The sequence below is a fragment of the Grampus griseus genome (assembly GCF_964374135.1).
Source record: "Grampus griseus genome assembly, chromosome: 18".
Lineage (NCBI taxonomy): Eukaryota > Metazoa > Chordata > Mammalia > Artiodactyla > Delphinidae > Grampus > Grampus griseus.
Genome location: NC_139012.1, coordinates 966,952 through 1,072,601, shown reverse-complemented (window position 1 = coordinate 1,072,601; position 105,650 = coordinate 966,952). Strand labels below are relative to the sequence as shown.

Here is a 105,650-nt window from a genome sequence, read left to right as displayed (position 1 = left end):
CTTCTCACTGCGGTGGCTTCTCTTGTTGCAGAGCATGGGCTCTAGGCGCACGAGCTTCAGTAGTTGCGGCACGTGGGCTGTTGTTGTGGTTCACGGGCTCCAGAGTGCAGGCTCAGTAGTTGTGGCTCGCGGCTCAGTAGTTGTGGCTCACGGGCTCTAGAGCGCAGGCTCAGTAGTTGTGGCACACCGGCTCAGTAGTTGTGGCTCACAGGCTCTAGAGCGCAGGCTCAGTAGTTGTGGCGCACGGGCTTAGTTGCTCCGTGGCCTGTGGGATCTTCCCGGACCAGGGCTCGAACCCATGTCCCCTGCATTGGCAGGCGGATTCTTAACCATTGCGCCACCAGGGAAGTCCCCAGATCTTTTCTAAGTGTGTGAACTTTACGGTAACACGCGGCCTCATGCTCTGCACACCTGCTCCCCCACGGACAGCAAGCAGCTGAGCCTCCTCCAAGCCCCCGGTGGCTGCCTGCCCTCCCCGAATTGTCCAGAGGCATTTCACGGAGACCCTCGTGTTTATCTCTGAGCAGGTCTCCTTCACAATCGCCAACTTCACTAAAGTGAACCTTGCACGAGGCTGTTTCCAAACACAACAGCTCTCATGGATTTGGAGGCTATAGTCCCCAACCCTGAGGACTGGGTGTCTCTTCCAGCTGAGGCCCCAGCAGATGACCCCTGCCTGGGCACCAGCAGGGATGTTCCAAAAATGCAGGTTCCCAGGTCCTGCCCAGCTCAGTGGGATAGGGGTGAGGCCCCTTGACCTACCCTCTAATCGAGTCCCTCAGGTGATGGGCACACAGGCCTCATGTTGGGAAGAATGAGGAACCAGGGACCAGGGAGGGGAGCGCCTGACCCCACCTGAACCCAGCCAGGCGGGCAAGGCCACCGCGGCGGGCGCCCACCTCCTCAGGACTCGCCCGTCCTGGCCTGGGACGCCATGCTTAAAGTGCCAGACGTGCTCTGGCGGACAGTCCGGCCTGTTGAGTAACCAGGGCTCCACAAGCCTGGCCACGTGCTCACCATCTGAGCCTTTACAGAAGCACTTTGCTGCCCCATCAGGTGGTGGTTTCTGGGGTTCTCGCCGGGCACACGTCGAGAGCTCCAACCTTGGGCCAGACCTCCTGGGGTGGCTCTGGCCCCCTCAGAGGCACCACCAACCCTCTCCGCCCCTCGTTTCATCTACAAGATGAGGCCCGCTGCCATGCTTGTCATGAGGATGAAACTGGTGCAGGTAAAATGAGGCACTGGGAGGACAGGCCACCTGGCCAAGGCCAGGAAAGCCGATATGCAAATGTCCAGGTGCCCCCAGCTCACAGCTCAGGCTGCAGACACTCGAGGAATTCTGCAACCAAAATGCCCGAGGTCTCCGGAGGCCCTGAGCCCAGTGGGCCTCTTGTTTCTTCCTGGAAATGAAAACTGGCTGGACTCCTCTTCCTGGGAAGAAAAGGGGATGTGGGGTTCAAGGGGCCAAGCCAGGAGCCCACTCAGACCCACAGGGGTTCAGCAGGTCGTGGGTGGGCTGCTGGCTCTGCCCTGCTTTCCCCGGCCTCTCTGCTGTGGTGGGCGCAGTGCCAGGCCACGCCGCAGTGCATCACCCGCATGGACCATCTCCCCTCGCCAGGCGCGGGGAATCCAGTCTCGCCCCACACGCCCAGCAGTGCAGAGACAGGCAGCACAGAGATCAGGCGAGCCAGGCCCAGGGACCAGGCTCTGCACATCACACTGACGACCCTGCGAAAGACCAGCCTGGCCTGGGCGCCCAGCAGGAGCGTTCTGGGACATCATCGATTCGTTCAGTCCACTGGTGTTTACTGACCACCTACTGTGTGCCAGACACGCCTCTCCGTGCTGGACAGAGCAGCGAACAAGCCAAGCGACCAGGGTGTCATATGTGGGAAGCATCAAGTGTGCTCGGCGCGTGGAACACAGCACAACCCCCTCATCTCCCAGCACAAGCACTCACCCCACCAGCAGTTCCCAGGCCTCTTCCTCCAGAGCCTGGACTCTGCTGCGGAGCCCCGGTCAGCTGAGAAGCTCGGGCCATGTCCCACACCTGCCACTCCAGGGAGGGGAGGTTCCTGGCTGGCAGATCGGCCCAGGGGCCCGTGTGGTACGCACACCCCCCACCCAGCGTGGGCAGAACGCCCCGGGTCCTAACCGCGCGTCCACCACACACGGCCACGGACTAACGCTCCACCTCTCTCTAAACCTGTCCTAGAGAAAAGATGGGCAAATGATAACTTGGCTTTTATCGTGGTTGTGAGAACAAAAACAGAGCTAACATAAACGTCTGAAACTATACAATGACGTTTTTTCTCTCTCAGAACAAAGAGCTCCTGTGCCCACAGCAGGCCCCCCGGACACGGTTCCTGACAAGGACCGTTGGGCCAGGACCTCCCCACGCTACACAGGCCAGGGGGACCATGCCCTCAGTGCGGTCGCCTGCCCCTACCCTCCCCCCGCCTCCCCTGCCACCGGGCAGGCCCAGGCTCCAATCAGGAGGCTGAGATAAACAGCAGGACACCCAGCCACCCTCCGGCCAGGGGGAGTGAACCTTGCTCCAGAGGCCTGTCACGGCGGGGACGAGCGCTGTCCTCGGCCGCACCATGGCGGGCGGGCTGTGCCTCTTCCTTCTCGGCGCCTCCCTGGCTGGCCTCCTGCTGCCGGGGGCAAGTGGTAAGTGCCCCTCACCCTGCAGACTGCAGGGGTGGCCCTGGGGAGGAAGAGGGTGAGGAGTCAGGGCGATGCCCCTGAACTTCCACAGTGTGGAGAGTGGGTGCCCATCCCCTGTGGGAGGCTGGCACGAGAGCCTGGCAGGGTAGTTCCAGCCAGGCGTATCTTAGGGCCAGGTGTGCCTCCCTGTGGGTGGAGAGTCAGACAGCAGACCACAGATCACAAAGACAGAAACATGGGCAGAGAAGGAGGGAGAGAGACAGAGACAGAGACGGAGGGAGATGGAGGGAGGGGGAGGGGGGCAGTGGCAGAGACAGAGAGAAGCCCCCTTCCTCTGCCAGAGCAAACTGCGAGCACAGAGGCTAGGGGGTCACAGGCAGAGAGGAGCTTCCATGGCACGGAAGAGGATGACAGCCAGTGCCACCACCCACAGGCTGGTTCCGCCAGGGGGCTCTAGGCTTTCTGGGACTCCAGACCTGTCCAAGAGAGGAAGCCAGAAAGGACAGAGCAGAGTGGAGGCAGCCCCGGGGGCCTGTCTGCATGTTTGCACTCTGGGTGACGTGGAAGTTCAGGGGCCCAGGCGCGTGGGAGGAGGAAAGGGTGAAAAGTGAGAAAGAGAAACAAACCAAACAGGAGGGGGGGGGGGACCAGGTAGGGGAAGGAGGGAGGGGAGGAATGGGTGTGTGGCTTGTATTTCAAAGCAAGCGGTCCCTGGAGGAGCAGATGTTTGGAGTAATGGAGGATGGGCCCACACAGAACAAACGTGGGCCTGGCCTTGCCAGGAAAACACAGGTGTCACTAAAAGAAATGGGGAATTTGGAAGGGAAGGTAATTTGAGGTAGGATCGAGTGCACACTCGGAGCTCTAGACACCCTTTAAAACAACCCTAAGAAGGAGGTATCTAGTTCCCACTTGCCAGTATTCAGCAGTAGGTGACCAAGATGCATTTGCCACTCAAGACAGTTCGATTCCGCAGCCCTGTTTTTTAGTTTCGGACATGGGGAGTCTGGAGCTCTGATGTGAGGGCAGACATCCATCGCTGTGAGAGAGCTGAAAACACAGAGCTCACGATGGAAGTTGGGACTAGAAATACCAACTTGGAGAGTCATCTTCCTTATGGTGAGACTCTCAATTCCCCAGCAGAAAAGAGGCAGAGAGCAGGGCAGAGCGCCAAGAAAAGGACCTGAGGGCCTCCCACAGCACAGTGAAAAGGGGAAGAGGAGTGGGTGAGACCGGGGAGACCCAGGCAGCTCGGAAGGGACTACTGAGGGGAGAGGGGAGAGATCCCTGATGGGGGAGATCTCTGAGCCAGCACACTTGAACTGGCAGGTCAATTTAGTGGGCTTTTTTTTTTAATGGAACAGGACAGAAGTAGAAAATTTTGTCACAAGTACTATTTTGTACAAAATAATAGTAAGCACTATTTCTTGAAACTTTTGTTTTACTCTTGTGTACGTGTGTCCTGGGACTTGAAACAAATCATACTTCTAATTGTAGATCGTGCAAAACCGTGTCACCTCCCCACCTAACGCAGAGCTGAGACCTTGAAGGGTGGGGAGGGGGCGCGGAGGGGAACAGCTGAGCCACAGAACGGAGTGGAGGGCCGGGGGAGGCAAGAGGGACCGAAGGGCGAGTTCCAGAAGGAGGGCTCGGGTCTCAGCGCGGGGCCGGGTGTGCGCGTGCAGGACAGGGCAGGTCAGTGGTGGGCGCGCAGGCCCAGGGCAGGCGTCTGACCCGTCACTCGCGGGGGCGGGGGTGGCCCGGGGACGGGACCGCATGTGGGCGAGCACGTGACAGCCGCGTTCCCCACCACAGTGTTCCTGCCCCGGGACCAGGCCCACAGCGTCCTGCAGAGAGTCCGCAGGGCCAACTCGTTTTGGGAGGAGGTGAAGAAGGGAAACCTGGAAAGGGAGTGCCTAGAGGAGGCCTGCTCGTATGAGGAGGCCCGCGAGGTCTTCGAAGACACGGAGAAGACGGTAAGGGGCGGCGCGGCCAGGACGCACTTACAGGGCTGTGGGGGCTTCTGAAGCGCTGTCAGGTCCACCTTAAAACTCAAAATGTTTATCTAAGAACGCGCTGTCGGCCTCGGCAGTGCACAAGGACCCCAGGCCCCGGCTTTTCGCCCAGACACTCAGCCGCCGCCATACTCCCCAACGGGTTCTGGTCCTGAGACCGCAGGGTGGGTCGGTGCGCAGGCGCAGGACGAACGCGGCGTCGAGGCCCCGTTCCGTGCCTGCGCGGCGGCGGCGGCGGCGGCGGCGGCGGCGGCGGCGGCGGCGGCGCGAAAGCACCCGCCCCTCCCCCGGAAGAGGTGGGGCCTCCGATGCTGCCCCGGAAGTCTCTGAGGTCCGTTAGCCACCTCGCGTCGTGCTGTCGTGTGGCGTTTTGCGTCAGGCCGTGGGGCGGCTTGGCTGCGGTGCAGGGCCGAGGTGGAGGTGGACGGCCGCGAGCCAAAACTGAGCAACCGAGAGCTGAAGACGCCTGAAGGCTGAGGAGAAAGTGGCGGAGAAGGAGGCCAAGCAGGAGCCCACGAGAGACAGCCTGGCCGCAGATGGCGGACCTGTCCACACCTCGGACAGCGGGCCCATCCACACCACAGGCCCGCAGTGGAGCGTCCAGCGGAGTCTGGGCCCTGGGGGACCCGTGCCACACAGGCTCGTGTAGACGCCCGCCTGCTCGCGGTAGCCTGGACGCCACCGGCCTGGCTCACCTTAAAGGTGGCAGAAGAGCTGTGCCCTTGGAGGACAGGTCCAGTTGCAAGTCATGGCTGAGTGGCGAAGTGTTAAGTCGGAAGAAGAATTTACTCAAGTCTATAGCAGACTGCCTTGTGGAGTCCAGAGAAGCCTGGGAAAACCGAGGAGCAGAGCCCAGGGTCCCTCAGCTCCACAGACTCGCATTACTGTCTTCTTGCTTCCATGGGCACCTCATCCCCCTTTGGCCGAAAGGTGAGGAAAGGCGGTATCATCGGAGATTCTGACTCCAGCCAGAGTGACTTTGTGAGGAAGAAGTGTATCCCACACGCCAAGATGATCACGTGTAGAATAAGTTTCTTGGAAGAGTCGGGGTTCCTAGATGAACTTCCCATGCTGAATGCCGCTTCACGGGGAGCTGTGACCAAGCTTTCCATCACCTAGCACGGCAACTTGGACATGAACCACGTGTAAGAACTGCTGCAGAACTCCAACTGTAAGATGCTGGTAGTTGGTGGCATTGACTGCATTTGTGATGTTGGATGCCAGTTCCAGACGGTTTGACTCGAACTCACCACTCGTGAGTTTTACCTGGCCGATTATGATCTCGTGAAATCATGGATATCATATCAGGGATGCTGAACATGTTATGGGCAGTTACAAGACCACCCACCATCCAGTCAGCCCAGCAGGCCAAACCCATGAGATGGACTCCACCCCACCCTTCTGGAGAATGAGCACAATAGAAGGGCTCAAGAAAAACCTGGGAGTGAAGCTGCCGGAAACTAACCTCTTCAGAACAGAAGAGACCGAAAAAATTATTGATCACATCTGTGTCGCAAAAACTGCTGAATGTCCTCCGCCTCAGACCACAGGCAGACTCCTTGCTGAGCTTGTCAGAGTCTCTGAAAGTGGCTTGCAGCAGCGACCCACTCATCGGTGATCGCCCACAGATAACGGCCAGACAGACTGCTCTGGGTCTCACTGAGCAGGTTGAGTTACTTGTCATGAGGAGGGAAGTGTGCAGTGCTTACACTGGGTTAAATAGTCCCATACAGCAGCCAGAGGCTTTTAAGCAACAGGCCAGAGCCACCAACGAGGATGATGTTCATAGATGAAAACTTCTGTACCGCCTGGAATCCAGGCTGCCCCCACCTGGCTGTGGCATGGACATTGGCTGCATCACCGTGTTTCTCACAGCCTACGGTAACATCAAGGAGGTACTTCTGTTTCCTGCCATGAAACCTGAAGGTAAGGAGAATGTGGCAACCACTGATACATTGAAAAGCACAATAGTTGGCACTTCTGTCTAGAAAATAATAATTGGTAAGTTGTATGACTCAGACATCTCTGCATTCCTGCAAAAGGTCAAGGTCTGCAAGGGAATTCTTGTGTTGCTATCCATTTGACTACCATGGTTCATTTCAACCACCAGAAGAGAGAAGAGGAATTAAGAATTCATTTTTACTCCTTGTTACCAAGTGAACGATTTCTCTTTTTTAAAAAGTTATTCATAATTTCAGGAACTGTTTTTATTTTTAGCTGTTCCTTTAATTCACATACACTTAACAGTTTTTTAGATTATAAAAATAATTGTAGTGCCAAGTTCATGTTCTGCCTTTTTCCTCAGCATCATTTCCCAAACACTCTGCCTTACTTCCTTAGAACTACCATACTTATAATTTTAAAGAGCTAAGTTGTTTGTTTGTTTTGGCCATGCTGCACAGCTTGTGGGATCTTAGTTCCCCAAACAGGGCTTGAACCCACGCACTCAGCAGTGAAAGTTCAGAGTCCTAACCACCAGACTGCCAGGGAATTCTCTAAATAATTCACGTGTCAAAGAAGAAGTCTCAAGGGAAGCTAGAAAATACTTTCAGGACTTCCCTGGTGGTGCAGTGGTAAAGAATCCACCTTCCAGTGCAGGGGACGTGGGTTCGATCCCTGGTTGGGGAACTAAGGTCCCCATGCTCTGGGCCAGCTAAGCCCATGCGCCTCAACTACTGAGCCCATGCGCCTCAACTAGAGAGCCCACGTGCTATAAACTACAGAGCCCACATGCTCTGGAGCCCGTGCGCCACAACTAGAGAGAGAAAACCCACATGACACAACTAGAGAGAAGCCCGTGCACCACAACAAAAGATCCCGCGTGCTGTGACAAGGATCCCGCACGCCGCAAGTAAGACCCGACACAGCCAAAAATAAAAATATATATAAATAAATTTTTTGAAAAAAGAAAAGAAAATACTCTCAGCTGAACAAAAATGAATACATAACATACAAAATCTGTGGGATGCAGCTAAACAGTGCTTATCGGGAAATTTATAGCATGAAATGTTTTTATAGGAAAAGAAGTTTTCAAATTGATAATCTAAGCTTCCACCTTAAGACACACACACACAAAAAGGCAAAATAAACCCAAAAGAGGAGAAATCAATAAAAGTGAAGAAATAATTTGAAATAATAGAGAAAATCAGTAAAACTGATAAGATTTAACAAGATTGACAAAAAAGAGCACATGAATTGTATCAGGAATGAAAGAAGAGATATTACTACAGACTCTGCATATGTTAAAAGGATAATAAGAGAATACTATGAACAACTCCATGCACAAATTTGGATGGAATTTTACAATTTGGATGAAATGGACCAATTCCTCAAAACCATGAACTATCAAAACACGTAGTACGACAGAGATATCTGCAAATTCAACTTCTTAGTTAAAAACCTTCTGTAAAGGAAATGTCCAGGTCCAGACTGTGTCACTGGTGAGGTTTATCAAACATTTATAGAAGAAATAACACCAATTCTGTGTAATCTCTTCTAGAAACGAAAAGGGAACACTTGTAAGTTTGTTTTCTATCGGCATTACCCTGATGCCAAAACCCACAAAAACAGAAGAAAGAGAAAAAGAGCAAAGGAGGGAGGGAGGAAGGTAGAAAGAAAGAAAGCTATATAACAACATTTCTCATGAACCTCTTATAAATATTCTCAACAAATTATTAGCAAATTGAATAAAGCAATATATGTTAAAAAAAAAAAAAAAAGAAGAATACACAGTGACCAAGTGGGTTTATCTGGGGTACACAAGGCTGGCTCAGTATTTGAAAATCAATAGTGTAATCCACCAGTTTAAAGAAGAAAAATCCACATAATCATATCAACTGATAGAGAAAAAGCACCTGAAAAGATTCAACATCCATTCATGATAAAAAAAACCTTTCAGTGATTTCCCTGGTGGTCCAGTGAGTAAGACTGTGCTCCCAATGCAGGGGGCAGGGGTTTGATCCCTGGTAGGGTTATGAGATCCTGCACGCATGCTGCAACTAAAAGCTCCCGCATGCCGCAACGAAGACCCAGAGCAGCCAAAAATAAATATTTTTAAATAAGTAAATAAAACAATTATTTAAAAAAAACCTTTCAGCAAACTACAATTTAAAGGGAACTTCTTCAACATGATAAAGATTATTAACAAGGAACCTACAGCTGATATCATGGTGAAAACTGAATGCTTGCCCTCTAATACTGGGAAAAAGGCAAGGATGTCCATTTCTAATACACCCAATTCAGCATTGTACTGGAAACCCTAGCCATGAGGAAGGTTTAACAATAAGCCAAGATAAAGAAATAAAACTCCCTATTTGCAAGTAACATGATTATCTACATAGAAAATCCCATGGAATCTGGAAAAAATACTCCTAAAATGTATGTGTCTAGCAAGGTCACAGAATACAAGGTCAGCACACAAATATTAATTGTATTTCTGTGTAGTAGTAATGTGCAGTTAGAAACAAACAAAAAAATTAATGCCACTTACTGTTGCTCCAAAGAAAAATATCTATGTGTAAATCTAATAGAACATGTGCACGACCTGTATGCTGAAATCTGCAAAATGCTAACGAAAGGAAGAGGACCTACATAAATAGACATAGAACGTTCATTGTTTGGAAGACTTAACATATTAAAATATTGACTCTTCCCTATTTGATATATAGATTTAATGCAGTGCCAAACTTCCATCAGATAAAGACAAGTTGATTCAATATTTGTAATATGGAAAAACAAAGGAATTAGAATAGCTAAAACAATTTTGAGAAAGAAGATAAAATTGGAGGAATCACACTGCCTGATTTAAAGACTTACTGTAAATCTACATTAATCACAGAGATAAGGGACTTGCTTGGTGGCGCAGTGGTTAAGAGTCCGCCTGCCAGTGCAGGGGACACAGGTTCAATCCCTGGTCCCAGATGATCCCACATGCCGTGGAGCAACTAAGCCCGTGCACCACAACTACTGAGCCCAAGTGCTGCAACTAGCCTGCGTGCCTAGAGTCCATGCTCCGCAACAAGAGAAGCCACTGCAGTGAGAAGCCCATGCACCTCAACGAAGAGTAGCCCCTGCTCGCCACAACTAGAGAAAGCCCACGCACAGCAATGAAGACCCAACGCAGCCATAAATAAATAAATAAATAAAATCGTAGCGATACTGATGTGTGCTGTTGGTAAAGGGAGAAACACATAGATCAAAAGAACAGAATAGAAAGTCCATAAATAGACCCATGCAAATATGGCCAGTTGATTTTTTTTAAATATTTATTTATTTAGGCTGTGCCGGGTCTTATTGCAGCACGCGGGATCTTCATTGCCACATGCGGGATCTTTAGTTGCGGTATGCATGCGGGATCTTTAGTTGTGGCATGCATGCGGGATGTAGTTCCCCTACCAGGGATCAAACCTGAGCCCCCTGCATTGGGAGCACAGAGTCTTACCCACTGGACCACTGGGGAAGTCCTTGGCCAATTGATTTTGACAAAGGTGCATAAGCATTTCAATAGAAAAAGAATTCTCTTTTTCAATAAATGGTATTGGAATAATTCTACATCTATATGCAGAAAAAGGTCAGCTTTGACCTAAACTTCACAACTATACAAATATCTCAAAATGGACCATATAGCTCTAAAGATAAAACAGGAAACTTTTAGGAGAAAATTTTCATGACACAAAGTTAAGTTAGGCAAAAATTCTTAGACATGACACCAAAAGCATAATCCATAAAAAGTATATAGATAAATTAGACTTATTCTAAATTTAAAACTTTTGCTCTGTGAAAAACATTAAGAGAATGAAAATACAAGCTATTGACTCAGAAAATATTTGCAAATCACATATCTGCCAAAAGTTTTGTGGTCAGAATATAAAGAACTCTCACAAGTCAACAGAAGAAAATAAACAACCCAATTAAATACAGTGAGCAAAAGATTTGAACAGACACTTCACCAAAGAGGATACATGAATGGCAAATAAGCATGCGAGAAGATATTCAACATTATTAGCCATTACAGAAATGCAGATTAAAACCACGATGAGGGACTTCCCTGGTGGTCCAGTGGTTAAGACTCCATGCTTCCACTGCAGGGGGCATGAGTTCGATCCCTGGCCAGGGAACTGAGGTCCCACGTGCAGCAAGGTGCGCCCCCCCCCCCAAAAAAGAACAAAACAAAACACAATGAGATGCCACTACACACCTAGAATAAAAACCAAGTGCTGGTGAAGATGTGGAGCGACCACAGCTCATACACTGCTGTGGGCACGCAAAACGGTACAGCCAGTCTGAAAACCAGTTTGACAGTTTCTTATAAAGTTACCATGTGACTCAGCAATCCCATTCTTGGGTATTTACTGTAGAGAATTGAAGACTTTTTCAACAAAACCTGTACATAAATGTTTATAGCAACTCTATTCATAATTGCCGAAAACTAGAAATAGTACAGATGTCCTTTGTTGGGTGAATGGATAAACAGCGTGGTACGCCACACAGTGGAACACTGCTCATCAGTAAAAGAGCACAAACATCGACATGCACAGTAACTCGAATGAATTTCAGTTTCAGAGGCACTATGCTGAGTGAAGGAAGCTAGTTTCACAAGGTTATATCACGTATGAGTCCATTTACAGGACATTCTCAAGAAGTCATGACTGTAGTGATGCAGAGCAGACTCGTGCTGGGCATTCGGAGCGGGGGTGGCCAGTGGCTGGCAAGGTTGGGGGAGATGGAGCTGTTCTGCGTCTCGGTTGTGGCGGTGATTATACAAATCTATACATGTGTTGGCTTTTATAGAATTGTACACCAAAAAAAGTTTTACTGTGCGATAAATTTTTAAATAAAAAATTTAAAAGTGTAGTCATTTCTTAGGCCTTCTGTAACAAAGCACCCCAAATTGGGTGTCTTAAAACAACAGAAATTTACTCTCTCACAGTTCTGGAGACCACAAGTCGAAACCAAAGTGTCACCAGGCTTGGTTCCTTCTGGAAGGTCTGAGGGAGGATCTGTTCCATCCTCTCGCCCAGCTTCTGGGGGCGACCAGCAGCCCTTGCTGTTCCTTGGCCGGTAGATACATCACTCCACTCTCTGCCTGCACCTTCACACAGCCTTCTCTCTGTGTGGCCTGTGTGATATTTTATGTCTCTTATAAGGACACTCTCATTGATTGGGGGTCCACTCTAATCCAGTACGAGCTGTTCTCGATCCATAACTTAATTACATCTGCAAAGACCCTCTTTCCATTAAGGTCAGATTCTGAGGTTGCACCTAAGTTGGGGCCGGGGAGTAGGGGAGACACTAATTAACCTACTATAGATAGAAAAAAATTGTTTTAAGACTACGAACATTTCTTTTCAGTGTTACATAGGCTCTTGATGCCCTATTTTAAGCTAATTACCAATTATCTTTTTTTTCAAGTATCATAATGATTATTCTCCAAGCATCTGATCGTGTTTTGAATCTTGACCCAGGTATCTTAATGTAAAACCACTTATTGATTGGCTTGGGGGTAGCAAATAGAGCAAACCATTTTTGGTACAATCCGTTTCTTGGTAATTAATTTGAAAATAAATTTTCAGTATTTAACAAAGTTGTGCAATTAAGATGATCGAGCATGGCATCTGGGAAACATTTTGTAATATTAAATGATTCATGTTAATCTTAAATTGATATACATGTAGGTCTAGATGTAACATGTGTGAAGTATAACACTGATTCTTCATATAAAAGCTTGGATATAGGTATTGATTTAAGAGATAGTAAAAAATTATATGATAATGTTGTATATGATGAAATTTAAACATTCTGTCTTAGAATTACAAGTATTTGTCATTATGAATTTGTTACAGTGTTTGCATGTGATGCATAAAGGGTACAGTTTGCTTCTGAATCTAAGCAATCACTTTAGAGATTTTACTTCAGTTGCTGTTGTCTCAGCACAGTTTCTCCAAACTGAGATTAGTGAAAAACAAACAAATAAAACCTATATAGAAACTTCTGTGGTTCAAGAAAAGTACCAATTTCGAATTACTTAACAGTTGAAGCAAATAATGTGAAAATCTTGATTGTGATCATATCGTTAGTGATTTTGCTAGGATGAAAGTTAGAAAAGTACATTTAATATTACAAAATGTTTCCCAGATGCCATGTTCAACTGTGTTGGCAGGCAAGAAAATGGACGCTAGGCCGTATTGCGGTATGATCATTTATTACACAAACATGTATTGTATTAAAAAAAAAGATGAATGAAGCCACAGCTTTACAAATGCAGGGGATCTGAAAACATTTCCCCTTCAGGTTGAATAGTTCTAGGGCATTTTGTTCCAGAAAATGACCTCTGTCTGGGAAATAGCCTATTCGCTTGAGTTACTAGATTGTCGCTGTTATTGGTGTAAAATGTCTCTTTTCCATAATGCATTTAAAATTTTTTTTCCCTTTTAGAATGAATTCTGGAATATATACAAAGGTGAGATGTTTTCTGTTTCAGTCTTGAGTGAGAGGGGTTCATCAGGGTATTTAAATCGGGAGAGATTGTATTCAAACTTTGAAGATTTTCCTGAATTTCCTTTCTGCTCCTGTTTAAGTTTTACTTATCTAAGACTTTTCCCCTCTGAGTGTTTCCATAATAGTGATCGTAAAATAGTTTTTTATAGTAGCTTTATACTAATTCTAGTTTTGTTACTTATATACATTTAAATCGGTTCATTCCCATTTGAGGATACCAAATTCCATGATAATTTTTTTAAACCCAAGTATACTAGGTAGAAACAGAACGTAAGAGTCTGAAACACTGGGTCCTCTCATAAGGTAACCACGTTGATTTAATGCTTATAGCGTCTAAAATGGTATTTATCATAACTAATGTTTTCATTCTGGTAATAGTATTCAGGTTTCTCAAAGTGACAACTGGACCTGTCTCTAAATCGTATTGTACAAATGCCCAAGCAATGTGGAGCCCCGTGCTGCACAGGAACTTTTCCTTCTCCTTTCACACCCAGACCATTGGAAATAGGAGCCGCCTTGTCGATGCCCAGCCCAGAAACAAGTGTCCAGCAATCACTTATCCTCCCTCCTTCCAGCTGACCCCATGTGGTCACCAGCACAGGGCTCCGCTCCGTGATGGAAAAAAGTTGTCAGTGATTGTAAAAACACGGTCAGAGGTCTCAGCAAAAATTGGAAAACTCAGTCAGCAATCCAGCTAGATAGAGGCATCACGTGCACGTAGCCACAAAGCTGGGGCGGGGGGTGGCGGGGGGGGGGCAGTGGTAACGAAGTCCAGACAGGACAGCTTGTTTACAGGAAAACAGGAAGAATCCCAGGTTCATTCAAGTTAGCTGAGAACTGGGCGCCAGAATCAACCAGCAAAATCGTTTCCACGATGAGGGGAATTGCCTGCAAGCTGTGGTTTCCAAACGTTCTCTGCGCAGATGGTGACCAGTGTGAAAGCCGTCCTTGCCTGAATCAGGGCATATGTAAAGATGGCCTCGGGGAATACACGTGCACCTGTTTGGAAGGATTTGAAGGCCAAAACTGTGAATTACGTGAGTTCCTCTTCTTGGTGGACCTTCAGGTCAGAGCCCCCTGCCGAGGCCAGGTGGGAATGCGGGAAGAAGCTAGAGGCCCAGGGAAACCGTCTCCGGTCACGTGGGCTTCAGCCTGTGCTCCGTGAGGCTGTGCCGCTGCAGGCAGTGGAACACGAGTCAGAGTCCCCAGTGTGGAGGACGGGATACTGGGCACTCCTCTGCCCCTCTGAGGAGCGGCTGTGGAACGAACGTTCCCGAAGGGTGGGGCCCCTTCACCTGGAAACGAGAACCGACGTTTCTTTCCTCGGAGGAGGATGTTTCTCCTGCTTGTCAGGATCCTGGAAATTCGTGCAAATGTCAGTGCTGAATGATCGGGATTGTCCAAATATAAAACATTATTATATAAACATTTGGTACAATTAATTCTGCATGGAAAAATCACTGAGTTTTCCTAATACAGTGATTAACTTTTAATAAAAATTAGGTTAGAATTAGGCCAGTTTCTCCCTGAGGAGAAAAATTCAAGCTTTTTAAATTTCTTAATCTTTAATCTTCAGAGCATGCTTTTCGATTGGATACTTCTGAGTTTTCCCCAGTGGGAGTATCAGTCGTGCACCCTTCCATCCACCGTCCAGAGCAGCTTCCCCAAATACCGTTCTGCTGACGCTGGGGCTGTCAGGAATGTTTTCTAAAATTTCTTCAATGTTTGCCCCGTAACTAGTCTTTCATCAAAACCCAGTGGCGAAATGTAGAGTCAGCTGCCAGGCGGCATGACTGATGAGTCTGGGGTCTGATGTCCGGTGCACGTTGGCACGGTCCGGCGGTGAGGGCCCCTGTGCCCGGCGCCTCGCGGGACCTGGACAGCTCTCCTGGGGGCTGGGTGGTCTCCACCCCTTTACAAGGGACGCGACAGGCCGTGGGGTTTAAATAACGTGCCCAAATCACACAGCTGGAGACCGACGGCCAACTGGGAGCCGGCCTGTGTCCGGGACGTGGCTACCACCCCTCCTTCCCGCCGCACGGGAGCCAGACCCCCGTCTGGGGATGGACCCCAGGTGCTTTATGCCACGGGGGACTGAGGCCTCAGAGTGGACGCCGTGGTCTACTCTCGGCTCGGCCTGAGCTCCCACCTCGCTGGCCAGCGCCGCCACGCCCTTCTTAGGGCTGAACTTGAGACCCTCCAGCCTCCAGGCCTTCCCTGGGCTTGTGTGGGCTCCCTGGCCCCCGGGGCCCCACGTGGGCGGGGGAGGGGCCTGCCCGGGGCGCCGGCTGGTGGGCACCGTGGCACCGGCGAGTGACGGCACGTCCCTGGCGGGCCGCACCCTCAGCTTCCCGGCTCTTCCGCAGCCACGCGTGAGCTCTGCAGCCTGGACAACGGGGGCTGCGACCAGTTCTGCAGGGAGGAGCGGAGCGCGGTGCTGTGCTCGTGCGCCAGCGGGTACGACCTGGGCGACGACGGCAAGTCCTGCGTCTCCACAGGTAGGAGGGGCGCAGGCTGGGCTCCCGGTGGGGCTCGTGGTTTGGAGACAGACCCACTGTTTCTGTGAACCGCCTGAGAAACGGGCCAGTGCTGTCAGCTCTCTTGGGGGCACGTGGAGCGTGAGGGTAACGCGTGGAGGTCTCTTTGCCCAGTGCCCGGCTTGCAGCGAATCCCAAGTGGCCACTTTGCAGCTGCCACGATGGCGTCCCCGTCCCTCTCGGAAGGGCGGGGGCTTGGGAGGCTGGAGTTTCAAGGGCCGGAGCCGTGGGCCGGCCGAGGAGCCGGGGAGGGGGGGCAGGGGCCAGAAGGGGAACCCAGGGCCCTCCAGCACCGTTTTGGGTTGTGTGGGTCCCGATGTTAACAGAAGATTTTTTCCGTGATAAAAGCCAGATGCCATGCATCTGGCCCAGCAGCTCACGGAGGGCTGAGTGAGGGCCTGGGTTCTGGGGGTCCTGGTGGTGGGAGAGGCCCCGTCTCACACCCCATGGGGAGTCCTGCCTGACCGGGACTCCTCTGCTGTGGGGCGGGGGCCGGCCGTGCCCCTCTCAACTCAGGCTCCTTCTTGGGGTGACCCCAGCTCCTCCTCCAGCAGGCCCCAGCTGGCCCGCAGCCTTGGCATTACCTGGGGTGGTGAGGAATGCAGAGTCCCGGGCCCACTGTAGAGGTGGGCATATTCCAGGGCAGTGGCAATTGTGTAAAATTAAATCTCTCAACAGGTAGAGGACAGTGAGATTTACATTTCTATTGGTAATGAGTTTTTTTTTTTTTTTTTTTTTGCGGTACGCGGGCCTCTCACTGCTGTGGCCTCTCCCGTTGCGGAGCACAGGCTCCGGACGCGCAGGCTCAGCGGCCATGGCTCACGGGCCCAGCTGCTCCGTGGCATGTGGGATCTTCCCGGACCGGGGTACAAACCCGTGTCCCCTGCATTGGCAGGCGGACTCTCAACCACTGTGCCACCAGGGAAGCCCCCCCAAAAATATTTTAATTGAAGTTGTTGCTTGTCATGCTTGCAAAATTTTTTTAATTCCAGGAATAATTACAGATCAATTTAAAATAAAGTTTGATGTTTGAAAATAAAATCAGGTAAACTACTTCCTGGTGCAGAAAGTTCTGTTCTAAGTCATGGACGAGCTGATGCAGAACTTCAAGGGGGCAGTGATCACAAATGTTAAGGCAGAGGCGGCTGGCGTGGGAAGAGCTCTCCTCCGCGAGCGAGCGAGCACACTCCCAGTGCACCCGCGGGCCCTGCGGGGCAAGTTCCACCAGGAACACACACGGCGGACGGCCTCAGATGTGCGGGCCCCAGCTCCCCTGCCTCTGTTCTGCTTCGCCCCCGCTCTGCCTCGGTTGCCTAGTTGGTAAGGATACGAAAGGGCGCTTTTCGGTCTTTCCTGGCCCCTCCCTTGCTTGGCGCTTGTAAGGGTCGCTGTCATCCTTCAGCTGTCCCTGACAAAGCTCCGCCTGCCACTCGTCCTGCCCAGAACACTTCTTTCTCTTCAGCGTTTCATTAGGAAATGTTTCCAACACACAGCGGGGCTAAGAGAACTTTGGGGCTTGAGCGCCCCAGCCCCCCGTCTGCCATCCTGGTCTCCATGTACCAGTCGTGTCCCCCGCAGCCCCACGGTCCTCCGTCCAGCCACAGCCACCCGACTTCCACAGGCGTCCCAGTAGACACAGAGCCCCTTACACGCGTCTGCACGCTGGCCGGCCAGAGGTCAGGGCTCCCACCCGCAGCCCAGCCCTAGCAGGACACAGGGCGCCCCACTCCCCCAGGGCCTGCTTCTCGGGCTCCTCCTCGGAGTGGCCTGCGTGGGCCCTGCAGGGAGGCCTCCGCGAGGCTGAGGCCCGACTGCTCTTCTTCCAGAGCCCTTCCCCTGCGGGAAGCTCACCCCGGGACGCGGCAGGCGGTCGGCCACCCACGGCAGCGGGGAGGCCCCCGAAGCAGGCGTGCCGGAGCAGTACGACCGCGGAGACCTGGGCCCCACCGAGAGCTCCCTCCACCTGCTGGGCCTCAACGGGACAGAGCCCAGCCCCAAGGAGGACGAGAGCCACCTGGTCCGGATAGTGGGCGGGAGGGACTGCGAAGACGGGGAGTGCCCCTGGCAGGTAACCGCGCGCAGCTCAGCGGCCGGTGAGCTGGGTGGGGGCTGCCCCGCCGGGCGCCCGGCCCACGCGGGCCCGCAGCAGACTTGAGTGGGCGGCGGCGGAAGGAGCCGAGGTCGAAGAGGCCGGGCCTCTGCCCTCTCTGCCCGGCCCCCCCCTCCCGCCCAGGCAGAGAAGGGGCTCCAGCTCGGGCGGCAGCGGGGGGGTGGGGGGCACAGGCGGAGGACGGCTCCCCTGAGGCCTCTGCTTGCTCTTTGGTTCGACGGGAGGCGGAAAGAGTTGCTCTCCCTGTTTCATTTCTAATTTGGTAGATTTTTTTTACCCAAACACCCAAGTCCTAATGAGGCAGACGGTACCTTAGCAAAAAGTATATCCATCTGTTTTCAAAGGTAAAAACTCACTGTTTGGTTGTTGATTTGGACTAAAGTTGCCAGACTTAGCAAATAAAAACACAGGTTTCCACTTAAATTTGAATTTCAGATAAACAATAAATAAGTTTTAATGTGAGCATGTCCCAAATATCACACGGGACACACACTGAAAACTATTTGCTATTTACTTGAGTCAGATTTAACTGGGGGCCTACCCAGAACCCTCACTTGGCCTTTAAGCGTCCAAAGCCAAAATGCCTTCTCCTGCAAGTAATATTCCCAGAGCTGCCGACAACCCTTAGGAATGACGTCAGCTGGCCCCCACCGGCTACAAGGCAGGTGTGCGTTTATCTGAATTATCACGAGCCTGAGCAAGGACACGCCAAAACCTAGTCACCATCCACGGAGAGTGTGTCGCGGGTCAGGGCTGCCTGGGTGTTGTGCGTGTGGGTCTGAAAGCGCCAGGGCCTCTTCTCTCACGTGTGGCATCACGACCTAGGAAGGGAGGTGAGCCCCTCCCAAATCCCCACAATTCCAGTTGCTGCGTGAGAGGGCCAGGAACGTGGTACCCGTGGAGCGTGTGAACTCCCACTGGGAAAGGAGGGCGGCTCCCCACAGGGCGGGGGCGGACACGGGGCTCTGAGAGGGGCTCGCACGGGGCTCTCCGGGGAGCGGACAGGAAGAGCCTCACGGGAGGGTCCCCAGACTTGGCCAGTTGCCTCATGTCCGTCTCCAGGAAGGACGGTCAGTGTCCCAAGTCTTAGGAAGACTGATCCTCCTCACTTGTCCCACAAGTGGGGTTATGAGTTGATAGATTATGCAAAAACAAAAACAAAACATCACGACTTCATGCCAGCCATGAACGTCCTCCAAAGTTCTTTTAGAACTTGACATTGTTGAGAGTTTCATTAACCTGCCCCCTCTCAACCCATGGCTGTTGCTTAGCGAGTCCCCAGAGAAGGGAAAGCAGAAAACGCTCTCTCGGCATCTGCCGGCCCAGCCCTTTGGGGAGAAGGAAAATAGGGGAAGGGTCTGTGCTCTCACTCGCCCAGTCAGCACCCCATCCCGGTGGAGTGTTCCCCGCCCCATGTCCTGTCAGGAGCAGCCATGTGGATCCCAGGAACCGGCCTTGAATGGTAGCACCCGCAGCCGCGGGAGGGGGTCCGGACGGTGGAAGCGTCCCCAGGCCCAGCGTAGCAAGTGTCTCGTCCAGAGCCTGGTGTCTGCCTGGTCTGGGGCCTAATTCACACCAGAGACAACAGACAGCAGTTCTTCTGCACATAGAGCTGCTGAGGGGCCTTCCGGAGCCGGGAAATACAGACGGGTAGGGGCTGGATCTGGGTGGGGAGAAGCCCCTCAGCCGTAGCGCTGGGCCCTCGGCAGGGCCGTGGGGTCCACGGTGGGCCCGCTCCAAGAACGGGCGGCGCTGGGCAGCACGGCCCCTGGGGGTGGGCGTGGGGCTGCGCTGGCCTGGTCCTCGTTCCAGCTCGAAGACCCCACGAGTCCTCCCGGGGGGCAGGCCCACTGTGGTGGGGAGTTGGGGAGGAGGCTTGGGCTAACGGTCTCAAAGTCAGGCTCCACCTGGCACCTCTGGCCCTCCCGTCGCAGGCTCTGCTCGTCAATGAGGAGAACGAGGGCTTCTGCGGGGGCACCATCCTGAGCGAGTTCTGCGTCCTCACCGCGGCCCACTGTCTTCTGCAGGCCAAGCGGTTCACAGTGAGGGTAGGTGAGTGCCGCTCACACCGTGCGGGGCCCCCGGGTTTCAGAGGCACTAGGACTGACAGGCTGGCCGGAAAAGCTAGTTCAAATACTGAGGTCCTGAGGGGGAGAGGGAGGCCGGGGGACGAGGGGCGCCCCTGCCCCCTGCACACAGGGTCCGCCGTGCCCTCTCCTCTGGGAAGTCCCCCAGAGCCCCCAGCCGTCTGAGCAGCCGCCACCACTGCCCCACATTTGCATCTGGGGGACTATTTCCTAACGTCCCCCTTCTCACCACACCCTAGAGCTGCTCCACGACAGTCCAGGGCGAGCCACGTGCCCGAGCCACGGCTGTAATGTCTAGCTTCCTAGTTACCTTATGTCGTCTAGTTTTAAAGTCCACAGGTGATACTCATTTCGGTAACACCCCCTCATTACCCAGTATAGCCAAAGTAGTGTCAGTTTGACCTGTAATTGGCTTGTAAAGTCCTCTTGAGGTATTTTGAGTTAGTTTTTCATTCTGAGATTTGGCACTCATGGCACATGTGGGTTCTGCTCAGTGCCCACTTGGCCCCGTGGCTGGGGTCAGGTCCAGCAGGCCGGACCCGGTGCCCAGCCCCACCCGCGGGCAGACCAGGGGAGGGTGGCCGCTGCCCCCAGTGGGGAAGCCGTAGGCTATCACACTGGCCTCGCTCTAGTCGCCTGTATTTCACATTTCCTAGTGACCACGTGCCAATCTCTAAGCAGAAAAAAAGCGGGACTGCTTTAAAGCGTCAGTGACGTGCAGGGCCTGGCGGCCCCCAGCTGACGGCCACGTCCCCGTCCGCAGGCGACCGGGACACGGAGAAGGAGGAGGGCAACGAGATGGCACACGAGGTGGAGGTGACCGTGAAGCACAGCCGGTTCGTCAAGGAGACTTACGACTTCGACATCGCGGTGCTGCGGCTCAAGACGCCCATCAAGTTCCGCAAGAACGTGGCGCCCGCCTGCCTGCCGGAGAAGGACTGGGCCGAGGCCACGCTGCTGACCCAGAAGACGGGCGTCGTCAGCGGCTTCGGGCGCACGCACGAGCGGGGCCGCCTGTCGTCCACGCTCAAGATGCTGGAGGTGCCCTACGTGGACAGGACCACCTGCAAGCTGTCCAGCAGCTTCACCATCACCTCCAACATGTTCTGCGCCGGCTACGATGCGCAGCCCGAGGACGCCTGCCAGGGCGACAGCGGCGGCCCCCACGTCACCCGCTTCAGGGACACCTACTTCATCACTGGCATCGTCAGCTGGGGCGAAGGGTGCGCGCGGAAGGGGAAGTACGGCGTCTACACCAAGGTCACCAACTTCCTCAAGTGGATTGACAAGTCCATGAAAGCCGGGCTGGGGACAGGGGACAGGGGGGAGCCGCGCCCCCAGTGAAGCCCCCCACTGCTCCTCGCAGCCCCTGCCTCTCCCTCCTCTCAGCACCGGGGCTCTGAGCCGGCCTCCCTCCCTGCCGTGATTAGAGCTGGGTTGATTCCTTATCCTGCTTCTGTTTTTGCTCCACCGAAGTGGGAAATGAAGGTCCATTTGGAACCTGGGACCCTGCCTTCCCGTCACCAGCTGGGAGGTTTCAGGATTCGGGAAGTGCTACCCACATAGGATGGGCCAGGGCTCCCAGACCAAGTCTTAAAACTGAGGGGCCTTTTCTGTTCACAGCGCGTTTCTCTGTCCTGGAGGCCGCCAGCTGCCCCCCTGGCTGCTCACAACAGTGCTGAGTAAACCAGCAGGGTTCTGGGAGCACAGGGGCGCCAGGGCCAGCCCCCCTCCCCAGGGTCGGGTGGGGCTTCCCCACGCGTGCCCTCCTGGCCCCCAGTCACCTCCCAGGAGAGGCAGGCTCCCTGGGAAGGAAGGGCCCAGCAGGTCTCGTCAGCAGGGACATTTTAATGTTGACCTAAAGACCGACTATCTACGTGGCTTCACGGCTGCGTCCCTGGGGGCCCAGCCACATGGGCTCCAGAGCCACGGGCACGCCCCTGGGTGTGACTGTCGCCAGGCCGGGGCTCTGGAGTCTGCCTCTAGGCCACAGCCCAGAGCACGAACCCAGCTCTGGCTAGCCCCTGCCGCCCCCCTGCTACCCTGCTAGCGAGGTGTGTGCTGGGGGGCTGCAGGAGGGCCGCCCCTCCTCCAGTGGTCACAGCCCAGGTCGAGCCCTCCCGGCCGCACCAGCTCCAGGCCCTCAAGCCAAACAGCCAGGAAAAGCAGACATGCTTCTAGAAAAAGCAGTCACCTCAGACGGGACGTGCTGTGTTTCCCGGTACCGTTTGCATTTTGCGTAACTTGGCTAAGCAAACTTTCAAAGTTCCAGTACGAGAGCTCCCAAGGTCACTGGCTGGGCAGTTGCGTAAACAGGAGATCTGCACGTTTGCAAAAATCAACACGAACGGGCTTCCCAGAAACGGTCAAGCCAGAGGGTCCGTTTCTGCGCGTCCTGCCTTGACCTCCTCAAAGGGAACCGTCCCGCAGAGAAGGCCTCGGACGGCCAGGCCCTGCGTGCTGGGGACGGGGGTCTCTGTCCAGAGCAAACCTGGATGGGCTGTCAGCCCACAGGTTGCCTGGGGTCCGGAGAGAGCTCTGGGGGAGCCCTCCTTCCCACCAGGCTGGCAACTCTCACCAGCGGGGCCGAGCCCACAGGTCAGAGAGCAAGGGCAGCTGGGCACCTGGGAGTGGAGGGCAGAGGGGTCCCCACCGCCCAAGGCGCTGAACCTTCCCCGTTGGGAAACAGAGCTGGACTCAGTGAGGTTCCAGAGGGAATTCGGGCAGCGTGGTAGGGAGGCCTCTTGTCTGGTTCGCACAATGCTGGTTCCGTGGGCCCTGGGACCATGGGCCTCAAAGCTCGTCTCCAGGTGGACCTGAACCAGGCCTGTGCCCTGTGGGCACAGTCGGTCCCGCTCCACTGCATGTCCCCTAGAAAGTCTCCTCCGGGGACAGACGTGAGCAGGAAGCCGACCGTGAGGAACCACGGGGGGCGGTGGCGGTCAGGGTCTGACTGTCCCTCCCGAGAGTGAGGGACCGCTCATCGGCACCCGCGGTCCCTGAGGGGCAGGGTGAAGACATGCCTGGGACAGAGCCGCGTTTGGAGCGGGGAGGGCAGAGCGGCTGTATGGCAGCCGGGTGGCAGGGGGAGGGGGCAGGCTTAGAGAGCCGGAGACCTGCAGACACAGGGTCCCTGGAGGCCTCCACCCGCTGCAGGTGCAGCCCCCGGCCCTTGGGGCTGGAGGGTGATGTTTCCGTTCTAGAATGATCCTCACAGCCACCATGAGACCCTGATGGAGGTACCAGAGCCCTGGGCAAAGTCATCCCGAGCATCGGACTTGAATTACAAACAGGACGGGGTAGCTCTGCATCAGGAGAGCCCGGGGCGCATCACCGAGTGGGGGTGTGTCCTCACCGACGATGCGGACGGGAAGCAGGGCTCCTGACAAGAACGGGGTTCAGCCCTGGTCGCCGAGGTGCCCACGTCAGAAAGAACAAAACAGCTGGGAAAAACACACTACACGAGCCTTCGAAGGAAACCAAGAGGATGCGGGGAGAGAGGGCACCGTGCGGGTGCTCGTCAGGGGCCCCTTAACAGGAGGGAAGCCCGGTGTGCGGGCTGCCGGCGGAGGGAGGGAGAGAGACAGAGACAGAGACACAGAGCCAGAGCCAGAGTCAGAGACCGAGAGGGACAGAGGCAGAGCGCCCCCGGGGGGCCTCGTGCTGACCCGCTCGGTGAGGGGGGATGAGTTTGCTGTCCCCTCAGACGGAGGTCAGAGTATCTACCCCCTCGTGGCGCTGCGCGAGGCTCTTCCCGAGCGGCCCCCAGGCCCGCTTCCCCTGGCACTTGGTGCCCCAGGAGAGCTGGTCTCACCGGGAGGTGCTGGGCTCCCCAGCCCCTCACAGGAGCCCCGCTGGACCGGCCTGGAGGGCGCCCGCCCTCGAGGGTCTGCCTTAACCCCCAGCCCCACCCCGGGCAGGGGGTCGCTGCCCCGCTCTGTTCGGGTTACCCCCCACCGCGCTGTGCCGCCTTATCTGTCGGCGAAATGTGCCACTGTGTCTCCCCGCCCCCGCGGCGCAGGCCCGGTTCCCGTGGGACGCCTCGGCGCCTGACCCCCGACCCCCGACCCCCGACCGCCGACCTCCGACCTCCTCCCGAGGAGCCGCCCCAGCTCCGTCCCTGTCGGCCTCGGCCTTTCATTTCTCCGTCTTGCCCTCTCTTCGCCTTAAACGGAAAAAGGCAGGACTGAAGCCTCTAGGACACTGCATTGCCCGCTGGCCTCCGCGGGCGGCCTTCCTCTGCGGGGCTGCTTTCCCGTCCGCACCCGCTCCGAGCCGAGCCGGGCGGCGCTCTGGCCGCGGGCTGAGCATGGCCGGCCGCGGGCCGCCGCTCGCCCTCCTCGCCCTCCTCGCCCTCCTCGCGCCGCGCGGCGCCCAGCCCGCAGGTAGGCGCCACCTTGGGCATCCTTCCTGACTCAGGCTTGCGGGTGGGTGGGTCGGGGGCTTTTTCTGGGAGCCGAGGGCCCCCGGCGGGACCAGCATGATCTGAGCCCAGCTCCCGTCTCTTCGCCGCTCGTGACGAGTATGTTGGAAGCGACCGTGTCCCTCGGGGGCCCCGGGGGCCCCGGGGGCCCCGGTGGAGCCGGCCGCCGGGTCCGGGGCTCAGGACTGGGTAGGGCACGGCTTCTGGGGGCGCCGGGAGGGCACCCCAGCCCCTCATGCCCCCCCGCGGGCCTCTCCCCGTCCTCAACCTTCCTTCACATTCAGACCCAAACCAGCGACCGCAGATGGGGGGCCCTGGAGCCCTGCCGCCCACGCGGCCAACGCGCCCCCGCACCCAACCGGCGGCCAAGGTCAGGTCGCCAGGAGCTCAAAACACACCAGACTGCAGAGGTTTAGCACAGAAATCAGAATGCAAACTCAAATTAATAGTTTTTTAGCAATTGTTGTGTGTTGAAACAGAAGTATTTTGGATCTATTGGGTTAAATAAGTATATTATTAAAATGATCATAACCTCTTTCCTTCGATGTCCTAAATGTCCGGGGACACTCGTGACCACAGGGCCTGCAACCGCTTCTCTCGGCTGCGCTGCCCACCTCGGCCAAGGCTCCTCTTACAGTCAGTGGAACCTTTAGAATAAAACCCAAAGCTCGGAATGAGATCTCAGTAAGAGACACCCCCACCCCCGCCGCCCCCGGCAGCACACAGCTCACAGCCGCGTACAACTGTGCACGATCGTGTACGAGGTAAACGGCTGAAGCAGCCTAAATAAACGAGGACTCGTGAAACGCTGTCCTGGAGGGGCCACAGATGAGATACCCAGAAAAACCCTCCCGGTAACGCTGAAAGCAGAGTAAGTATTTTATCCCATGTTTGCTACATGCCCCTGCCTGGCACGAGGGGAAAGACCGACGGGAGCAAAAGAATGAACGAGGCAGTGGAGCGCCCACCACCCTCGGCTCCCCGCAGCCCCAGGCGCAGAGCCTACACGGCGCGAGGGGACCCAGGAGGAGGCCCCACCCCAGCTCAGACCACGCTTGGCACCACGTGGGGGAAAGAGACAAGCTCCGCGGCGGGATGCTGGTGCTGGGTGGAGAAAGAGAAACCTCTCCGGAGAAGCAGTCACTGCAGTCGGCCCAGGGGTCTGCGGCGACTGCTTGTGACTGCAGTGACACCCCAACGATCCAGGGTCACGTCAGGGGGAGACATGGGTCCTCATTGCCTCGGGCTCCCTTCTCAACCTGGGGCCTCTCATGGTAAAAGAAAAACCCAAACACACAAGGAAAGAAGACAACCAGAAACTTGCAGGAAAAAGAGTAGAATCAGACTCACAAAAACCTTGATACCCAGACACAGAACACAGGACATGTGATAGAGGTACGGCAAGAAAACAGGAGACATTAAGATGTGAAAAAGAATCGAACAGAACTTCTGAAATGGAAAAAATATTCATTGGAATTTTAAAATCCATTCAATAAATGAATCAACACAAAGCATTCAGGGAAAAGATTCTCCTTTACAGCAGAATGCCGATTAGTAAGTGCAGAAGGAAAGAGGGGTGTAAAGTCACTCTTCTGCAATTAAAATGGTAATAACTGATTCAGGAAAAACTACTTCATTGACGCTGAAAACACTCGGCTAAAGACTGTTGGGGGACAGGACATTCCTATCCCAAAACATCTTCCTCACAGTGGAGAAATCTGTGGACACCATCTATGCAGTGTCCCCCAAACTTCATGTTTACCCAGAACCTCAGAATGTGACCTTAGTTGCAAATAGGGTCTTTGCAGGTGTATTAATTAAGAGGAGATCATCCTCAGTTAGGGTGGGCCCTAAATCCAATGACTGGTGTCCTTATGAGGTGGCTCTACTCAGTCCTCCCCGCTGTGATCCTCATCCTCATATTCCAGAATGACGCTTAGAGCTCCAGCCATCACATCTGTGTCCCAGGTAGCAGGATGGAGAGAGGGACAAAGAAACGGCCAGGGGCCACGCCAGTTGTCTTTTTCAAGAAGGTTCCCAGGAACCTGCTGCCTAGCCCTTCTGTTTGCATCTTGGTGGCCAGCGCTCAGCCATGCGGCCACCCTTAGCACCAGGGGAGTCTGTCCGCGCAGCCGTGTGCCCAGCTAGAAATCGGGGGCTCTTGTCCTGGCAGAGGACTGCCCAGGGGGCAGCCTCTCAAACCCGGTCTCCACCCCTTCCTCGCGGGCTCCCACCTTCCTGTTCTAAGCTCACTCTTACTCACCTGGCTGCACGTAAGGGGCCCGGGGCCCAACGTCGTGGTGAGCAGGAGGTAAACTTCTTCCCGGGTCTGAGGGTCAACCGTTGGGTCTGCTCCTCCCAGCACCGCAGAGCCTGGCCCTCAGGATGCGGGTGGGAGTTCTTGGGTTGCCCGCCCACGCTGAGGTGCCTACACGCCTGTCTTGTTCTGCAGTGTTTCTTCCCACCTCAAAAGCAAATGAAATTCTGGTGAGACGGAAACGAGCCAGCTCCTACCTTTTGGAAGAGCTCTTTGAGGGAAATTTAGAAAAGGAATGTTACGAAGAAATCTGTGTCTACGAGGAAGCACGAGAAGTATTTGAAAATGACGCATCCACTGTATGTATCCCCCCTGCCACAGACTCACACGCTTTCTGATTATTCCGCTGCCTTAGAGGACATATTTTCTCAAAGAGGCTGAACTAAATTAATTAACCTATTTACTTACCTGGGAAGTTGATCTAATCCTAATTGTACAGATGAGGAAACAGAGACACAGAAGTGAAATCACTTTCCCCAGCCAGTTAGTGGGGCACCCGGGATGGCAGCTCAGTCCCACCACCTAAGCTCTTCAGATTAAGCAAATTAGCACATTGAGTAGCCGGACTCCTCACAGAGGTCACTCAGCTTGACAGGACTCTGACGGAATTTAGTATTTTTAATAAAGATGTAATTGTTTCAATGTGTCAGCAACGCAAAGATCCTCCCTAGGATGCCTACGTGGTAAGAACATCTCTCATAATCTATAACTTGGATTACAAGTGACAACACATACACTCTGAATAATACAACTGAGAACTTGCCGTTCTCAGTTACTCATAAGCTTATCAATCAGTAAACAGAGGGCCTGAATATTTGTGTGTAAATATTTCAGAATAGTAAAATACGTAATAAAGACTTCCCAGTTCTACATATTAAAGCAGCAATATTTAAAGGTGATTCTGAACAAAATGTTGACCCGTTTCTCTAATATATTTTTAAAGTATTTTAAAATAATAATTTCTTAAATGCCCATGTATAAGAAAATGATCTTTAATCAAACTAAGAGAAATTAAAACTTCCTGGTAAAGTTGTGCTTGAGTTGTTAGAAGTCCGAGTATGATTTGGGGAGATGCAATTACTTATATGTTTACCCTCCAGGCCTTAAGTCTGAGTAATTCTCCTAATTTTAGATACCGCCACCCCAAGTTAACATTCCCCCCACATTTTTAATCCTTGTTGAATTGGCTTATAAAAACAGAAAAAGTGATGTGAATTTTCTACATCTGCCTCAGGCATTCTGCGGAGTGGGGCCATGGAGACAGGCCCCGGAGGGGAAAGGGCCTCGCGAGGCCGTGGTGGTTGTGCCACGTCTTAGACTGTTTTCCCTTCCTCAAATGGGTCACCGTAAATAAATACTGAATGGGACATGGGACATGGGTGTATTAAAGATGATATTAAGTAGATGTAAAGAATTTTACATTCTTTGTTTCAACCAGTATTTTCCTATGAAGTGAATAAAATCAACATTTTCTTATTTTCAAGCCCGGCCACAGGAGAAAACACGGAACACAGATGTCCCATTTGTAACACTTTTATGTTTCTCTTGTACAGGATGAATTTTGGAAGACGTATCTGGGTAAGTGTCTCCTCCACCTACTCCAGGATTCTTTCCTCTTCTCCTCCCTTTAAGGTCAGGGGAGGCAGTTGGCTCACGAGGGCTGCTAATTTGAGGCCAGTGGATTCCAGATTTCGAGCCTTGGGCTCCTGGAACCCCTGACCCAAAGGAAGGGCCTGGCACTGCCCGAGGACGAGGGTGGGAAAGGCCCCGAGGTCCCGCCGGGATCAGGGGGAAGCTGGAGCGGCCTCCCGGGCTCCCTTGGGCCTCGTGCTGAAGGGTCAGACCCGGTTGAGGAAGGCGAGGCTTGGGGGATGCTGGGCGTCCCTGCGGGGACCACAGTGACAGGAGAGCTCGAGGAGGCGCCGGCGCTGGTCACGTGGCCGCCCAGCAAGGAAAGGGGGTCCTGGAGGGACGTCGGAGGGTGTTACCCGCAGGCTGTCCTCACGTCCCTATCGGCAGGCGGCTCCCCGTGCGTCTCCCGGCCCTGCCTCAACAACGGGTCCTGCCAGGACACCATCCGCGGCTACACCTGTACCTGCGCCCCGGGCTACGACGGCCGGGACTGCGCCTTCGGTGAGCACCGCCCCCCCCCACGCCCGGCCTCCGCCCCGCCCCCGGCCTCCTGCCCCGCCCCCGGCCTCCGCCACACCGAGCCCCCCCCCCCGGGGATGAGCAGGAGGAGGCCCGTGGTAACCCGGCTTTCCGCTGGGAATCACACCTTGTGAACGGCCCCTGTTTCCCCCGTGGGGTCCCCTCCTCTTCCTCCCAGCCCCCCGCCCCGTCCAGACCATTCGCGATCTACTCTCCTTTCTCCCGGGGCCCGGCTGACCCCGCTGGGGGTGATGGGTCTGGGGTGGTCAGCCTATGAGGGGACCGCACCCGGCTCTCTGGGTCGTGGGTGCGTGACCCGGCCTGCAGCCTCATCAGCTGATGTCCCTTCAATATCGTGAGACTATCCGTGGGGGGTGGGCGGCGCCAATTCCTGTCAGTGGTCGTTCGTGCGGCAGTAAACTCGCGTAATGCTCCCGAGGGCCAACGCGGAGCCCGTTTCCGGGACGAACGTTACGTCCAGCCTGGATCCCCGGACTCCAGCTGCCTCCTGAGCGCCCCGCCCAGTGCTGTGTGGACGCCCCAAGTGCAACTCGCGCCAAAGCAGGGCTTCCAGCTTCATCCCAATGCCCACCTGGAAGAAGCCCCTTAAAGGGAGCGGCTGCTGCGGCGGGAAGTGAGCCCACGGCCCGGAAACGAGGATCCTTGCGAGGGACTTGCAGACCTGCCCCCCCGCAACCGAGCTGCTGCTCTGAGGACGGAGCCCTGACTGCTCCTCGCCCCTTCCTGACGCGGGAGTCGAAACGCTCGCCTGGCGACGTTTGGAAGGAAAAGCCAGAGTCCCAGTGCTCAAGGAGATTTCAGAGTGGCTATGTCCAGGGTAACATGTCTGGTTTTCCCTTCTTCCCTTTTCAGCTAAAAATGAATGTCACCCTTTGAGGACGGATGGGTGTCAGCACTTCTGCCACCCGGGGCCGGGGTCTTACACGTGCAGCTGTGCGAAGGGGCATAAGCTGGGCCAGGACCACAAATCCTGCATCCCCCACGGTGAGTCCCCTCCGCTGGGCCTCCTCCTGCAGGGACCTCTGACAGGCCACCTCCTCCCCCGTGGCTGGGCGGGGGGTCCTCCTCCTCCGTGGCTGGGCGGGGGGTCCTCCTCCTCCGTGGCTGGGCACGGGGGTCCTCCTCCTCCATGGCTGGGCGTGGGGTCCGCCTCCTCCGTGGCTGGGTGGGGGGTTCTCCTCCCCCGTGGCTGGGCGGGGGGGTCCTCCTCCTCCGTGGCTGGGCGGGGGGTCCTCCTCCTCCGTGGCTGGGCACGGGGGTCCTCCTCCTCCATGGCTGGGCGTGGGGTCCGCCTCCTCCGTGGCTGGGTGGGGGGTTCTCCTCCCCCGTGGCTGGGTGGGGGGGTTCTCCTCCCCCGTGGCTGGGCGCGGGGTCCTCCTCCTCTGTGGCTGGGCATGGGGTTCTCCTCCTCCGTGGCTGGGCGGGGTGGTCCTCCTCCTCCGTGGCTGGGCGCGGGGTTCTCCTCCACTGTGGCTGGGCCGGGGGTTCCCAGTCCCCTGCTGGGCTTGCCCGGGGCCTTCTCAGTCCCTGAGAGCAGGTCGTTTAATCTCACCTGCTCTGTGAATTATCTCAACCTAGCGGGCATCCAGGAATAGGCTGAAGGGTCAGCGCCACAGATAAACCCGACGTCTGCCCTGGGAGGCACTGACTTTTCTTCTCATGTGGCCACAATGAAGACAGGTGTGCGTGCGGAGCCCTCATCTCTGACGGCCTCCTGGCGTCACAGGGATGCGAGCAGGACCCTCCGACTTTCCCGTGGCAGGTAACAGAAACATTTTATAAATGTGTTTTAATCTTGTGTTACAGATTTCATCCTATTTGTCATCTCCACCTTCTTTGATTTAGGTGAACTACTTACAATCTCAACATCAACCTTCAAAGCACTTTCTCATTCTGAACTCACAGCTTCAGTGTCTTCATTATTTGCACCAGATAAAAACATAGTTTTATTTACAGCCATCCAAGGCCTTTCTTAGAGTCCAAAAACCGTTTCCAATGTCGCTGCTCTCGGAAGATAGGCATCCTGATGGCGCTCGGGTGGACACGGTGGGTCCAGAGCCAGAGCAAGGCCTGGGCCCTGCTCACAACCAGCTGGCGGAGTCCAGCTCCGCTGCCATGTTCAGGAAACGTCTCTTCTTCGGCACCATTTCTGTTATTTTCCTGTTTCTCCCTTGCCTGGTTTGGAAGCTAAATATTCTATTTCTCTTCATCCAGTGACCACCCTTGACACTGAAACTTTCATATCTAACTTAGCAATACCTGAAGTTATAATGTTTACCCTTCTCCCAAATTATTTCAAGCACCTCCCACTAGGCTCATCTGCTATTTTGACCAATATTTTATCCTTTTCTTGCTTTTTTAGTAACTCCACAAAATAAGTATTATTTTTAATCATACCGCCAACATGGGTTTGGATTTACCTACATTTTGCATTTTCCTTGCAACCCAGGCCCTTAATGCAGATCATCCCCTTCTGTCTCGTCTGTCCTTTAGAACAGCCCTGTCGATAGAAACACAATATCGGCCACAGACGTAACTTAAATTTTCTAGTAGCCACGTGCATAAAAGTAAAAGCAGGTGCAATTAATTTTGATAGTGTGTTTTACTTACCTCAATACATCTAAATATTATCTCAACATGTAATGAATAGTAAACAATGAGAGACACTCACATTTTCTCTTTCAACTAAGCCTTTGCCCTCTGGGGTGTACAGCCTTTTACTCTTGGAGCACATCCTGGCTTGGACCAGTCAATCTCAAGTGCCCAGTAACCACAGCGACCACCATGGTTGACAGAGAGCTGTACAGGGCCCTTTGGTGAAGGGGCTGCCTCAGCCCCACGTGCGTGCGCACGTGTGCCCATGTGCGGAACGCGTCTACTTCGCCCTGCTGCTCGCAAGCAGGTGGAGCGGGGCAGAAGCGTTCGGCTGCTGGGTGGAGGCCTGGCCAGACAACGGACAGAGCTCAGTGACCACCGGACCTGAAAGGACCGAGGGAGGGGACATCAAGTGAGAGGCGGGGTGGAGGTGGGGATCTGTCCCCAGCGGGACCGTACCTTTGCTGCCTGTCCTCCTGAGCGTCCATCTTCCAAGTGTCCATCACTCACCCCTTCTCGCCCCTCCACTCCGTGCGCTGAGGCGGCCTCAGCAGTGGGTGGGCTGGGCTGGGCTCGCTGGAGGGGTGTGCGCCCATCTTCCTAACCACGACACTATACTGACCCGAATCCTGAAAACTGGCACCAACTCTTTATTGTCTGTTTGGTTTTTAAAGGTAAAACTAACAAATTCTGAAGGAGAAGACTTCTGTGGAGGTGTTCTAATACAGGACAATTTTGTACTGACAACAGCAAAATGTTCACTCTTGTACAGAAACATTAGTGTGAAAACAAGTAAGTATTTTATCATTCTTTTTAAAATAGATTTATTTATTTATTTATCTTTTAAGTTTTGGCTGCATTGGTTCTTCGTTGCTGCACGCAGGCTTTCTCGAGTTGCGGTGAGCCAGGGCTACTCTTCATTGTGGTGCGCGGGCTTCTCATTGCGGCGGCCTCTCTTGTTGCAGAGCACGGGCTCTAGGTGCGCAGGCTTCAGTAGTTGTGGCACGTGGGCTCAGTAGTTGTGGCTCACGGGCTCTAGAGCGCAGGCTCTGTAGTTGTGGCGCACAGGCTTAGTTGCTCCACGGCATGTGGGATCTTCCCGGGCCAGGGCTCGAACCCGTGTCCCTTTGCATTGGCAGGCAGATTCTTAACCACTGCGCCACCAGGGAAGCCCTGTCATTCATTTTTATAAGATCACATTGGAAGTAAAAACTATCCTATGTAGAAACAAAAATTTTAATCTAGAATTTTTGTTTCTAATGCAATACAGACTGAGCTTATCTTCCTCACAAAGTCATAAAGCAACGGGGACACCTAGTGGAACTCTGGGCACAGCAGGCAGACAAATGCGGAATGTTTAGTCTAAGGAGGAAATCACAGCTGGTGAAACTGTCACTGCGAGGCACTGATACTGACGTGGGGCAGCTCGGATCCCTGTCCACCCCGGGGCCTGGGCTGTGCTGTGAGCTGCTCCACAGCGATTCCCAGGACCCGCAAATATACGCTCCAGCCCCAGGCACTTTTCAGTCACCAGAACGTCGGCCTAGAAAATGACATCCGAAAAGCCAAGCTCTGATTGGCTTGGAGAGGTTCCTCCTAATTTCTTCCTAGTCTTTTGACCGGTTCAGCAACCCGCACTGCGCTCTGCGCCCGCGCCCCCGCCCCCCCCCCGAACACCTCACTGGGTTTCCTAGAGGAGAGTGTGGGAGAGGCCCCTCTGTGGGGTAGCCCCTGTCCCCTGCGCGCAGGAGCCGGGCGGCGGGGCGCACGTTGTCACCTTGACCCCCCGCCTCCTTCTAGGTTCCCGCTGCCGGGCGCGCGAGGCCCCGCCGGCGGTGGAGGTGAAGGGCGTCCACGTGCACACGAGATTCGAGGAGGACACGGGGGACAATGACGTGGCCCTGTTGGAGCTGGCGCAGCCCGTGCGCTGCCCCGACGCCGGGCGGCCCGTCTGCACTGCCGAGGCCGACTTCGCCGAGCGCGTCCTCATCCCGCGGCCGGGCGTGCTGGGCGGTTGGACCCTCCGTGGCCCCGAGCTGGAGCCCGCGCGGCTGCTGGTCAAGCACGTGGACCCCGGGGAGTGCGGCCGGGCCCTCAACGCCACGGTGACCACGCGGACGGTCTGCGAGCGGGGCGCGGCGGCCGGGTCGGCGCGGTGGGCGGCGGGCGGCGCGGTGGCCCGGGAGCACCGCGGCGCCTGGTTCCTCACCGGCCTCTTGAGCGCTGCGCCCCCCGAGGGCCCCGGGCCGCTCCTGCTCATCAAGGTCCCCCGATACGCGCTCTGGCTCCACCGAGTCACGCAGCAGCCGAGCGCCGCCAGCCAGAGAGGCGACCACGGTCACAGAGGCGACGAGGAGCCGGTGCTGGGGTGACAGCGCCCTCAGCCCCTCCCCCAGGACCCCTCGTCTGAGCAGAACCCCGGGGAGGAGGGGAAAGGGCGCGCGTCCAGCAATAAAAGCAGAGCTGCCGGCACCGAAAGGCGCTTTCCTGAAACGCCAGGGAACAGAGGGGTTCAGTCCAACAGCGGTCGCGGGGGCGGCGGCGTCGCAGCGACCTCCCCGCCTGCCCCGGGAGGGCAGAAGGAGCGGGCAGCGCGAGGGGCTGGAAGGCAAACCGCGGGCCTCCGCGCGGGCCCGACCCCGGGGCGGGAGCAGCGGAGCGGCTGGGCCGAAAGGCCGCAGCCCCACGACGAGCGCGGCGCAGGGACCGCGCGGCGACAGCCCCGCGGCCCCGTGACGCCGCCGCCTCCACCCACGCCGACGGGCCGCGAGTCCAGCCCAGCCCGAACGGCGCTTCCCGCAGACCCGACCCGGGGGGCGGGGCGGCCGGTGCCCGACCGGCAGGCGAGAGCGCGTGGGTGCACATCACGTCTATTTCCCCGTTAATGTCTAAGCCGGAGGTGCCCAGTTCCCCCGAGGGAAGGAAGGGCTCTCCTGGCTGACAGCTCCGCGGCCACCACGGCAGGGCCTAAAGGCAGCTCCCGCCAAAGGCACAGGCGGGGGCGGGCTCCTTCCTGACGCGCTGCTGGGGAGCGGAGGGCTGTTTTAAGGGGTTAAAACTGTGACTTACACACACTCCTCACCGGAGAACGGAGCTTAAACACAATTCAGATTTTTAAGTAACAACCCTTAAACAAACACGATGCTTGTTTCACTTCTGACATTATACTGCAACCCCAGAGTTAGCCTTTTATTGGCCAGTCTGCAGCAGCGCTGGCCCATTTCTCTGAAAGGACCTTGGCAAAAATAAATATGTGAATCTGACGCGAACTAAGGGACAGGGCAGTGGAGGAACAGGAGAGGACTCTGACGTCTTACTGAATGTGGCTGTGTTATCTTCAAACTCTCATGAGGTCATCGGGCCACTGCTCTGAACGGCTACCAAGGATTTAAAATCCAGCGGATGCGCACTGCAACTTCTACGTAAATAGTTCTGTAAAGGTACCTGCAACCTCGCGGATGGCATTAATTTGCCCTACAAATCTGGATTTGCTAGAGTAGAAACCCTACCTGGAAATTATGACAAACACACACAGCACAGGCAGAGGTAAGAATCTCCCTACACCATTTACAGGCTCTAAAAACAAGGACCACTGCAGAGAAAGATACAGGCCTGCAACGCAGCTGAGACGCAGAGGGCCATGCGAAATGAAAACTGCTCTAGTCACGTGTATAACTTAATAAGTGGTTAGAAACCACACGAGGTAAGCAAATCAAAACAATAAAACGCAAGAAAAGGGAACTTGATTAGATGGCCACACCCATTCACGCCCGGGTACAGACTGTCTGCTTCCAAGTTTGGGGGCAGCGCGAACAACGCCGCCAGGCCTGTGTTGACGAGGCCAGGCCGGCCGCTCCACACACAGGCCTCCAGACCAGTGGGAACGCGGGATGCTCGTGCCCGAGGTTCTGCTTCTTTCATTGCCAAGTACAACCCCGTGTTATGGTTCACGGTCAGTCCCTGATTTTCTCCTGTTCAAGAAAATACCTGAAAGTGTTGAAAATGCCCAGCTCTCTACGCTATGAAATCCAGGCACGCTCCCCGAAGTCCAGCGCTCACCCCGCAGCGAGGACGCAGCTCTCATCCATGAGGGTGTGCCCGGCCCCGCGGAGCAGCGATGCCGTGACAGCAGTGCCCCAGGAAACACGGACTGTCTCACCATGGCCGTCTGCGCCTCCCCCAGGCCACGCTCTCCTGCTCAGGGAACTGGTGGGGGGAGGCGGCTGAGGGCCTGACACCCACGGCAGGCTGTCCCCTCCGCACTGCCCGTCCCCACGCCCAAGTCTGGACATGCCCAGGGTGGAGGTCACACTGTTGACTCGGAAGCCCAGCTCACAGAAGTGGATCCAGCTCCACCTCTTCTCTGGGGTCCTCGCTCTCGGAATGCGGCTCCATCCGACTGGAGAGGCCCACATGGAGCCCGGCTGAGCGCATCAGAGCCCTGGGACGATGTGCCTTCAGGGTGGGTCACTTGTGCAGCCTGGGAGAGCCCTGCAGATGAGCCACGTGGAGCAGAAGCCAGGAGCACACTGCACACTTCTGAGCCAACTGGGACAGTCGGTCTGGCAGCTGGAGCAGCTGACGCGGGGGGGGACAGATGGGAGGCCTCGGCGGGGGGGGCCGGGGGGCGGGGTGTGTGTGTGTGTGTGTGTGTCTCCACGTCCCACAGTGGCTCTTCTCCGCGCAAAGGGCATGCGCCTTTGCAGCGATGAGCAACTACAGTCCGTGACGTTTCCTTCTTTAGTAAGTTCTGCACAGACAAAGGAGACGCGCACACTCTGAAAAAACAGCTATGACACCTGGGAAATTTAAATCAAAGTAAATTCAGCTTGTAAAAAGAAGCACTAAGTTAACCCAGCATTTTGATCACACAGAATGTTCAAATTTAACATAAAAAGACGTATCCCAGAAGATACGGTAGAGAAGACACCTTTTTGTATAAATTCAGATCACCTTTTTTACAGAAAGAGTTAAAAGATGCCTTCGTGAAGAACACTCATGAGAAGTAAACAGAAGCTGTCTCGGAGGCCGTGCCCCTAGCCTGAGTGTCACCAGCACCCCAGGGCCAGCGGAGACGGCTGCGCTTTCTGAGAAGGGGATGCCAGGCCTCTGTGAGGTGCATATCCGTCAGCCGTGATGGCAGAGACACTGAGGTCTCAGCCTCCCCCGGGAAAGACCCGAGAGACTCCAGCCGCAGAGGACGAGTTCTCGGCAGGATACGAACCAGGATGGCCCGACTCCCTGTCCCCGGGGCCGGGGGCGGGGTCAGCACACCGTGGACAGCGGGGGGAACGGGTTCTGCTTGCTGACAACCAGCTTCTGGTGCTGGTGCGAGATGTAGCCTTTAATGTGACCCTGTGGGAGAAGAGCAGAGGCGGCGTGTTTCTGGGCCTGGGTCTCGTCAAGCCTGCGGGGGTGAAGGACCTGGCGCTGTGGCACAAGTATCCCCCCACCCAGTCACCGTGCAGTCAGCTCCCTGGAGGACGAGTGAACACGCACAGGAGAGAACAGAGAAATACGTGCCGTGTGCATCCACCACCCCCCCCCCGCCCGCGCACAGAGCCCTCTGGGAACAAGGAAGGCATCAGAGCTCCCAGTGAAGGCGGGGCCTGGGGGAGGCGCGGCCACACACCATGTAGATCAGGTTGGCCAGGATGCACTGGACCTCAGCGATGTCCACGTCCTCCACCTGCATGAACTTCAAGGCAACCAGGAACGCATCCAGAGACAGCTGGTGTGTCTTGAGTAACAGGTACCTGCAAGAGGGACAGAGCTCACGCTCATCAGGGACGGGATGTGAGGACGAAGTCAGCAGGAGAAACATCTGCTGAGAAACCTCTGTTCAAGAGGAACAAAGCATCTCCCACCCGCCAGATACACTTGAAAAATAAGAGCTTTTAATTCTGACTTTCCAATTTTAAAAAGCCACTAGTACAAATATACTTTACGTTTACTGACTATTTGCTTGAATCTCAGATGCACGTGTTCTCACATTTTAACATCCTTATAATCGAGAAGCACCTTACGATGGACAGTGTCTCAGGTGTGATGAACTGCGGTCCTTGCTAATTTTGATATATTCCTCGCAGCCAGAAAAAGTCTGACTTTAACTGAAGTTTAACTGAGATCCTGCTGGGACCAGGGCTCAGAGAAGAGTCAACTTCCAGACTGACACGGAAGAAAAGAACAACCTCCTGATGGACAGGGGTGGTGGGGAGGGTCAGCGGGTCACCAACGGAGGACACGGGCCACGGGTCCCACACTCTCCGGCACAGTGGGAAATGGCTGGCTCTCAGGGCTGGCGCTAAGACGTCTGTTGCGAGGTCTCCACCGCGACCCGAGCTGTTCCTCCCGCAAGGGCGGGCAGACCTCCGCTCCCCACCTGCGCAGCCGCAGCGCCCAGGCCCAGGGCAGTGCGCGGGCCGCGGAAGGTGGGTTTTACCCCCGGAATGAAAAGGATGGACTCTGCTTACACTTTCTTAAAGAGGTTCCTGTAGGTGATAATCTTCAGCTTCTCGAGGATGAGGAAAATGCCGCACCGGATGAAGAAGGTCTCGTGCTTGGCCAGAGCCTCGTTCAGGAGGAGGAGGTTGCCTTCGCTGGGCGGCGGGACAGACGCACAGACACAGTCAGAACAACGTCCGGGACGAGAGTGCGTCGAAACGCCATTAGTTCTGTCACAACACGAGGACGTGTGTGCTGATTTCACCTTCTGTGAGGTCTCAAATGGAAAAGGAAAAATACTCTACCTCACAGCTTTGGTCACCTCCGCAAACTGCATGAGATGGTACTTCCTCAGGAGCTCAATGGTTGGCATGTGACCCTAAGAGTAAATTTCCAGAATAAGAACGCTTTCACTTTTAACCAAATTGCCTGATAAAACTCTTGTCAAGGAAAAACTTGCAACCTGCGCTTCTTAGGCTTTCTTCCTAAGTCGCTGAACAAGAACTGAAAGCATCCTAGTCTACTGGGAAAAAAAAAAAAAAAACCAATGCTGGTCTGGAAATCAGAAAACCTAGCCAAAACGTGGTTTTGTCATCAGTGACGTCTGACATCGATCTCAACCTTCTCATTACTGTATCATAGGAGGCGGGTGACACCTGAAGCAATACTAGGCTACAATTTAGGAATTCAGAAACAGCTTCTAGAAGAACCAGCTGAAAAATCTAAAACTGGTTGTTCCCGTGAAGTCGGGTTAGCAGTGGGGAGGGAGGTGTGACACTGTCTCTTTCCCACTACAAGTCGCCCTGAACTAGGTAAGTATGTGTGTGTTGTTTTGATAATTTAAAAAAATTTTTAAATGGGAGGAAAGGAAGCCCTATCTATTACTTTGAGGATGTTTTAGTCAAATAACTTGCCAGCTATTTGTCATTTCTTTACAAATATCAAAAATAATTTTCAGTGACCAAGTAAGATACCTACAGACAGGCTGGAATGACCTTTTTCTTTCTTCGTTAACCCATTTCTATAAATTTAGATTTTTAGGGGAAACAAAAATAATATGCACTTATTTTACTTGTCTTATATATGATAAACTTTTGAGTTAGGGAACTTCAAGAGAAAGGAAACACAGGCAAGCCTTTCCAGAAGGATCTGGAAGCGCCAGTCACGGAAAGAGTAGTCCGGGTCACACCCAAGGCTCTTCCTCCTCAGTTTTGGGGTGCGCTCACGTGCAGCTCAGACTGTGACCCATCACACACACTGGCCGCACCGTAAGACACCTGCCCACTTCTCGTAGACAACAGGACCCGTGAGAGCTGCTGAGATCACTTACCAGGAGCATCTTCACAGGAAGGAGATAAATGAGGACCATCCTTTTGTTCTTCTGGCTCAAACGGTGGCAGTGCTCAAAAGCAAAGGACAGGTACTCCTCAGCTGCAGAGTCAGACACAGACATGGTCCCCACGGTCCCCACCCTGCGCCTGATGCTACCACCCACCCTTACATGAAGGCCCGAAAGGCTTCAGGAACTGCAAATATCTACCGTCAATATTAACAAATTATTTCCTGCTGTGTTAGGTATTCAAAAATACCACTCAGGGCATATTCAGAGGAAAAGCACAGCAATACCTTCAGAGACTTCAGCTGAGAGTACAGGTGACCCCTGAACAAGGCCGAGCTGTGCGGGTCTACCTGTACACAGGTACTTGCAACGGTAAACACTACGTTACCACGTGGTCTGCGGCTGGCTGATCCATGGATGTGGAGGAACCGTGGGCACAGGGCTGCCTGTGAGTCACACGGGGCTTAACCCCCTCGTTGTTCAGGGGTAAACTGTAATTTAAAAGCTTCTCTTCTTGGACTTCCCCCGTGGCGCGGTGGTTAAGAATCCGCCTGCCAACGCAGGGGACAGGGGTTCGAGCCCTGGTCCAGGAAGATCCCACGGAGCAACTCAGCCCGCGAGCCACAACTACTGAGCCTGCGAGCCACAACTACTGAGCCTGCACTCTAGAGCCCGTGCTCCGCAACAAGAGAAGCCGCCGCAATAAGAAGCCCGCGCACCACAGGGAAGAGTAGCCCCTGCTCGCTGCAGCTAGAGAAAGCTCGCGCACAGCAACGAAGGCCCAATGTGGCCAAAAAATAAATAAATAGATAAATAAATTTATTTTAAAAAAGTAAAAAATAAAAACTTATCTTCTTATGTTTGATATTTAAAGGAAAAGAAAAAGATGGGGGAACTAACCAAGAAAAGCCCTCTTTCGAAAGCTGTAGATGTATAAAGATTTCGTGAAAGAAAATGAAAAGTTGGTCTACATGACCCTACAGAGTAAAAACACAGAGCACTTATTATGAGAGAGCTGTTATTATTATTATTATTTGTAGTACACGGGCCTCTCACTGCTGTGGCCTCTCCCGCTGTGGAGCACAGGCTCCGGAGGCACAGGCTCAGCGGCCATGGCTCACGAGCCCAGCCGCTCCGCGGCATGTGGGATCCTCCCGGACCGGGGCACGAACCCGCGTCCCCTGCATCGGCAGGCGGACTCCCAACCACTGCGCCACCAGGGAAGCCCGAGAGCTGTTATTTTTGTTATCGGAGCATCCATGGCCGTTGACACACGGAGAGGAGGTGCTCCTTACATCCGGTGTGTTGCCTGAAGTCACATGGCTTCACGTGCAAATAACTGTCAGAGAAGTGAGTTTAGAAAGTCTGGTCTGAGGACGAGAGAAGAATCATAAAGGACCACCACATGCCAGCTACTCCAAAAGCTCAGAAGAAAAAACGTGGCTTCCCGTTCTTGAGAAAGCTAGTGACACGAGCCACATAACGCAATTTCACGGGAGCGCAGCTCTGGCGCGGCACCGGTCTGCCACGCACGGCCACAAGCACCAAAGATGGCACCTGCGCAAAGGCTCGTCCACCGCGGCTGGAGCTGAGCTACGCGCCGCCCCATCTCCACGTCCTGGGCCAACGGGACCAGCAGAGGCCATAGGGAAACACCGACTGTAGCCTGCGCCGGAACACCGGTGCCCAGAAAAGGACATGCTGGCGCCCGTCTCAGAGACCTGGCGTGGAGCGAGGAACTTCACGTGGGACTTTCCCTTGTGGAACCAACTTAGTGTCAAAAATAAACACAGCTTGGATGCAGCCAACACCCACGGTCTACCTTCAGCAGTAACAGGAGGCAGTGACCACGTCCCCCGAACCCAGCCCCAGCTGCTCAGAAGCAGTGACACACCTTGCTTGAAGTCGCTGTCGAACATGGCCTTCCGCCCCACGTAGTACCTGTACGTCACCCTCTGCGCAGTGCTGTAGTCGTCCTTCAGGTTTGAGCTGTCGATGGCTCGGATGAGCGGTTTACACAAATGGAGCTTGTTGATCTATAACGAGTAACAATCTACCCTAAACAGTATTTTAAATAAATAGGCAGAACCAACATAAACTTCTGGTTACGAAGTACACGCCTCCTTGCGGTGGGATTCACATCATCAAAACCGAAGCCTTGACGCCAACACCGCCCCACAGCTGCACAGCCCGACCACGCCCACCGCGGAGGGCCCACCCACACAGGGGCCGGGCTGGCGCCCCTCGCCTGCCGTCCCCGCACCGACACTGGTGCGAGGCGCTGGAACCTCACTTGCCCTGGAGCCGAGCGCGCGCCTCGCCGGGCGGAGGCTAAAGAGGACACGGGCGTGAAGCGCTGACAGCAGCCCTCGCGCCGGGCAGCCCCTGGGCGCACACCAGCTCCCAGGATTATGTGCGCAGCCGGGGGCGAGCGGGGGGACGCTTGCCCGGGAGGCTGGCTGACAGTGAATAGAAGGGCTGTCTGGGAAGACAGGCGGAAAGCAGACCCAACAAAGAGACGCAGCGCTCTCTTACCTTAAAATAGATCTTGAATAACTGATTCACCAGAAACAGCATGCCCCACTTCTTGGAGTCCTCTATGCCTGCACGGCTATGGGGAGAACGGTTATGTTAACGCTGCCCGGAAGTAAAGATGTCACGTGTCAACCGCAAACTCAGCTTCCGCAACAAATTAGCGTCTTTAGAGCCCCGCGGCTCGAGTCACGTGCACGGAAGACTACAACGCCACGAAAGAAGACGTCTTCTCTAACACCGTGGGTACTCGGCGGATACAGCGCCTTGCCACAGCGCACGGAAACCGCTCAGTCTGCAGCGATGTGTAAAAGCTGACTGCGATAAAGCGCTTGGGGAAAAGGAAAAAGGACCTTCTGTTATTGTCACAGCCACCGAAACACACGGCGACACAGAGGGACCTCGGAAAGCGTGAGACCCAGAGCGCAGGCCACGTGGGCCCAGAAGTGCTAAATGTGTGCGGCAGCATAAGAGGTGGTTCTGTTCTCTTATTTCCTTGTGAGACAGTGGACTATTTGAAGCAAAAGCTAACAGCGATCGTGGGGTCAAGGCCAGCGCCCAGCAGGGCGGGCAGGGCGGCGGGGCGCTCACGTGTCGCTGGCGCAGACGCGGAAGCAGCTCATCAACAGCTCGGCCGCCTTCTCCAGCATGTCCCCAACTTTGCTCTTCCCTTTCTTTACCAGCTGCTGATCTGCCTGATAGAAGATAAAAACCTTCACTTTTCATCTCCTCTAGACACCTCGGTTAAACAGAAGATCACGGCATAGCTAGAAGCAAAAACGCACAGCGGAGGGTCGTCCCCAAAGGTTCTGGCGAGACCATCTAGCCTGTGATACTACGTTTACAAAACGGAAGCGTCCACAGCGTGTTCCAGCTCTTCCACAAATCAAATCGCTCTTCAACCAATTCAAGCCAGTAAGTCGGTCACGGACTCCCTGAGCCTGCGCGACCTGTGCCACGCGCTGCTAACTAGCCTTTTCTTACTTGGCCGCGAAGCCCCATCTCCCACGCGCGTGACGTTTGCATGGACGGTGCAGAGGACGGCAATGGACAGGACCGGCGCCTGCCCGGCGGCCCCAACCGAACTTGCAGCCACTCTGTCCTGAACCTCGCGCACCTGCGTCCTCCCATCAACCAACCAATACAGCTAACTTCACTTCAGAGGGTCAGTGAGGATGCAGTAAATATTAACACTATTAGTAAGTCTTAGGCCTTGAATACATGTATTTTTAGCGTTCTTTGCGATGAAGCGGGAAGTCTGCCTACAGCACGTCTGTTTTTAAGGAAAAGCACTGGGGCCACTGTTGAGGCCTCAAGCTGGACCGTGGAACAAACAACCTCAAAGCCTGGCCAGCCAGCATGGGCCACTGGCCAGCGCGGGGCTCTGGAAAGTGAATGAAGCAAGCCCATCACTCCCAGGCAAACACTGACTGTTATCTGCTGCCGATGACATCTGCACTTTCAAGAAAAACTTAGAACTCTGGGAAACTTGTATTGACCACCAAGAGCCTGGCGGCTTTCCATTGCTTCACGACTTCTCTGAGGAGGTCACTGGAGATATTAACAAACGTAGAGTTTTCCTGGTTTCTGTTTTTTCACGTAATGAAATACGTCACATTTGGAACGTCTGGGTAACTCAGTGAACCAGAACTCTCCAAATGATCAATGTACAGCGTTACAAAATCCTACAGGGGTGAAAGGTCCATGTCCCGTGCAGGACACACCAGTGGCTTCGGATGTAGCAGGAAACGGCACTGCTAAGCTTCAGAGGCCACACTGTAATGAACCTTAGGAACTGCTCTCGTAGTTTAAAAGGTGTGGCTCAGAGAAGGGCATCTACGATCACCTGAACAGGCTCCTAGAACAGCCCTCCCACTGCCATGCACAGCTACGTGTGGCCACACTTCATACATTCAACCAAAACGAGGTACTGCGGAGTGACAGAAGCAGACCTAAGAATCTGAGCGGCTTCTGCTGAGCCATACATTAAAGAGATCAAAACGGATAAAAATGCCACTTTTTTGTACATTTTGTTCACTTTGAATATATATATATTTTTAATTTAGAAAGTCAATTATGTTACCACATAAAAGGTTTATTATTTTAGGTGAACAATATTAAAAATTTCCCCAGTTAAAATTTCTAGTACAGTAAGTACTGATATAACCCACATGAACAGAAGCTTCTGGGGGTCCTCAATAATTTCTATGTAAGTTATTATATTTTTCAGTTCTAAAATTTCCATTTGGTGCTGCTTTATATCGTGCATTTCTTTGCTGAGATGTCTCCACCCGCTTCAAGCGCGTTCGCACCTGCTCCCAGGGTTTTATGGCGGCGGGGGTGGAATCCCCACCCCATCCTCGGTGTCGGGTGCTTGCTGACTATCTCCCCCATTCAGAGTCTCAAAGGCCAAGAGTCCCGATTCCTGGTATGACAAGGGACTCTCGATTATATCCTGGATGCCCGGGGTGTCATAAGACTGTGGCTCTCCTTGTTTCAGCCAGGCCTGCGCTCACACCAGCCACCCACCGTGGACAGGGCTGGGCCTGCAGGCCAGGGCGGAGGCAGCTGGGATGCTCCCCGCCCAGAGGTGGGATGCAGGGGAGGGAGCCGCGTCGTCTCTGCCTACTGTCAGTGTCCCCGGGTGCCGGACCGAACCAGGACGCCCAGGAGATGAGAAGGAAACAAACGCGGGGAACTCGCTGCTCTGCCCCTTCTTCTCTCCACCTCTCAGAGCCACGCTGGCCTTAAAACTCCCAGCAGGAGGGAGAGAAGCACGCGCCTACTGTGTCCTGTGCAGAACCAGACGTTATGGATGGTTTTTAAAACTGTAAAGGGGTGTCTGTCAGGACCAAAAAGTTAAGAACTGCTGCTCCCAAAATGGCTATGCTGACCCCAAGGGGAAATGGACTCATGAAATCCTCCTTGTTCCAGAGAACCCTGAGCACTCCCTGAAGCTACACTAGGGACGGAACGGGGTGCATCTCCACAGCTGGGAGAGCACAGGCCCTCACGCGCGAGCCAAGCCACCCCCGTGCTCTCTCCACACCACATTCACCAACCCAACGTGTTCCTCAAAATTTGTGGAAAGATGATATGAAATTAAGCAACAGATAGAGAACGAGTTTGGGTTTAAAAGCACAGTGACAGAAACTGAACTTACGTTATTGGCAAATATTCGAAGGTCAAGTGCCACTGCATACATGACAGGCAGAGCCCTATGGGGCAAAAACAAGCACGTCTGAAGACGCTCTGAGGCCAGAGGTTCCATTGCCAGAGGCGGGGAGGCCAGGGCTACCATCCAGAAAGGGGGTCACCAGCCCACGCCCAGGGGCTGCTATGCTTTCCCTCACCCTCCTCCCGGGCAGGTGGCAGCCCCTCCCCATCTGCACGAGTCCCGGGGAGTCGAGGGGCTCAGCCCTGGCAGCACCCTCCCCCTACGCTGGGACAGGAAGTCTCCTTCCTCTCAGCCCCTACCACCAGCCAACAGCTCCATTAAAACAAGACGTGGTTCACAACGATCTCCTAACAGGGCCCAAGGTATGCAACAGACCAATGTCACAAAACGACTTTTCAAAATCTAGCTGGCAGTGTTAATTTTATGTGTAAGAGAGATCTTCACTTTAAAAGGGTTTTGTTTTCTTTTTTTTTCAGTAAAAGGTATTTGCAAGCCTTCAGTTATCTTAGTAGAAACAGAATATCAGTATTTACCCAGATTTTTAATAAATCATAAAATAGCTTACCAAGGAATTTCAAATAACCCAGTTACTATGTATTCCATCATCCCCAACGAACTGTAGCTGATCTACATCTTTTACCCAAGTTTAAAACCCAAAGTAAGTTCAAAATTGACAATTAAAGGGAAATTGACAATATTAATAAATATTGGGGCATGGAGTGGCTGAGATTCTTCACTTATACAGAGAAACACTGCAAATAATCTGGCTGACCTGCCATTTAAGTTGACACTGACTATTAAAACTCCATTATCTGTGTTGACATCATCACGTCAACACACAACATTAAACACCAACCCCGAAAACACAATTAAAACTTCTGCTTTTAAAAAAGAAAAAGCCATTTGCTAATTTCCAGCTGTTTCTGTTTGTACTTACCAGTTTTCTTCTTTGTGGGCCTGAAATGCCCGTAGGAATGATGTAGTATATTAAGGAAGGTCCGACAGAAAAAGTTCAGGTCATGCTACAACTGAAAGACTAAAGAACAGCAAGGGTTCTAAACTGTAAGGGCTACAGCTCACCACTTAAAAGATGATGTATCACAGCAGCAGGTTCTTGAAGGGAAAAAATACATGAGCCCACATTACAAACATCTGAGTATCATTAGGTATACGTAAATACACTTATTTCAGACATACTTTCCCCAAAGTAAGAAAAAGGCTGTTATAAGATTTTTAAAACTGGCTTATTTGGCTTCTCTGAGCTCAGATGATCACAACTTATATATAATGTGCTTTAGAATCTGTGGTATAAAGTGTATTTCACCGATTACAGAATTCTTGAATTCAGAGGAGACTTGGCTGGTCAGTAACCAATTCTCTTCGTGTATACTGAGCAAGATGGTTAAAACGTTAGCAGCTAAAGGGAATTCCCTGGAGGTCCAGTGGTTAGGACTCAGCACCTTCACTGCCAGGTTCCACAAGCTGTGCGGCTTGGCCGAAAAAAAAAGCCACTAAAGTCTGGAGATACATATAAACAGTAGCAGAACACTCACTGAGCAGGGCCTTGGCCGTAAGATGGCACTTCAGTGACTTAAATCAGCGTTGGCTGGATTAAGGCCCTCAGTGACCACAATTCAATGATGCTGTGTGCTGCGTCCACTCTTCCATCTGTGCCCGGATCTGGAAGTTCTTCTATTTCTCCAAGGGGACTAACCCATCCCTGTAACTATACTGAATGATGGAGGCAACAAAGTATTATTCTTCACAACAGAAATAAATAAAATCCTTAAGCATAACCAGTGTTCCTCCCCACCATGTAGGTGGCTGGACGCAGTCTGAAGGCCATGCTAAAATCCTTAATCATAACCAGTGTTCTTCCTACCACGTAGGTGGCTGGACGCAGTCTGAAGGCCAGGCTACATTTAAGGACCTGAGTGGAAGGGCTAAGTGAGCTTCTCCTGCTTTCTAACTAAAGGCGGGACTAAAACTGGCCTGACGTTTCAGGATCTTAGCCCCCAAGTAACCCGCTGTACCTGTTAGACACTGAACAGTAACACCCACGACAAAAGATATTGGACAATGACGGTCTGGCACTTGTACGCCTCTATGAAGTCGTGGTTCCCCGCCGCGTACGTGCACCTGGAAAGGAAGTGGTGGGCACTGAGGGCGGAGGGGCAGCAAGCGCGCGCACTCGCTGAGAGCCGGCACGGACCACGCGGACCGCACTGCTCGCTCCCAGCACAAACGCCCTGCTCTCAACTGACCCAGCAGATTACAAGGAGGCTCACGAGAGACCACCGGGTACAGGAGGAAATCCCACGCTACATGCTGGGCCTGTTCTTTCAAGTCCCAGAAGGAGAAGCCCAGCTGCAGAGGTTCCACTAACAACACGCAAATGCCCCTTCTCGGGCATCAATGGGCAAGGACACTCTACCCAGACGCCCGGCTGGCAGTGTCACTACCAGTCAGTCCGTCCCCAAACCTGGCGCCTCGTCGCATGCTGCACAGAGCTAGGAAGTTGCTACAAGAAACACAGTGGCACTCCAACTTTTCCAGAGATCTCAGGGGCCCCGCAGGTCTGCCCCACCCTGCCCCCACACCCCAGCCTGCTCAGGACGCCGGAGAAGAGGGCAGGCAGGAGGACAACCAAATCCCACACACTGTAACACCTGGAGCTTGCCCGAATCGAGGCTTTAGAGGTGAAAACAGTAGACATGACATGTGAATAAAAAGCAGAATTTCAACTGCTCTGCTCTGCTCCAGTTTCTTCCCCAGTAAGGCCAAAAGGTTAAAAACTGGGCGTTTCCATGAAAAACGCAAGTCAATAGTGGGCGCCACAGCCTGCTGCACAAAAGACCAATGCAGCCAGTAGGACGGATACCAAATGCTTTTCAGAGCGTTACACAGAAGACACATACACACACAAGAGACCGCTACGCGACCAGTAGGACGGATACCAAATGCTTTTCAGAGCATTACACAGAAGACACACACACATCCACGATTACCATTTCATGTTAACTTTTCAAAACATACGTGGTCCCTGAATAAAACATTTATTAAAATTCAAAAGTATTTCATTTTTTAAAAAGTATTTTAAACTTCACAAGATTTTCATAGGTGTTACCAAAGTGAAATTACAAACACACTTTTCTACTTTTTCAAAGGAAATTTTTCACTGCTTCAAGCATAAAATGTTAAATAAAACCCCTAGAGTCAGTTCAGCAATTTTCAGATTTGCTTGTTTTTCTTCCTCACTCATGGATTACCTTAAATGAGCTGCAAACATTTCGTCATAAGGGGGTTCCAAAACTTGTTGACACTTCTCTTCTGGAGAGGCCATCTAAATGATCATAAGAAAAATAGTAAAAATAAAATTAACTGGGACAGAAAGAATGCAACATGTAGGAAGAGATTTAGACAAACCTTTGTTTCAAAAGAATTTACACTTTACAGCTGACAGTAACTCTTCACACTTTAGCACTTCAAAAGAAAAGGTTCATTTCTTCCACACATATTTATCAAGCACGACCTACGTACAGGGCAGGAGATGAACACAATTTGCTTTGTCTACCACAGGCCAGGAAATACTCTAGGCATGTTCATGTACCTCTTAATCTATTTATTAAGCAGCTACTATGTGCCTCGTGTGAGGTCGAAGGAGCTGGAGACAGTGCCTGGGGGCAAGGGGGTCGGCGGCCAGCAATCGCTCCTGCCCACTTCCTGCTGACAGGACTGCCCACTCGGGGTCCTGGGAGACAGCAGACATTCACCTCGAACTTGCCCTCGCCTCCCAGTGGCCAAATTCTGGATAACACAAGCATCGCAGTGGATTATGCAGTGCACTGAATTTAAAAGAAAGGGACTCAGTGAATCCACACTGATACAGCTCTATAAATGAGAGAGCGAGAATGACAGCATGGGAAAGATCACCACCCCACAGTCCCTGACGAAACAACCAGGCAGACAACGGGCCCAGCGAGGCAGCTGTCACGTGGAAGGACGTGGAGTTTTGGAGCGAAGGAATCAGCCTCAGGTCACAAATGGGCGAGCAGACGTGTATCAGGGACAACCTGCCAGCAAGCTGAACCCGAGTCCCATCAGGACCCCGAGCACTTTATTTTTTTAAAATTTAATTTAATTTAATTTAATTTTATCTATCTATCTATCTATCTTTGGCTGCGTTGGGTCTTCGTTGCTGCACGCAGGCTTTCTCTAGTTGCAGCGAGTGGGGGCTACTCTTTGTTGCGGCACGTGGGCTTCTCATTGCAGTGGCTTCTCTTGTTGCGGAGCACGGGCTCTAGGCATGTGGGCTTCAGTAGTTGTGGCACACGGGCTCTAGGGCACAGACTCAGTAGTTGTGGCGCACGGGCTTCATTGCTCCGCGGCATGTGGGATCTTCCCGGACCAGGGCTCGAACCCGTGTCCCCTGCATTGGCAGGCGGACTCTTAACCACTGCGCCACCAGGGAAGCCCAGGGCACTTTCTTTCGAAAGAAAAATTTAGGTCCCTGATAGGACACTCCGACACCGTGACGGCCATCAGCGAGGAAGTGGGCATTACAAAATGTCAACAATATATTCCACAGAAGCTATTGCTTGGAGAGCATTTATCATCTGAATCAAGAACGCTTATAGTTCAGGGCTTCCCTGGTGGCGCAGTGGTTGAGAATCTGCCTGCTAATGCAGGGAACACGGGTTCGAGCCCTGGTCCGGGAAGATCCCACATGCCACGGAGCAACTAGGCCCGTGAGCCACAACTACTGAGCCTGCGCTCCTCAACAAGAGAGGCCGTGACAGTGAGAGGCCCGCGCACCACGATGAAGAGTGGCCCCCGCTCGCCGCAACTGGAGAAAGCCCTCGCACAGAAACAAAGACCCAACACGGCCAAAAATAAATAAATAAATTAATTAATTAAAAAAAAAAAGAAGAATGCTTATATTTAGAGCAGGGGCTGGCAGATGCTCACGTAAACGGCCAGCCAGGAAATGCTGCAGGCTCTGCAAGGCCCACGTGCCTCTGCGGCAGCCAGCGCGCAACGCAAGCGGCCGCGCGCCAACAAAACCGCACTGGCAGCAACAGGACACGGTTTTGGGCTCCAGGGAGAGCCAGGCCTGGGCAGAGCCCGAGCCCCACTGCCTGTCCGCTGGATGACCTTGGATGACCTGGCCCCGCTACTGCACTTCTCTGAACCCCAGAAAGTCGTGTGGGAATTAAATGCAGGAAAACGAGCACAGATCTCAGGACAGACTCTGAGACACGGTGCTCAATTAATGCTCAATAAATGAATTGGAATTAGATAAATCGTGAAGGAACTTGGCAATTTTCAAACAAGAGTGGCAATATTAGTTTCCTTCCTACTCAAAGTCTAAACTTTTCTTAGGAAGGTGGTGACCCTGTAACCCTCTCAGACACCTGTGTGCGTGGTCCCACCACCTACCTGAAGCCGTGGGTTGGCAACATGAGGGTGCTTGAAAGACACCAGCTCTGCAAGGGATGACCCGTCTCTGGTGTCAATTGCTTCATAGACCTGAAGCGTTTGGAAAGAGAAGAGCTAAGTGGAAAATAAAACACTCTGTCCTAGTGGAACCTAGACAGCACATTGCACACCCCTAAACTTCACTTTCCCTACTTTGAAAGGAGTCAAAATATAACAATCAGTACTCTCCTTAGCCAGCAGATAATCACTGCATTTGAAAATGAGACATCCTGGAGACGAACAGGTGACTTACTGCTAAAAACCACGAAAAAGCAGAATAAGCCATCAGTTTATTATCTGCTTATTAATGAAGGTGAAGTAGTCAATTTTACTCAGTCATACTAAGAAACATTTGAAAATCCACTTATACAGCTTACGAAAAAGAAAAAAGATCTTGAAAATCGCATATGTCCAAAATTCAAAGCACTTCCACTCAACCTAAATTTAAAATAAAAATGGGAAGGCAATGACCAAATAAATGTCACAGTCACACAATAGGATGCCTGGGTGTTGTGAAAGAGAATCAAATAGATCTACTTGTAATAACATGGAAAAGTGTCCACAACATACTTACTGTTAATTCCAAAAAAATTAGTTGCAGAAAAACTGTGTAACTTGATCTTGGAGAAAAAGAAAAACTAATTATTGATATGACGTGTAAGCACAGGAAGAAATGTGGGGCCCCAGGCCACACCAGCTGACCCCTGGCCAGTGGAGTGGGAGCCGGGGGGTCGAGGAGACTTTTATTTTATATATTTCTATACTGGAGGCCTGCGTTACAGCAGAAATTTTGTAATTAGAAAACCAAATGATATTTTAAACTTATATTTAGCAAAAAATGACATAAAAATCCTAACCACATAAGTGAAGACAAAGCCAAGCGTAAAGCTGCACGAACTACAGCATCATTTACCCACAGAAAGTCAGGTGTGGAAAATACACGCAGGGGCGACACAAGAGGACACACAAATGCACACCCACGAGGGGTGCTCACATCACCGCCCACCAGCAGGGTTAACACTGAAAGGCCAACCACCCTGAGCGCTGCTGAGAACACAAAGCAACTGGAACCCCAGCCACCGCTGGTGGGAGGGTGAAGGGGTGCAGCTGCCTGCGGAAACGGCGAGGCATGCGACCCTCCCACCTGGTGACCCGACGGCCAGGAGGCATGGAGGCCCATGCGGCCTGGACACCTCCAGGACCCAGCTCCTCGTCGGTTGCACACTCAGCATCGACTGGGAAAGTTTCACCAGTGAAATTCTGTGAATTCTAAAGCAATTCACAAAATAAAGAATTTGCCACTTGACTACTCAACAAACTACATATGCACTTACATTCTGAGCCAGCATCCCACTTCTGGGGATTTACCTTACAACAAGGAACAAGATATTCGTGCAGGCTTACTTGCTGATGTATTATAATGAGTCATCACAAAATACACAAAATCAGTGCCCCTGCCTCCGAGAAGCTGATATAGCCCACGACGTTCCCGTCACAGGGGGTGTGACGGAAAACAGGAGGCTGGCGACAGACTATGGGCAAGTCTGAAAGTACCGATGCACTGCTCAGCAGACACTAGAATCGCAAACAGGCCAGTCACCCGCTCCGGTCACTGTTAATGTGTCACGCCCCAGAACCTTCGGCCCTTTCACTTAACACCCGCACTGGACCCTGCAGCCGGACCCCAGGTCAGCCTGTTGAGCGGTCCCTGTGGGCCTGGACCAGGGACTGCAGACCTCACCAAGTGAAGCTCACTAGCTCTGCGCGCTCCCAGGGGGCAATTCTCTTCCCAGGATGCTGCTGGCCACCGTGCATTCTCCAGGTTCCGAGCTGGTCCACAGGGGGGATCATCTACTCACAAACTCATGATTCCTTAAAAATACATTTTCTAGCTCCAGCCACTGAAAAGGCATAGAATTAATGGCTCCCCAGTAGCAATGGGCACACCTAGCACTCAGGTTTGTTTTCTAAATTCTATTCCCCACTAAAAGGAACCAGAGCTCCCTAGGGAAAGGGCAAATCCAGCACTGGGACAGGGAAAGAACTAGGCGAGCCTGGAGTATATATAATTGTGCCAGAAAGCAAGGCCAGGCTCAAAAAAGGACAGAGACGTGTCAAAGAGCCACAGAACGGGGACATACGTATAATGGATTCACTTCGTTATAAAGCAGAAACTAACCCACAATTGTAAAGCAATTATACTCCAATAAAGATGTTTAAAAAATAAAGCCACAGAAACCAGTTTGAATGGACTCTCAGTGGTCAAATCTGGGACAATTTGAGCTTCAAAAAGAATAATAACATTCTCACTATTGGTCCTGGATTACAACTAGGTATTAAAAGTAATCTATAATGATACTTTCAAAAAGAAGGGCATAGAGGAAAGCATTGTTTAACTGATGAAATACTAGCTAGTAAATGTAGAAAGAACAATAGGAAATCACCACTTGGCAACCACTAACGTAATAACGTAGTAACTGACTTGGGAAAACCATTTTGTGAGAGGGTGTAGAGAACAGGACGCTCAGTGGTTTTCAGGGTCCGTCCAACAGCCTACAGGTTCATCGCAATGCAAAAAGGTACCTCAACAGTGGAGTGATCTGATGGGCGGACGCCTCTCTAACCAAGTGATGCCGTCAGCATCCCCAGCGCTGGGAGAGGCCACGGGAAACCCACACTAGCCGACTGAAGCCGCATCTAATCCCAGGAACAGCCACATAAAGGCAGCTGGTGAGGCATGTACACGTGTGGCCGTGGGCCTGGACATGTAAACAAGGTCACGGGTCATAAAAGCCCCCTTCCCCAAGAGGCAAGAGGACTCTTCTAGAAGACTAAAGGGCAAAGCACCCCAATGCCATGTGATCTGACTGGACCCTGGGTTTCAAAAAAGAGGTTCCAAAGAAGATTGGGGGTGGGGGGTGGGGATTAAACTATGGCTTCTACATTGGAAAATACTGATGTTCACGCTGATGTTCAGTTTCTCGGATGCACCAAAGGCGCTGCAGTTACACAGCGGACGGCCTGGGTCTCAGGGGCACGCTCAGGAAGGTGAAGGCCACGGGATCGCCGGGAAGAAGCGCACGGGCCCGGAGGGAAGGACGGGCGAGCATGGTGGGTACACGCCCGGGTGAGAGGTACACACCTCTCCATTCTATGCTTTCAACTTTTCTGTAGGTTTGAAATTTTTCAGGAAAAAAGCTGGAGGAAAAAAATTTTAATGTAGACACAGCTTTTAAAAAGTAACCTGCCGTGTGAAATAAGAGTTTGTGTAACGGACAAAAGAATGAAATAAAACACACTAAAAAAAATAATACCAGCCCTCAGAGAGATACTAGAAGTGATGGAGAGATCCACCTCGGGAAGAAGCATGCAAACTGATCTTTTTCTAAGGAGAACAACAAATCTTTAAAGTAAAATACATGGGGAAATGTAAGGTAAATTAATTCAAAAAGAAACCTAATGGAATGCCTGCGAAAACTCGCGTGCTGAGCGGAAAGCGGGTGTTGCCGCGGGCCGGTTGTTGAGAGACAGCCCTCCTGGGCCCTCGTGCTGGGGGTCCCACACTACAAGACTCGGACCACTGGCTCTTTCACTAGGGCCGTTACTCAGGGCTGTTCATGTGACGAGTTACCTTGAGAAATGAGATAATGTCTCCCCCATCCCAACCCTAGACAAAAACCAGACTTGCTTACTGCCTGCTAGACCAGGTAGATTCCCCAGGTTCTGTCTCTCTCAGGTACATGTGCAGCCACCCTTCTGGGCCTGTCACACCGTCTGTGGGACTTCGGGCCCAGGGAGCCACACAGAGTAACAAGGTCCCTGGTCTCTGACCCAGGAACCGCATGTGTTCTGCCAGCATCCAAGAAGCTAACAAGACACCTCATGGGCTACTGAGGGTAAAATCAAATCCCACACCCAACAGCTAATGGAAGTTATCACAGGGACCACGGGAAATGAATGACAGGCGACTTGTCCACAGGTGACTGCTGGCCGAGGATGCTGCAAAGGTGAGAAATAAGTCCAAGCTGACAGGGTCACTGAGATTCAAGCAACAATAAACTTTGGAAGCTGAGGAATAGGCAGGTTCTGACTCGGACAGGAAATGGCTGAAGCTTGGGCTGGCAGAGGTAGTGAGCTTGGTGTCACAGCACGGATTCTGGGGCCAGGACTCCCAGTCTGAATGTGCCACTTACTAGCCCAGTGACCTTGGAAAGTCACTTAACATCCTCTGTAAAATGGGGCTTGCAATGGACCAACCTCCTAGGAAAACAGTGACGATGATGAGCTGCCGTGTACCACAGCGCCTGGTTTTCGGTAAGCCTTCACCAAGCACTCATCATGCCTGTTCTTCTCAGCCACCCCGCTGTTCCGTGGGGTGGAACAGAGAAGACAGACAATTAAAGGAGATTCTCAGAGTGCTCCTCTGGGAACGCAGGGAACAGGACCGAGCGGTAGTCTGGAGAAACAGAGGCATAGGAAACTGAGACAGACAGACCAGCACGAGTTCTAACTCACTGCTCACTAGAACGTGGAGGTCCGATCACTGGTATATCACTCGGCCTCACACCCCTCCACCTGCCTGCATCTATCCAGCCCACAAACTGTACGGCACACTGCGTGGCTCAGACACTGTTCAAGGCACACAAGGTGCCCCTCCCCCCAAACCCTGGGATTAGGTGTGGGCAAGAAAACTGTAAGAGACTTAGACATATACAAAAGATACAAGTACATAGAAGATAAAAGTTATAAGAAAGCATAAAATTCTGGAGAGACTCTATATTCACATTGGTTCTCAAATGTCTACGTACTTGTTCAACTTTAAATAAAAACTGATATTGAAAAATGTTAACTCTGCAAAGATAAGGCCAAGGTGGACTTATCCTTTAAGTTAAGATTAAAGCATGTATCTGTTTTTTCATGATTCCCGTTTTAACGAACTTTCTCAACTAACCAAACAACTAATGGTTCCAATCTTGTTAGACTATATTCAACTGCCAACTAGATATCTTGGCCTGCTTGTCAACAGACACCTCCAACTTGACACGTCCAAGACTACATTTGTCTTTCCCACTAAATCTGTCCTGCTCATCTGTTGCCCAACTAGAAACCCAGGAATCGTTCTTGCCTCCTCCCCGTTCCCCAGCCGCACATCCTCATTCAGCAAAGCCCTGGTGAAGTCCCCTTCATAAATTCTAAAAAGCCCACTCGCCCTTTCCTTATCCCTATTACCACGGTTCTAGTTCTGCGAATTAGCACAGCTCAGAGGAAAGACTACAAGCCTTTAATCCATAAATACCTATGTTTGCGCTGTGCTGCTGCGTTCACAGGCTGTATGGACAAAACCCTGAGAGCCACACTTCCCAAAGGATGGAAGCAGCGGATCGCTAACACAGACCGGCTCGCAGCCGTACCACTTGCTCTGTCCCCCCGTTACTTCCACCACTTTGTCCCCCCTCCCCACACGCCCCTAAACTGAGAGCGCGGCCAGGGGCTCCAGCGCAGCTGGTGGACAGACTCGCCCGGGATCCAGCTCTGGCCCGCAGGCCAAGACAGCGGGAGGACAGCTGGCAGGATGCCCGTTGGCCGAGGAAAGTTACCTGCTGCAGGTACTGGTTGATGGTGATGTGCGCCATGGCCGCTACCGCCGCCGCCCCGCGGAGCTGCGCGCCCCGTCGCCGCCGTCGCGTCACTTCCGGGCCGCGGTCCGGTCCCGGCCCCGCGCCGCCGGCCCCGCCTTCCGCGCACGTTGGTTCCGGAGGCAGCGTGTGCGCGGGAGTGCGAGCCCCGTGCCGGTATGGCGGCGCGCCCGGGCTGAGGAAGGTCGGGGGCTGCGCTGCGACTCCCTGCCTCCCACACGAGGCCGCCTAGTCGGCGCCCCGGTGCCCGGGCCTTTCGGGCCCTCGGCTGTTGCGGGTTCCACACGGACCGCGGCGGACGCGGACTGCGGCGCCCGCGAGCTCGGGGCTGGGTCGGGTCGGGGTCTGGAGTGCTCCTGAGGCCTGAGGCACCGGCTCTGGTCGGGCCGAGTCGGGCGACGGTTGGGCTGGGCCGGGTGGGGCTGAGGGAGCGCAGCGGAGGGAGGACGAGGCCGGGCGGCGGAGACCGAGGCCGAGGCCGAGGCGGAGACCGGGCGGGCGGCGGGCGGGGCGCTGCGGCCGCGGCCATGGCCGACGAGACCCCTCGGAAGGGCAGCTTCTCGGCGCTTGTCGGACACACCAACGGCCTCACCAAGCCCGCGTCTCTCGCCGCGGCCGCCGTCACCTCCAAGCCCGGAGCCGCCGGCGGCTCCAAGAAGCTCGTGATCAAGAATTTCCGAGGTGGGTGCGGGGCGGGCGGGGCGGGGGTCCCTCCCCTTGGCCTCTCGGGCTGCGACGTCGGCGGGGCGGCGCGGGCCAGCGGCGGCTTCCCCTTGGTCTGTATAGTTGGTCCAATGGCATTGAGTGACGCCAGATAACTCAGGTGTCCCGGTTCGCACGGCCGAGCCGGACCGAGTAGCAGGACTGAAGCTCTTCGTGATGTAATTTAATTACTTGCTCCACTTCTCACCAGCTCTGTCGCTGTCACCGTCTCAAAGCAGGCGTCTTCGATGCAGACACACCAGTTACAAGCGTATTCTTCACCTTCCTCCCAGCTTGGAGTAGTTTCAATCAACTTTAAATGTTGTAGAGAGCTTAACTATTCCACGTTTATACGTTTGTGAAACCCACTTGTTAAGTAAAGGAATACTGTTAAGATTTGTATGGTTTCCTACATGTGCTTATTCTAAGTATCAGTACTAGACGTATTTGTTTAGCCAAACGAAGATGGAATGGTTGCGTAGTCTGTAACCCAAGAAATTTATAAATGTGGTACTTGTATTGGGAAAACCTAATTTTTGCGCTCCTTACCTGTGTGTCTTTTAAGGACTTTTTTTGTGGAATAGTTTTTTAAAGATGTGTGATTCTTAGCATGGATGCCGTTACCCACTGACTCCATCTGCATTTACAGACAGACCTAAATTGCCTGACAACTACACTCAGGACACCTGGCAGAAACTTCATGAAGCAGTGAGAGCCATACAGAGTAGCACGTCCATCAGATATAACCTGGAAGAGCTCTACCAGGTAAGGCTCCACCTGTGCAGAAAGCAGAGCTCGTTAGAATTCTCACTGAGATGTAAGCGCGCAGTTTTCTTAGGGAGAACTTTTAGACCTGAGGGGGCCAGGGTCCGGTTTTTCACTTACCTGGTTGTTTCTTATAGTGTCTAAATAGCACAATTATCCAACTCCTGTGAAATGTGACCCAGACGTGGATCTTGTTGTGCTCCTCGGTGTTGTTTCAGAGTCAGTAATGAAGGGGATAATAGAAATCGACTCTTGCCTGCAACAAGAACAGTAGGAGTTCGGTGGCAGCGTGTCCCAACTCGAGGAGTGTTTTCCGTTTCTGGTGGTTGTGGGATTTTTGTTTCATTTTCAGGCCTCAGCTGTCTAGAAGGGTATTTTTTTTTTTTTTTTTTTTTTTTTTTTGCTGTACGCGGGCCTCTCACTATTGTGGCCTCTCCCGTTGCGGAGCACAGGCTCCGGACGCGCAGGCTCAGCGGCCATGGCTCACGGGCCCAGCCGCTCCGCGGCATGTGGGATCTTCCCGGACCGGGGCACGAACCCGTGTCCCCTGTATCGGCAGGCGGACTCTCAACCACTGCGCCACCAGGGAAGCCCTCTAGAAGGGTATTTTAAAGTTAACCCATTACAGGAGAGAAATGCGTTTCTAAGAGTCACATGACTTCTAATATTTTCCAAATGTGCAGCAAACTATTATTATAATTCCATTATGTTATATATGAAACTCTTATTACAGTTTGACTTGTTAATGTGGATTTTCTCCTTTTAGTTGTGTTTTGTGATTAATTGTTGCAGTTAAAACGTGCAGACTGGTTTTGTTACATTTAATTTGAGATAAGGATGTTCCTTTTCTAACACCAGAAGAAATGATCAAAAGTTGGTTTCACTTTTGGGGTATTTCAGTTACACACAGACTGGGTTTCCTGATATCTTGCTTTTAAAGAATGACATTCGCTAACTGGTCTAATATTATCTACATTTTAGGTAATATAGCACAATTTCTACTAAGAGACTTAAATTTTTTTCTGTTTACATAAGTGATTACATTTTTCTGTTTACATAAGTGAAAAATTATGGAAACTATAAAAAGTACAAAGAAGAAAATAAAAATCACCTATATTCCTACCACCCAAAGAAGACTACCATGGACAGTTCGACGGACACCTGTCCCTTCTTTGTCTTAAGTTTGTGTGAGGTTATTGTATTGTTTAATCGACTTAATTACGGTGTAGAATATGTACTTCAACAAGTTTTAACAAATGTATCCAATTGTATAACCACCACACAATCAAGATACAGAGTGTTTCTGTCACCCCAAAAAGTTCCCTGAGGCCCCTTTGCAGTGGGTCCTGTCCTGTGCCCTAACCCCCAGTCCTTGGCAGTCACTGATGTGCCTTGTGTCGGTATGCTTTGCCATCTTCAGAGTCTCATGTCAGTGGAACCGTGCAATTGTGCCTAGCTCCTTTCGCTTAGGGTAGGGCTCGTGAGTTGGGCACATGCATGCGTCGTGACAGTAATTCGTTTCTTTGTTGCTGAGTACTCTGGGGACCACCAGTTAGTTATCCTGAGGTAATGGACGTCTGGGTGTCTGGTTTTGGGTTATGAATAAAGCTGCTGCAGGCATTCATGGGTAAGTCCGTGTGGACAGAAATTCTCATTTCTCTCGGGTGAACATCTAGAAGTAGGTTCTCAGAGTAAAATGGAAAGTGTGTGTTTAACTTTACAAGACGTTTCCTAACTTGTTCAGGTGGCTTCACCGTGTTGCCTCTCTGCCAGTGGTGTGTGTGCGTTCCAGCTGCTCCGTGTGCTTGCTGGCATTGGGTATTGTCAGTCTTTTTAATTTTTACTATTCTAGTAGGTGAGTAGTGGAATTTCACTACGGTTTTAATTTGCATTTCCCTAACGATATTAGGTATCTTTTCTTGTGCCCGTTGCCATTCCATACACCTTCTTTAATGAAGTGTGTGTTCAGATCTTCTGCTCGTTTTTTATGGTGGTGTTTATTTTCTTATTATCGAGCGTTTGAGTTTATTACGTGTTCTGAGCATGCATCCTGTACCAGGTGTTTGCCTTGCAAATATGTTCTCCCAGTTTGCAGCTTGTCTTTTGATTCTCGTAACTATGGCTTTCAGAGAGCAGGCGTTTGAAATTTTGATGAAGTCTTCGTATCAGTTTGGTCTTTTATGGATTGTGCTTTTAGTGTCTCTCTGAGAAGTCTTTGCCGAATCTAAGGTGGTAAAGATTCTCCCTTGTATTTCCTTCTTGCAGCGTTTTAGGTTTTACATTTAGGTCTGTTATCTGTTTTGAGGTGAATTTTTGTATTTGCTGTGAGGTATAAATCCAAGTTCACTGTCTTCCCTGTGGAGGTCCAGTTGGTCCAATGCCATGTGTTGAGGCGTCTGTCTTCTCCAGCAAACTGCCTTTGCTCCTGTGTCAGAAGTCCTTGTCCCTGTGAGTGTGGGTGTCCTAAGTCTCAAAGTCTGGAGCGCTGGCCCTGCAGGTTTATCCTTTTTTGGGTAAACTTGTTTTGGGTATTCTAGGTCCATTATATTTCCATATGAATTTTAGAATCTGTTTGCCAATTTCTGCAAAGAAGCCTCCTAGGATTTTGGTTTGGATTATGTGTAATTGTAGGGGAGCGTGGGGAGAGCTGCTATCTTGACAACACTGAACCCCGCAGTTGACCACAAGGGGCAGCTCTCGCTTAGTTAGGTCTCAGCAATGTTCCGCTGTGCAGGTCTTGTACATCTTCTGTGAAATTTATCCCTAAAGCATTTCATGTTTTTATGGTATTGTAAAAGGTATTATAAATTTTAATTTTTGGTTGTTGATAGTACATACAAATACAACTCATGTTTATACATTTATCTTGTACGTTGCTGTCTTGCTAACCGCACTTATCTCTAGTAGCTTTTTCGTAGATCCCATTGGATTTTCTGTGTAGACAATCATGTCGCCTATACACAGGGATGACTTTACTTCTCCCTTTCTAATCTGCATGCCTTTTATTTCCTTTCTTGCCTCATTGAACTATATAGAACCTCTGGTGGTTAGTACGATGGTTAATAGAAACGGAAAAAGCAGACATCCTTGTTTTGTTCCTGGTCTTAGGGGAGAAAGCTTTCAGTCTTTCATCATTGAACACCATACGATGCTAGCTGTGGGTTTTTCAAAAATACCCATTATCAGGTTGAGGAAGTTCCTTTCTGTTCCTAGATTGTTGAGAGTTTTTATCAGAAATACATGTTGGATTTTGACAGATTCTTCTGTGACTGTTGAGGTGGTCATGTGATTTTTGTTTTTTAGTTTGTTAATTACATGGATTGATTTTTTCATATGTTAAACCAGTCTTTCATTCTGGTGTAAATCCTACTTGGTCATGATGTATTATCTTTTCAATGTACTGTTGGACTCAGTTTCCTGACATTTTGTTAATTTTTGCATTTGTGATCACAAAGGATATTGTATTATTCTCGTGTAATGTCTGTGTCTGGTTTTAGTATCAGAGTAATGCTGGCCTCATAAAATGAGTTGGAAATGTTCTCTTCATTGTCTAGAAGACTTTGTGTAGAATTGGTATTATTTCTTTTTTGGTTTTTTTAAAAATAAATTTATTTATTTATTTTTGGCTGTGTTGGGTCTTCGTTGCGGTGCGCGGGCTTCTCATTGCGATGGCTTCTCGTTGTGGAGCACAGGCTCTAGGCGCGTGGGCTTCAGTAGTTGTGGCACTTGGGCTCAGTAGTTGTGGCTTGCGGGCTCTAGAGCACAGGCTCAGTAGTTGTGGCTCATGGACTCCAGAGCGCAGGCTCAGTAGTTGTGGTTCACGGGCTTAGTTGCTCTGCGGCACGTGAGATCTTCCCGGACGAGGGCTCGAACCCGTGTTCCCTGCATTGGCAGGTAGATTCTTAAAGGGAAGTCCAGAATTGGTATTATTTTTTCCTTAAATGTTTGAGAGAATTCCCCAGTGAAGCCATCTTGGCTTTCTTTTTGGAAAGATTTTCAACTACAAATGTCATTAGTAGATACAGAACTATTCAGTTTATCCATTTCTTTAAGTTCACTCATCTTCTGCGATGTCTAGTCTGCCATTAATACCATCTGGTATAATTTTCACCTCTGCATTGTCTTCCTCTCTAGGTGTTCAATTTGAATCTTGTTTTGTATCTTCTCTTTGCTTAACTTTCTTTAACGCGTGGAGCACAGTTCCAGCTCTTCTGTGTCCTTGTCTGCTGGCTCTTCAATTCCAGGTTTGTTTTGACTGACTTTCTCCCCAGTGAAGGTGGTTTTCCTACTTCTTCGCATGTTTGATAGCTTTGATTGGATGCCAGACATTGCGAATTTTGACTTGTGTGGTAGACGCTTTTGTTTTGTTTTTTGTTTTGTTTTGTTTGCGGTACACGGGCCTCTCGCTGCTGTGGCCTCTCCCGCTGCGCAGCACAGGCTCCGGACGCGCAGGCTCAGCGGCCGCGGCTCACGGGGCCAGCCGCTCCGCGGCATGTGGGATCTTCCCGGACCGGGGCACGAACCCGTGTCCCCTGCATCGGCAGGCGGACTCTCAACCACTGCGCCACCAGGGAAGCCCTGTATTTCTCTGAATATTCTTGAGCTTTGTTCCAGACTCGGTTAAATTATTTAGAATCAGTTTGACCTTTTAGACTGTTGCCTTTAAGCGTTGCTAGGCAGGACTAGAGCAGTGTTTCGTCCAGGGCTAATTGCCCTGCTGCTGAGACAAACCTTCCTGAATCCTCTGCCCGGCGTCCTGCTGTGTTCCCGCCTGGCTGGTGGGAAGTGTGTGAGCACCAGAGCCCAAGGTCTCTAAACTTTTGGCGGTTCCTTCCCTCACCTCGGCGGTCTCCTCCCACATACGTGCTGGACAGCGCTCTGCTGAGCACTCGAATTGGACCCTGAGGTCCCCTGCCCTCGGGGCCTTCGCCCTGCAGACTGAGGCCTCAGCCCAGGGCGACTGCTGTGTGGCCTGGACGCTGATGCCAGAAGCAGAGCGGCTGGTGCTTGTGTCTCCTGTCTGCCACGGCCACGGCCTCTCGGAGCCCAGTGTGCAGCGCTTCGGAAACTGCTGCTTCGCGTATTCCTTCAGCGAAGGCTGAGTCCGCTTCCTTTACTTCGTCTGGACCCGGAGCAAGAGTCCCACCGAGTGCCCAGACTCAGAGGCTTTTGCTTTAGTGAAATACTGTGTCTTCCAGCGAGGCTTCGTTATTGCTCTTTCCCTGGAGATTTGACTGTCTGGTATCAATTGCCCATCATTTTCCTTAGTAGAATGACTTTGCTGGACCCTTTACCCAGGATGGGTTTCATAATCGTCACCATAGATATTATTGTAAACAGTGTTTCCAGATGCCCTGGGTATCGTGGGTGTCGGTGTGGGTGTATGTGAGACCCTGAGGGCTAGGGCTGCTTACCCCCAAAGTGGCACCATTCATTCCAGGGAACATCTCAGGAGGGCCCGTGTGGGGGGCAGTGGATGGGCTTTTGGACGCAGGTGTGCGGGCGGGTGCCTGGCCACTCAGAAGTTCCAGCAAGTCTAAGTACATTTCTGCAGAGTGAGGCGCTCACATCTTGTGTAGCGAATGGGGTGGAGATAGTAAGTGATGTCGCGGTGAAACTATCCTGGTCTCCAGTAGAGTGGACAGTGCACTGGACCTGGTGTTTCAGAGTAAAGCCTGAGTTTCTGCTGAGGTATATAATTTGCCAAAGAATCTTATGTGCAAGTAACAGTTCTCACCAAAGCTGGAAAGGTTTTTTGTTTGTTTGTTTTTGAGGAGGTTTTCAGGATTATTGAGGGAGAACCTCTTGTTTTGATGTTGATCAGTTTCCCAAAAGTGGGGTCTGGCATCTCCCCGTGCCAGGTCTGAGGAGGCCTCGGTGGAGGGAAAGGTCACCTCCAGCCTGTCTGCACAGCCTGCCTGCAGTTTCTTACTTTGTTTTTGGTTGGTAGAAAGGGATATTCAGATTACGTGAAAAAGTCGTAGTAGATACACGTCGTGCTGAGAGTCATTCTCTTGTTGTAATGCGAGGAGGAGGAGATGTTGAGTGCATCCATCTTTTCTGAATTTAGATCTGAAATCTCAACTTGCTGAAGAAAGCGTATCTTGTGTGTCTTAGGTGTGCGTGTTAGTCCTGTTGGTCTCAATGAGACAACAGAAGGCTGAAGACTGCATTTTCGGGAGTGGTTTCGGGGAAGGCTAGGTGTTGGTTTCACACTAGTTTTTTGTTTGTTTTGGTTTTGGTTTTTTTATTACTGAAGAACAGTTGATTTCCAATGCTGTGGCAATCTCTGCTGTACAGCAGTGACTCAGTTACACACGTAGAGACATCCTTTTTTAAATATGCTTTTCCATTGCCATTTGTCCCAAGAGATGGGACACAGTTCCCTGTGTTATACAGTAGGACCTTGTTGTTTATCCATTGTAAATGTGGTAGTTTGCATCTGCCAACCCCGAACTCCCAGTGCATACCTCTCCCTCCCCCTCCCCCTTCGCAACCACAAGTCTGATCTCTATGGATTTCAGACTAGTTTTGATGCACAGAATCAAACCTGTCACAGAGAACTTGCGCTTGAGAAAAGCTGTGCTGCTGACCTTGAGTCACGGGGTAGATGTCTCCAGGAAACCCGGTGCCTGGTGAGAGCTCGGTGAAGGAGAATGGAGTGGAGTCGGGTCCTGATGGATTAATAGGGTGGTTGAAAGTGATGCAAGCGGGTGAGGAAGCCCAGAAAATGGGAAACAAGTGGACACTTTATTTGATGGACCAATTTGAGAATGTAAATTAATCAAGAGTGAATTCAATGCGTAAGTTATTCAAAAACAGAGAATATTCAGGTTCAAATATCTTAGGCCTAATAGGAAGGATTTTGTTAATTCAGCGGCTTTGGTCACTCAGCGAAATCAGTCATTTGTACGAGGGCATCACGTCCGGCATTCACAATGGGGGCCGGGAGGGTGGATGTCTTCCTGGGGCACCGCCCCCCCTTCATTCTTCGTCCCACGCTCAGGACCAAGTCCTTGTCTCCTTTTTACGTTGCCCTGTCCTCGTTTCCTGTGGGTGGGAACCGCAGCGTCCTGGTGGCGGCTTCTGTGTGGTGTGCGTGTCGCGTTTACACAGGCCTGCCACCGAGTAGGGTGACCTGGGGCCTGGCTCCTCAGGAGAGTCCACAGGGGCGTGGTTTCCCGGGGGTGGGGGTGGGGGTTTGCTTTTCATTTTTCCCCTTCATTTACCTAAGTAACTCAGAGCACTTGCCCGCTCTTTCCCTTACGATTTCTCACTCTGAAACGTCGCACTCTGCTCTGACGTCAGCTGTCGCCTTAGCTGCTGGCACCCGAAGTGCGTAGTTGTAGGTGCCGCTTGGCTGTTTTGCTCCCTTAAGGCCCTGGCGGGGGGTCCCCGCTGAGGGGAGCGCCCTCGCAGGCATGGGTGTTTTGCTGGGACACTCGTCTGTCCTGAGGCAGATAAGCGTGTGCAGAGCGGGCGTGGTGGCAGGGCTGGGAGGCTGGGACGAGCGGGTGTTTCCCCTCGGCTACGCTGGTGTGAGGAAAACCTCTGTGTCCCAGTGCTAGGAGGGCCCAGGTCCTGCCGCTCCCCACCTCCAATGCCTGGATCCAGAGGTGTGCTCGGTACCAGTACCGGTGCTGGTCACGTGAGGTGCTTCGTACACCGCGAGGAGGCATTTCTAAGCGTCCAAGTGTGACTGAATCTCCTGAACGTGTTCTGGGGAGGGCCTCCTGTGTTGGGCCACTCCCGCAGCCCCGAAGAGCCCACGGCATCCCTGCCCCCCCCCCCCCGCAGGGAGCGAGCCGGTGACAAGGTGCCTGTAACATGAAGACGCCAGCAGTGACTCAGCAAAGACTCAAGACGTGCCGGCGCCCCCAGCACGCCTGGGTGCCCCAGGGCTTGGCTGGTGGTTTTAAGGGGCCTCCAGATTCTCAGAAAAGAAATCTCAGTGGGCTTCACGTAAACAGTAAGCATGTGCTCAACAGGACATATATATACGAGGGAGAGTTGGCTCTAGCGTTCAACCAAAAAAGTCACAGCTGGGGAGAGATTGTTTTGAGGACATTGACACCTGGTTCATGAATCGGAGCATTCAGAAAACGGTTCTAGGATGTCCTTTGATGAAGGACACGCACCACTACGCTTATCTTGATTTTTACCAAAGAAAAATGTTCTCTTCGTATATTATATTAAAAATTTACTTGGTAATAATTGTTTGTAATGATTAACTACTGGTGCAGAGGCCTTTGTTAGGAGGTTATCTTGGTTTTTTTTTTTTTAAGAGAGAAAGAGACAGTGGATCTTGGACTGAATTATGAAAACATGAAGTTTTGGGGAAAGGAATTGAAGGATGTAAAAACAAAATGTGGTTGGGAATCCCTTGTTCTAAGTAAGGCAGAATGTAAGGGAAAGGTATTTTTATTCTTTTAATTATTGTCATTAGTCCATATTCTCTTTGACCTTTTTGGGGGTTTTTTTGCGGTACGCGGGCCTCTCACTGCTGTGGCCTCTCCCGTTGCGGAGCACAGCCTCCAGACGCGCAGGCTCAGCGGCCATGGCTCACGGGCCCAGCCGCTCCGCGGCATGTGGGATCCTCCCGGACCAGGGCACGAACCCGCGTCCCCTGCATCGGCAGGCGGACTCTCAACCACTGCGCCACCAGGGAAGCCCTCTCTTTGACCTTTATAAATATGCATGTGTTTTATGTATTATATATTTCTTTACATAATTATTTTCTCAACATCTATAAAAATTTAAGTTACCCTTTTTTCCCCTCGGGAATATATTTGAGTTAAGATTCCAAAGTGTCTCTGTTCTGTATATCCCCCATGTATTTTAAAATAGGCAGTAGAAAAACTACATTTCTGTTTATAATATTTCGTATTTGGATTGAATCAGATGCTGATTTTGTACATGAGATTTGAAAGAAAATTTTATTAGAACTGGTACGAATATACAAGCATTATTCCTTTGATGTGGATCAAAACAGCTAATGAAAAATATTTCTGCCTCAAAACCTTGTTTCTGCATTAATTTGAGGCAGATTTGGCCCGTGCTCCTTCAGCTTATTTGGGACAGAATCATCAAACTCATGAGCGTGAAAGGAACTGGAATTCCTGTCGTTCTCCCCTCACTGGAGGGTGGTCACCAGGGTCTGGAGCAGGGATTTCCGGCTCTGATTTCACGTTGGCGATCGTCAGGGTCAACTCACACACCTTCCTGTGGCTCCACCTCAGACTAAGGAGTCATCCAGACACAGGCCCGGGGGCTCAAGCTGCTTTTGAGTCCTCGGGGGACGGTGTGCAGCCAGCTTGAGGGGCTGTTGAAGAGGGAAGCTTGCGAGTATCGTGAGCAGCCCACCTGGGGCCTGGGTGTCCTGCGGCTGCCAGCGCGGCACCATCCCATCTGCGCTCCAGGTTCACTGTTGTTAGGGACCATTTTTGCCAAACTTCTACTGGATTCCGGCGTTGCAGGGATAATTGCCCTTGACCATGATAACTTATTTGTGGATTACGTAAATGTGGGCGTGGCTTTGTGTTACGATTCGAGCTGTTTGTACAGATAGGTTGCTTTTAAAGAACAAATTTGTCTTTCACAGTGAATAACTCATTTATCCCTTTTGTTTTCAGGCTGTTGAAAATCTTTGTTCTCACAAAGTTTCCCCAGTGCTCTACCAGCAGCTGCGCCAGGTCTGTGAAGGCCACGTCCAAGCACAAATCCTTCAGTTTAGAGAATATCCTTTTTTTGGCTTGTGATGTTCCTATTTATTACCTAAATCTTTTGAAACTGAACATTAATAGGATAAAGAACTAATGAGTATCCTTAATATTAAAGCAAAAGCTTTATAGAAACAAAACCTCACGTTTGTATCGTATAACCCAACGTAGCAGATGTTTCTGGTGGAGTTTTCACTGTTTAAATTACTTGGCTGACCTGATTGAAGTCAGTGTCCGTTTCTCTAGTCCGTTTGGAAGCGTTTAGGAAGAGTCTGAAAAACACCTTAAGGTTGGAGTGCTGCGGTTCTTTATTCTTGTTTTTTTAAGATCTGTGTTAGTTTTCTGTGATTATAACCAATTCCCACAGAGTTGGCCGCGTGAACCAACCCCGGCCTCTTGGCCTGCGCTCTGCAGGTCAGCTCGCGCTGGGCTCAGGGGCTCTCGGCTCTGGGCCTCGCCAGCCCAGATCATGCCGGACCTTTGGTTGCCCCGGGTGGGGCCGCACCTGGCCGCAGCCCCCAGGCCTCCCAGCGCCTCAGGTTGGCTGGCGTGGGCTTGACCCTGTGCAGCCTTGCTGGCCCCCGCTGGCCACGGAGACCAGTCAGGGCGCCGCCACGCGATGAGCGCCTCGGCTCAGCACTGGGCACTGGAGCTGCCGGGCCGCTGCCGAGGTGGCACCTGCCTCCGTGTGCTTACGACGCAGGCTTTTTCAGACTGTTCGCGGAAGGTCTGATCCCATGGGCCATTGTAGCTGTGAGCAGTTGTAACGGTTCTTCCAAAATTACTTGTTAACCCTTCAACTATTTGGTCTTTGCTGTGACTCGCTCTGTTCCTGAGTTAGGAGCGGACCCTTGAGAAAATGAGTGAGGCACTTGGCTGGGACCCCTGTGGCTGTGGTCAGTGCGCCCCCAGCGCCTTCCGATTTCACACGCCAGAAACGGGCTGTTGTGTGTTGCCTCCTCTCTCTGTGCTCGGAATGTTGCATGGAACCTTGCAGCCGTGCCGAGCCGCGCGCCTGCTGCACCTCGGCCGAGGGGCCGCACTGAGGGGTGCCCCCGTGTCTGATGCCGTGGAGCTGAGACAGGCTGGAGCAGGGCTGAGGCCCTGGAGGCCGGGTCCTTGCCTCCGCCAGCTGCCTGCACACCCGTCCAAAGGGAGTAACGGTGCGCCGTGCGGCTGGGTGTGAGGGTGCTGTGTGGGCTGTAGGCGGTGTAGACGTTGTGACCGTGGGGCTTCAATTAACCTGTGCACGCAGTGCCCGGGTGCTTGGCGAGGTTTTCCCTAGGAGCCCGCACCAGGTGTCTTTTGCTGTAAACAGCGTCCCGAAAGTCAGGTCGTGCACGTGGTGTACGGATGAGACGTGACGTACGTCTCTGTGCGACCAGAAGTGACCATTGGCCCTCAGCCGTTGTCCTCCGTCTGCCCGTCCCCCGGTGCTGTTCATAGTGGCTGGCTTTCTCGCCTCTGGGACAGCATCTCCAGAGCTGCCCTTTGGGGCGGGGCCTTTGGTCCACCCCCCATCCCACGAAGCCTCAACGGGCAGTGGGGTGAAAGGGAAACGGGGAGGGGCAGGAAGAGATGGAGACAGGGGAGTGCAGGCAGGTTCATCACAGGTAGGCAGGGAGACACAGAGCCTGGAAACCACCTGTGTGGCTTCTGAGCTTCTGCCCTTTCAGTATTCTGATCACTAAGCAACGTGCCTGACTCGGAGGCGAGGAGAGCGGAAAGTAAGGGGTAAACATTGCAACAAGTAAATTGGCCGGTGTTTCTGAAGTTTTCCTTAGCAGGTCTGCACAGACTCGCTAGATAGTGTTTTATTTTTAAAGAAGATTAACACATGCTGGCAGGATCACTGCAGACAAATGGTAAGCCTGCTAACATGCTCCCTGAGTGGGTCTCAGTGCACACGCCCTCTTGGGTCTTTTCCTCCAGCCTCTGGCTCAGCTGGACGGAAGGCAGATCTGAGTAGCTGGGAGTCTGTGCCCCCTTTGCATCCAGCTGTGTTGTTTGTTTTTCTTTTTAACCAAAGCGTGGCCCCATCCATCTTCCCTCAACCCCCAAGGAAGGCAGGGCCCGGTTGGGAGCTGGGATGGGGAATTCTGTTCAGGTCAGGTGCTGCCATCCAGCTCTGACCGAGCTGGACAGTGGCTGGAGAAGAGTGGGGACGGCCTGCTCTTCTGGGGTGGGGCTGGCTGCAAGCTTGGCCTTCGGGCCGACCGCACAGGTGACTCGTGGTGCCTGTGATTCCCCGTGGGTCTCTGAAGTTTTCCTTGATCTCAGTTTATGCCTGAGAATCAAGCCTGAATCCCAGGAGTTTACTGTAACTAGACAACCAGGCTTAGATTTAGTAGATATATTGATTCTAATTTGATTTTATATATATGAGTTTTCAGGGTGACCTGGCTGAAAATTATGTAAGTGAGAGAAGAGATAGTATCAATAGCTTCCCTAACTAGGTTGAATTCTTTGGTTTCCTGACTGAGGTGAGTAGGCGACAACGAATGAGTCTCTCTTGGGCCAGGCACCGGGGGACGGTAGAAACAGGTGAATGTGTCGGGAGGGTTCTCTCTACGTGTGTAAGCACACCTCCACGACACAGTCTGTGGCGCTCCCTGAGAGAGCCCCGGGGCCACCGCCCACCACGTGAGCCTGCAAAGTAAAGTCGAGTACACACACGTGGCTGAGAGCCTCATGCCAGCGTAACGAGCCGGAATGCTGGAAGAATTCAGCTTAGAGCATCTCCCAGTCTAAGGAGGTTTCACCACGTCAGTCAGGAAATGACTGAATTTCAAAGGCATCTTTGAGGCGAAGTGCTGTACAATCCCTCCAGTCAGATTTTCTGGATAAAAGCGATGAAAAGCAAACACCATGGGGAACATGTAAATTCAGGGAAAAATCAATCATGAGGGTCTTGAAGATAAAAGCATCTTTTCATTGAGAAGCAATCATGTTAGACTTGAGACAGCCAGGGTTGGATGTTTTGTCGGTAAGGTACGTAATAAGTCAGGTCCTCCTCTTGCCCTCCAGATCATGATCAGAAGCATCTTCCTGTTTCTGGATCGTACTTACGTGCTTCAGAATTCCATGCTTCCTTCCATCTGGTGAGTGTCCCCCGTCCTGGTCTGTGGCTGAGGCTGCGGCCGACCTGTGTCTCCGATGGTTGATTTGATGACACGTGCCCGACCGTCTGTCTGTGGCCCTCTGTGTTGGCCAGGGTCGCTGGCACGCAGGCCTGCCCCTCAGTGGCTCTCGGCCCGGAAGTGTCTGTCACCACGAGGGGCAGCCGCCGAGCCGGCAGCCGCCAGTGCAGCACGTTCTCCTGTGGGCACGGAGGTGCCTCGTGAAGTCGGTTTCTGTCACCTCTTCCACCTCTGCTCTGGGAAAGGCTGGGGAGCCGGTCACTCTCTGATGGCGCCCCCCGGTACTCTGCCGATGGGCCGGGCACAGGGCGTTGGCTTCCATCTGCTCGGGGCAGTGTGAGTCGGAAACCCTGTGCCCACGTTGCCCTGGGTCGCTGGTCCCCGACTTCCAGCGTCGTCCCCGAGCAGCTCAGCCTTGGTGACAGGGCCTGTCTGTGGTCTCGCCCTCGGTCCTCCTGGCCTGTGCCCACGTGGACGTTCCCTCCCGATTCAGCACGCTGTGCCCTCTCGCCACCTTTAAGCCCCGTCCTGTAAAGTCGCTTCCTTTTCTAGCTTCCTGGCCGTCCGTTCACTCTGACCCAGGGCGGTGCGATTTCTCCTTCTACCACCGGGAAACCGCTTGTCTTTGTTTCCTGTAACCCACGCGTGGGGCGGCTGGGGCCCTCTCTCCCACGTGATCCCATGTCCCCTCTGCTCCTCTGTCCTCTCAGCCCCGACTCCTGCACGCCTCTTACTAGACACCCACGAACCTCTGCAGGACAGATCGTCGTTACTCAGAGAAACAATCAGTTTGGAAAAGCTGATGATGACAGGAAGTCACAGAGCTCCTCCTCTGTGCGGGGCTCTGTCCTCAGGGCTTCGGCACCCCCTGACTGACTCCGTGAGGGATGACTGTCCTCCAGATGGAGAAACTGAGGCAGCGCGGCTGCTGCCGCAGGACCTTCTTCTGAAGCTGCACTCTCAGCTCAGGCTCCAGCAAAGCCACCAGGATGTGCCCGCGGCTTCCTCCTCCCCCGGCGCGCCTGGGCACAGCAGGCTTCCTCTCCCCACCTCCTCCCATCTCAGCTAGTGGGCCGCTCCCACGGACTCTGCAAAGCTCAGGCCGGGGCTCCACTGCACACCCAAGTTTCTCACGCACCCTCACAGCGATCCCTGCCGTCCTGCACGAGCACACTTGCTTCCCTGCCTGCTGCAGTGGACGGGGGCTGGTAGGCTTCACGCTCTGGGCAGTGCCTCCAGGTTAGACAGCAGGGTTACGTTGTAAACTACGTTTAGACTCTGGAGCCTGACAAGCTGGGCACAGCAAGCTCCTTGTAATCTCTGCCTCGGTTTCTCCATCTGGAGGACGGTCATCCCTCATGGAGCTGCTCTAAGGATGGAGTCAGTCAGGAGGTGCTGAAGCCCTTAGGACAGAGGAGCAGAGGGGACATGGGATCACGTGGGAGAGAGGGCCCCAGCCGCCCCACGCGTGGGTTACGGTAAACAAAGACAAGCGATTTCCCGGTGGTAGAAGGAGAAATCACACCGCCCTGGGTCAGAGTGAACGGACGGCCAGGAAGCTAGAAAAGGAAGCGACTTTACAGGACGGGGCTTAGAGGTGGCGAGAGGGCACAGCGTGCTGAATCGGGAGGGAGCGGGCTGAGGGAGTGCGATGGACTCTGGTTTGCACCCTCAGTTCTGTCGTCCTGTGGCCAGGGCCACACGGGAGGCGCAGCTGGAGGATGGGAACAGGGCAGGCGGAGGGTCCCAGGGCTCCCGGGCAGGACGGCGGAAGCCCACTGACCCATGCAGGAAACAGGCAGCATTGATGAGGAAAGAAATAGAAGGCACACCAGACTGTCAAGAAGGAAAACTTTTTAAAAAAAGGAGTTCTTGACACCCGGACCAGAGAGTTAGCAAGTCAGTAGCTTGGGGGTGATATTCATAGTGTAGCTGGAGCTTCACCCAGAACTTCTAAGAAGTGAAACTAAAACAGTCTTGTGTTCTCTGTTTGTACAGGGATATGGGATTAGAACTATTCAGAAACCATATTATTAGTGATAAAATGGTTCAGACAAAGACCATCGACGGCATCCTGCTGCTGATCAAGCGGGAGCGGAGCGGGGAGGCCGTGGACCGCAGCCTGCTGCGGGGCCTGCTGGGCATGCTGTCCGACCTCCAGGTGGGCCCCGCGCGTCCTCACAGCCCGTGAGGGCGGCGCTGCACCCGGGCGACGAGGTGGCCACGATGTCGGTGTCGGAACTGACACCGTTAGGGTATTGGTGCAAGTATGGGAGGGGAATGACTCGACTGGCACTCACCCGGAGGCGGCCGGGGCCTGGGAGCACCCTGGGCAGAGCAGGGGGGCTGGGCGGGCCCAGGCAGCTTGTCACGGGCACAGGTCACGGCAGCCGTGCGCCCTCAACGTGGGGCTGCACCAGCACTTCAAGCTGAGAGCTAGGTTTCTTCGCTGTAATTGGTCGTTAACCCTGCTCATTTTTTAGGTGTATAAAGATTCATTTGAACTGAAATTTTTGGAAGAAACTAATTGTTTATATGCTGCAGAAGGCCAAAGGTTAATGCAAGAAAGAGAGGTGAGACAACGAAATGTTTCTGAATTGCCTTATTTCATTTTCATAGATGTGCATCTAAGTGTGATTTCTAAATGTTTGTCTCTTCACGCTGGCAAACATCTCACTGAAAATCTTCCGAAAGTTACAACCTAGTTTAAATTCCAGTGATGAGCTTCTTTGTGAGTTTATTAAGGGCTTAATTTTTTTCTCCTTATTTAGAAACCCTTCTATTGTCCCCCGCCCCCAGCAAAAAAAAGCTAGTGAAATAGCTTCTAAAATACATAAAGAAACTCAAGCTGAAACAAGAGTTTAAAAGATAATTCTTAAACATGAAAGAGAAACCTGACATGTTACAAATTTTCATCTCTGTGAGGCATTGAAAAGATTACCCAAAAAGCCACTGGAAAAAACCATGTATTTAGTAGTAATGAGAACCCAAAAACTTGATAGCTGGTTTCTCGGGTATCAGAGCCCAGCTCAGCAGGAAGCCCCTCGGGACCATCACAGGAGGGGGAGCCGGAGACTGGCCTGGCTGCCGCCCCCTGGCCAGAGCCTCAGCAACCCCTGTCATGGGGCCTTTGCTGTGCAGGCAGGTGACCCTTCACCCCTGGAAACTCAGAGAGAGTGTGTTTTGAGATCTCCTGCAGCCACTCTCTTTGGGGCCTCAGAGGAACAGCCTGTTGCTTGGCGTTTGCCGACCCCGCCAAGCGTGGGCTGGGGGGTGCCGTGCTGCCTGCCCCCATTCCAGACGTTACCTTCCGTCTCCAGGATGGGGCTGCGGGAAGCCTCCTGCCGTGTATCTCCCTCCCCCTCTTCAGCACCCCTGCTCCTGGTACTCCGTTAATGTTTGGGCCTGAATGTACTGTCTGCTTTTTTTTCTTAAATAAGGAAAACAGTATTTCAGCTTCTTGGGTAACATGAAGGTTTTTGTTGCTGATGTGTTTAAATGTTGTGTTTGGAAGGTTCCGGAGTACCTGAACCATGTGAGTAAGCGCCTGGGGGAGGAGGGTGACCGCGTGATCACGTATCTAGACCACAGCACACAGTGAGTACCGCTCCCGCGCTCAGCTCCGTGACCCGCAGCGTCTTGTAGACTCACTCGCTGCTCTCTGAACCTGAACGTATTCTGCTCCTGGGACAGTTTGCTTGTTGTCTGTGATTACTCAGCACGTGTAAGTCCCACTGACTGGTGGCCTGTGGTGAGTTAGCGTCCAAAGGGAGTGATTCAGGCTGAGATACTTGGTATCTTCTTATAGACAGTTTATAGTTTATGTTATAAATGTGTAATAAATTTATAGAAGTTTATGTTAATGAGGTATCATCGAGTATAGGCAATTTCGGTTGTAAAGTTTTGTTGGACATCTGATATAGCTGTAATTTTTCCTTATAGTACTCAGTCACATTATTTTTTCTTTTAATGTTTACTTATTACATTTATCTTTGGTTACGTCGGATCTTAGTTGTGGTATGCAGGATCTTTTGTTGCAGCATGCGGGCTTCTCTCTAGTTGCGGTGCACAGGCTCCAGAGCGCGTGGGCTCTGTAATTGTGGTGCCCGGGCTCAGTAGTTGTGGCCCACGGGCTTAGTTGCCCTGCGGCACGTGGGATCTTAGTTCCCCGACCAGGGATCGAACCCGCGCCCCCTGTGTTGGAAGGTGGATTTTTAACCACTGGACCACCAGGGAAGTAACTTGTCCCTTCTCTTTTCATCCAATTTTTTTTTTTCCTCTAAACCTGAGGTCATTGTGTAGCTAGGGAAAAGTACAAGGGCAGGTTTTGTGAATGTCTGCGTCAGGCACATAATATTTATTCAAGTGAGGAAGATTAGAGCAGAAACGTGAGAGACGGAAAAGAGAGATGTTTTTAAGAGGGAAAGTGCTAAAACGTGCAGAACGTGGTGACTCCCGGGGGTGGGGGGAGGGGCCAGGCAGGATGAAAGAAAGGGACAGGATGTGACAGCTTGAGAACGTGGAAAATAGAGGGTCGTGAAGCAGAGGTGAGGCTGCTGTCAGACACCTGGCGCTGGAGATGCGGTGCCGTCGGGCCGAAGCGGGGTCCACGGGGGTGGGAGGGGGCGAGGGGGTGGAGGAGACTGTGTGCAGCGCCCGGTGGTGCCGGGCCCCTCGGCCCCTCCTCCCCGGGCTCCGGTGTGTAGATGCTGTGTTATAACTGCCCCTTCCCCAGTCTTGCTTAGGAGTGTCTGAGAGTTAAGCAGAGCAGAGGGTGGCCCCCCTCAGGTTAGGGTTTCGAGGGGCGCTGCCCGAGGTGGCTCCTGTGGTGTCGGGCGATTCAAAGGTCACAGAGTGAGAAACGGTTTTCGGAGAAACAGGAGGGAGGTGGCGCAGGTAAGGAGCCGCGGCAGCCTACGGGCTGCGCTCCGGGCGCCCCTTCCCGCCTCGCCCGTGCACGCCGCTACCCTCGGGACGGGCGCTGCGGGTGTCGGTGCAGGCCACACCTCTGGGCCCTCCATGCCCGGAGCCCGAGTGCCTGCCGCGCCTGCCTCTGGGGTCGCCCTGAGGTTCACCTGAGGTGGTGCGGTGAAAAATTCCTCAAAATGAAGGCCGAGGTCAATACCCCTGGGAGCGAAGTGGGGGCTCTGATCTCCTAAAAGAAGAGCTGAGCGAGCAGGGGCGATGGGGGAGGAGTGGCAGCTATGTGTCCTGCAGGACATTCTCGCGGCCGCTCTGAGAAGTCAGATTTTGAAGAGTGGTCCTGGGGGAAGACAGGCAGGAAGAAGTGAGGGCAGAGGGGCAGCTGTGGGTGCAGGAGACCGTCTGTGGGACCCGGGCAGGGCAGGGTCGCGGGCAGCCCGCCCGGGTCGTCCCCAGGTGCGGTGGGCGAGGGTGCCTCCCTTCCGCTGCTGTCCGCCTCTCCCGGGGCCCTGGTGACCTGAGTCTGTGTCGGCGTCGGCGATGGCTGGGCGTGTGCTGACTTGGGCTCAGCTGCGTGGATGGGGGTCCCCGTCCTCCACAGCCGACAGGCTCTCCCCTGTACTTCCTTCCTGACACGCCTCTGTTTACTTCCCAGGAAACCACTGATTGCCTGTGTGGAGAAGCAGCTGTTAGGAGAACATTTAACAGCGATTCTGCAGAAAGGTAGGTTTTCCCAGCTCTGTGTCTCTGCACTGATTGCTCGTCCTTGATTTGCTAAGAGAGTTAGCGGAGCATTGTAAGCACGCGAGGACACTCATTGTTGTAAGAAGACAGGCACTAAAATCATTGGAAAAATGATGGACATTAGCCCTTAAGGGGAAAACTGATTACACGCAATAGTGAAAGGCGCCCGTAAGAACCACAGTTTAAGCTAAAATCACGTGAAGTCCTATCCAGGCTGAGAGGTTGGTTGCGAGAGGCCCTCTGGCCGGCAGACGGCCTGGGCTGTGCTCACAGGCCCCATCCTGTACGGGGACGTCCCTCCTGGGCACTGACCCGCAGGTGTGGACACGCGCGGTCCGACGGGCCGGGGGCGCCCGCGGGCTGCATCCCTGCCCTGCGTGCGGCTCTGCGGCAGATGAGCTGCTGGCGCCATGGCCCCAGGACAGAGGCGGACCAGGCCAGCTCGGCACGCGGCTGACGGTGCAGTTTTAGCGCCGTGCTGTTAGAGGTGATGTGACGTTTCCACTCCCACCCTCACTGTAATGAGTACAGTCTAACCTTGCACACTTTCGTGCTTGGTGTTGCTTTTTATAGCACTTAGTGTTGTGCTTGAAAGTCATTTTGGAGCCACGGGATCTGTTTCAAGCTATTGGAAACCTTAAAGTCTAATTTGGGGAAGGCCCAATAGCCCCCAAGTGCATCTGGTTGGGATCTGCTTTTCCAGATGGTAATATTATCTCTAATGAGACACTAAACATGGGGCTTCCAAGTGAAACCAGAATGAAGCCAAAAGGAGAGAATTAGTGTTCGTGAGCATCTGCTGTACTTCATGTAAATGCCTTCTGGTCCTAGAACAGCCCCAGTTTACAGCGAGACACTAGTGCCTTAGATCACGGCCTGAAAGCCAAGGGCCAGGCTGCGAATCTGGTGTCTCCTGCTCACATCACACTGGAGCCCACACACTGGTACGTTTCCACGTGGATGGAGCCTCGATTTACTGTCCACCTGAAACAAGTGTCCTCCGATTTCATACTAGGTGTTTATTAAAAAGGAGTCACTTTTTTTGGGGGGGCGGGGGTGCCACGCCGTATGGCATGAGGGATCTTAGTTCCCTGACCAGGGATCGAACCCTCGTCCCCTGCAGTGGAAGCACAGGGTCTTAACCACTGGACCACCAGGGCGGTCCAAAAAGGAGTCACTTTTAGAAGAAAAGGGAACTTCAAGTAGACAGTAGAAATTTGGATGAATCGTTTCAGTGTGTATTTTGATAAGCAAAATTATTTCAAGAAAATGGAAAATTATATATATGTAAGAGTATAGTCTAAATTTTATTAAAGGCATTTTAAAAATTAAAAGCTATAATTTTTGAATTTTTAAGTCATCATTCAGCGTTTCAGTAGATCAGTTGTAGAATAAGTTATCTGCATCAGTAGATCAAATCGTAATTGAGAGAAATACAGACATTTAGAGCCTTGCTCAGGGTCCGTCGGCACAGCCTACGTGTTTGTGTGTCTTTGACGTGTGGACGGTGCCTGATTCACAGCCGAAGCTGAGGCTGCAGTCACGTGACTGGCTCACAGCTTCTCCGCTCTAACCTCACTGCCTCCCCACAGTTACCAGAAAGCAGGTGGTTAGAGCGTCCTTCACGAAGCTCTCTGGCTGTGGTGGTTTTAGAAAATCTTTGTAAATCTTTGTTAAAACCTGAAATAGTAAAGACCTAAAAAAATGCTGTTAAGCACCTCCAAGTATCTGATAAACAATACATGTTTTCCTTCCACAATTTATTATACAGGTGAATAAAATAAGTCAACTAAAAGATTAGATTTGATAGGTTATCTTAGGCAGATATACTTTCTGGCTGATGGACTAAATCAGAAGTGATTTGGGGTCGTAAAGCTCCCAGGTCAGAGAGTTGGTGTGAGCGTTCTTCGGACCTTTGCTGCAGTGGCCAAATAAGGGGCCTCCGTGCGGGGAAGGAGTGGGGACTACACCTCCCAGCGTGGTGCTCAGGGGACCAGACTCGCCTGCTGGGCTGCGTCACGGGGCCTTGCCCGCCTAGGAACCAGCCGACCCCTGGGTTTCCGCGTCCGCGGGGGCCCTGTGTGCCGCGAGCCCCAGCCCAGCCTAGCTTTTGCTCGTGCCGCCGTCCCGCCCGCTGTGCCGAGCTAACATTGCCGTGTGATCTCAGGGCTGGACCACCTGTTGGATGAGAACAGAGTGCCTGACCTCACTCAGATGTACCAGCTGTTCAGCCGCGTGCGGGGCGGCCAGCAGGCGCTGCTGCAGCACTGGAGCGAGTATATCAAGGTGCGTGGCCATCGGTCGGGCTCTGTGAGGGACGGGCGTGGGGCCAGCATCACACATGTCCCTCCAGGTCCCCCATGCACAGGAGTTTGAGGGATGAATACCGTCTGGGTGTAAACACATTTTAAAAGCTGCCATTTGGCCATTTGTCGTCAGTGTAAGTATTGGGTTGGCCAAAAAGTTCCTTCGGTTTTCAAGTAGAAATAAAAGACACATTTTTCATTTTCACCAAGAACTTTATTGAACAACTTATTCACTGTTTTGTTCCACTACCTTCTGCCATTTTTCAGGCAACTTCATAATTCCGTCGTCCCAAAACTTTTTACCTTTTTCAGCAGAGAACTGTTCAGGTGCCTTTCACTGTCTTCCAGGGAATTGCATTTTTTTTCATTAAGAGAATTCTGTAAAGACTGAAATAAATGGATATCTGAAGGTGCAGTGTCTGGCGATACGGTGGATGAATCAGAACTTCCCAGCCAAGCTGTAACAGTTTTTGCCTGGTCATCATAGAAACATATGGTCTTGCGTTATCCTAATGGAAGATTATGTGTTTTCTGTTGACTAATTCCAGACACTTTTCATCGAGTGCTGCTTTCAGTTGGTCTCATTGGGAGCAGTACCTGTTGGAATTAATTGTTTGGTTTTCCGGAAGGAGCTCATAATAGAGGACTCCCTTCCAATCCCACCCCACACACAACATCACCTTTTTTGGATGAAGACTGGCCTTTGGTGTGGTTGGTGGTGGTCCATTTCACTTGCCCCACGATCTCTTTACTGTACAGTATCCACTCATTACTGTACAGTATCCACTTTGCATCGCCCGTCACGATTTGTTTTAAAAACAGAACGTTTCAGTAGAGAATTATCTGCGGAAATACCATCCAGTAGGTTTTCTTCGCTTAACTTACGTGGAACCCAAACATCAAAGCGATGAACATAACCACGCTGGTGCGCATGACGTTCAGTGCTTGATTTGGAGAGTCTGAGCATTTTGGCTCTCTACCCCGTGGTGTAACATTGACTGTTCTCAATGAATGTCTCGGTTTGATCGCTATCAGCTTGAACTGGCCTACTCGACCGGAGCCTCGTCCAGCGAGCAATCTCCAGCACGGAACTTCGCCAACCACTTCCGACGCGTTCCAGCAGCCACAGCGCCTTCTCCATGCCCTGCGCAGATCTTTTCTGTGCTTCAGTTGCGTTTTTACCTTTCTTGAAATAATAAAGCACAATATGCCGAGAATGTTGTTTTTTCTTCCATCTTCAGTATTAAAATGACTACACAGAGATTCACCAATTTTGATGTCTTTTTTTAAATGCACACTGATGTGACAGCTGTCACAATACAGTCTAACAAAATTCTTTTGAATGAAGTTAAAGGCAGCTAAGCGCTACTAGAGCCATCTTGCAGAAGAAACTGAACGAACCTTTTGGCCAACCCGACACTAGCTGAGTTCTACAATTGAGATTTTCAGAAGTTGTTTTTGTGAATCTACTGTATAAACGTGATCTCATGCCTTTGCTCAGTGGGAACTCTCACGTATTTTGGTATGTCAGGTGGGTGTGTATGCTACTTTGTTTCCTAGAAATCCAGGATTTACTATGTAAGCATGTGCTTGCGGGTTTCTGCGTGTGTATGCGTGCATGTGCGTGTGTGTATGGTTATCAAAAGGCAACAGGAGAGATCCTTGTGGTGCTGACTGCTTGTCCTCTTGGCCGTGGGTGTAGATGACACACACAGGTGATGCCTGCCCAGGCGACGCACACACAGGGAGCTACAGGCGAACACCGCGACCCGTCGGGGTGGGATGGGTGGGCTGTGTCAAGGCCAGTGTCCTGGCTGGGGCGCTGCTCAGTAGCTTCCCACAGGGCACCGTCGGGGAGACGAGGCTTAGTGTGCGAGGACATCACCACTGTTTCTGCTGCACGTGAATCTGTGACTGTCACAGGGAAAATTCAGCTGAGGAAGAAGATAAAGGAAATGATCAGACCTGAAGTCGCATGTTGGTCTGCACGTGGCCAGCTTGGACACACGCACACACGCAAGCACGCACACATGCCCCCAGGATTTTGTGCGGTTGCATTGAGCTGAAAGGCATGAGCGACTCACGCTGGGCCAGCACTGGAGCTTTATGTTCAGAAAGGCCAGTGGAGATTTAGGGTTTTGCTGACCAGTAGTCCTGAGAGAACAGGAACAGGTGCTGAACACAGGAGTTCACCTTTGCAGTGTCCATTCTCGGCAGGAAAGGTCAGCGTGTGCACACGGTTCTGAGGGTCCACTAATGATAAGCAGTTACGCCGTGACAGCACAGTGTTTCCTCACAAAATAAAGCTGACCCTCATGTGTCGTGGTCTTATGTACATTATTTTAAAATCCTGTCAGTGTGAAAGGGTACAGAGTGAAGACTGAGTCCCTGCTGCCCCTGCTGGTCATGCCCTGTCCCTCTCCAGAAGGTCTTTATGCCACGTCATTTGTACCTTTTCACCAGCGATCAGCCTCCACGGGCACCTTTGACGTGCAACTGTGTGTGTTTCCTGTGAAGACGTGTCTTACATTGAACCACGGTTGTGTTCAGCGTCTCTTCAGCTGGTAGTTTTTCATCAGATAGTGAACTGTTGTTGTCACGCACAGACTTTTAGTAATGTTTAAATAGCATCTTTAAATTAAAAATACAGGCTAAAAACCAGGCTCTAAACCACCCACGGTTAGAAGTGAAGGGGAAAGAAAACTATAGTCAGGAAGTCCAAATAGGTGTATCAGGTTAAGGGGATTACTTTCTATTTGAGGAATTTATAATTAAAATTTTTTCTTCAGAAAGCAACAGACATTTCCCCAGTAATTGATAAATTCTTCCAGAAGCAGAATTGTAACCCTAAAGCATTAGTTGCATATCCACTTAATTTTTAGAAGGTGGACTAAATTTGTGGAACTTTTGAAACTATTTAGTGTTTAACACCAGGAGTGGTTAATTTATATAAAACTATCATGATTGTTTGATAGCAGGAGAAAAATTGTGTTGTATCAGAAACCTGTTGATGACTTGGGGTATGTTTTTGCAGACTTTTGGGACAACAATTGTTATCAATCCTGAAAAAGACAAGGATATGGTGCAGGACCTGCTGGATTTCAAGGACCGGGTAGACCACGTGATGGAGGTGTGCTTCCAGAGGAACGAGAAGTTCATCAACCTGATGAAGGAGTCCTTCGAGTCGTTCATCAACAAGAGGCCAAACAGACCTGCAGAGCTGATCGGTACAAACGCGTGCTTCTATCCTTTTCTTAACGGGATAAAGCAGAACTCCAGTAGATTGTTTCCCAAAGGCTCAGCCTCCGTATGGGGAGGGCAGGGCACATGCCTTAACAGGACACACCTTCCCAAAAAACCATGCCCACAGCTGTGTGCTTACAGGTGTATTAGATACATATGTAAGTGCGTGGTGCTTGCATAAGGGTGAATGTAGTTGTGATTTTGTAAGGAAGTGGAGCTTGACATCATAAGAGAGGAAGGGACATAAAGATTTATCCTAGTTTGTACTACTCACAGCTCCAGAGCTGTTTTTGTAAGGATGAGCCCTGATTCTCTATGTCGACTACAAGCCAGTGATTTCTGCTCAGAAATTGGATTGAGGTTTGTTACATATGAACGTCACGAGGTTATGAGGATAACTGTCAATCTCTAGATAATACTTAACAGGAGATGCTATTTAGTCACTATCTTTGTATCCTCCGGTCAGTATTAAAGTACGGTAAAATTGACATCTTAGGAGATAGCATATTTTAAGATGAAACAGGTTTTAAATTACCACTTTATATAATTATTTCATGATAATATCAAAATATTTTAGGATTCACAGAATTTCATTAGTGAGTAAATTTTTTTAATTTTTTTTTTTGAGACTGACAGGAGGCAAAGGGCAGGGGAGGCATGATGCAGACTTGGGCTCTGTTGAGGGTTGTTGAAAACGTGTGGTGGGAACATGGGGTTCACTGTGCCAGTGACTACTTCTGTGTGTGTTCAGAATATTTCGTAATAAAGGATGATAAGGGGAAAAAAGCAACAAGAGGAGAAGTTTAAAGGCAATTTAATTTAGCCTTTGAACCACTTTATGGATTGCGATTTCTCTAAAGATGGTTTCAGACTCTTGGGAACTTGGGTTCTGCCTTCCTTAAGCCAGGTCATGGTGGGTTCATGTATCTCAGAAACAAGAAGCCCAAGCAGAACTGCTCTGTCCCTGCATTGTCAGCCCTGAGAAGAGTGCTTTCTCTTGAGAAAGTCTCACCCGGATGTATCACAGCACATCTTGAAGATGGGGTACTGCAATTTCTGGAGCACTCATGTGTCATGAGCCCCAGCATGGGATCAAAGTGTTTGTTCTCGGTGCCCTGAAAGTACAGATCTTAGAAAATCAGGTGTTTGCCTTTTTATCTCATAATAATGTCATTTTGGAAAGGTTCCAGAGTGTTACTGTTCAGTTTTTATGTGGAGAAATCAAATCTCTTCCTTCATCTATTTAGAATATGTATTATATAAAGAATACTTATTTTTCAAATAATTGAACCTCTTACAGCAAAGCACGTTGATTCAAAATTGAGAGCAGGTAATAAGGAAGCAACGGACGAGGAGCTGGAGAGGATCCTGGACAAGATCATGATCCTATTCCGGTTCATTCACGGTGAGCGGGGCTCGCGGCATCTCCTCACCGCCGGGCACAGAGGACGCGGTGTCCACAGAGCGTCTGTAGTCCGGCCCCATCTTCTGTTGAGAAAAACAGGAATGTGTCCGCTTCCCTGTTACCACAGGGACTAGGGTGACGGCTGCCACGAACTGAGTGAGGTGTTTGTGGGGATTCAGTGGGTAGAGCTGGCTGGCGTCAGGGTGGACGCCCCTCCGGCTGTCTCAGCTGTCGAGGTGAACATTTGCATGGTGGCTATCTAATGACTTAACGTTGTCCTCACTTGCTCATAAATAGGTAAAGATGTCTTTGAGGCATTTTATAAGAAAGATTTAGCAAAAAGACTCCTCGTTGGAAAAAGTGCCTCCGTTGATGCTGAAAAGTCTATGCTGTCGAAGCTGAAGCACGGTGAGCGCGGGGCGCGGGGGTGGGGCTTGGTGCCCCATGGGTGTTCTCCCAGGATGCTCACCTGCAGTCCGCTTGTGTCCAGAGTGTGGGGCTGCTTTCACCAGCAAGCTGGAAGGCATGTTCAAGGACATGGAGCTCTCTAAGGACATCATGGTTCATTTCAAGCAGGCAAGTTGTGTTCTTGTCAAGTAAAACAGCTTTTTAAAAAGTATCCTATTTTAAATTGTGAGAAATGATTATGTAAATTATGTACATAAGTGTGTGAATTGTGTAGAATCCTCGTCCTTAAAAATTACACCGTTAACATCGCACATATTCAAAAAACTTAACTTCAAAATGAAAAAGAAAAATAATCCCTGGGAATTCCCTGGCAGTCCAGTGGTTAAGACTCCACTCTTTCACCGCCAAGGGCCCAGGTTCAGTCCCTGGTTGGGGAACGAAGATCCCGCGAGCTGTGCAGTATAGCCAAAAAAAGAAAAAGGGAAAATAATCCCTAAAATTGCACACTAAAAATTTGACTTAAATGATTTTAATGATCCTTATTTGACTAAAGAAGAGAAAACATTTCTAGTGACTTTAGAACAGGGTGTGTGGTTTTGGTGAAATATGTTCCAGGGACTAAAATAAATGAAAACACAAGGTAAACTGTACTTTGAAAATGACACCATTTACTTTTTAATGAATTAATTCTTTTTGGTGATATTCTAAAGTAATCATTCTGTCCTGATTTTCTTTGTTTTTAGTATATGCAGAATCAAAGTGACCCAGGCTCTATAGACCTGACAGTGAACATACTTACGATGGGATACTGGCCGACATACACCCCCATGGAAGTACATCTAACTCCAGAGGTAAGCGTTTTAAAGCCCGAATGCCCTTTGTTATTCATGTACTGGTGCTCCAGAGCCCCACGGACCTCCCCCTTGTAGCACCCATGCCGGCACAGATGTGCTCTCTTTCAAGGAGTGTTTAAATCACGCACTTGGTCAAAACCCCAGTCGTCTCTGTCTCAACAGTGTTCGCAGTAGACGCTTTTTGTCTCCGTGTCCACCGGCCACCCGTGAAGAAGGTGCTGGCACAGGCGCTTTTTAAAAAAGTTCCTGCATGCGGAGCCATGGGCCTCCTTGTCTGGCTGTCCCTCCCGCCCGTTGTAGACAGTGCCAGGGTCCCGCGAGGGGCAGGGGATAGTGTGTGTGCCGGCCATCACTCTGGTTCTCTGGGGACGTGCGGGTACTGGGGAGAACCCTGGGCTCGGGCACGGAACATGCAGAGAAGGAAGCAGCACCTGGACCGCTGGTCAGGGCGCCAGCTGGCTGGTGCCAGGCCTCCAGGAAGAGAGCTGGGCATGGAGCCCTGGACCCTGGGAGCCGGGGCAGAGCACTGCCTCTTGGAGCCCTTCTTCCTGTTTTCAAGACAGTATCTTTCCTTGGCTGTTCTTCTGTTTCTGACCCCACTAGTCAGTTGCCTTTGTGGTTTTCTTCTCTTTTTTCCCTTCCCTCCATCCTGAATGCTGATGTTCTCTGGAAGCCCCCTCCGCTTCCTTCCCCTTGCGCACATGCCCCACTCAGCCTCCAGCCTATGTGTCCGCTTGCCCCAAGGGACCTCCACAGCCATGGGCTCGGCCCTCCCTCCCTGAATCTCTCCACCCGATGGAAGACTCTGAGGCACGCCACACGCACCCGGTTCTCTCTTGCTCCCGGGCCCAGGTGTGACCCTCCCAGTGGAACCTCTTCTGCAGAAAACCACCACACCCCCCCACCATCTGGGAGACACTTGTCTTCCCAGTCACCTTCTCCAGAAGACACCCCTTACCTCCTCCCCCCGGGCGTACCCCACTCATGGTGCTGCAGGTCTGTTCAGTTGTATCAAAATAGTTCAGGCTGAGAGAGCCTCATCCACCAGAGGGCAGACAGCAGAAGCAAGAAGAACTACAGTTCTGCAGCCTGCGGAAGGAAGACCACATGCACAGAAAGGTAGACAAAATGAAAAGGCAGAGGACTTTGTACCAGATGAAGGAACAAGATAAAACCCCAGAGAAACAACTAAATGAAGTGGAGGTAGGCAGCCTTCCAGAAAAAGAATTCAGAATAATGATAGTGAAGATGATCCAGGACCTTGGAAAAAGAATGGAGGCAAAGATTGAGAAGATGCAAGAAATGTTTAACAAAGACCTAGAAGAATTAAAGAACAAACAAACAGAGATGAACAATACAATAACTGAAATGAAAAATACACTAGAAGGAATCAATAGCAGAATAACTGAGGCAGAAGAACAGATAAGTGACCTGGAAGACAGAATGGTGGAATTCACTGCCACGGAACAGAATAAAGAAAAAAGAATGAAAAGAGATGAAGACAGCCTAAGAGACCTCTGGGACAACATTAAATGCAACAACATTCACATTATAGGGGTCCCAGAAGGAGAAGAGAGAGAAAAAGGACCTGAGAAAATATTTGAAGAGATTATAGTCAAAAACTTCCCTAACATGGGAAAGGAAATAGCCACCCAAGTCCAGGAAGCACAGAGAGACCCATACAGGATAAACCCAAGGAGAAACATGACAAGACACATAGAAATCAAATTGGCAAAAATTAAAGACAAAGAAAAATTATTGAAAGCAGCAAGGGAAAAACAACAACTAATATACAAGGGAACTCCCATAAGGTTAACAGCTGATTTCTCAGCAGAAACTCTACAAGCCAGAAGGGAGTGGCATGACATATTTAAAGTGATGAAAGGGAAGAACCTACAACCAAGATTACTCTACCCAGCAAGGATCTCATTCAGATTCGATGGAGAAATCAAAAGTTTCACAGACAAGCAAAAGCTAAGAGAATTCAGCACCACCAAACCAGCTCTACAACAAATGCTAAAGGAACTTCTCTAGGTGGGAAACACAAGAGAAGAAAAGGACCTACAAAAACAAACCCATAGGAATTAAGAAAATGGTCATAGGCACATATGTATCAATAATTACCTTAAACGTGAATGGATTAAATGCTCCAACCAAAAGACACAGGCTCGCTGAATGCATACGAAAACAAGACCCATATATATGCTGTCTGCAAGAGACCCACTTCAGACCTAGGGACACATACAGACTGAAAGTGAGGGGATGGAGAAAGATATTCTATGCAAATGGAAATCAAAAGAAAGCTGGAGTAGCAATACTCGTATCAGATGAAATAGACTTTAAAGAATGTTACAAGAGACAGGGAAGGACACTACATAATGATCAAGGGATCAATCCAAGAAGATTTAACAATTATATATGCACCCAACATAGGAGCACCTCAATACGTAAGGCAACTGCTAACAGCTGTAAAAGAGGAAATCAACAGTAACACAAGAATAGTGGGGAACTTTAACACCTCACCTACACGATCCAGACAGAAAATTAATAAGGAAACACAAGCTTTAAATGACACAATAGACCAGATAGATTTAATTGATATTTATAGGACATTTCATCCAAAAACGGCAGATTACACTTTCTTCTCAAGTGCACATGGATCGTTCTCCAGGATAGATCACATCTTGGATCATAAATCAATCTTTGGTAAATTTAAGAAAATCAAAATCATGTCAAGCATCTTTTCTGACCACAACGCTCTGAAATTAGAAATCAGTTACAGGGAAAAAAACGTAAAAATCACAAACACATGGAGGCTAAACAATACGTTACTAAATAACCAGGAGATCACTGAAGAAATCAAAGAGGAAATCAGAAATTACCTAGAGACAAATGACAATGAAAACACGCCGATCCAAAACCTATGGGATGCAGCAAAAGCAGTTCTAAGAGGGAAGTTTATAGCAATACAAGCCTACCTCAAGAAACAAGAAAAATCTCAAATAAACAACCTAACCTTACACCTAAAGGAACTAGAGAAAGAGGAACTAAAAAACCCTGAAGTTAGCAGAAGGAAAGAAATCATAAAGATCAGAGCAGAAAGAAATGAAATAGAAACAAAGAAAACAATAGCAAAGATCAGTAGAACTAAAAGCTGGTTCTCTGAGAAGATAAACAAAATTGCTAAACCTTTAGCCAGACTCACCAAGAAAAAGAGGGAGCGAGACTTCCCTGGTGGTGCAGTGGTTAAGAATCCGCCTGCCAATGCAGGGGTCAACAGGTGCGAGTCCTGGTCCGGGAAGATCCCACATGCCGTGGAGCAACTAAGCCCATGCGCCACAACTACTGAGCCTGCACTCTAGAACCCGCATGCCACAACTATTGAAGCCCGCGTGCCTAGAGCCTGTGCTCCGCAATGAGAGAAGCCACCGCGATGAGAAGCATGCGCACCGCAACAAAGGGTAGCCCCCGCTCGCCGCAACTAGAGAAAGCCCGTGTGCAGCAACGAAGACCCAGTGCAGCCATAAATAAGTAAATAAAATAAAAACAAAAAGGAAAAAGAGGGAGAGGACGCAAATCAATAAAATTAGAAATTAAAAAGGAGAAGTTACAATGGACACCGCAGAAATATAAAGCATCATAAGAGACTACTACAGGCAGCTCTGTGCCAATAAAATGGACAACCTGGAAGAAATGGACAAATTCTTAGAAAGGTATAACCTTCTAAGACTGAACTAGGAAGAAATAGAAAATATGAACAGATCAGTCACAAGTAATGAAATTGAAACTGTGATTAAAAATCTCCCAACAAACAAAAGTCCAGGACCAGGTGGCTTCACAGGTGAATTCTGTCAAACATTTAAAGAAGAGCTAACACCCATCCTTCTCAAACTCTTCCAAAAAATTGCAGAGGAAGGAACACTCCCAAACTCATTCTATGAGGCCACCATCACCCTGATACCAACACCAGGCAAACGTACTACAAAAAGAGAAAATTACAGATCAGTATCACTGATGAATTATACATGCAGAAATCCTCAACAAAATACTAGCAAACAGAATCCAACAACACATTAAAAGGATCGTACACCACGATCAAGTGGAATTTATCCCAGGGATGCCAGGATTCTTCAATATACGCAAATCAATCAAGTGATACACCATATTAACAAATTGAAGAATAAATACCATATGATCATCTCAATAGATGCAGAAAAAGCTTTTGACAGAATTCAACACCCATTTATGATAAACACCCTCCAGAAAGTGGGCATAGAGGGAACTCACCTCAACATAATAAAGGCCATATACAACAAACCCACAGCCAGCATCATTCTCAGTGGTGAAAAACTGAAACCATTTCCTCTAAGATCAGGAACAAGACAAGGATGTCCACTGTTGCCACTATTCAACATAGTTTTGGAAGTCCTAGCCTTGGCAATCAGAGAAGAAAAAGAAAAGGCATACAAGTTGGAAAAGAAGAAGTAAAACTGTCACTATTTGCAGATTACATGATACTATACATAGAGAATCCTAAAGATGCCACCAGAAAACTCCTAGAGCTAATCAATGAATTTGGTAAGTTTGCAGGATACAAAATTAAGGCACAGAAATCTCTTGCATTCCTATACACTGACAACGAAAAATCAGAAAGAGAAATTAAGGAAACAGTCCCATTCACCAATGCAACAAAAAGAATAAAATACCTAGGAATAAACCTACCTAAGGAAATAAAAGACCTGTACTCAGAAAACTGACACTGATGAAAGAAATCAAAGATGACACAAACAGATGGAGAGATATGCCATGTTCTTGGATTGAAAGAATCAATACTGTGAAAATGACTATACTACCCAAAGCAACCTACAGATTCAGTGCAATCCCTAACAAATTACCAGTGGCATTTTTTTTACAGAACTAGAACAAAAAATCTTAAAATTTGTGTGGAGACCCAAAAGACCCCAAATAGCCAAAGCAATCTTGAGGGGAAAAAACCGGAGCTGGAGGAATCAGACTCCCTGACTTCAGACTATACTACAAATCTACAGTAATCAAGACAATATGGTGCTGGCACAATAACAGAAATATAGATCAATGGAACAGGTTAGAAAGCCCAGAGATAAACCTACACACCTATGGTCAACTAATCTATGACAAAAGGAGGCAAGGGTATACAATGGAGAAAAGACAGTCTCTTCAATAAGCGGTGCTGGGAAAACTGGACAGCTACATGTGAAAGAATGAAATTAGAACACTCCCTAACACCATACACAAAAGTAAACTCAAAATGGATTAGAGACCTAAATGTAAGACCGGGCACTAGAGAACTCCTAGAAGAAAACATAGGAAGAACACTCTTTGACATAAATCACAGCAAGATCTTTTTTGATCCACCTCCTAGAGTAATGGAAATAAAAACAAGAATAAACAAATTGGACCTAATGATACTTTAAAGCTTTTGCAAAGCAAAGGAAACTACAAACAAGACGAAAAGACAACCCTCAGGATGGGAGAAAATATTTGCAAGCGAATCAATGGACAAAGGATTAATCTCCAAAATATATAAACAGCTCATGCACCTCAATATTAAAAAAACGAACAACCCAATCCAAAAATGGGCAGAAGACCTAAATAGACATTTCTCCCAAGATGACATACAGACGGCCAAGAGGCACATGAAAAGCTGCTCAACATCACTAATTATTAGAGAAATGCAAATCAAAACTACAATGAGATATCGCCTCACACCAGTTAGAATGGGCATCATCAGAAAATCTACAAACAACAAATGCTGGAGAGGGTGTGGAGAAAAGGGAACCCTCTTGCGCTGTTGGTGGGAATGTAAATCGATACAGTCACTATGGAGAACAGTATGGAGGTTCCTTAAAAAACTAAAAATAGAACTACCATATGACCTAGCAATCCCACTACTGGGCATATACCCAGAGAAAACCATAATTCAAAAAGGTACATGCACCCCAATGTTCATTGCAGCACTATTTACAATAGCCATGGCATGGAAGCAACCTAAATGCCCATCAACAGACAAATGGATAAAGAAGATGCGGTACATGTATACAATGGAATATTACTCAGACATAAAAAGGAACAAAATTGGGTCATTTGTAGAGATGTGGATGGCTCTAGAGACTGTCATGCGGAGTGAAGTAAGTCAGAAAGAGAAAAACAAATATCGTATGTTAACGCATATATGTGGAACCTAGAAGAATGGTACAGATGAACCAGTTTGCAGGGCAGAAGTAGACACAGATGTAGAGAACAAACGTATGGACACCAAAGGGGGAAAGCAGCAGGGGGTTGGGGTGGTGGTGTGATGAACTGGGAGATTGGGATTGACATGTATACACCGATGTGTATAAAATGGATAACTAATAAGAACCTGCTGTATAAAAATAAACTTCAAAAATGTAAAAAAAAAAACGCCAAACAATTCAGGCTTAGAGGAATTTGCAAGAACGGTTCAGGGTTCCCAGTACCCTCCACCACTCCCTAGCGCCGCCAGCCGTGCCCATCACACTCCCCATAATGTGCGTTGTTTCCTGATCCACTTGAGAGTAGGTAGCATCATGTCCTTTAATCACAGTACGTTAGAGGGAGTTTCCTGGGAATAGAACCAGAGGACACTGCCAAGTGCAGAGTTGACGTGGATGTTCCGCCCCCATCCTGCATGTCGCCATACTCCGATTTTGTCAGCGTCTCAGCCGCGTCCCGCGTGGCGTTTTCTCTGGTTGCCAGGCCCAGCCCAGGCCCCCACGTCGCCCGCAACCGTGTCTGCAGTCCCCTTCAGCGGGGGCAGCAGCACCCCCTTCCTTCTCCCTCACAACGCAGCCCTTTTGGAACTGCAGGTGGCTCTCACAGGCTCCTGGCTTGCTGGCGGGTTAGACGCCGGCCGTGCAGGTCCCGCCGCAGTCTTCTCGGTCCCTGGGCCAGGGCCGCACGCTGTTCCTTTTCCCCTGGTGATGATGATACCTGTGCTCACCTGGTTAAGGTGTCAGCCGGTTTGTAGTTATCAAATAACTTGTGGGGAGAATTCGAGGACGATGTGAACCTCTTAATCCCCATCAGACTCACTTGCCCGGGTCCATGCTCACCTACAAGTAGTGATCCCGTCCCATCTCCCGTTTCTCTCTGTTTAGAAGTTGGCATCCTCTTCCTAGGACGAGCCTTCCCCTCTGCCCCACGAATTTACTTATTTTTCCTCCGTCTCTGTCAGTGTGCACTCCTGGATTCTTACCTATTTGATGCTGAGATTACCCCACCTCTGGCTTGCGGGGGCTCTCCTAGCTCCTGTGCTTCAGCATGGACCCCTGCACTCTTGAGAACCTTGGTCTTCTAGCAAAAGGTGTTTGGGGCTTACCAAATACTCGTACTTGGTAAAATACACCTACAGTTTTGTGTACAGCTCAGTGGCATTAAGTTATGGAAAGTTCAGAACTTTCCCATTATCCCAAACAGAAGCCCTGACCCAGTATGCAGTCCCTCCCATCCCCCATCCCCACTACACACACACACACACACACACACACACACACACACACACACACACACACACACACACACACACACACACACACACACACACACACACTCTCTCTCACTCTCTCTCTCTCTCTCTCTCTCTCTCTCTCTCTCTCTCCTCCTCCTCCTCCTCCTCCTCCTCCTCCTCCTCCTCCTCCTCTCTCTGCCCTCTCTCCCCTCTCTCCCCTCTCTCCCCTCTCTCCCCTCTCTCTCCCGTCTCTCCCCTCTCTCTCCCCTCTCTCCCCTCTCTCCCCTCTCTCCCCTCTCTCCCCTCTCTCCCCTCTCTCCCCTCTCTCCCCTCTCTCCCCTCTCTCCCTCTCCCCTCTCTCTCCACATCACAGACTTAGGCAACCACTGATCTACTTGTTCTGGATCTACTTGTTCTAGACGTTTGCTATAAATGAGATCGTACGTTGTGTGGCCTTTTCGGTTGGGCTTCTCTCACTAAGCATCATGTCCTCAGGGTTCAGCCACGCTGTCGCATGTGGCATCTTCATGCCAATTTAAGGCTGAATCACGCTCCGTCGGGTACATGGACCACCTTCGTGTATCCATCCATCGATGGGCATGTGGGCTATTTCCACCTTCTGGCTGTCGTGAACGATGCTGCTGTGAACATGAGTGTGCCGTGTTTGATTACGCGTTGTCGGCTTTTTGGGGTCTATCCCTAGGAGTAGAATTGCTGGTTCGTGTGATAATTGTTCAACTTTTTTGACAAACTACCACCATTTTTCATAGCACCTACGCCATTTTACGTTCCCATCAGCAACTCACAGGGGTTCCAATTTCCACACCTCCTCACCAGTATTTGTTACTTTTCATTTTTTATGACATAGCCATCTTGGTAGGAATCGGTGTCTCATTTTGGTCAGACTTGCTTTTGCCTGGTGACTGATGACGTGGAGCATCTTGCCATGTGCTTATTGGCTATTTGTAGACCTTCTTTGGAGAATTGTCTATTCAAGTCCTCTGCCCATTTTTGTTTTTTAATTCAAAAGGTTTATTACTCGTCTGTTAATTCTGTTACATTTATTTATTCAGTTGTCTGCCCATTTTTTAATTGTGTTTTCTGTCTTTTAAGTGGTGAGAGTTCTTTCTGTGTTCCAGACATTAGATCCTTATCAGACATGTGACTTGCAGATATCTTCTGTGAGTTTTTTTATTTTCTTGTTAGTGTCCTCTGCATAAAAGTTTTTAATTTTGATGAAGTCCACTTAATCTGTTTTTTTCTGTTACTTGTACTTTTGGTCGTATCTAAAAAACTATTGCCAAATCCAAGGTCACGAAAATTTGTGCCTATGTTTTCTTCTAAGAGCTTTGTAGTTTTAATTATATTTAGGTCTTTGATCTTTGTTGAGCCTAGAACAGTTAACTAGCTAGTAAGCACCCAGTGTTAGCTGCTGCTACCTTATTGTAATCATTATTATTATTTCCACTCCTGGGAATTAATCTCCAGGAAATAATTTTAAGAGACGTCTGCATTGGAAGGATTATCATACTGTTGACTTTTTTTTAGGTGTGAGATGGTACAGTAGACCCGTTTTCTAGAAGAGTCCTTGTCTGTTAGCTGTGTTCTGAAATACTTAGACATGCAGTGACATCATGCCTGGGACTTGATGTATTGAAGCTGGGTCATGGGTCCGTGGGGTGACTAGGAGCTGAGTTTGGAAGCGTGAAGAGGAGTTGCCAGGCAGCTGCGAGGCTGCGGGCCCAGGCCCTCATCCCGCAGCACCTGCTGTGCAGTAGCGCAGGTCCAGGTCCCGCTCCCTTAGCACCCCGTCCAGTGGGCTGGTGACAGTGCCGGCGAGCAGCTCCGGACCTGGCAGAGGGGTGGGAAGAGGAGGTGCACGCCGTGGAGTCGGGGGGGCCGGGCCCAGGGGAGGACTCAACCCCTTCCTAGGACCTGGGCCTCAGCTTGTGACAGTGATGAGGGTATCGGGCGCCCGGGGGCAGGGGGAGGCTGTCGAGAGGGGTCGGCTCACCAGATGAAGCCTGATGAGAGCCGCCGGTGCTCCAGGGCACAGAGGCTGTGGGAGGGGCCGAGGAAGCCCCCGGGGGCTCAGGAGGGAGGTCCCAGCCTCACATCCTGGACGGCGTCAGGAGCCCTCCCAGCCCTCCCAGAAAGTACCATTGAAATCGCAACAACCTCAGGGCCCGAGCAGGTGGCGGCAGCTGTCAAAACACAGAACTGACTTTTCATTCAGCCGTGAACACTGAACAGCATGTGGTTCTTCAGGTTAAAGGTGTTTAGCATAATTAAATTTGTTGTTTTCTTGGCTTGACAGATGATTAAACTTCAGGAAGTATTCAAGACGTTTTATCTTGGAAAGCACAGCGGTCGAAAGCTTCAGTGGCAAACTACACTGGGTCACGCCGTGTTGAAAGCAGAGTTTAAAGAGGTAAGTCCTGTGTCTCCTCCACTTTTTATTTTTCTTAAGTATGTTAATAGAATGTTTTTTGATTGTGATTGAACTTTGGTAGCAAAGAAAGGAAGCGTTTATTCAATATAACTCAACACTGGCTTTTCAAAGGTCAATAAAATGAAACAGTCGAAGGATTACTCTTCTAATCAATAAAAATTAATTAGAATAGAAAAACATTTACCTAATTAAAAATAGAGCTGGGCTTCCCTGGTGGCGCAGTGGTTGAGAGTCCGCCTGCCGATGCAGGGGACACGGGTTCGTGCCCCGGTCCGGGAAGATCCCACATGCCGCGGAGCAACTAAGCCCGTGTGCCACAACTACTGAGCCTGTGCTCTAGAGCCCACGAGCCACAACTACTGAAGCCCGCACACGTACAGCCCATGCTCCACAACAATCCCCGGGAAGCCCCGTGTGACAGCGCTTCCCGGACCGGGGCACGAACCCGCGTCCCCTGCATCGGCAGGCAGACTCCCAACCACTGCGCCACCAGGGAAGCCTTGCACCTTTTTTTATGTCTGATTGAATGATTTCGGCGAGAGCCAGAAGCAAACTCTGTGGTTTCTGGCCTCGGGAAGCGCCCAGCGGTCTGGGTAAAGCTGCCCCTTCCCTCCGTTTCAGTGAAGCGCTACGTTTGAGAAGCCACTATATACCTTAACTTAAAAATACCTTATTGCCAAGAAAATGCTAACTGTCGTGTGAGCCTTCAGCAAGTCCTAATCCTTTTCTGGTGGCGGGTTTGAAATACTGAGTCACCGACATGGGACATGGCACGGAAGGAGCAGGTGCTTGGAAAGGGAGCCGACAGACACGCAGACCTGCAGTCGAGCGAGGTGTGACGTGTGCGCCTGTTCGCAGGGTCCTTGTTCTCTTCATGCAGCGTCAGCCGCGTCTCCTGCCAGCTTCCCCTCCAGCCCGGCCTCGTCACCGTGCCTTCTCGTGCTCTGTCCAGAGTATTTCAAGAGAAGACTTAAGTGCAATCCTGAGTCATTTTATTCTTGTATAACTCGTAACTTAATTTCTTCTTATTTGGTGTTCAATTAGTAATTCTTACCATTCCCCGCGCACACAAAGTTTGAGAGCAAAGAGCAGCCTCTTAAAGAGGTCCGCGGGGTGCGCGAACGCGGCGTCCCACGTGAGCTGTCCTTCTCTTCAAGGGGAAGAAGGAGCTGCAGGTGTCGCTGCTCCAGACGCTGGTGCTCCTCATGTTCAACGAAGGCGACGGATTCAGCTTTGAGGACATAAAGATGGCCACCGGGATAGGTAGGCACGCCTCCGCAGCGCGGGCGGCTTCGGGGAAGGGGACGTGGAGGCGCGGCCCCTGCTGGCTGCACCCGAGGTCGCGGCTGCCCGGGGTCCTGACCTGTGCGCTTTCTCCCACTCAGAGGGCAGCGAGCTGCGGAGGACGTTGCAGTCCCTGGCCTGCGGGAGGGCGCGCGTGCTGATCAAAAGTCCCAGAGGGAGGGAGGTCGAAGATGGAGACAGATTCGTCTTCAATGGAGAGTTCAAGCACAAGTTGTTTCGGATCAAGATCAATCAGATCCAGATGAAGGAAACCGTACGTGTACCCACTTTCTCTTCCGTTACACAGCACTCACCAGGGAGTCACTAGGTGTAGAGTAATTTCTCGACTGTAGGGTTCCAGAGCATGTTCTAAAGTGTCTAATTACATACGTCATGTCTATGAGAGGGCTTATTTTAACGTAACTTTCATTACTTTATACTCGCGACAGGGGCAAAAATCAGAAAGAAATGCATTTAACAGTTACGGTTCCTATTCACAGAAGTGGTGGGTAAATCAGACCTTCCCAGACCGCATGCTGTTAGCGTGGAGAGCACGTCATTTCCAAAGCCTGGTGACCGCGTGCTGTTAGCGTGGAGAGCACGTCATTTCCAAGCCTGGTGACTGGTCTCTTGATTTCTGCACAGCACTCGGCCATTCTCTCGGCCTCGCCTCCACCAGGTCCTGGGGTGGAAGTGGTGAGGGTCCTGGGAGCTGTGGACCCACCAGCAGCACCTCTGGGATCCATGTACAGGTGGAGCATCTGTAGCTTTGATCAGGCTCTCGAGTGTCACGTGTCCGGAGCAGGTTCTGGACCTGCCCTCGGGCCTTCCTGATGCAGAAGCCCTGGTACCGCAGGGCTGTGGTCAGCGTGTGGGCCAGGCAGGCAGATGCACCCTGGTGCCCATCTACAGAGCAGGTGTCAGCCGCCCCCTTATACGTGTGGATGAGCGAGACAGGGCCTCGTGGGGAGGGAGGTAGTCCAGATGATGCATGGGCAGCTCTGAGGGTCTGAGGTGGCATCACAGACGCTCCTACACCTGCAGCGGTTCTGAGGCCTGCTGCCCTTCCCCGGAGGAGCTCGGTGTTGCCCAGTCGGGAAGTATGTTCAGATCGTGCAAAAGAAATAGATCAATAAATGTGTGAAAGGTATTTAGTCTCATCAGTAGTTGTTTCAATTCAAATTAAAATAATATTCTATTTTTTGGCTATCAATTTGGGAAATGTTTAAAAGTTTGATAGTATCGGGAGTTGGCAAGAATATGAGAAAACGGGAATTTTTATTTTTTGAGATGTTTGGATTGGCACAGTGTTTTTAGTGGGTAATTCGACATATCTGTTGAAGGTTTAATGCACGTAGCCTGTATTCCATCTTTCTTACTATTAGGAATTTATACCAGAGTGACTAAAGAGTGTAAGATTCTGGACTTATAATTCCCAAGTGGGCCTGTCTGTCACCTCTCTTCCTCCAGAGGTGACCTCTCCTGCCACTTGAGTTTGCGGCTTTTCTCTGATGTACATGTGTAAACTTGTCTTAATGGGATCGCTCCACGTGCCATTTACATGCACCATTTTGTAAGCTGTTCCTATTCTTCACCCTGGGCCTCTTTCCATGTCAAGACTTGGTTTTTAAGGGTGCAGAGTAATCCGTTGTGTGGCTCGAATCCGAGAATCCGTGGGGCCCATCTGCAGGGCCTGGCAGTGCCCCTGCCGAAAGGCAGTCAGGATGTTTCCATTCCTGGAAATCGGGTTATGCTGACCATCCTGTTCAAAACACTCCTGTTTCCCTGGCGGGGTTGTTTCTTGAGCGTAAACTCCTTGCCCTGGAATCGCTGCGTCAGAGAAGGTGAACTTTGTTGACCTGACCCCTCAGCCAGATTCCAGTCTCTGGCTCACGGGGATCCTGACCTCCGTCCCCGGCCTTTGCCCACCCCGTTCTCAGGCACCGAAGTAGTTCACTGCCGTGTTAGTGTGACTTCCTTTGGTTCCTCTGAGCATCTTTTTGCCATTTAGGAGCTCGTACGAAGTAGGTAACCTTTCTAGTTCTCAGTTCTTCATCTTTTAGAATAAGTGTAACACCATCTCAGGGTGTGAGATTTCAGTGAAAATGCTTCTGCTTAAGACTCTTGGCCGAGCGCCTGGAAGCACCTTATAGATGCTGGTCCGGCTCTTCGTGGGCGGCCGTTTGCAGTTTTCTCTTTTTAATTAACTGCTTGAATTCAAGTCACTGGTACATTTATTGTAATATTCCACCTCTGACTTGTGGGTATCCTGTTTATATTGAGGACATTAACCTTTGTCTTTTGTGCACATGATTTTTTCGTTCTGAGAGCGTTTCCCACATGACTACGGTGGGAAGTAGAGTCTTTTCTTCCACAGTTTCTGACTTGGGGGTCATCCTAAGAAAGACCTTCCTCTAACCCAAATTTTAAAAAACATTTACCTCTATTTTTCTAGTAGTTTATACATTTAAATCTTTCTGTGGGCAGTGTAGAAATTATTTTGGTATCAGAAAACATTGTAACCACCCTCCCTACTTTAAAAAGTGAGTTGATTCTCTGATAACCTATTGGAACTGTCACCGTTATTATAATCAGATTCTCACATTATGGGGTAGTTTCTCATTTCTGTTCTACAAGTTCTGTTGATCTATTTCATAGCCAGCACCGAAAGTCTTTTAATTAATGTACCTATTCCTATAAATGTACTTATTTTGGTCCTGAAGTTAAACAGTTTCACTAGAACAAAACTGCAGCACAGGACAGGATCCACCCGCAGTGTGGCCTTTCTTTCAGCAGAAGCTTATCAGACTCCACAGTCGGAGATAATCAGCACTGAAATACACTCTCGCTCCGGCTTCTCCCGTGCAGGTTGAAGAGCAGGCCAGCACCACAGAGCGCGTGTTCCAGGACCGGCAGTACCAGATCGACGCCGCCATCGTCAGGATAATGAAGATGAGAAAGACGCTGGGCCACAACCTGCTCGTTTCCGAATTGTATAATCAGCTGAAGTTTCCCGTCAAGGTGAGTGGGTGTCAGCTTAAGTCGCAGCACCCGTTGCACCCTTGGCAAAGCGCATACGAGTCTCACGACCTTTAGCATCGGACCATCTGTCCTCCGTTATAGCTGGTCACACACTACAGAAATCTCCATGTGTGTGTGAGAGTGGGGCTCCACCTGACCCCCGGTCACCGCTGGAGGGACACTAGGGCCCGGCTCTCTCTCCTCCCGCTGTTGTCACGTTGCCTCTGCCCGAGGACGTCTGCCCTAAAGCCTTCCGGCAGGCGTCCCAGGACCACCCGTGCGCCTGGGCAGAAGTTCTCTGAGGCCGTGCCGTCCAGCCCGGGCGGACCGGGGAGTGGACGGACACTGGACGGGCCAGTGGGCCCTCCTGTCCCCAGGGAGTCCTGTGCCCCGCCATGCTCTGCACCCCGTGTGGCCGGAGTCCCTGCCCCTGTTCAGGAGGGACCCGGCGGTTCAACAGAGGCTGCAGAAGCGCCAGCTCTGCTCTGACAGGTGCTGGTATCGGCCCATCACTTGGGGTGGAGGGTCCACTCGGGCTCGGAGGCGACCGCGCAGACACGCCTCCAAATGCGGACGTGCCTGGTGCGTCCCCTTCCCAGGGGCACTGCCCACGTGGAGCATGTGTAAGTAGCACACGGTGATGGCAGGCGGCATCGGGCTTTGTCCTCACGAAGGAAGGGCACACCCCGGGCAGCGACCTCGGTGCCTGCGACCCCGGTGCCGTGCTCACCGTTCACAGCCTCACACCCCCAACGGGCAGCCCTGCTCGGACGCCTCCACACGGATGGAAGCGCTTTGCTCACGATGTGACGTTAGCATTGTCTTTGGAAGCAGGCAGTTTTGGTCTAGCGTTTTATAATTGGCCTCTGATTATAAACAGTTCTTTGTAGATGGGTGTGTTGGTACGTGGTATATGCACATAACTGCAATCCCGTGCCTCGAGCGTGGTATCTTATATTCCCCTATGGTTGTAGCTTTAACGCCACTATAATTGGGGCTTTTGTTCTTCTTTTCCAGCCTGGAGATTTGAAAAAGAGAATCGAATCTCTCATAGACAGAGACTACATGGAGAGAGACCAGGACAGTCCCAACCAGTACCGCTACGTGGCCTGAGGCTCGTGGCGGCTCCTCCCATGAGACACTAGAATGTATCTTTAGGGCAGAAACACTTCTGTGCTGTTTCCAGGACTTTCTGGTACTCAGCAGCATGGCTGCTTTGGGACTAGCAGGAAAGGGGGTCCTTGGCTCCTCCTTCACAGGCTCAAGGATTTGCAGGTGGCTTGTGTACCTTCCCTCCAGTTCTTCCTCCTGTTCTGTTAGGCGTTTGGATGGTTCCGTGGCTCTGCAGAGTGACTCTGAGGTCAGACAAGCAGATCCTGGTTTCTTCAAAGAGGCTCCTTTGTAAGCTGTGTTCTCGTGGCAGAAGCTCATGTTCGGTGTGTGTGTGTGAGACCCTCCGTGCTGCCCTTCTGTAGCTGCAGGGACACAAGCTCTTAGACCCAAAACAAGAACCCTTACTGGTGAACATTAGGAAGAAACAGTCACTGTTAAAGCTGGCTGGTCGATTATGCAGCCTGGATAGTAGCATCTGTTCCAGGTCTTTCAACAAGGGTTAACCTCTGAGGAGTGGCTTTCAGGATGGGGCTCCTTGGCGAGACCTCTGACGCACCAGGAGGACACCACGTCCGACGTGTGTGATGCCACGAGCCCGTCAGCGCCTTCACTTTTACTTCCACTGCGTCCCTTGTGGATTTTCTGTTTGAGGGTTTAGAGGGGGGCAGTGTGTGTGTGTTTGCCGTTCTAAGATTGAGTCTAGCAGCCCCGTTCTCTGCATTGGGGAACTGCTGTTTGATTTTTTCTAATTGCAGTGTTTGTACGATTGCGACAATAAAGTTTGGTTTTGTTTTCACGGCCCTGGGCAGGGTGGCTGTCCTCTGCTGTAACCACTGTAAACGTTTCGGAGGAGACTTTACGTTGTTTGCAGGGGTGACCTCGGCGGCACCTGCTTGCATTGCTGTGTGCGCGCAGCCGAGGCTGCGCGGCGGACGGTGACGTTCGTGTGGCACCTACAACAGACACTTCGCCGAGAGCATTTGAAAGCGCTTGTATTTTACACATAGCAGGCTACATTTTGATTCAAAGCTACCAAAGGAATTTTGATCATGGTGTAAGTGTTGAAAGCAATATTTTCTGGAATATACCAAGTTTATATAATTTGATTTTTGTGCTAAATTATTAAAAGATTCTCCCTTTTTGAAACATGCGTGTTTAAAATATGACATCTTATGGGTTTCCATATGAAAATCCTCACTCTTTAAGTATCATCCTTATTTCTATATTTGTAAAGTTTCATTTGTGAGTTCAGTAACAGGTGGTTGGTAAGAGACCAGATAGATTCTACTTCTTAGACTTTAAGTTCATTATCTCTTGATTGTTGACATTGTAACTGAATGTAGACTTACCCTGAATAAAATTAGTTTAATTGGCCTTAAAATTACATTAATGCAACTGTGGCGCAAACAACACGTTCCTCCTCACCCTTCAGCGTGGCAGACGTCAGCCCCCGGCCCCCCGCCCTGGCCTCACTGTGTTTCACCTGTGCGCTTCCTTCAGGGTCACGTCACTCACGTGTCATTACAGTTAAAGGTCAGCGTGGGAAACTGGCAGTCGAGGAATGATTGAAAAGGAAAAGACACGTAGGCGAAAAGCTACTAAATTGGAAGGAAGAAGGTGAGATGCTTTGAGGACTTTCACGGGGAAGCCCTGAGCCTCAGGCAGGAGGTCGGGGCAGCGTGGGACGGTGTCAAACGTCCCCTTTAAAACAGACCCGGTGACTCTACAGTAACAGCGGGAAAGAAACAGGCAGGAGGAGTGGAGCGTTGTTTCAGACCTCTCCTGACGCAGGGCAGCGTCGGGGCAGAGCGGTCCGTGCGGAAACCGCGCCCGCGGGGCTGCAGCGGGGCGGGGCTGGGGACAGGCGTGTCGCCAAGGGTCCAAGAAATGAAACTAAATAGAAGGAAAAAAACTTGAGATGCATCTTTTTTGGAGTGGCAAAAAGTCTAATACGAATTAAGATCCCTTTGTTAAAAGACAAAGATAATTGACATTCTAAAAAATCGGGGGGTGGGGTGGGAACGTTTTTAAATAAAAACTGGCAAATTTGGGGGTCAGAATAAGGCAGTGCTGAGCATTTCGTGTGCACAGAACTGCCAGCCAGCCGGCCGTGGCTGTGCTCTCGGCTGTGCTCTCACTCTGAGCCCAGAGCAGCTGGGGGTGAGGGGCGCCGTGGTCCCTGGCCCAGGAGGTGGTGGGTCGGGAAGGGCGCTTGCTGGGGCTGGGGCTGGGCTGGGGGCGGGAGGGGCCGAGGTAGGATCAGAGCTGGAGGACAGAGCGGTGGGTCAGAAGAAGCAGCGAGTGGTTGTGATGCCAGGGCGGCCATGCCCCCTGCCTCAGGCCCCAGGGAGCCGTGCCCGGTGACAGGTTAGGGTGGGCGAGCTGTTAGGCCAGGCAGGAGCTATGCTGCCCAACACCCTGTCCCCCCGTTCCCTCCCTGGGGTCGGGGGTGACCCTCTGATGAGGTCGACCCTGGTCCAGCTCTCGCCTGGAAGTGGAACCTGCCCATCAAGAGACGGAGGGTCGAGGGGTCAGCAGAGAGGGCTGGGGGGACCGGGCCATCAGGGTAGGATGCGGAGCGCCGGGCTCAGACCCGTGGACCCTCGGGACGTGACCCCTCAGTTGCAGCGTGGAACAGTGGTCCCTCAGCTAAACTGACAAGCACATTGTTCGAATGCTCGAAAATGCCCGTACCCTTGACCCACCGAAGTCCACATCCCTTTTGATGTGCTGCCGCTCGTGGGGAGGGAAGCCTGGCACCGGAACAGCACGCATAGAAAAAATCCTGAATGTCCTTGGACAGGACTTAGGTGGTGTCCGTCCAAACGTGTGTGACGCTGGGTCCCCCAGGCCTTCCCCAGAGTGAGATCCAGACGCTGATGGAGCGGATGTCGCATGGGAGGGAGAGGTGTGGCCACGGTGGGGGGCAGAGCACCACCCCGTGCACGCGTGTGTGTATGTGTGCGTGCGCGCGGGTGCACAACAGCACACAGCTGTCCCCTCACGGTGGACTTCCAGGGCCAAGGGAAACTGTTCATTGCATACTGTACTGCTTGAATATTTGTCAAAACAAAAAGTTTGTAAATAAAATTCATCCAAATTGTTAAGAAAAACAAAATGGCCCCGCATACCACACCCATAGCATCCTGCCCCTACCGTGGAGGGCGTGGTCAGCCCACCCAGAGGAGGCCCAGCGCCCCTCGCCCCTCTTCCTCCTCTAGTCAGTTGTGTCCTCTTCAGTTCCTTCATAGTAAGTCACACATTCCAGCCTCCATGTACCTGGCTCAACTTTTCTCAAGAGCGTCTAGTATGAAAGTGAGGAAATGAAGGCCCATATTCTTCCCCATGATTCTTCCCCCTTCCAGTTTCTGACAGCTCTTGTCATATCATGTTTATATATTTATACATATTAAACTTTGCATGTTTTGTCTAAACATTGCAAACTCCCAAAAGGCATTTACGATCATCTGTTAACTCACCCTGGAACCCCGGAGTGAAGTGTGATTCTGTACCCGGGCCGCTCAGAGTCTGAGCACAGGGATGAATAAGCTCTCTTCTTCCAAACGCCATCAAACGCTCAAAGTTCATGTCATATTTTAACTTGCTTTATAGTTGGACTCTGGTCCAGCTTTTTGTCTTCCCTGGACATTTTAAAATAAAAATTTTAAGTAAAAATATAGCAATTTTTAATGCTATTGACAAAAAACCCCACACAAACCTTTGTCTTATCACTACGATCTGCAGTTTTCTTATTAAACTCTGCACGAATCCAGTTTCTTCTCAAAGACCTTTTCCTCAGAACCTGATGCCTTCCGACCGGCGGCGTGGCTGGCGTCCCCTGCTCCCCAGCCCCCAGCCTTCATTTCACTTATTTTCCTGATGCGTTTTTACTAAAGTGATCCTCACATGACTTCCTCGGCAGAAAGGCACAGGAGGAAAACGTTCTGAATCCTTGCTTGTCTGACTTACTTTGCCTTCGTGTTAGTAGTTTGGCTGCATATGAAGTTCTAGGTTCGGGACTTCGCTGGCGGTCCAGTGTTAAAGAATCCGCCTTCCGATGCAGGGGACGCGGGTTCGATCCCTGGTCGGGGAACTAAGATCCCGCAAGCCACGCGGGGCAACGAAGCCCTCGCGCCGCAACTACCGAGCTGGCGCGCCGCGGTGAAAGATCCCGCATGCCACAACTAAGACCCGACACAGCCAAATAAATAAATAAATGAAGTTCTAGGTCCACGTCCTGGCCCAGAACTCGGAAGGACTCGCTCCCCAGCCTCTGATTTCCAGCTCTGAAGTTGGCTGCCGTTGTGTAACTAACCTGGTTTGTTTGGTTTTTTTCCACAGAATGTTTGAAATCTAGTCCCAGGTTTTCGTATTTCACAATATTGTGACATGGGGCCCATTTTCATTTGTCCTGACAGGACCCAGTGAAACTCCCTCTTCAGAAGACTAGTGACTCCCTCTGTCCTTTCTCCACTCACTTCCACAGGGCATCTTCCGCTCTGATCCTCCAGCTCTCACTTTCTTTAAGAGGAATTTTGTGACGAAAATAGGCCAGACGATCTTGAATGGAAACCCACAGCCCCCTCCCCTCCCTGCCCCGCCGTAAACTTTCCATTTCTGTTTCTGGTCAGTTCTTCCCCAGCGCAGTGGCCTCTAGATCAGTCTGTCACTTCCTGTTTCCTGATTACCCCCAATTTTAATAGGAGACTGTTGCTTTGTTTTGTTTTTATGGCTACAGTATGTTCTTGAAGTTCTGAGGGCACTAATTCAAATTTTTGAAGTTCTTTTCTCTTTCCGCACGTCTAGGGCAGGGCTGTAAACCTTTCCTGTAAAGAGCCAGACAGTAAACACTTCCTCCTTTGTGAGCCCCCCAGAGTCGCTGTGAGGTGTTCTCTATTACTTTCCAACAACATTACGTGAAAACCATCCTTAGTCCTCTCACACCAGCCGCGAGCTTTGGCTTCTCAGATCCCCTCGAGGATCAGGGGTTGGGGGTTCTCTGCCGCCCGGTCCCCAGCACAGGATGCCCCACATTCTCTTGGTTGCTGGGCTGCGTGCGATTTGTGTGTGTGTGTGTGCACCTGTGTGTTCTTACAAAGACAGGAGGACAGCATAGAATGGGGGGTGCAGATGTAGGTGAACGTGAAGCAGCGACATAAAAAGCTGAGAAGGTTTTTACGGGTCCCTAAGAATCAAGGTCGACTGCTCTGTAAACGGAGACGGCGCTGCGTCTTAGAGCAGACATGCTGTCAGCTTCTCACACCTTGGAGGCCCCTGGGCTGGCAGACAGAAAGGGTTAGGGCTGGAGCTTCACGGTCAGGTGGCCCAGGGGTCAAAGCCTGGCTCTGTCGCCATCTGGGTGCCCTTAAGAAAATTACACTCTCTAAACCTCGGTTTTCTTATCTTTTAAAAGAAGATAATAATGCTCCTTAGCTGTGCGGTCGTTCTGAGTTAATACAAAGGTACTTAAGACAGTGCCACAGGCCAGCACATGTGACAAACGGGGGCCTCTTCTGATTCGGTATAAATCTTAAACCTGCCCAAAGGGGTAAAACCGCTGCGGAGCAGGAAAAGGGGGGCAGGAAAGTGGGGGAACGGGAATAAAGAACAGAAATAAAATGATCGAAACACTCCAACTAAAAGGCAAAGACTTTCAGACTGGATAGAAAATTAAGACCCAGGTAGGTATACGTCATCTACAAGAAAGTCGTTTTACACATAAAGACACAGACGGGTCTAAAGTAAAAGATGAAAAAAGCTTTAGCATGAAAACTAATCATAGGAAATTACACACAGAAAGCTGTGTGGCTATATTAGCATCTAGTGGACTTCACGACAGGGAGTATTTGCAGAGGTAGAGGGCATTTCATAAAGATAAAAGAGGTACTCATCAGAGCCAACCCTAATGCACAGACCTCTATAACAGAGCTTCCAAATAAATGAAGCAAAAATGATGGCTGAAAAGAGCAATTAGAAGCAGCAGACAGATCCATGATTGCAGTCGGAGATCTCAGCGCTCTCAGTAGCTGATAAGT

At 51.3% G+C, this 105,650-nt stretch overlaps 4 protein-coding genes across 7 annotated transcripts; 3 read left to right on the top strand and 1 right to left on the bottom strand.

The window, feature by feature from the left end:
• The first annotated feature begins 2,503 nt into the window (after positions 1 to 2,503).
• F10 (coagulation factor X) lies at positions 2,504 to 21,436 on the top strand. The gene is made up of 8 exons (XM_082675462.1): positions 2,504 to 2,673; positions 4,486 to 4,646; positions 13,119 to 13,143; positions 14,105 to 14,218; positions 15,548 to 15,679; positions 17,545 to 17,786; positions 19,763 to 19,880; positions 20,679 to 21,436. Exons 1-8 carry the CDS (start codon positions 2,604 to 2,606, stop codon positions 21,257 to 21,259), a joined length of 1,443 nt encoding a protein of 480 aa, XP_082531588.1. The 5' UTR covers positions 2,504 to 2,603; the 3' UTR covers positions 21,260 to 21,436.
• Positions 21,437 to 22,057: 621 nt separating this feature from the next.
• On the top strand, positions 22,058 to 33,884 carry PROZ (protein Z, vitamin K dependent plasma glycoprotein). 2 transcript variants are annotated; one of them, XM_082675738.1, is made up of 8 exons: positions 22,058 to 22,136; positions 26,791 to 26,954; positions 28,209 to 28,233; positions 28,650 to 28,788; positions 29,680 to 29,811; positions 30,504 to 30,589; positions 32,097 to 32,214; positions 33,223 to 33,884. In XM_082675738.1, exons 2-8 carry the CDS (start codon positions 26,941 to 26,943, stop codon positions 33,792 to 33,794), a joined length of 1,086 nt encoding a protein of 361 aa, XP_082531864.1. In that variant the 5' UTR covers positions 22,058 to 22,136; positions 26,791 to 26,940; the 3' UTR covers positions 33,795 to 33,884. The 2 variants fall into 2 exon arrangements, with proteins under 2 accessions (XP_082531864.1, XP_082531863.1); XM_082675737.1 differs by lacking the exon at positions 22,058 to 22,136 and adding an exon at positions 23,999 to 24,300 and having other exon boundaries at positions 28,675 to 28,788.
• Positions 33,885 to 36,256: 2,372 nt separating this feature from the next.
• Positions 36,257 to 56,097, bottom strand: PCID2 (PCI domain containing 2). Of its 2 annotated transcripts, none has more exons than XM_082675509.1 (14): positions 55,991 to 56,097; positions 50,355 to 50,444; positions 48,185 to 48,258; positions 46,989 to 47,054; positions 45,853 to 45,894; positions 44,901 to 44,955; positions 42,329 to 42,432; positions 41,741 to 41,816; positions 41,100 to 41,241; positions 39,197 to 39,297; positions 38,172 to 38,245; positions 37,896 to 38,096; positions 37,055 to 37,178; positions 36,257 to 36,777 (listed from the first exon to the last, which is right to left on the bottom strand). In XM_082675509.1, the coding sequence occupies exons 1-14, from the start codon at positions 56,024 to 56,026 to the stop codon at positions 36,688 to 36,690; spliced, it is 1,275 nt and encodes a 424-aa protein (XP_082531635.1). In that variant the 5' UTR covers positions 56,027 to 56,097; the 3' UTR covers positions 36,257 to 36,687. The 2 variants fall into 2 exon arrangements, with proteins under 2 accessions (XP_082531635.1, XP_082531636.1); XM_082675510.1 differs by having other exon boundaries at positions 37,896 to 38,021; positions 55,991 to 56,096.
• Positions 56,098 to 56,556: 459 nt separating this feature from the next.
• CUL4A (cullin 4A) lies at positions 56,557 to 100,983 on the top strand (the record flags this gene model as incomplete). 2 transcript variants are annotated; one of them, XM_082675505.1, is made up of 20 exons in its annotated part: positions 56,557 to 56,710; positions 57,381 to 57,496; positions 67,129 to 67,233; positions 69,012 to 69,080; positions 70,243 to 70,316; positions 72,354 to 72,516; positions 72,839 to 72,928; positions 73,870 to 73,952; positions 75,934 to 76,001; positions 78,190 to 78,308; positions 81,363 to 81,555; positions 82,872 to 82,976; positions 83,274 to 83,384; positions 83,467 to 83,552; positions 84,128 to 84,235; positions 94,063 to 94,176; positions 95,355 to 95,460; positions 95,583 to 95,755; positions 98,350 to 98,502; positions 99,520 to 100,983. In XM_082675505.1, 20 exons carry the CDS (start codon positions 56,557 to 56,559, stop codon positions 99,613 to 99,615), a joined length of 2,286 nt encoding a protein of 761 aa, XP_082531631.1. In that variant the 3' UTR covers positions 99,616 to 100,983. The 2 variants fall into 2 exon arrangements, with proteins under 2 accessions (XP_082531631.1, XP_082531632.1); XM_082675506.1 differs by lacking the exons at positions 56,557 to 56,710; positions 57,381 to 57,496 and having other exon boundaries at positions 67,194 to 67,315; positions 69,013 to 69,080.
• Positions 100,984 to 105,650: the final 4,667 nt, after the last annotated feature.

What these genes read in the sequence shown, in the direction of transcription:
- PCID2 (XM_082675509.1), bottom strand. Translation starts at nt 56,026, where the DNA reads ATGGCGCACATCACCATCAACCAGTACCTGCAGCAG. An exon ending in TATTCAAGATCTATTTTAAG is followed by an intron (nt 41,242 to 41,740) that starts GTAAGAGAGCGC and finishes TACTCGTTATAG; the next exon opens with ATCAACAAGCTCCATTTGTG. An exon ending in TTCCTGTGAAGATGCTCCTG is followed by an intron (nt 38,246 to 39,196) that starts GTAAGTGATCTC and finishes ATTTACTCTTAG; the next exon opens with GGTCACATGCCAACCATTGA.
- F10 (XM_082675462.1), top strand. Translation starts at nt 2,604, where the DNA reads ATGGCGGGCGGGCTGTGCCTCTTCCTTCTCGGCGCCTCCCTGGCTGGC. An exon ending in ATTCTGGAATATATACAAAG is followed by an intron (nt 13,144 to 14,104) that starts GTGAGATGTTTT and finishes TTCTCTGCGCAG; the next exon opens with ATGGTGACCAGTGTGAAAGC. An exon ending in CAAGTCCTGCGTCTCCACAG is followed by an intron (nt 15,680 to 17,544) that starts GTAGGAGGGGCG and finishes CTCTTCTTCCAG; the next exon opens with AGCCCTTCCCCTGCGGGAAG.
- PROZ (XM_082675737.1), top strand. Translation starts at nt 24,225, where the DNA reads ATGGCCGGCCGCGGGCCGCCGCTCGCCCTCCTCGCCCTCCTCGCCCTC. An exon ending in GCGCGGCGCCCAGCCCGCAG is followed by an intron (nt 24,301 to 26,790) that starts GTAGGCGCCACC and finishes CTTGTTCTGCAG; the next exon opens with TGTTTCTTCCCACCTCAAAA. An exon ending in ATTTTGGAAGACGTATCTGG is followed by an intron (nt 28,234 to 28,674) that starts GTAAGTGTCTCC and finishes CCCTATCGGCAG; the next exon opens with GCGGCTCCCCGTGCGTCTCC.